This window comes from Colias croceus, chromosome 16 (genome assembly GCF_905220415.1).
Source record: "Colias croceus chromosome 16, ilColCroc2.1".
Classification (NCBI taxonomy): Eukaryota; Metazoa; Arthropoda; class Insecta; order Lepidoptera; family Pieridae; genus Colias; species Colias croceus.
This window is the reverse complement of record NC_059552.1, coordinates 8,163,250-8,291,373: the sequence shown is the minus strand read 5'-3', so window position 1 is coordinate 8,291,373 and position 128,124 is coordinate 8,163,250. Positions and strand designations below refer to the sequence as shown.

The 128,124-nt window shown below is 33.5% G+C and overlaps 7 protein-coding genes and 1 long non-coding RNA gene across 9 annotated transcripts; 3 read left to right on the top strand and 5 right to left on the bottom strand.

The window, feature by feature from the left end:
* Positions 1 to 666: 666 nt before the first annotated feature.
* LOC123698665 (histone H4 transcription factor) lies at positions 667 to 6,608 on the bottom strand. The gene is made up of 8 exons (XM_045645405.1): positions 6,453 to 6,608; positions 6,006 to 6,266; positions 5,600 to 5,744; positions 4,795 to 5,036; positions 4,219 to 4,428; positions 3,532 to 3,752; positions 1,936 to 2,166; positions 667 to 1,438 (listed from the first exon to the last, which is right to left on the bottom strand). The coding sequence occupies exons 2-8, from the start codon at positions 6,231 to 6,233 to the stop codon at positions 826 to 828; spliced, it is 1,890 nt and encodes a 629-aa protein (XP_045501361.1). The 5' UTR covers positions 6,234 to 6,266; positions 6,453 to 6,608; the 3' UTR covers positions 667 to 825.
* Positions 6,609 to 7,114: 506 nt separating this feature from the next.
* LOC123698561 (ribose-phosphate pyrophosphokinase 2) lies at positions 7,115 to 8,968 on the top strand. Its single transcript, XM_045645240.1, has one exon. It carries the CDS (start codon positions 7,326 to 7,328, stop codon positions 8,352 to 8,354), a length of 1,029 nt encoding a protein of 342 aa, XP_045501196.1. The 5' UTR covers positions 7,115 to 7,325; the 3' UTR covers positions 8,355 to 8,968.
* An 11,719-nt stretch (positions 8,969 to 20,687) lies between these two features.
* On the bottom strand, positions 20,688 to 23,372 carry LOC123698474 (60S ribosomal protein L36). The gene is made up of 4 exons (XM_045645114.1): positions 23,233 to 23,372; positions 22,960 to 23,083; positions 22,419 to 22,511; positions 20,688 to 20,847 (listed from the first exon to the last, which is right to left on the bottom strand). The coding sequence occupies exons 2-4, from the start codon at positions 23,080 to 23,082 to the stop codon at positions 20,707 to 20,709; spliced, it is 357 nt and encodes a 118-aa protein (XP_045501070.1). The 5' UTR covers position 23,083; positions 23,233 to 23,372; the 3' UTR covers positions 20,688 to 20,706.
* A 2,129-nt stretch (positions 23,373 to 25,501) lies between these two features.
* Positions 25,502 to 26,851, top strand: LOC123698579. Of its 2 annotated transcripts, none has more exons than XR_006752433.1 (3): positions 25,502 to 25,561; positions 26,021 to 26,212; positions 26,670 to 26,851. It is a non-coding gene; the product is annotated as an uncharacterized LOC123698579 (long non-coding RNA). The 2 variants fall into 2 exon arrangements; XR_006752432.1 differs by lacking the exon at positions 25,502 to 25,561 and adding an exon at positions 25,870 to 25,917.
* A 409-nt stretch (positions 26,852 to 27,260) lies between these two features.
* LOC123698648 (serum response factor-binding protein 1-like) lies at positions 27,261 to 29,426 on the top strand. The gene is made up of 3 exons (XM_045645386.1): positions 27,261 to 27,520; positions 27,617 to 27,778; positions 28,177 to 29,426. Exons 1-3 carry the CDS (start codon positions 27,482 to 27,484, stop codon positions 29,401 to 29,403), a joined length of 1,428 nt encoding a protein of 475 aa, XP_045501342.1. The 5' UTR covers positions 27,261 to 27,481; the 3' UTR covers positions 29,404 to 29,426.
* Positions 29,427 to 36,172: 6,746 nt separating this feature from the next.
* Positions 36,173 to 64,832, bottom strand: LOC123698309 (organic cation transporter protein-like). The gene is made up of 6 exons (XM_045644888.1): positions 64,460 to 64,832; positions 58,653 to 58,863; positions 44,153 to 44,408; positions 38,304 to 38,936; positions 37,757 to 37,935; positions 36,173 to 37,385 (listed from the first exon to the last, which is right to left on the bottom strand). Exons 1-6 carry the CDS (start codon positions 64,636 to 64,638, stop codon positions 37,206 to 37,208), a joined length of 1,638 nt encoding a protein of 545 aa, XP_045500844.1. The 5' UTR covers positions 64,639 to 64,832; the 3' UTR covers positions 36,173 to 37,205.
* A 9,268-nt stretch (positions 64,833 to 74,100) lies between these two features.
* On the bottom strand, positions 74,101 to 105,844 carry LOC123698308 (organic cation transporter protein-like). The gene is made up of 7 exons (XM_045644887.1): positions 105,681 to 105,844; positions 89,880 to 90,048; positions 87,060 to 87,276; positions 85,940 to 86,195; positions 85,029 to 85,646; positions 79,042 to 79,220; positions 74,101 to 78,640 (listed from the first exon to the last, which is right to left on the bottom strand). Exons 2-7 carry the CDS (start codon positions 90,038 to 90,040, stop codon positions 78,464 to 78,466), a joined length of 1,608 nt encoding a protein of 535 aa, XP_045500843.1. The 5' UTR covers positions 90,041 to 90,048; positions 105,681 to 105,844; the 3' UTR covers positions 74,101 to 78,463.
* Positions 105,845 to 110,586: 4,742 nt separating this feature from the next.
* On the bottom strand, positions 110,587 to 126,123 carry LOC123698628 (organic cation transporter protein-like). Its single transcript, XM_045645357.1, has 6 exons — positions 125,777 to 126,123; positions 117,609 to 117,810; positions 113,879 to 114,134; positions 113,158 to 113,808; positions 111,352 to 111,533; positions 110,587 to 110,920 (listed from the first exon to the last, which is right to left on the bottom strand). Exons 1-6 carry the CDS (start codon positions 125,929 to 125,931, stop codon positions 110,756 to 110,758), a joined length of 1,611 nt encoding a protein of 536 aa, XP_045501313.1. The 5' UTR covers positions 125,932 to 126,123; the 3' UTR covers positions 110,587 to 110,755.
* Between the last annotated feature and the right edge of the window lie 2,001 nt (positions 126,124 to 128,124).

Sequence of the window (128,124 nt, the reverse complement as noted above, 5' to 3'; positions counted from 1 at the left end):
TTAAAATAACACATAATGCATGAAAATAAGAAATTAAAAGGTATTAAATGGGCCATCAGCGACCATAAAGTGAAGTCCTAAGTTGTGAAAATATAAAGTATCTCATCGGCTTGTGAGAAATAACTTTCAAAATTGAAAAAAATAAGAAACATAAAAACTAGAGTTTGAGACAAAGTAATACAGTAGAATCCGGTTATATTGACCAACCGCTTATTATGACATAATAACACAGCAAAGTTTGGTTTTCATATAAAATTCTTAATAAAAGTCGGATAAAATGACTTCGTTTATTGTGACTAATTTTTAATGAAATGTCCGGTTATTAGTACGAAATGAACTCTAAAACTTTCAACACTAATTTCTGTTTGGGAAAATTGTGATATCTGACAACACTATTTTTTTGTTTGCTTTGCTAGTCACAAATCACAATGTGTAGGCATCTCTATTTTGTATCTCTGTATTAAATACTAACAAAAACAGGAGATTGTTTATTTTCTACAAAATTCTTTGTATGACGTTCGTTTATTATGACGTGTTTGATATTCCCCTTCAATGTAATCCATACTAATATTATAAATGCGAAAGTAACTCTGTCTGTCTGTCTGTTACTCAATCACGCCTTATCTACAGAACCAATTTGCATGAAATTTGGTATAGAGATATTTTGATACCCGAGAAAGGACATAGGATAGTTTTTATCCCGGAAATCCTACGGGAGCGGGTTTTTCTTTGAAAACGCGGGCGAAGCCGCGAGCGGAAAGCTAGTGTAATTATAAACGGATTCCACTGTACATAATACACATAATTAATTATTTCATAATCCACTTATTTTTCAAAAAAAACATTCTCTGATAGTTTTTCAGAGTCATAACCATACATAATATTAGATTCAATAGTTTCTGTTTTAATAATATTCCCTTGATCATCAATATCACACATTTCTATGACTAAAGAGTTATTCTGTGCTAGATTTTGCAATTCTGGCATACCAGATTTCGAATATTCTTCAATATCCACTTTTTCTTCTTTTACTTTCACCTTTTTACTTGGAACTCTTTTCTTTTCTTTTACTTGTCTGTCATTTTTTCTTTTAACTCCTTTTGGGTCTTGATTTTCAATTTCTGTGACAACTGTTTGTTCTTCTTTTAATTTATTTTTATCTTTGTCTGTATTTTCTTTAATTTCGTCATTGTTTTTAATATTTTCACTTATATCAGAATCGTCGTCAGAGGCTTCGTTAACTGCATTTTTGAGTGTTATTTCAAATCTTTTGGGAGTGTTCGCAGTTGCGTCTGCAACTGGTTTGATATCAAAATTGAATTTGTTAGTGAGCGTTGCTTTAGGACCTTGGTAGCCATCCACGATCTTCTTAGAAATTTCTAGAACTTCAAATCTTGTTGTTGTCAGTCTGTAGAAACCGTCTTCGCTTTTTTGGTACCTGAAATAATGTAAATATAAACTTGGTTAAATATTTGCAATTGAACAGTTGGATTTTGTTTATTATTGGATTCTTCAATATTATATACGTTTTGTATTGCTAAGTGAAAATTTTAAAGTATGGAATGTGGAATTCCTCCATCGACAAAGGGAAGATTCTTGACCTGTCTAGTCGACTCACTGGCTGATAAGGCCCCGATGAATGATGTCGGAAAGTTGTATAAAAGCTCTGTAGCGAAATCATTCCGCTTACAAGATTCAGAGTGAGGTCTCGCTACAATATTTAATAAAAATTTCTATATTCTACTAGCGGTCCGCCCCGGCTTCGCCCGTGGTACATATTCACGTTTTCTCTACATAAGAACCATCCTCGAACTTCAAGGAACATTATAAAAAAAGAATTAACGAAATCGGTTAAGCCGTTCTCAAGTTATGCGCTTATCAACACATTTTGGGATTCATTTTTATATATAAGAAGATATTCTTTAAATTACTTACCTAAATCGGCTATGCCCACAGGGCCATCTTGCTTCATGATGTTTCACCAAGTGCGTAGTTAACCTCGTGCCCCTACTGAATATAACCCGCTTGTTGTTTGGGCACATATGGCAAATGTACTGCCTCTTTTCGCGCGGCTTTTTCTTCGGATAATCTGAGTCGTCAGAGTCTTCCGGGTTTTTTGTTTTGTGGATCACCATGTGCTTTTTGAGATCGTGGCTCGTTTTTGCACTGTGGATGGCAATGTTGTTAGAAAATTAGATTTTATGATTTAAGAAATTTGATGTTAAGAAAGTTGTGGGCAGTTAAGTGTATATTGTTAAATCAAATTTTTTGGATTATCGGATTCAGAACACAAGGACAATAACCGGATGTATGTTATAGTTTGTCTTTTCAATTCCATTTTTGAAGATAAGTAATATTTGTAATTCACTGTGTCTCACCTGTATACATTTGTACTTTGCTTGTCTTACCTGCGGTGCATGTTTGTTTTTCTGGGCGTGTTATTTTACCTGTTTTCTTCTACGCGTGTTTGTTTTACCTGTGTTCTTCTGTGTGTGTTTGTTTTACTTGTTTTCTCCTGTGCGTGTTTATTTCACCTCTGATTACCTGTGCTCGCAAGTTTTATCGACTATCCCTTGTGCTTGTTTGTTTTACCTGTATTCTTCTGTGCGTGTTTATTTCACCTGTGCTCGCTAGTTTTACCGATTATCCCATGTGCTTGTTTGTTTTACCTGTATTCTTCTGTGCATGTTTGTTTTACCTGTTTTCTTCTGTGTGTTTTTGTATTACATGTACTTGTTTACTGCTGAGCGTGTTTGTTTTACCTGTAATTTTCTGTGCATATTTATTTCACCTGTTTTCTCTTATATGTGTTTGTTTTACCTGTTTTCTCCTGTACGTGTTTATTTTACATGTTTTTTCTGTGCGTATTTGTTCCATCTGTGCATACCTGTGCTCGCACAGCGTACACTGGTTTGTGCGCACGTGATCGTCGCGCATGTACCTGTGCTCCCGTGGCCGCTCTCAACTGTGCTTCCTGTGCTCCCTGTGGCCGCTCCCACCTTTGCTCCATGTGGCCGTTCTCACCTGTGCTCCCTGTGGCCGCTCTCACCTGTGCTCCCTGTGGCCGCTCTCACCTGTGCTCCCTGTGGCCGCTCTCACCTGTGCTCCCTGTGGCCGCTCTCACCTGTGCTCCCTGTGGCCGCTCTCACCTGTGCTCCCTGTGGCCGCTCTCACCTGTGCTCCCTGTGGCCGCTCTCACCTGTGCTCCCTGTGGCCGCTCTCACCTGTGCTCCCTGTGCACCTGTGGCCGCTCTCACCTGTGCTCCCTGTGGCCGCTCTCACCTGTGCTCCCTGTGCACCTGTGGACGCTCTCAACTGTGCTCCCTGTGCACCTGTGGCCGCTCTCACCTGTGCTCCCTGTGGCCGCTCTCACCTGTGCTCCCTGTGGCCGCTCTCACCTGTGCTCCCTGTGGCCGCTCTCACCTGTGCTCCCTGTGGCCGCTCTCACCTGTGCTCCCTGTGGCCGCTCTCACCTGTGCTCCCTGTGCACCTGTGGCCGCTCTCACCTGTGCTCCCTGTGGCCGCTCTCACCTGTGGTCGCACAGCGCACACTGGTGCGTGCGCACGTGCTCGTCACGCATGTGCCGGTAGCGGATGTGCTGCGCGAGCCCGGTCTTGGAGGGCGAGGACATGTCGCACATGGAGCACGCGTAGCACGACACGTGTTGGCGCACGTGCTCGCGCAGCAGGTACGCGGTCGCGTAGTACTGCTTGCATATCGAGCACTGCTGCCCGAGCGATGGGTCCACGTTCTGTATTGAACAAAATTTAGTATAATAAATTTTCATTAAAGAGAGGAAATTTTTATTTTTAGTTTCAGAAAATGAAAAAAAAATCTTTAAGCAAACACTCTTTCATTTTAGTTTTCAGCGGAATATTTCATTTCATATGAAACTAGCTGTCCGCCCCGGCTTCGCCCGTGGTACATATTAACGTTTTCTCTACATAAGAACCATCCTCGTACTTCAAGGAATATAATAAAAAAAGAATTATCGAAATCGGTTCAGCCGTTCTCGAGTTATGGAATTACAACGAAAAGTGGCATTGATTTTTATATATTAGATATGAATAATACTAATTAATAAAAAATAAGCAAACAATCTTTCATAGCGCTTTCAGTTTTCAGCGAAATATTTAATTTCATATGAACAACACTAATTAATAAAAAAATAAAAATAAAAACCCACAACAAAACTATTTATTCAACACCTAACCCACCTGTCTCAAAAGATGGTTCAACAGCTTTCTATTCAGCGCAAAATGATGTCCACAATGATAGCAAGCAATCAACCGCTCCCCCGTATGTGATCTCACATGTGTAGCGAACATGCCGCGGTGGTAGAATGACATTCCACACCCCGCCCATGAACAAACCATCTCCTTTATGTCATAACTCTTTATGTGCTCTTTGACATGGTCGAGAAAGTTCTGAAATAAAAATTAATGTATTTAAATATGAAACACCGAGTGTTGCTAGTGTAAGTAGTAGTTACTTCAGTTTGTCCTTTGCTTTTCTACAATAAAAAAATAATAATTGCTTTAGAATGAACTCTATTGCAGTTAGCTTTCACATTAAAATTTCAAGTCACTGAAATGTGTTATTTTTCAACTAGTAAGAATAAAATATATAAGATGGAAAAATGGAAAAATTAATCAATAAACAGATATGTACATAATTCTAACCTATAGCTTGAAAAAAGCAAAACCACCATTAATCTTAAATACATTGTTTTAATTTCTAGTAAAGTTACTATACTAAACAAACACAAATTATGTCACATAAAAAATAATTACCTGCATAGAATTGAAATATTCTTTACATTCATACCACATGCAAACATGGTCACCCTTCAAGGGCGGAAGTACATTTCTTTTCGTTGAATCTTTCTTACATCTCTCCAGTTTTAAAGTGGCTCTTGCATTAAATCCTATCGCTAACAGCTTAGCATGATACGCATGATAGTTTATGTGACGAACAATCTCATATTTGTCTGTTGTCTTGTGCCCACAGACATCCCATAAACATACATATTCAACTGCAAAATGTAAAGTGTTTTACTATTACAGGAATACACAAAATATCATAGAAATGTTAAATACATTCTAACCTATTTACCTGTAGCATTAAAGATTGAATGCATAAATCTTCCATTATTGTGGTTAATTAAAATGGGATTGATAATTAATAGATAGCGAAATAAACAATTGATCCTAGAAAATATATAATCACTACATAGTATAAAACAAAGTCGCTTTCTCTGTCCCTATGTCCCTTTGTATGCTTAAATCTTTAAAACTATGCAACGGATTTTGATGCGGTTTTTATTAATAGATAGAGTGACCGCGGTCGGGTAGCTACTTAAATATATAATAACTAAAAGTCTGTTCTTATTTTCCAGAAACTTAGTATGTCTCTAGCATAAAGCAGGAATGACAATCAAAAGTACAAATTATGATGAACATCTTATTGCAATACACAACACCAAATGGTGTCAAGACATCACATTGTACATGAAGAGTAACATGTTAAATTCTAAATTGTGAGACTTTTTCTGCAATTTGTAACTTCTTAACCAACAAATACATTATATATACTTACTCTCTCCATCCTTCTCTATAACATGTACATTCCCCACATGGCTGGTCACATGCACTTGAAATGCAATATAATTGGAGAAAAATAGACGGCAAGATGGCCACTCACACTCCAAACAAAGCTGTTGTGTGCGTAAATATTTTACAGGCTGGAAAATAACAAAGAAATGCTTACTAATTTTATGTGAAATATAACTTTCCAGTGAAACAGTAAAATAAAATAAAATGGACCAATGATGATCTTTAAACAACCAGCTATAGATATAATATGTTAAATTGTTTGTTCATGAAAATTAATTTATTTACTTACAATATACTATTATTTTGAACCTAATCTTGTTCTTTTAATGTTCTCATATAAATAAAAGTTTTCTGAACTGTATGCTATTTAGAATTATATATTTACATACCACATTTCTTGGTTCGAGCTCAATGTCATCAACTCCCGCCGGTACAGTCGCGTCATCTTCAGCAGTTAAAAAGAACTTCTTTCGATGTGCATTTGTTTCGATGATAAATTGAATATCATTTTTATTTTGTAAAGATAGCTTTTTCGGATTATTCTGCGTCTTTAGCCATTCTAAACATCGAGCAATTCGTTCTTTCGTTGTAATACTTTGTTGTTTATTTTCAGCCATGTTAGTATGCCGTATTATATGCTGCGAACGCGTCTACAAAAAATTTGTATAAAATATCAACATCGAAGTAACTATTAAAGTAACAACACATGGATTTTATTGAGTCAAATGTTGAATTGATAATTTATTAGCACTCATATGGCGCCAAATTTCTGCTGCTACTTGTAGTGTAAATTTCTAACTTTTCAAAACACTTTACTTCATGATTAAAATTCGTACTTGTAAGTTGTAACACAGGATAACTATAACACCAATCTAACTATTTATCAACATATTTATCTAGGAGGCATTTCATCCAGATTTCTAACATTTCTTTGAAGTTTGATTATTGAATTGAAGAAAACTACACTGCTTCACTTTTGAAAACAAATAATGACTTTGACAATTGACATTAACCACTGAAAAATAATTTCAATGAAATAATACATACAGATAATTGACAAAAACGGGCCACAGATTTATCAGTACTGTTAGTAAGATTATTAATTTTCAATTTTACGAATTAATAATAAATATTTTCTTTATAAATAAGTGAATTTGATAAATATACTTATTGATTATTATAATGTTTTATTAAGGTCAATATTGACGCCACATTATATCTGCAAATAGGTATTTTGAATGTAAACAATACATAAACATAGTATCAAATAACACAAATTTTAAATAAAATCTTGCAATAATTACGTTGTGTTAAAATTACGTGGCAGATAAATTTAAAAGGAGGGAAAGTAGCCACTGGTTTTGCTGCTACTGATTAGTAATTAGGAACCTACTTGAAAACTTATAAAAAATTAAGTGGTTAAGTGGTCACACTGGTATTTGCCCTTGCTCTGTTTCTTGTCTTGACCATAGAGGAAGGATGTATAACTGAGAGTCTTGACTTGACATATATTCATTCAATAAATTAGAAAAACGTGCGTGCGAGGTGCCTAGCGCGTATAGTGCGGCGTATTTACAGCACAGCGCGAGCCCCCCGCGTAATTATATAAATTTCTTATCATTAATCTGTCACACATAAATAGTTCTCGAGTTTATTCCTGTCGTATATACCGTGAGCGACGGACCGGAGGTCATTTCTCTCCGGCGCTGATGAAATCAACTATAAACCTAGAAGAAGTAGTAAATAGATTAGATAATCTTCCGTCACCGTTAACATCCAGGATGCCGAACATCAAAGTTTTCAGCGGAAGCTCCCACCAGGACCTGGCGCAAAAGATCGTCGACCGCTTGGGCAGAGAATTGAGCAAAGTTGTAACCAAAAAATTTAGTAACATGGAGACATGTGTGGAGATCGGCGAATCCGTTCGTGGTGAAGATGTTTATATTGTGCAAAGTGGCAGTGGTGAAATTAACGATAACCTGATGGAGTTGTTAATTATGATAAATGCGTGTAAAATCGCGTCAGCCTCCCGAGTGACCGCCGTAATTCCTTGCTTCCCCTATGCGAGACAGGATAAGAAAGATAAAAGTCGTGCTCCAATCACTGCTAAGCTCGTCGCCAACATTCTATCCGTCTCCGGCGCAGACCATATCATAACAATGGATCTCCATGCTTCGCAAATTCAAGGTTTCTTTGACATACCTGTGGACAATCTATTCGCTGAACCAGCTGTTCTAAAATGGATTAAGGAGAATATTCCAGACTGGAAGACGAGCATCGTAGTGTCTCCTGATGCTGGTGGTGCTAAGAGGGTGACATCCATTGCTGATAGACTAAATGTAGAATTTGCTCTTATCCACAAAGAGAGGAAAAAAGCTAATGAAGTGGCATCTATGGTGCTAGTTGGTGATGTGAAAGATCGTACAGCTATCTTGGTAGATGACATGGCCGATACTTGTGGAACTATTTGCCATGCCGCTGAGAAGCTGATTGAAGCTGGAGCTACTAAAGTGTATGCTATACTAACACATGGTATTTTCTCTGGTCCTGCTATATCTAGGATCAACAATGCGTGCCTAGAAGCTGTTGTCGTAACAAACACTATACCTCAAGAAAAGCACATGCAAGACTGTCCCAAAATCCAGTGCATTGATGTATCCATGATGTTGGCGGAGGCTGTTCGACGAACACACAACGGAGAGTCTGTGTCGTACCTCTTCTCAAATGTTCCATACTAGTTTAATTTTTTTTTCTTTATTTTATCCATACTTAGGTTAAGGCCTTTGACATCTTCGATATGATTGTTGCTTTTGTTATGGGAGAATTTATATTTACTACTACAGTTATATTGGCTTATAAGGAGAATGAAAATAAAATTAGCATAATATGTACACAAAATTTAAAGAAATATTATTTTATATAATAATTTAAATAGTGTTGCTATAAAATAATTCTGCCAGTTTATTGCTGTCAAATTAATTGTACTTGAAATAATCAAACTCATTAAAATTTTATTGGATTTCAAAGTTTATAATATTGAGGTCAATATAATCCAAGGGGATATTTATTTTTGTTTGATAAGCAACATGCATTTGGAGATAACAATATGCGAGAATGTCGAGCCCATTTAATTAGTTTTAGATGTAATCTCATTTAGAATAAGTATAAGATGTATCAAGAATAAGGCTATCCAAGCTCTGCGTATAAAATTTATGCTGTAGTATTAAATATTTCTAATAATGTGCATAAAAAATTGTGACCATTACTGCATTATTGGCTATTCATTGAAATCATGTTATGCATGTTATGTTCATTCTATATTCATTGGCATTCTCTCATTTGATTATTTTAAAAATCGTTTTTATCATTTATAATCTGTGCCAATCAACAGTAATAAATTTCAATTAAAAAGTTTAATTGAAGTGTAGTTTTTGGAAAGACTTATGAAGTAATTTTGTTTAAATTTGGAACTTATGTATTGACTGGCACAGATTAATAATGTTATGTACATTGAGATAATATTAATATGGAGCAGACACCACGAACAAAATCTGTGCGCCAAGCGCGGCGGCGCGGGGCGCGCGAATGACGGCTAGACAGTCATAGATTATGCGATGTCACTGACTCACCGCTATAGAGGCGACACTTTGTTTTATTCTGTCTATTTTATTGGGTGCCACTCCTTACATGCACGTTGACTTGAAATTTTCTTTGTACTTACTTAATATTTATTTTAGGTATAAACTGACTTTACTACGCGGGGCTAACAATATCTGGCATATAATATAGGATGATGTAAATAGTGACGTTTTAGGTTCAGTCAGGGCTATGGGAAGTTTTATTCCTTACAAATTGAGCCTTTTTTAGAAAAAAAATAATTTTTCCCTTTCTTCACGGCCCAGACATGGAAACCTTGAATAGAAAAAATATTAATTACTAATCTCTGAACTAGCGGTCCGCCCCGGCTTCGCCCGTGGCACATATTTCGCAATAAAAAGTAGCCTATGTTCTTTCTCAGGGTCTTAAGATTGTCTGTGCCAAAGAAGAATGCCCATGAAAGTATGGACCACAGTACAGTGTTGCGTCAATGCCAGAGTGGTCTTGGAGGGTTCTTCGATATTCAAAAGATTTTTACCAATTGATTTTTTTGTGATAAAAACAGGGGTTTTCAAGATATTGAGAAAAATGTGAAATAACCTCAAAACTTAAATAACCCCGATTTAGTTAGGTTTATGTGTGATTTAGGTAACATTTTATCGTCCAAAGGTTATTTTTCGATTAACATATATTTTAATCTATGCGTAGAGCTTATGCTTTCAGACAAAGTCTATCTGTTCATCGGCTAGTGTAGGTAGGCACCAGAAATCTTCCGGGACGGATTTCAAGAAAACCTAAATATATACTTAAAAAATGCCAATTGAGTTTTTATTCGGTTTACATGTTGTTGTTGTTGTTTGAATCATTTTTTCACTACATATTCGAAGAAAGAAACAAATAAGAAATAACTGGTTACCTACCAAGCTATGTCATAATAATATTTTTTTTTTATATATACATATTTATATTATTTTACTTCACTATCTTTGTTAAAACAACCTACAGTGTATAAACAATACCTTAAAGAGTGATTTTATGTTAATTGATTTTTTTTGTAATTCAATGAAAACAATAATCGATATTAATACATTTAGCTATTTACCATAGTAAATGTAATAAGTTACCGCTTGGTTACCGTGGTAACCAGTAATGGACACTAAATCTATAATAACGGATCTAAACAATTACATGTCTTATTAGATTTTACAAAACATTCCCTGTTCAAAATATATTTTCCGGTGGTAAGAAGGCCTCTAAATTGCCGAGATTTTTTTTAATAGTATTGTTGTCTTGATGCATGAGAAAAACCAGTACCAAAAATGGGCATTCTCCTTTCATCAAAATCGGTCCAGTAGTTTATGAGCCTATTAATTACAATCAAACAAACAAACAAAGTTTTCCTCTTTATAATATTAGTGCAGATAAATAAATAATAATTCAATTATACGTTCAAGTCAGTAGCTTATACAATATCAATTAAAAACTTGATTAAAATCAATTAACAAAAAAAAAAATTGGTGATTGAGTAATTGATTTTCATATTTCATGATTTCACCTTTTTTCAATTAACAACCAGTCTATGCTTTTCTAAATATGTAAAATTATTATTTTATACTATAAAAATATACGCCAGCAATTATTACTAACAACACTTATTTCATGCCCAATGTCATATCTTAAATTTTTAATCTATGACAAAATGTCGCCCGCCAAAAATTTTGCTCTAACTAAGTTTTAAAAATTATTATCTAGTTACTAAACTGATGAAAAGTTATTGCTTTGCACTTTTCCGTATTCTTTGTATTATTTGTGCAATATCGTAACACACACGTAGGCATATTTGATGCGTTTCACTTTAAAACAAATAAAAAATGAGCGTGACGTTCGCGCCAATGAGCGAGCAAGCGACTGAGTGCAGTTACGCCACATGACGTATGTTGAGTGGAACATAAGTGATGTAGGCGGTATCGTCTCCATATTAATATTATCTCAATGGTTATGTAAAAACTTTTCCTTGAATATGTATTAAGGAAAAATTATTTCACATCATGTTTAGTTGTTTTAACTAAAAATTTAAAACTATTTTCGTGGCATATAAAAGTATATATTTAATTGTTAATAAATATTGGTTGATGGCTTAAAGTTGCCTGGAATAACTGTAAATTATGAGATTTTTCTAAATTTATAGATTAAATCTGTATATTTGGTCCATGAACTACAATATTAATAAAAAGTGAATTTTCATTTTGTGTTATTTTTATTTAGCTATGTATGTCTCAAATGTTTTCTTTAAAATCTATTTTTATGACTATCAAGTACCAGCGTAACAAGCTTATCATGCCTACGTATATTTTCGTTAAAATAATCAGTTTCATCATATTGATATCAGTTTACTTGACCCGAGGTCGGTTTCAAATGATGCAAAGTGTTTGCTTACGGCCAACTACCGAAACAACTATATATTTGAATACAAGTTGTTATGTGGATAATTTTTATTATTATACCATGCCTAGGTGTTACGCATAAATTATGTAAAGCCAAAAAAAGCGACATGAGTGTGTGGCCTTGGATATCTTGTATTTCATATTTATAAGCGTAAAATAATCAATAAGTGATCACTCTTGGTTCGCTCAGTTTGCTTAGGCGACAAAATTATACGTAGTCAAAGACGTTTGCGTGTATTTCAAGACTCAAGTCACAGCTCAAGTTATCGCTTGATAGCTGTTGCCCAAAATCTAATATATAAAAATCAATGCCACTTTTCGTTGTAATTCCATAACTCGAGAACGGCTGAACCGATTTCGATAATTCTTTTTTTATTATATTCCTTGAAGTACGAGGATGGTTCTTATGTAGAGAAAACGTTAATATGTACCACGGGCGAAGCCGGGGCGGACCGCTAGTTACATATAAACATTCATGTTTAATTCTAGCGATAATGGGTAGCCTAGTTCTTCAAAATCCAATTATCTTTAATTTTAATATGAAAATTGCTTCAATGTAATCAACGTGTCAATGGATACCAAAAAACAAAGACTATAATAATAATAAAGGAACAATTTATCATGCATGTTTAAACAATTTATTTGAGTTAAAAGTTTTAGTTTTGCATGTTAGGTATTATTAAAGTCTATCTTGCTTTTCAAATACAAACTATTGAACTTTTATAAACCTAAATCATTCCTAAGTATGTTTAGGGCTTTTTAACCGACTTAAAAAAAGGAGGTTCTCAATGCGACGGTATATATTTTTTATGGTTTCGTATAAAATGTCAACGTAATTATTGTATTACTTTAAGTCCGTGTTTAGGTATGTCGTGAGTTCGAATTTCTACAACTCTTATTACATGTTAAAGGAAAGTTGTCATTTGAATCCTAAAGTCTCGTGGAACTGATCAAAGTCCACATTTAATTGATTATGAATGAGGACTGAGGAACTGATAGAACTACGTAGTATAATAATTTATAAAACGCGGTAGTGTTCGAATTATTTGACGAGGTCAATGAAGCTGTTATTTCATGGGTAACGTGTGATGTAAAAAAAACTAAAAAGGTCGTTCTAAATTCTAAAACAATGTGACGTTAGTATTTTTGATCGGCACTCGGTACTACTAAATATTACGCGATATTCCTGCAACATTTTATATGCGAAAGTAACTATCTGTCTGTCTATTACTCATTACTCAATCACGCCTTAACTACTGAACCTATTTGCATGAAATTTGGTATACTTAGAGATATTTTGATTTTTGATACCCGAGAAAGGATAAAGGCTACTTTTTACCCCGGGAAATAAGATAGGTTTTATCCCGGAAATCCCACGGGAACGGGAACTATGCAGGTTTTTCTTTGACTGTGGGCGAAGCTGCGGGTGGAAAGCTAGTTATTAGTAAACCGATGACAATAATGTGATATTAGCATACCTATTAGTCTTTAGATAATTTAAAGGTACCATAAATAATTATTTGTACCTAAGTACATAAGTATCTTATTTATATCGTGACTATACATTCCGTGCGTCTAAATTGATGACGTAATTGGGTCCCGTTAATTCTCCTTTGTTAAATTGATTGCTGCTTTTTTGTTTCCAAAGGCAAAGTTTAAGAACTTCAAAATATAATCATAAATGTCATAAATATACCTTTTCCCTTTGTAAACGTATAGAAAAAAGAACATCGCTTTAGTTTTATTAATATTGCAATGGGGCTTAAAAGTTTCATTCAATAGAGTGCAAGTGGTGTAGGTACATTTTACAAATGAACTAGCTTACCGCCCGCGGCTTCGCCCGCTTTGTCTAAAACCTAATAAATTATATACTAAAACCTTCCTATTGAATCTCTCTATCTATTAAAAAAAACCGCATCAAAATCCGTTGCGTAGTTTTAAAAATTTAACATACAAATTACAAAGGGACATAGGGACAGAGAAAGCGACTTTGTTTACTGTACCTACCTAACTACCTAGTGAAGACTGAAGAGCTTGGGTGGTAACTGGTACGAATATTTTAGAATACCTAGGTTGGAAACTTCTATATCTAGATAATTTGATGAATACCTATCCAAATTATTGATAGAATAATAAGTTTTTTTTTTCAATCTTATTTCCTTTTGAAGTTCATTATAACCACAGATTATAACTATGAGTCGTGCCCTCGGTTTCGTTATACCTACGTAAGTAACTAGTTAGTCGAAAGTAAACTAGGTACATAATATTATTTATTACGAATATATCTACCTACATTTGGCTTTGCTGATGAACATGAAGAGTCCAATTCGATATTTGAATTTAATAAATCTAATAATTATTATTTAACTAGTATATTTTTTAAGTGAGTAAATTTTTCATTGATACCATTGTACCGAAGGAGCCGTGGGTTATGTTGGGATTCAACCGACTAAAATCCCACTGTGTTCCGTTGAGATTTACATGCCTTAAGAAATGTAGGAAGCTTTCTTATGGTCAATCATCTACCTAGTTATATTCCAGACATTTTAATAAGGATTGACACTAAACAAATAGACTAGCCTTATTTACGATCGAAAAAGCTGCTAACGGCATTGCTAACGGTTATTTTAAATTCTTAAACTTTATGATTTTTAGAGTACCTAAGTACTGCAAAGGCGGGGTATAGTTGTCATAATATTACCTACTACGTCAATAGTTTCGCACTATCGTGTTAATTATAATATCTCAATAAACAGATACCGCTGCAGTTCTTTGCATGACGTAAACGGTAAAATACATTAACACTAATTAGTAATATATGCAGTATTAAACGTTCCTAATAGTGTGCTTACAATGCGTGGTGATTTATGCAATATTGATTGAAGGAAGGATGTCGCTTTCTAACAAAGCTGATTACTTTGAATTAATTCCGCCAATAAAGACCTACCAACTTCCATTTTAGTATATACTTATATATTTGTTCATTTTTTGTTTATTAATTAATGATAAACATATTGTCGATTATACCTACTACCAGTGCCGTCTTTACCATAGGGGCACAGGGGGCCAGTGCCCAGGGCCCCCCATCGTCAGGGGGCCCCCCTGGAGGAGATGTAGGACTGACAATTTTTCTCACATAAATCTCAAAATATTTTATTAAAAAGCAATACAGCTTTTTAATGCCAGAACGTCAGATCATTTTCAGATTTATTCGAATCAAAACATCTATGTTATTACAAGGTTATTACATGGAATAATTCGAGTGATTCGAACACCATTATAATTAACTTATCAGACATTTACTCGAATTATTTATTTACTTATTAACGTAATATAATATATTTTTACTTGAATTATTTTGAGATTTATGAAAATTACTAACAAGTCTAAGTTTACAGAATAGCATACAAGGGCGTTGTGACAAAACTTTAATCTCTGGGCCTCTAGACAAGTGGCAGAAACGCTAGAGAATAGAATCCACTATTGATACTAATTGATATAAGCTTATGACGTTTTGCTAATGTTTCGGTCACACTACCGAGGACGACGACGACCACGACCAAAATTCCCATCCAGTCGAAATTTGGTGAAATTATTAAAAACACAATCTATACTTAATATAATAAAGCTGAAGAGTTTGTTTTTTTGTTTGAACGCGCTAATCTCGGGAACTACTGGTCCGATTTGAAAAATTATTTCGGTGCTAAATAGCCCACTTCTTTGGCAAGATTATAAGATACCAAAATCGTTGAATTACTCCATGACGTTACGGTATTGTTATGATGCGACCTTGAAATTTTACTCTCAACGCGCCTAAAGAAGTTTCACTTCAAAAATATATTAAAATTTCCCGACCTTCTGTTACTACGAAAAAATTTTTTCCTAAAAGTCAACAGATATAAGGTAACGGCACCAGTGGTGGACAAGCATCCAGTAATGGACAAAATAAATATAAAATTTAAATAATAAGACCAAAATAAACGTTATATATTTTGGCAATACTTAAAATAAAAGTTTGGCTCATAAACTATCATAATACGACACTTCGTCTTATTCGGTCAAAATGTTTGAAGATGGCATAACTTTGTGTTTAGTTGCTGCGACTCGTTTCTTAGAAGTCCGTTTTTACTAAGGAAATCCTTAAGGAAGTGAGGACACAATTTTGTTTTTAAAAATTTTTGTATAAATCTTAGCAAAATTTGACATTACTTTTATTTATAGTAGTTAAGTGTACGAAATATTACACGATTTAGTATCATGATAGGTTAAGTTGTTTAAATAAAATTCGTCAGTGTCCATAACTGGATTTAATTCTATGGATATATCCATTTATGGACAAATGTCGAAACTAAACTTTTTTTTAAGATATTAATTACATGCGCTTTTCTATATTGTCTTTTCTTTCTGATTAATAATATACCTATCACGACCATTTCGAACACAGGGTTCCAATATTGTACAACAATTGTCCATGACTGGATTTGCTTTGGTTCCTATAATGGACATTGATATTTTTTGTTAAAATTACACTCCCCGACAAATTGGTTATGCAATCAATGCCCTTAATAATGGGGATAAAGTAAAAAAAGCCGCTGAAGGATTTGAAGTGCCAAGAATAATTTTGCACAATAAACTATCAGTTAAAAGTCCTAAGGTCTGCTCAATGGGTCCAACAACATAATATATATCTGAACATGAAGAATATATTTTAGAACAATGGGTCATTATGTGCTGTGCGACTCGTTCTCGCTTCATCCTCTATCACTGCGTAGATAAATCGCATCCATAAGAGCATTGTAACGCATCTATCATCTCTGATGAACTGTTTGGATAGCGATCCATTCCAATTTAAATAAATATATAAATTTCAATTCCACCACCATACAGCACACACGCTTATATTGAATCCACACCATCTTGACAACAGTTTAAAAGAAGCTTTTTGCCTCGTGCTACAATTTGGAATCCATATCGATGGATCGATCAGATTAAGGCTGCTATTGGCGGTTCACTTCACGAGTGTAGCGGAATGCCAGGAAACAGAGAGATATGGTGGAACATCGTGAAGCGGGTAACATCTACCCTTCAAACCTCATGTTGACCACCCTTCACTCTGACTAGAGTGATACGACGAAGAAGAAGAGTTCCCAAAATGGATGGATGTGTGGCAGTACTTTTTTTAGTTATATTTTTCATCCCTGACTTATTGAGTAATAATAGAAAACCCATATTGTTTTTTCTTAACAGACACAACTCTTATTTAACGATGCATTTGTCCAATTTTTTCCTAGAAAATGGAAATTAAGACTTTTAAAATATTATAAGTATGCAAAATAATTAATAAATACTATTTTTTATAAATACATCCCAGATTTATTGTATTCCAATCATCATTTGCAACATTTTATTGATAACTATAAGTCTTCTCCAAGTGTAAATAACTGGAGAAACAACTTTAGGTACAGTCCATAAATGGGTGTTCATAACTGGATGTTGTCCAAAACTGGGTGTCCATCATTAGATTTTAACTGTCCAACACTGGTGCAAAAAAGTGGTTTTTTAATTTATTAATAACTTCATTATTTATGCATTGTAATCTTTTTTCTAACAATGGTTATGTTAAACTAACATTGAACTAAAGGTATTCAAAAACAATATCCAATAAAATTAAAAAACCTATGAGAAATTTGCAAAAAACTTGAATTTTTTCCTTAATCTGTACAAGACTGGTGCCGTTACGTTAGGTTTTTCGTGATTTTTACCGAAACGGTAAGTTTTATCATATAACCACTTTTACCCAAATTGTAGATCATAAAATTATCTATACAAAAGAATCAATACATTATTTTCCTAAGATGTAGCTTCCTACCATTTTCTAAGATATAACGATTTATAAACTCATCCCATCCTTATAATATGCACACGTTTCTTAAATCACTTCACACCTAAATGATTTTATGATAAAACTTATCGTTTCAGTATAAATCGCGAAATCACCTATTTTTTTATTTATTTATAACCTGGAATATGTTTTTTAATTCACGTACCGGAATGACAGTTAATTTTGAATTTTATTTTTAGTAATCCTTATTCCTTTGAACAATTTTACTAATTTTCTGCTGGATATGAAATTTTGTAGTTTTGAAGGTCCTAGAATTTAGTGAACTCTGTTCACACCGGACCATTTCTATACGAATAGATGACAAGCGTTTTGACTTTTGCCATTTGCCTAGGCTTTGAATAAATTATGTTAATAACGCACGCAATAATTTTGATCAATATGAAACGGCTACGAAAGAAAAAATCCAGATGCAAATTAAAAAGATAAATTTGAAAAAGAGAAAGTTATAAATTTATAAAAAATAGAAAAAATTCGATCACGAGGCGGGACTCGAACCCGCATCCTTCGCGCCATTCCGGGGCGGATGCTTGACCAACTCAGCCACTCGTGACCCGCCGGAGCAACCGAATTTATTCTATTCCTTCAGTTTTATGTGTCTTAAGGGACACACCGCACGCCATCTATTGAGATGATTTAACAACCATCTCAACCAATATGAAGCACTTTTCAGTGAATACAATATTGTAACGATGGAACACGACCTTTTTTGTTGAATTTATATTTTATTTATAAAGCATTTGACTGCCATAAAACCTAAAATATAAATTCAAAGAGAAAGGTAATTTGAAAAAGTAATTCTTAAAATATTTCTTAATTAAATTTAATTAAAGACAACTTTGGAGCGCCATTACAGCAGCAGCGTTTCAAATGAATTATATAAAAAAAACAAGGAAAAAAAGTTTCCTCAAAAGACCATATTATAATACAAGATTGGTCATAAGTAACTTTTTTGAACATAGAAATTTTCTTTAAGTTTTCTTATTACTTCTTTAAGTTTCAATTTAGGGCAAAAACATATATAATTGTGGGAAAAAATTTGCGTACCTTGTTTGATTTCTTTATATTTCAAAGGGGCCCCCAATTCTTGTGTGCCCAAGGGCCCCGGCATAGTCTAAGACGGCCCTGCCTACTACATAATACATGCTTTATCGTATAGGTATGGATCATGTATGGATAGTTCAAATTAAAAAAGAATATTTATCATTCAAAACACTCGCAAAAGCAAGCGTTTAATAATATCTAAACATGTTTTCTGTATACATTAAGATTTAATTATAAACTAAAAATATATAATGTTAACTACCTACAGTCTACAGGCTTTTAAGTCTTGTTGCAATAGCTACCTTATACATACCTTGGTACGGTCAACCAATTTTAAAATAATAAAAACAACACCAACTTATATTTTATCTCGTAGGTATGAGGTAAGTATCTAAATAATATATATTTTATTACTTGTAACAAAATCAAAAGTAGGTATTTGATCTTATTTAAAATATAACTTGACGCAATTTTACGTGAAAGATATCGATTTGACCTCTGCAAGCAACAATAACAATTATTATATTGTTGATAGAATAGAAACTGTTTACAAAATAACATGTTTACGTGACGTTTAACTCAAAATGATAATTTAATAGATGTTGAATTATTGCATATAATTAATAATAATCGTACTTAGCATAATACATAATAAATTAAGTACTTAGATATTATTACCTAAGTCCTAAAGGCTATGCATAATTATATGTATACTTACATATTATTATTTAAGAATTGTAGCCTTTTATGGAAGAAAATCTACTTATTTTTTTAGATAGTCTTAAATCATAATATAACTAGCGGTCCGCCCCGGCTTCGCCCGTGGTACATATTAACGTTTTCTCTACATAAGAACCATCCTCGTACTTCAAGGAATATAATAAAAAAAGAATTATCGAAATCGGTTCAGCCGTTCTCGAGTTATGGAATTACAACGAAAAGTGGCATTGATTTTTATATATTAGATAATGCTTGCAGCGCCACATGAAATAACGGTCATTTACAGAACTACTAAAGCTATTTAGCTCTATAGGGTTAGGGCCTTGACCGATACAAAACATAACACAAAGAACTCTACAACATTATTCAATTACACAAAGTTTTATTCTGATACTATCGTGGATGACCACTTTCGCGACATGTTGTCGGTACCTTTTAAATACTCCGTCTCGTATCCCACGAGTAGGTATATATCTTTAGAATCCCCATAACATGTTATTGTAAAGGTAGTTGTGTCTTAGAATGTAAGAAAGGTATAAGGTATCGTGGTTATTTTATCATTACTATTAATTAATAAAATCTTATACAATAGGTTACCTACTAATACCTATTATAAAGCTGAAGAGTTTGTTTGTTTGAACGCGGTAATTACAGGAACTACTGGTCCAATTTGAAAAATAGCACATTTATTGAGGCAGGCTAATATTATCATTACGCTATGTCCAAAAGGAGCAGAGCCACGCGGATGAAACCGCGAAGCGCAGGTAGTTCAACTTAATTAAAGATACTATAATTTTTCAATATCCCTAATACCTATACAAAGTGATTCAATTAATAGGTTTTTACCTATAATATTGCATTCAGTTAACAATATAGGCTAGTAATAATATTGCTAATGTAATGTATGTTTTTTTGGAACTTCAAAATATTTTTATAATGCACTAGTGACTAGATAGATCATTATACAAATACACAACACCTACCTAACATTCGTTCTCCAAAACATTATTGCTCTCGCATTTTAATGCTCAATGTCCAAAACAGGTGAGCTGATGTTAATGTCTTAACTACAGCACACACTAGAGCAGTATATACTTAAATAATATCAGACGTTGTATACCAGTACCCAATATGCTTTTATTTTATAAAGAAAAGATGTGCATATTGACATTGCATAAATTTTTATCTTGTGTGCGAGGAATGTATTTGTAAATAACCAATCATTTCTCCTCATTTAGTTAGTAATCTGAAACGTTAAGCGTTTGAATCGATATTATTGCTTATTTCTTTACAAACACATTCCTCGCTACACATCCTAGCCCATTTTTGGTGGATAAGCAACGGGGTAATAAAATAAAAGGCGAAAATCTTAATAATATTGTATTATCAATGCGCGTGGTGGGCGTGTGCGGCCGCCTTCCTCATTTGTACGAGCACGTTGCTTAGTTCTTCACGCTTCCTCTTAGCACGGATGTGTGTGCCCAGACGTCTCTTCAGGAACTTCAGAGCGCGCTTGTCCTTGGACACCTGGAAAAGAACAAATATTTTATATTTTTTGGTTTAATGGCATTCAAATGCTTTATAAATATAAATTTATAAAGAATAGAAAAAATTCGATCAGGAGGCGGGACTCGAACCCGCATCCTTTCGCGCCAAACCGGAGCGGATGCCTGACCAAGACTCGTGAATTAAGTAGGATCGAAAGAAAAACTTATGAATTCGCGCAAAAAAAAGAGAAAACTTTTACGGCTATACTAAAACTTCACGGGCTTGACATATCGCACTAAGAAGAACAACGGGTACAGAGAGTAGGTAATTATGTACTCGATTAGGTAATAACTCAGCCCCTGGAATCACAGACACAATAGAAAATCTACTGTGTCGTGGTCCGATCGGGCCACTCGGGGCTCAATGGGTTAACAATTTTAGTAGTTGTCTTTAAATTGAATAAATAGCAAAATTTTGCATTTCAAGAAATACTTTTTTACTATTCATTCAGTAGAGCTTTCTGTGCCCTCAAAACATTATATTTAGGCAACATTTTTCTTTGAATTTTAGTTTGGGTGTAATATTATATACCTACCACAAATTTAATAAATGTTATAGTAACAAATAGTAATAGTATAGTAAAAACAGTTGATTGTATTCTGCATATAATTTGGTACAGAACCACCCCAGTTTCTCCATGAAGCAACTAATGAGGGCTGCCGAAAACTATAGGGGAGGGACTTAGGGAAAACTTAGCCCTGCCCCATATTAGCAGTACACACAAATATTTATTATGTTAATTAATAATTTATAAGGATTTCAAACTGCTATCTATATAACATGCTCTGTAAAGCATGTAGTTAAATGCTAAGTGGAAACAATTATTAAATACGAATATTTCTTAATTGCAAAACAAGAAAATATTATAGTCGTACTTTATATTATTTATATCCTACCAACCAAAGTAAAAGGTATATAAGCGTATGTCATTATGTAAAGATGTAGATTTATGATGGTAAGATAATCTATACTAATATTATAAAGCTGAAGAGTTTGTTTGTTTGAAAGCGCTAATCTCAGGAACTACTAGTCCGATTCGAAAAATTCTTTCGGAGTTAGCTTATTTATCTAGAAAGGCTATAATATTATATAATCTTGCTGCGACTAACAGGAGCGGAGCACAGTAGGTAAAACCACGGTTGGACTAAAGCAAAGGGGGCGCAGGACTTAGTGTCATTATAACACCTATTTATTATTGTTTTATCGTAAAGATTACGCTAATATAAGCATGTTTTTTTAAGACAAACTATCTTGTATTTCTAATTATATTTTATTCAATAACAGATTTAAGTATTGAGGTAATTCTAATTTTAATTTGACCAGTATTTTCTAATTTCAACATTTTTATGTGTACTCTTTTTCAAATCAGACCAGTACTTCCCGAGATTAGCGTGTTCCGCTTCCAGACACAAACCCATGAAATATTTCATGACAAATATTTATAAATATTCCTTTTCAACAAGAACCTTGTTTGTTGTGGTAAGAAAGCAATCTATTGCATTTTAGTTTAGGTTCCATTTGTTTAGAAATTAATGTAAAATATGACAAACCTTTAGCAATTCCATAACTCTCTTTTCATAAGGAGCATGGCCGACTACTTCACGTACCAGATCCCTCACGAATTTGGAGTGTTTGGTTTGGAGCTGAAATATAAAAATAAACAAATAAGTAAAACAACACAGTAACTTGGAATTTAAATACTAACATACATATTTTGGAAGTCAATAATGGTCATTGTTGGGTTTTGTATGATAAGTACAATGGACACTGTATTAGGTTAGGAAGACAGTTTTCTTTTTAACCGACTTCTCGAATATATTATCCATGGATATAATTGGACATAAAATTATGAATAAGTGATTAATCACTTATTCATAATTTTAAGTAGTTGTTGTACTGTTAGTACATAATATGTACTAACAGTACTGTTATATAGTAGTTACATAATTTTATGTAGTTGTTGTTGTAGTTAGTTTAAGCTAGGTTCTCCATTATAAACCAATCGATGCCGGCTTGAATAAAAATTGCCATAGAATTTCGACTATAATATTCAAATATAGTTTATAAACAATAACATTACAAAGTACTTACGCCCTTGAGCCTGGCGGGCCTGATTCTGATTGCTTTGTCTGTAATACCCTTCTTCCCTCCGGAAATCTTTGTTGTTTTGTGGCCTTTACGGAGACCTACCGCGATCTCGAACCTCGGAGCCATGCTGAAATAAACAGGCACAGGGTGAACTTGGCGAATAAATACTCAATTACACATAACACCCGTAGTATTTCAATGCTGAATGCACTTCAGTTATCACAAAATATTTAAAGATCTTATTGATAAAAATAAATTAAATTTGCGAAAACGTACTTGACTGTTTGACAGTTTTCATGAAAAGAAATCCTAAAAACTGACACTTTGTGTTGATATTTGACATTGACATCTGACAAGAATCATTGTCTTTGATTTTGCAGTTGCTAGCTGTAAAATAAAAGATTTTATGTCCTTAAAAAACACATAAAATATGACTTAAAATATATTCTCATTGAAATTAATTTATCTGTACAATGTCCAAAACATCGCTGCTATGGAGCTGCTCAGCGATTCTACCACAGAACAGTAAGAACATAATAGAAGTGCGATGTGGGCGTGGCCCACGTGTCACTAGTAAGGTAAGATCACCTAACTCGCTCTCAGTTGTGCGCAGAAAAATATTCGAGTCGGTTGTCAGCTGTCAAACCTTATTTCCATATTTATTCATTATTTAGAGCGTGTTGTTCGGTATTAGAGTGGAAAAATGATAGCAGACGAAATAATTTCAGCAATCGAGGCATTTCATACCATCGGTAAGTCTTATTTTAATTTATTTTAAATATATTTTATGTTACAACTTCGCTTGTCGTAATTTGTCAAAAAATTATAAAAATATTAAGTCAAAATGAACCTTAATCCATAAGAAATTAGTACTAATATAGATTGAACAGCAAACAAGACTTTCTGGAATATTATTGCAATAAACAAACGAATGTCGGATTAGTGATGCATGTGGCGCATATCGACAGTATCGATACTTTAGAAAAGACAAACATTATAAATATTAAATTTTATTCTATTTTTCCTTAGCTTTCATTTGTCCTATTTATTTATAGATTTTCGAAAGAGCCTAATTTAAAAGAGAAATGGATAATAAATGCAACGTGACGAGTTAACTGGATGCCGAACAGCAATAAGCAGTCTAACAAAGGCCACCGATACATCAAACCTACGACAGTTCCAAGATTTAAAATAATGCATATTTTCTGTTTGTTTTGTAAATATAGATTTATACTATTCTATTCCGTTTTTTATTTAAATATAATAATATGAAAAGACGTACTTAGTAGTAATAAACATACTCCAAAATGTGACACATTATCCTATACTCATATAATAGAAAGAAAAAAAAATGCACAAAAATATATTTATTTGTGAATTATCGATAACAAGGTTGACATCCCTTAGAGCATAGCATCAGGTTAATGTCAAGTTAATGTCATTAATTTAGAGTGACACAAATTTCAACCTTATTTCTATGTGTTGAGGTTCAAAGTTGTATCTATCGAAAATTAACGCCCTCTGTTGTGGAGTAGCTGAATGTTTTCGAATTTGGAATTTCTGAGCAAAGAGAAACAAAACAGCTAATATACCTAGGGATGTTATACTAAAATAAACCGTAACATAGTGATTTAGGGTACATATTGAAATGCTGAATTTATAACCTTAGTCGGTTTTTACTTAAATTAAGCTGTCCAATCAAAGGCATAGTTTACTTGTAGTGTACTGTATAACTATCGGTTTAAATGTGTGGTTTTGGCGACACTGGTTTTCATACTAATTATGACATTATAGCACTTCTATTATGTTCTTACTGTTCTGTGGATTCTACATTGTGAATCAAGGTGAAATCAAAACCTGTATGATGTTGGGGCTCTTTGTGTGATTTTTGTAGTGCTTAGAGATTGAAGTAAATTTGAGTAAACTCTACTGTTTCTGAACCTCTCATAAAATTAAGTATGTATTACATAAATTTTAAATTAATATAGGTAATAAAAATATTTATTTTATAGAATATGCCGTGATATAACATTAATTGCATTGCCCACAGGTTTTATGTAAGTTTATTGTAACAAGAATAACAGTACTAAAAGACTAGTATTTATTAAGCTAAGAATTGTAAAAAAAGGTAAAATAATGACAAAATATGTGAAAAGTCAAATGACAATAGACCAATGACTAAGGAATCCTATGGACAGGGCATATTGTTCTATACAAACAACTGATTATACAAATATCATGCATTTCGATACCGAAATAATAAAACTAATACTGTCTCTTTCTAACTAATGAATATTCTGATATGTGAAAAAATATCGCTATACGTCAGTCAGTGCTAATTCTATACCGCTTGACATTTGAAGTTAGCTCAAATACCTACTGTGGCCGGTCGCCATTTTATGTTCTCGTTATTACGATGTACATGCTCTGTCATTGCTCCGTAGTAAACATTGAAAAATATTGAATATTATTGTGATTGTAACAAACATTTGTGTCTAAAACATATAGAGTGGTCAAGGACAAATAGTGGCATAATGCCAAAGCGCAGTATTGTGGGATGTGGCTCCGGAAAGAATGAAAACCAGAAAAGTTTGTCTTTGCACCGGTATGTATACGTTTTGACTGAAATATTAGTTATTTCTTTGCTGATTTAGTTATTTTCATGTATATTGAATTGAGGAGTATTCACAGACTATGTTCAGTGCAAAATTGTTACCAAATATAGCTTTATTTTGTATATTTTCGTTCTAGTAAAATAATGAATTTGGGTGCTAGTGATGGCTTATAATATCGACATTAGCAAAATGTTCGATGAAGACGTGCGTCTCCCAAGGCTGTGTCATTAATCTTAAGAATAGTTGCTTTGGTGAATACACTTCCAAATTAACAAATTAATTTTGCCAAGAGCAGCAGAAGGAAAAATAAAACACTTAAATTTACCTAATATGAATTTTAACTTAAGTAAGATTAAGATTAGTCGCTTTTATAGTACTTTAAAAAAGTATTTATAAATAAGTCAGGTCAGGACTAAAATTATAATAACCTAAAAATTCATTTTTTATAGGTTACCAAGAAGTGAAAATAGAAAAGGAAAATGGTTAGAAGCAATTGAAACTGAAAATATCAAGCCAAATGTAAAGGATATATCATAGTATGTTCCCTACATTTCCCCGAAAGTGCTTTCAATAGAACAATGGATGTGATTAGTCTGCACGATGATGCTATACCAGTATGTTTGCCGCTGCATTCACACAGGGTGAGGTTTTTATTGGTAGACACGTGATGTCTTCCAATTTACTTTTGGTCTTTTTATTTAGATTTAGGGCTGTCATTTATATTCTAACGTTTCTCCTATTTTGAAGAGGGCCTGTGAACAAACTGAGATGGTTTTATATGATTTTTTGAGTACAAACTTGGGTGATATTTGGTTGTTGAAATGTTATTGACTGAGGGAAAGTGAAATTTACTTAAAATACATGGGGTGTTTTAATTTATTTTTCTATTCTTTATAAATTTATATTTATAAAGCATTTGAATGCCATAAAATAAAACCAAAAATATAAATTTAAATTCCGCTATTGCAAGCCCTAATGTTAATATTAATTTCAAACCGTCGCGTCAGCATTGCCCTTTTAATTAAAATGTATTGCATGTTAGTTAAAATGTAAAGTGAACAATGTTAGTTAATGTAAACTGTGACATTTCATTTCCAGGTACCGGTTGAGCCTCAAATCCCGAACTCAAAAATGAACAGAGTGAATCCGAGTGCATCACAGGCTGCACGAAATAGTTTAGTTCTATAATTTTCTCTGTTATTAAGTAATTATTGTTTTTTTTTTCTATTACCTACTGTATATTGTGTTGTTCATCGTAATAAAAAACTATTATATACCTATATTATTATATACCTATATGTATATATAAATACTAGCGGTCCGCCCCGGCTTCGCCCGTGGTACATTTTTACGTTTTCTCTCCATAAGAACCATCCTCGTACTTCAAGAAATGTAATAAAAAAAGAATTAACGAAATCGGTTCAGTTGTTCTCGAGTTATGCGCTTACCAACACAATTTGCGATTCATTTTTATATTATAGATTATTTTTATATCGATAAACATATTAATGTTTATCGATATATTCTCGGCACTAAACACCGCCATGTTTTGTTCCATTCAATATGGCGCCGGCCACACTTTTTTTGTAGGTATGTCACTTCCATGTGATTCCTTATTCATTGCAATAGACTTGCAATAGACAGATTAATCGGAGACAGAATATAACTGATAGTGTCAGAACTCAGAATTCAGAAAACCTAACCTTAAAAAGTAAACAAGTTCGAGCGAATTATTGATAAGAATTATTTTATTGAGATTTCCTCTTTTATGCATTGTTATTAACTTTTAAATTTAATGTGGCATGCTGTTCATTCTTACCAAATGTTTATCTAGTGTGAGAAACACAAAGAACAAACACAACAAATAACATAACCTATCATTCAACTCATACTCATATTTTGCGTGTACTATGGAAGTCGGAGCTGTAAAACAAGCTTTTAATAACGAGGTATTTCTTTTATTTTATCTTCTTCTTGTGTTTCACATTTAACTTAAGTTATATTTTATACATAAGAGTTCTAACACCAATGTTTGTAATTTTCAGGTTATCCATTTGAAAAAGAGTTTAAATCAAGCTAAAATCCATACTATACATAAACTAACTAGGAAGGCAAAGACTTTCAACGAGAAAAAGGCTCCAGATAAAGTAAAGGAAAAGTTAAAACGGAAAGCAGAGTCAGCTGTGAATGAAGTCTTAATTATCAAGGTATTTTTAACTAATCTATCATCCGAAATAATATCCGTATAAACATGAATTTAAATTATACTTTGTAAGGGGTTACAAGATATTATTATCTTTAATTAGGAATATTGTTAAATGACATCAAACAGTGTTTGCATTTTTAACAAAAGGTCTGTTAATTAGCTTGCAAAAGTATAATTATTTCTTGTACTACTTTCTCATGAGAGTAATATAAAATAATATCTATAATATTTTGTATTTTAAATACACATTAATTAATTTAAAATAGTTGTAATGCTTCCATACTGACTTTTAGTATTGTAGATTAATCCATACATTTTCTTGTATTTTATACATATTGTGCCATTATATGATTATAAAATACCTTTACATGTGTATAACAGCATACTGTTACTTTGCAGAAAATCAAGCCTCGAGATGTTGCAAGATTCATAGTCACACATAAAGGTAATCTAATTGATTTTATAAATAAACCTGAAGTGGACCAGAACAAGGCATGTGCGAGGCTACTGCTTCATAAAGCGTTGCAACAGAAATATACAAGTATAAAAGATAGATTCGGCAACATATCTATTAATGATTTGCTTATGTCAAGGCATGAACGCAGAAAGCTCAAGAAGGAATTGAGAGACAAACAGAAAGAAAAGCGAAAAGGTAAAGGCAAAACAGGTGATAAAGTGCAAAATGAAAAAGGCATTGAAATGGTTGAGAAAGAGAATGGTAATGATGATGAAGATAATATGAGTGTATCACATGATGAAAACGACTCTAGTGATATGTCAGATGATTCAGATAATGAAGAAATTGAAGAAAATGTTGCTAGTAATACAAAAGAATCTGAAAATGAAGATACAGGGAAAGAAGAAAATGAAAATGTTTCTAGTAAAATGAAAGAATCGGACAATGAAGATGATGAAATGATAGGAAATTCAGACGAAAATGTTGGTAATGATGTAGATAGTGACCATAATGATGAAACTGTTCAAAATGATGATGATAATGTAGTAGGGAAGTTTGTTAGAGCTACTCCAATTAAGGAAAGCAGTGAAACAAAACCTGTAGTCAAAGTAAATAAGCCTATTGTTAAAAAGGATATTAAAAAGTCAGATAAAAAGAAAGAGAATAAAAACAAAAATATAAATGAGAAGATATTAAAACGGAACTTTAATAAAAAAGAAGATGAAGCTATAAAAGCAGTTAAAGTTGTTGATCCTTTTTTTAAAACATCAAGTGGTGATAATTACATGTCCCTAGCTGAACCTAGGGCTCCAGATGAAGTCAAAGAAGTACATAAGCAAGGAAATAGGCAATATAGAAGAGCTGTTATGTTTGGACATGTACCTAAAAGTAAACCTAGAAATTATCAACAAGATAATAGAGATAATAAATTCAAAAATTCATACAACAAAAATGCTAATTCATATGATAAAAATGATGATAAATTCAATAAGAATAATAATTTCAAGTCATACAATAATAATGATAGGAAAAGCAAGTTTAATGATCATCAATCAAAAGATAAATTTGATGAAAAACCAGAAAAGTTACATCCCTCATGGGAAGCAAAGAAGAAACTGTCATCTGTGTTACCATTTCAAGGTAAAAAAATTGTTTTTGATGATAGTTAAAGGATTAAAAATATTTTTCAATATCTAAAATCTTTATTTCTTAACTATTCAGATAGAATTTAAGGTAACCCAAATAATAACAATAATTAATGTTACACTGAAAAATACATATAATATTATGTAGTTGATTTGTCATTTGGCAGAAGATTGGTATTTTGACTGGATAAGTAAATCTACATAATGCTTTTGAAGAGAAACTTCTTTATCCGCGCTGTGAGTTAACTTTAAAGGTCGCGTCATAACAATATCATCACATCATGAAGTAAGGCGACGATTTTGGAATCTTTGAATCTTGCCAAAGAAGTTTCACTTCTGACACATTTGCTCGGCACACACGCTCTTTTTTATTTTTTAACCTACACTTAATAGTTGATACACATGCAATTCAAACTAATTATTGTGCATTAATTTCCATCAAGTATTCGAAAAAAATATTCAACTACTAAAAACTCGATAAGTTTAGGTATCTTTTTTGGATTATGACACCGGGCTTTTTGATTTTATGTATATTTTTTTTTGTGTGTTTCGGTTCATTCAAGCTAATAATGAGATAATACAAGCTTTTATTTTCTACAATAAGTATACATCAGCGTTTAATATCTCTTATGAAACACCATAAACAAGTAATACCAATAGGAAACACAGACCATAGTCATTATTTATAACAATGCTTATCATTCCTGTCTATTCACATTCTTTTGTCTTCATAATGATTTGCGTCTTATATGCATTCAAGTCGAGAAATTCATCAAGGAAGTAGGAATACACAGTACTCATAGCTTTCAATCTAACAATAGTATGCAACTCATAACTGTAAACCGTAAACCTTCAGTGATATATTGTTCACGCGCTCTAATAAATAGATAGGTAGGTAACATAAATTATCACAGATTATCACCGCACAAAATTAAAGTCATCTGTCACTCCAGCTGTCAACGCACCAATATGGCGCCGTAAATCGCTTGAAGACATCTAGAGTGCATTGAACATAGAATTATGCATTTCAGACCAAATCCACGTCCGAAATTAATAGCAGGTCACAGAATTGTGTTTCCGCATGCAAATTCCACGTTTATGATTATTGCGCTGCGGTATTGTTGATAAGGAATGTTCTATTTAGTATTTGGCGGGATTTGCAAGGTGCAATTCCCTTGTTAAGCAGGTGGCTAATGGCTGCGTTAAAGAACTGTTAGCGCTTTAGTATAAACGACTATTTAAACATGCTGCGTTATGTAAAGGCATAAATTTGAATTTTCATGTACCTAATATTTGCAGTACTGTTTTTAAATCCTAGTCCCTAGAATATTTTTGTGTAGAAAGTACCTAAAATGGGGAACGTAGCCGCTCCTATATTAAAATACGCCAAAGAAAAAATGATTGCGGTCTTTGAATGTTTTAAGCGTAGCATCTTGTGCAAAAACAAAGGAACTAAATCTTAATAAAAAGAGGAAAAACACGGTCGCTCCTAAGTTTTCGGGTTAAATATTCATAATATATTCCACAAGGGGTCGAGATAGTGGCAAAAACTTGTAAATTGTTTTTGTCCGAATCGTTTGACCTTTACTTTTTATCAAATCTTTTCGGGCCTGTAATCCGATCGCTTAATACGGTAAATATTAGATTTATCTCGAAAACAGGTGTTACCATAATCCTATTGCGGGAAAATATTTGTAATTAACTGAAAATTTTGTTAATTAGTAGGTAGATGCTTCCTATTTTTAATCGATTATAACTAAGTACATAAGTACATATTAGATCTACTTATTAGCCCTTAAATTGTCACCCCTAGATAACTTGAGTTTATAATGTCCAAATTTGGAGGACGTATTGGAATTAGGATAGAAAAGAGGAAAATGAAAAAAAAAATTAAAAATTTTAATTTTTTCTATTGTTTTCACTATGTCACATAAAACGGACATTGCCAATTATATGTACATGTTCGAACCGTCACATATAACGGACATTGTACATTATTCCTGCAACCGTGGTACATGACTATAAGTATATTAAGAAGAGCTGGAACGTCAACACATTTACACATTGCACATGTTAGGCCGGGAGATACTGACACAAAATTTCGGGTCATTTGTAACAGGATGGCGGTCTAGAGGGGTCTTACTTATCCGACGAGTGTGACTTACGCCCACGCGACTAGTCCGCCGGTACCAGCGTTCTGACCATCATTTTTCTTTTTGTCATTGCGTAATAAGACCTCTGTAGAACCGCCATTCTGTTACAAATGACCCGAAATTTTGTGTCAGTATCTCCCGGCCTATGTATGTGTCATATTTTTCAATTGTTTATAAATACAGGGTGATGTAATTGGTGTAGTATGAATATCTAAAAATCTATGAAGAATTTTGTGATACAGTAAATGGAAGAATTATATACTATTTTACAGTATTTAATAAAATCATTTAATTTTTTGTTCATTTTCATTAGAAATGTCAATTTTTCTCACCAAGGTGGAAATTGGGATGATAAGGATCTTGTTAGAAAAATATAAATTTTGACTAAAATCGGCATTTTTTTTTCAAAAATCAAATTACTAATTAATAATCAAAGTTATCCACATTATTAAAAAAATAAGCCAAACTATACACAATTTTTACTTGATGCAATCCTCAAAGATCATGGACATAGTGTATTGCGCCTTCCACCGTACCATCCAGAACTCAACCCAATAAAGTTACTATGGGGCATAATTAAAGGGAAAGTAGCATCACAAAATGTGAACTTTAACTTGAAAACTGTGGAAGAATTATTTAGAAAGGAAGCAAATACCATTAGTCTGGATATGTTTAGTGACGTTTGGAGAAAGACGCGAGAACATGAGGAAAAATATATTCAATTAGAACCAAAAGTATATAATTACACTGACTCATTTATAATAACATTAAGAAATTCCGACGGCGAAACATCGAGTTCTTCGAGCGATGAAAGTTTCAGTGAAGTAGAAGATTACGATTATGATTAAATAGATTCTTCTTCTTCTCTATAGATACTGCTTTCTGAATTGGTGGTAAATGTTAAAACTGTTAAACTGTTATGACGATTCAAAAGTGCTTCTAGAAGAAGTCTAATAGTATAAATGTTTGAGTTTGAGTTTAAAACCAATAGTGTGAAAATTATACAATAAACATGTAACATATATTTGTTAGCGCGTATTGGTAGGTAAATAAATAAATAAATAAAAAACACTTTATTGCACACAAAATACAAAACAAAATCAAACAAAAATAATACACAAACAATGAAGCGGTACAAATAGGCGGCCTTATCGCTAAGAAGCGATATCTTCCAGGCAACCTTAGGATATAGGAAAAGTATGAAGAAAAATGAATAATTGGATAGTAGAAGGAGCATAGCGAGGCATTATAGAAGGTGCAAATAAAAGTAGGAAATAGATAAATAAATACAAATATTAATACATATTATATACATAGCAAATAAAGAAAAATAAAGAATAACAGGATGAACGTAAGTAGTTAAGATAAATAAGAACGGATGAAACATTTAAACGTTAGTTGTGAAGATAATGCTGTTTGACCAAATACTTGAAAGAGCTGATAGATTGAGCTTTCCTGATGTTTAATGGGAGCGAGTTCCACAACCTTACAGCTTGCACGGTGAAGGAAGCATCGTAAAAACGGGTTTTGTGAGCGGGCATGCGAAGCGTAAGGTTGTCCAAGGAGCGTAGATCGAGTTCATGGGAGGAACCCAAGAACACGAATCTATTTTTAAGATAGGATGGGGATCTAGGATCAAAAAGGATATTGTACTGTAGGTATTACTGTAGGAATTGTATTGTAGGTATTACGTACTTACTACAAATATAATGTGGAGGAAGGAAGGTGGAATTCCTCCATCGAAAAAGGGAGGATCCTCGACCAGTCAACTCGACTGGCCGGCCGTAAAGGCCCCGATGGATGATGTCGGAAAGTTGTATATATATATATCTCTGTAGCGAAAACATTTCGCTTGCGCGATTCAGAGCGAGGTGTCGCTACAGACATCACGTCGGGGTCACCACTGTGGAGGAAGGAAGGTGGAATTCCTCCATCGAAAAAGGGAGGATCCTCGACCAGTCAACTCGACTGGCCGGCCGTAAAGGCCCCGATGGATGATGTCGGAAAGTTGTATATATAGCTCTGTAGCGAAAACATTTCGCTTGCGCGATTCAAAGCGAGGTGTCGCTACAATAATATTTCTTAGATATTTTTACTCGACCAAAGTCAGGACAAGACTGCTCCGCAACTGCAGAAGACGTCCGTTATTTAAATCATTATCAAAACAACCATCCGTGTGTTGGGACTTGGGAGTGAGCGCACGTGTTATTTGTATTGTTTTTATGACCTGAAATTTAATTATTATTTGATAATTGAATGATTATTAATACTTTTATCCAATTGATTATTTTTAGAATAAATAATTAATTAAGTTCATCAATTGATTTACTTTTAAATTATAATTTTACAGGTAAATTATGAGAGCTTTCATAATTATATTTGCATATATTTATCTACAACGCACCCATTTTACAATTCAAGTCTAAAATGAAACTAGAGTCGCATTTATTTTTGAACATACTGTAAGTGAAATTGCATAAGTGTGAGTACTGTGAACATGCCAGCTTTCCTTAATTGACCGATACAATGCACATTTTCAACTCTGTAATTCAAAATTATTATCAAATTATAATTATGGAAGATCTAGAATAAGCTTTTCAAACGTATGTCTTAAAATGTTGGTTAAAACTTTAACGATATCGTTAAAAATAATGGATTTTAAAAAACGACAGTACTAAAAATCACAGCCTAAGAATATGCTAAGAATTGGAATAGAAATAGTATTACATAGCCTGAGAACTTATCTAATACACCAAGAAAGTCCTCTTCCCATTCACTAAATTGTACAGTTTGAAATGTGTTTGCTTCATCGTATGCAAAGAAGTCGTATACCATGCCTGAAGTACCAAAACGAACAGGAAATTTAAATCGCTTTTTTTGGATTCTTTGGCATATATTATATCCATTGTCTGCCTGTTTTTTAATTTGTAAGGTATTATATTATTTAAATTTTCAAACATTGGGTGGTATTTCTGGTAAGTAACATGATGCTATGGCTGAAGAACTACTGAGAAGTAGGGAAGATTCATCTCACACCTCATGTAATGGCTGTAATTCTGCAGCAATAATATTTTGTTGATGGTAAAAATTCTGACTTTTTGAATCTTCATTGTGTCTCAAATCAATATGTCGTATAATTCCGAAGGTATGGTGCTGGGGGTAAATGATTGACACTGTTATCATAGTGAAATCACTCCTGTAGGTCTACATTTCCTTCGAAATCGACATCTCAACTCAACGCCAGACTCTTCAGCTTCCGCCAGAGGTAGTGAGGTAATTTTTTATTGATTGCCAAGTCATGCTCCTGTAAAATATAATAAAAATAGAGAAAAATATATCAAAATTATTCCGTTGAAAATGGAGGGCCTTATTGGCAACGTCCGTTACATAGGACAAGTGAAGAATACCCTAGTATATACTCCAAGTTGTCAACGTCCGTTTTATGGGACATCGTATATAAACGAATATTTGTATACCAAATATTGTAAAATATGTCAAAATTATGTCAAAATACTATACTTACAATCGTATTCTAACTAATAATATAACATTATAAGCAAAATAGCCAAAATACTTACAGATATTATCAATTTTATCAAAAGAGTCAAGAGATCCGTTTTTTGCAATTTTCAAATGGTCACCATTCGCGACTGTACATGGCTTTGGTAAAAAAACATGCATGTACGCGAAGGACATAGCTAGTCTCTTCCCAATATACCGATTAGCGAAGCTTAGGTCTGCCATAACAGCGCCAGCATGTGTGTAAATACTAGGTATGTCCTTTAAAACGGACGAAATCAATTTAAGGGTTAGATACAATTTTCGATTTGGCTATCGGCTGTCACTCAAAATAATTATACTTTAGCGAAATCGATATAAGTACCTACATAATGCAGACCTAACTATCATAATATAATTACTTAATTTGTTTTATTTAATCGGCACTTAGTGCGTAACGCGTAGACCTGAAATATTAAATCTATAGTGATGTAACGTACACGCGTATTTATCGATGAAAATGATAAAGCACTTTTTCATATTATTTTTGTCACGTGCCGTTAAATGGGGTCACGTTTAGACGAATAATTACGATTGTGATCGCGATTTCACACAAAAAGCAAGATTTAATATCCTAACTCGGTGTAAACCGTTTTTAAATTGAAAATATACGTGACTGTTTCAGCTTCGGTGTTATCTATCTTGTGTAACTGATTTCCTTGGGTATGAAAATTTTAGGTTGTTAATTATCGATTGAAGTGTTAATTTTGAATGTCTTGTTATATTGTTACTGTCACTTGCGAGCATTGCAGTCTCATATATTTATGAATACGACATAGCTTTTACTTGTTTTTCGCTCGATATTTCAATCTCTGGTTGTATAGTATAAATTCATTATAATATTTATTTACTTATATAAATAAAAAATAAAGAACACAGAATAACATACTTATAATAAAAAGCTAGTTTGTTTGTTTAAAGAAGGAAAGATATTTAAAGTCTAACTTTTATTTTTAATTTCTGCCTTACTCTGCAATTAACCGTTAAGAAGTTATTAAAAAAACATTTTGATTATAAAAACAAAATAATTTACTGAATATATACAGAAATGTAGGAAAGTAGGTAAGAAAAACAAAAAAAAAAATGTTTTAGTAATTTTTATCACTTCATAAAAATATTTACAATACATTAACGTTTAACCAACTCAACGTGAGATCAAATTTTGTATCAAACATGCTGCTTTGTGTCATCTTACATAATGTACTCTTTGCTATACATTGTAATATATAGTATTTCAAAATTTACAAAATTTGATGTCATAAAATTATTTCCATAATAAATATTTATATACCTACTATGTATACACGCATTAAACTATATGTATTTTGATTTTGTATCAATGTAATATGTATTGAAGAAGTAAATACTTTAAATAACGTAATTTCAATAAGTCTTTATGAATGAACTTAACTATAATTTTATACATTTATTATGCATAAACTTAATCGCCTTTAAAATTAACAATTTACAAAAATATTGTTTTTATTTTTTACTTTAACTTCATAAAATATCTCAATCGTTTTGACCCGAATATAGTGAGGTTGTTGTAAGGACCTCCTAGAACCTAGAGCAAGTTCAATTCCTGGCAACCATTGTATGTTTCCACGATAAACTATTTAGTAACCGTGTTTTCTATGATGAGCCACAATTTTCAAATAAACTGATAGAATTATGTAGACTGATTAAAATAATGAAAAAATAAATATCAATGGGTACAACTTTATACTATGAGCTACACTTAATTACTAATATAGCTATCTACCATTCAATTGTAAAATTGATAATTTGCACCTCGTATTGTTTTAAAGTACAAACGAGTAATTTTTTCAAACAGCTTTTTCACACATGAATGTAGTCAGACTTAATTACATGCATGTTTTCCTGAATGTATCTAGAAAGTCGTATCAAATAGTAATTACAATGTACACACATTGTTGTAATTTTCAAATTAACTTTTTATAGCACATAACATTATTTCTTCAATTTTATGTTTTTTGATAACACCAAAAACTTTTTTAGTAAAGTTACCACATTTAACACATAAAACATCGGTTCACATTTAAAAATCGATATTTAAATTTATCGATATAATTACAGTCCTTCACTATTCAGTGTTCACAATCTAGTTTTGTTGTCTGTGCTTTTGTCGTCTTTCTTTTTGTCCTGCGCTTGCGCGTCTTTTAATGAATCTGGTAGCTTTTGGTTGTTTGTCTCTGGTAGAGTCATTACTATTAAACCTGAGATGGCGGACATTACGCCAAATAGTAATGTTGGTAGGTACACGTAGTATTTCGACTGAAAAAGAAATAAAAATTAAATATATTATGACAGTAATCAATACTGATTCATAATGTTTAAATTAAAAAAAAGTATGTTAGAGCTCATAAAACTAAAACTAAAATTAGATAAATATACACAGTCTGATCACAGAACTACGATAAATTTTAATAGGGATTTATTATTTGAGAGTTGAGACTAAAACAATTGCTTCTAACCAAAAAACAAAAAAATAAATGCGCTCTCTAGCTTTTCAAGTAAAAAAAGAATCATAAAAATTGGTTCACCCAGTCGAATGTATTGAGGTGACAAACAGAAAAAATACAGTTGAATTGAGAAGCTCTTCCTTTTTTTGAAGTTGGTCAAAAAATATAAAAAATATAGCTTACCAACAACGGTGTCTGTGGAGCAATAGTAGACCCGATTCTACCAATAGTAGAACAAATAGCAAGGAGGGTAGTTCTATAATTTGTTGGGAACACTTCAGCCGCGAAAATGTATAGCGAATTATACGCGAGTGTTATAAAGAACTTGCCGCCGAGGTAGAAGGTTGTCGCCCAGTTGCCACCTGAAATTAATTAAATAAAACATTTTTATAACATGATAACAAAAGAATTAAAAATATAGTATATATATAATTATAATAGTTGCTTGCTTTGTTTCATAAATAATAAAAACATTACCTATAATAATCTGTGATGTAGGTACTTTTTTATGTCATTAAAGTGAGCTTTCCTTTGCAATGTATTAACTTATTTGTGCAGATAATACTTGGTATATTTGCAAAAGAGTTTCTGAATTAAAAGTCTGAATTAAAAACTGACTGAAAGTATTAAATACGCATATAATAACTAACATATAACAGAGTTATGTCTAAATGATTAGCATAAGCTTTATTTCATGAATATACTAAGTTAACATAAAAAAATTAATTACCTGGCACAAATTGATGCGTAATAAGTATAACTCCAGTCAACACGAACGCAGTAGCGATCACCCGTTTCCTCCCAAAGCGATCCAAACATATCAGCTTGCACACATTAGCCGGCGCCTCTATTAGAAGCACCACTATATAATTCAAATAACTATTCCCGGACAGTTCTATAGCATTGATCGAAAGACCATAATAGACGAGAGTAGACGACGTCCATAAAAAGGAACAAATGAACAACCTTTTCCATATTAAACCAGACATGAATATTTGTCTCACACTCGACTGGTTGCTTTCTAAAGACTCAAACTTTCTTGCGTCTCTCTGTTTAATTGCATGTTTTTCAACTTGATCGTAATGGTCCTTTGGAACGGATACGTTGTTGAATTTCTCGCTACTTTTTAGTACATTGATGCCTTCGTCGAACTTCCCTTTACTGAAGAACCAACGAAAGCTTTCTGTGAGGACCCAAACGTAGAAGAATGTTATGATAGCTGGAGTGTAAATGATGAGGAGGAGGTATCGCCAGTTCTGGAGCCACCATGAGAGCATGGTTACTGATACCCCTCCTAATATGAACATTGTGTTGAAGAGTAGACTGACGAATACTCTTCCTTTGGGACCAACTAGCTCCATAGCTGGAAGGAAAAGATAATCATTTATATATTCTACATACAAAAATACATGAGACTTTGATGACTTTCAAATATTATGTTTGTCCAATGTTCATGTTACATTATTATAATATACATAAGATAAGGTTTTATGGTATATTTTTTATATAAAATGATTATACACACTTATAAAAGCTTTTCGATACACTTAATTATTTCATTTCATGTTGTGATCGTGAGACATAGGATATTTAAATATTTTGTAAAGCATAACATGTATTTATTTCTGTAAAAATGATATCCTGAATCCTGAAATACTATATTGTTACACATATAATTGCGATGTTTTGTTAATATCAAAATATATCCTAATGACGTAAAACATCATGTTCACTCCATTCATCTAAAAATATCCAACAATACATTTCCATTGTGTTCTATTAATAAAACCTAATACCGAGGATATTGGCTTTCAAACTTGATAAACAAACTCGATTGATCTTTCACAAAATACAAATACAAGGACGGTAAACAAAATAGAATTTGTAGCTATTTGCGTGATTCGTCCTCTCAAATTAGACCATGAACATGTCATGGAAACGGGAATTAACTCCGGAAGAGTTAGAAAAAGTATAATTAGTTACAAATGATTGTTGATGCATAAAACACGAGGTTAAATCGGCGGTGGGTGACCAGGGTGTCGTCATTATATGATTTGCAAATTCATCACAATGGATATCCTGCCGATATCGGAACTAATTGAGATTTTGTTCATTGTAACCCTATAGAATTGGTAGTCTTAAGATTTCTGCAATGTAATGGTATTTGATAAGCATTTTTTTATGTATTTACATATCCGGAAATAAGAGTGCTTTCTAAAATACACTTCTTTTGTTCAATAATGTGACTGTAAGAATTTTTCGAGAAGTAGTTTTTCGATTGCCTTCAGCGAATATCAAAGCCCGGGACTTTTTGAATCACACGTGTTTAGTGTTTACCACTGTAGCTGTAAGTATCAAGGAGGATTTAGAACCAAGATAGGAATTATCAGTCAATTAAACAGCTTGGTGTTAGCTCTAAGTAGCTTTTAAACAACACATTATATTATTGTTTCTATTTGCATTGCTCATTAACTTGAATTCACTACTACAAGATTGCTAATATTATTACTTACATAGTCTTTGTACATGTTATATGTTAGTATGTATTGTGTTATAAGAATAGAATAATTAAGTTGTTGACAAAGTAAGCTCAGAATTAGGTATGTATAATCAAATGCATTGCAATTAATGGGCATAAATAAATTTAGTATCTCCATAGCGTTAACGAGTTTATATTACAAGAATTCCGATGATAAAACATTCAATTAATGAAGATTGACCAAGTTGAAATGTTAGTTTTCTACAGCAAATTAAAACTTCAGTCAAAACTGTTCAGACATTAGGTTATGGTGGAATAACGAAATTCATGTAAAAATACCTCGACTTGTAATATAATTCATATTCAAAAAAGTTTAATATAGAAAGCTAAATACGAATACATATAATAATTAATTATTACTCTACAAAGAGGCTGTATTACAGCTATGACGTACGTCATTTGTAATTGAAGTAATTTTAGTTAATTAACGATGTGTATATTTTGTACGTGTTTAAATCATTATCTTAAAATTAATCATGATTCATGGTATTTGTATCTAGCAATGATATTTGTTAATCCTAATTATGTGTTATGAATTAAAAGTAGATATACCATGCAGTGATATAAGAGCGTGAAAAAAAATAGTTTGAAAACAAAAAAACACTTGAAATAAGACTGAAAGATCCTTGATATGTTTACAAAGTTTGAATTAAGTCTGTCCGTTTAAAGTGGAGTCGGAACATATAAACTTACAAACATAATTTCATTAAAATAAATAAATAAATAAACATATGTACAGGTGAAGCTAATGTAAAAAAACGTTTCAAAAAAGTAAACATTGGATTTCCCTCTAAACATTTCTCTAATCTCTTACCATAGTCGGCTAATAAATGAAAGTACCGTAAAAAATATTAGATCGAAAATGCTCTGTTAAACTTGGTCTATTTTTTATAAGGACCAGTGAAGCGCGGACTAAACTGTCGGACACCGTTTAATTTAATTGTTTTTACCAACTGTATCTAGCTGGGAAAATGTTTTTGCTATGTTGTTTTTTACGAGAAAGTGTATAAATTTTAAATAGCCCTATATTATCGGGGAATTGTTTTTTGTTTAATACTCTCAAGTTAATTTATTTTTAAGGTTGGTGTTCGCGTCATTGACAGTGAAATACTCCTATTGTTTAAACTTTAAAGTATTGGAATAATGAAATGCTATTTAAATGCTAATTAATTTATGTAATGGGTGTTTATAGAATGGTTATCTTCGTTACAGAAAATCTACTGATCATTTTCAAGATGACTAATAATATAGAGGGGATGATAAAATATAGAATTAATAATTACTGCCTGGGGTTTAGAGCATTGAACAAACCGCTCTAACGCCTGGAGACATCTATGCACTTGAAAAATAGATTTTTTTATGTTATTGATAGAGAAACTCACAAACTTCTCGACCGATTTGTTATTTTTTCACAAATAGTTATTGTTCTGGTTTAATACAGACGAAATAAGCTAGATTTTCTTTGTAATTCAGTAGTTTTAAAAATACGCCAATATTTGGATTTTTTCGATAGATCATACATAAATAACATATCCTATACACACGGTCCTTGCAATTTAATTTTATCTTAGTATTTTCCGAATAATGTCAGAAACAACTGCTAGTCTTGCTATCTTATGACAATCATTCATTATCACTCTGAAATATTTAAAATAAATATTTATACAATAAATAATGAAATTCATGGTATTTTAAACGTGTATTTATTCATGTAATTTATAATTACAGATGTTGATTTAAACATGCATAATTATTAATTACGTATTTATCTCTTTTAATACATTTTTATTTTGTATTGTAAATATTGGTTGATAAATTCAAGCTATAATAGGTATAAAAAAAGCTTTGTATTTATATAAATGATGAAAATGAGATAAATGTTGAAAAGCCGAGTTATTTAGAGGTTTTTGAAATTGATTTAATTGATTTGGTACTAGAACTGTCTAAAATATCTTAACTGTGCTTTGAGGTTTTACCCGCATTGCTCCGCTTCTGTTGGTCTTAGATGTGATGTGTACTGTGATAATATATAGCCTTCTTCGATAAATGGGCTATTTATAACACCGAAAGAATTTTTCAAATCGGACCAGTAGTTCCTGAGATTAGCGCCTTCAAACAAACAAACTCTTCAGCTTTATAATTTTATAAGTATAGATTACAATATTATATGTACATATTATAATATTACCTATGTATGTAAGTACTTAATTAACGTCACGGCGAATGTTTGCGTTTATCTCATTGTCCTACTTTTGGTTCAACTTATACCCAAGTTCAAGTTTTATCAAAATCGGTTCAGTAATTTAAATAAAAGATACATACCAATACGACACGAAATCGGCCCTTATTTATATGACTTCTCTTGTTAAAAACTCTTATCAAGTTACGTACTTTGAACAAGAAAAAACTTAAACACGAATTTAAAAACAATTCGGTTCGAAATTGTTATGAAAAAGGCAATTGAAATGTACTAATTTTTAAATAAAAAAGGCAATTCAAGTGAAGTAAAAAAGGTAATTAGTACAAAAAATGTCGTTAAAAATCAATTAAAATTGATTTATTGTAAGTTATTCGTAAGGATAAATGTGATCTTACGCAAGTAGATATTTGTATGAGGAGATTATCATTAATCATAATATAAGTCATGTTATAAATTCGAGTACCTATAATGACATTTTCCTCAGTACAGCAATTAGTGAAGAACTTAGTGCAGCTCAGAGTTCAATTCCGACTAAAATTAACTAACATAATATACTTACACGGGATCATACACCACCTACCTTTTACCATGACAGAAATTACAAAATTTTCAATGGTCTGTAATTAATTATGAAAGGCAAAAGTAATTAATTACCTATGTATTCTTTTATTATTTCTAACCTATTCTAAAATTATGTTTTATTTGTTTTACAACATTTTGTGCTTCTTGGCCTTTCTCCCTTTCTTGCCTGGCAGAGATCACTGCATAGTGATAAGGATTTGTGCTTTTTAATCTTATTTTTTGTAACCTTTATGTTTATTTTGTTTCTTGCATAATAAAGTGTTAAATAAATAAATAAATAAATCTAACAGTTATCTATAAAAGGACGTAGAAAGTATAATTCTAACTGTCTGTGTATTTGAACGCTTTCATAATTGTGAATTCGGAATTAAAAACGTTTTAGACTAGGAAGGTCAAACAGTAGCCTGTGTGACCTTTTTGGGCAAATTTTTTCCCTGTGTTTTTTCCCGTGTGAAATCGCGGGGCACACTTATTTGTAATGTAAATGGCAAAGTATAATCTAAAAATATTACAGCGTATCTAGGTCACATATTATCCCGTACGTTCTATACAATTCACAAATTACACATAGGAAATACCACTGTATTGTGACCTTAATATATATATTTCCTATAAAGTGTGCGAGTTCCTATGTCATATAGGAAATCATTTTAGATTTATTTGTCACTTATTCTATACGTTTTTTGTTACGCACGGCTGGTGCTATTAACACCGTTTAAAAATCTTGAGATTGAGTGATAAGCAAAAAAAGATTAGAGATAATATCTTGATTGTATAAGGTATAAGTCCTTATTTTCTCTCCTTTATCTTTTATTTAATCTTAATTAATTGTAATATTTTAAACTTTATATTTGGGTGAGAAAGCTGTATAGCTTTAAGTCGAAAGCTTTTTTTTTAGTAAAAAGCTATCCCATGCCTCGCGAATCTCAACTACGTTTTCAACTAGGTATTGTATATTTCAACATTGTATCGCATAATTCCTAACTGATTCAAAAGCTGGTGAGCAGCATTTTACTGCAACGATTATATTGATTCATATTCAATTTTATAACAAACATTTAAAACTAACTAAAGAAAGACCTCTCAAACTATCAGTTATCCATACATGCATTTCAATTATTTAAACTTATTACTAATACACTTAAATCAAAATTCGTATTTAACAGCACTTATTTGTAAGATTGTATTGGTAATTTAAAGGTGTTTGTTAGTTTGTTTAAAAGCCCGTCAATAAATGATTTAAAAAAGTAGTACTCACCAAGAACAAAACAAGCTGTATACACCCCACCACCCAGCGCCGGCTCCAGAAACTCGAGCACAATAAACATCTCATAGTTTAGCGAGAACGCGCGAATGACGCCGAACACGCCGTTCGCAACGCTCGCGAACACGACCGCGAGGCGTCGACCGAACTTGTCGGATATCAGACCGGTCAGTGGTATGGATATGAAGAAACCCGCGTTGTGGACTGTTCCTACAAGGGATCGCTTCCAGTCCTGGCAGCCGAGGTCGAACTGGAAAGGTAAGTTTGAAAGTTATTGTTTGGTATGTTGGTACTTATGGTACGTGGTTTGGTGATGATGTATAGACCTAAGTTATTGACATAGACAAACATGGATTCAACCAAGAACAACAAATAGTGACAAAATACAGAAAAATAGGTTAAGTGCATTATGGGCCCTCTTCACCATCGTGAGCGTTGGCCAAACAAATGATCGTCGATATTTGCTGCCATGATACAAAAATAAATAAGAAAACAGTACCTATACATATTATTTGTTTGTATATACAATTATGCATGAATTTATGTAACTATATAGTTACATTTATTAATTTAAAAATAGTCAAACTGAATATTGACTGTGAGTGAGAAAAAAATAGGAGAGATATAAATAGAGAAAATATAGACAATATGAATTTATTCTTGTAAGAGCAATAAGCTTTTTATAGTACTATGTTATTATAGTAGTCGAGTGCCTATACATTTACTTTGGACCATGTACACTAGTGAAAAGTAACCCATATTTTGAATTTGAATTTAAATTTCCATAATGTGATATTTCAGGCGGTCCGCTCTATATAATTCATACAAAAGTTTAGTAGAGTCTGCATCAAAGAGCATCAAAACCAACTTCAAACAGAAATTTAGGGGATCAGCTCTACACTAACATTTGGAATTATAGTATTAGTTTTAGTGCACTAAAACCATATAACTACTACAAATTTATTCTACATTCCATTCTTCCGAGAACAAAATTAGCAATGTTCATTCATATAAGCCGCTACACTGGCATAAAAATGCTCTGGCACTTAAAAATAATTAGTCTTTCTATTGGTAAAAGGATTTCCAAAATCAGTTCAGTAGATCCCGAGATTAACCCCTACAACTCAACACACCTGTATATTAGTAGATTATTATTATAGAGTAGCTTTCCGCCCGCGGCTTCGCCCACGTTTTCGAAGAAAAACCCGCATAGTTCCTGTTCCCTTCCTGTTACCTATGTGTTAATCCAAGTACCCTCTATGTGTGTGCTAAATTTCATTGTAATAAGTTCAGTAGTACTTGCGTGAAAGAGTAACAAACATACATACCTACATACATACACATACATCCATCCTCACAAACTTTCGCATTTATAATATTAAGTAGGAAGTAGGATAGGATAAACATACCTATTATGGGAGGAATAGCATAAATATAAATAAAAAATGTTTAGTCTCCTAAGGAATGTAAGAAAGTAAGTTAATTAAGTATTTAAGCTGTTCGATAAGAGAATCAGTAGATTTGTTTTCGTAACTAACAACCGATAAATTTTAATTTTACGCTGTTGATAAGTGAATACTAAACCTCTACGCGTGCATTTAATTTTCATTTTTTATTATTCATTCATTTTATTTGTAGCTTTAGCATACATAGGTACTCAACATGAGTCATTTCAAATCAATTTCAATTAAACGATATTTTATTTTTGTAATGTTGGCAAATGCTACAAAATTTTATGTCTTTACAAAATATATTACTACATTGAAATGTATGTAATTCTATATTTACTCTTTTTTAAACGATTGCTATGATTGATACGTTTTAAAATAGCTGATATAAGCTACCAACAAGGTTACCAATGAAGTAAAATGTGAAAACGAGCATTGATAATAATTATTATTATACGTGTAAGAGCCAGCGCGCACGAGCAATTTTGTCTCCGCAACTATTTTGTCTCTCCCATCAATTTGTATAGGGAGTTGCGTCGCTACGTGCGCGCACTTTCATACTAGCCCATGGGTGGGAGAGACAAAATAGTTGCGGAGACAAAGTTGCTCGTGCGCGCTGGCTCTATAACGATTAGCTAATCATATTTGCATTGGAAGATTAACTAAAATATGTCTATATTATAGTACCTTTAATAACTTTACAGAATGATATGCCCTACATTTAGTACCTACCTACATATTTACAATAATATTTTGAACCATGTTACAAGGTCATGCTCTCACTAATTAATATAACATCACCATTCCTTGTTTATACTTATTTAGAGACTAGCTTCCGCCCGCGACTCCGTCCGCGAGGATGTCGGTCTTTGCGTGGATGGTTTATTTCTCCATTTTGAGTAACTCGGACAATGACATCTTATAAATATCTATTGGACCCAAATACGGCTAGGTCTATAATAATACACAACGTGTGTTCGCGGTACCTACTACAGAACAACGTCTATGGATAACTGAAAAATTGAGATTAATTTTTTTTCTACGTATTTTTCCAGGATAAAAAGTACCTATCCTATTTTACGCCCAGGATAATAAGGTATAATTATACCAAGTTTCATCGAAATCGAACCGGTAGTTTTCACGTGATGTCTTCACATACAGACAGACAGACGGACAGACAAAAGTTTTTTTAATCACATATTTGGGTTTGGTATTGATCCAGTAACACCCCCTGCTAGTTATTTTTTCAATATTTTCAATGTACAGAATTGACCCTTCTACAGATTTATTATAATATGTATGTATTATGTATACTTATTTAGAGATACTATTCGACATCCTGTACTATACAGGTATATGACCATTATGACATTGGTTAAGTTCCGCAATCGTAAAGTACCATTGTGTTTATACTGAATATTTATAGATATATGGGAATAAATGTCACCATGAACGATTATAAGAACAATCACACATTGAACGTGGGTTTTTAATGTTTTATTGTGGGTTTTTCGTAATAGGTTATTAGTTTAGTTCAATAAACTATTGTAATTAAATTATGAGCGGTCCGCCCCGGCTTCGCCCGTGGTACATATTCACGTTTTCTCTACATAAGAACCATCCTCGAACTTCAAGGAATATTATAAAAAAAGAATTAACGAAATCGGTTAAGCCGTTCTCAAGTTATGCGCTTACCAACACATTTTGGGATTCATTTTTATATTATTAAATTATGAGTATGTTTAAGAGGGATATAAATTATATTTTATCCATAATAATAATACTCAGCTTGTGTAGAATGTAGATCCTATCCTATCCTATCCTAGGTACTAATATAATAAATGCGAAAGTTCGTAAGGATGCATGTATGTATGTTTGTTACTCTTTCACGCAAACACTACTGAACCGATTACAATGAAATTTAGCACACATACAGAGAGTAACTTGGATTAACACATAGGATAGGTTTTATTCCGGAAATCGCTTTTCTTTGAAAGCAGCAGAAAATAAATATGTACTTATATTGGTTTTCTGCCTATTTGTTCGAAGAATATTGTCAAAATTTTTAATTAAAAATACGATAGGTAGGTTTCGAAATCGTGTTTATGTTTGTTTTTTACTTAAAAATATTTTAATTTAGTTTTTACGTTAACAACTAATAACCTATACCTACATATCAAATATACCTACCTACGCATGAAAAACGTGTAAAAACAATTTGTCTCCACACTAAACTCTATTGCACTTAATAACATAATAATAATTATGTAAGCTAGATTTTACAAAATCGTTTTATATGAGTGAATTAACTGAATTAAAACTAGTTATTACATTATCTACATATATGACATATGTTGTAAATTATAATGGAACAATTAAGCTAACATAAACATGAATTTAAACTACAGTTCACACTATTGTATCATCGCAATTATATATGATTATTATTTAATAGGATGTCGCGTAACTTTGACAAATCACTGTGTTTATAAAGCAAATTACAAAATAATATTATTTTGCTTTATTCGCGAGTGTATGCTGTAATCATAAATTGCAATAATAGCAATGAATTTCAAGTTGAAATTATTTCGCAGAGGAAAATCTTTTTTATTTGCCTATGTTTGTTGTCATATTGAAACAGTGCAACCGATTTTGATGAATTTTAGCGTTAGAATCGCCAAAAGTGAGCAGGTAAGAGAGCAAAGGTATATTATTATTCAGCCATGGCTGTCCCACTGCTGGGCAAAGGCCTCTCTTCCCTTCATCCACGTTTTCCTATTGTGAGCAATTTTAGTCCACTCCTTGCAATGAGAGTCCAGTTCGTCGCGCCATCTGATTTTGGGCCTTCCACGCAGCCTTTTTCCATTGTCGGGGATCCACATAGTGGTGATTTTTGCCCACAACTCTTCGGACATTCGGCAAACATGTCCAGTCCAGTTCCATTTGAGCTCGGCAGCTTTATGGGTTACGTCGACAATCTGTGTTTTTGAGCGCAAGGTATTATAATATCTAAATTAAATAAAAGTTACTTCACATAAAAAGAAGATTACATTTTTAATAAACGACAAGTAAGACTTCCTCTCTGTTTCCTGATAATTGCACGGAGCAAGTACAGTAATAAATTAAAAGTTTTGAGCAAACACGGACGAACGGTGACGCAGGTAGTATTCAAACATATCATTCACTATGTTCAATAAAGTTATGTCTATTATATGTATATAATATATTCATAATAATGTATTGAGCAAGTAAATACGTGTAAATTATTTATATCGATTCAAATAACCTTGAGTAAGGATTTTTAGTATTTGTAACACATTTCTTTTCATATCTATTTGTACAACTACTAATGCAACTTCTGCTTCTTGTATGGTAAATTTAGATATAACGAGTTAAGGTATTCTATTCAGTAATATTCAAAGTAACTATTCAGGTAATCCATGGTTAAATAGGTAGTAATGTTAAGGTTAAGATTAATCTACATTTAAACCGTCGTACTACAAAACATTTTTAAGTCCTTTAACAATATTTATTATTTTGTTCATCAACTATGTATAATCATTTGAAAGGAGTACCAATTTTGAAACATAAATAGGTACCGTGTCCATCTCTACCAAAGCGGCATTAAACGCGGTTTTATAGTGACACTTGTTTTACGTAAAAGGGTGAAAAACAAACAATTCTAAGAAGATTTATAATAAAACAAAGAAAGCAGTTACTAATAATTAATAATACGATACAATACTAATAATAATTAATATTACGATACTAATAATTAATAATAAGATACTAATAATTAATAATTCGATATTTAAACCACACTAAAAATATAACCATCGGATTAAACCGCGTAGCCAACTGGCCTTAAGTCAACGACCGATCCTTTTTTTTTTTTTTTTTTTTTTTTTTTTTTTTTTATAGTGGGGAAATCTTCCAAAGATACCCACGGCCCCCGGGGAAGGAGCCGTGGGTTATGTCGGATTCTTACCGACTAAAACCCCACTGTGTTCCGTCGAGCCGCTTTAATGAGGGGGCCGCGGGTATTTGTTAGAATTCTTCCGCAACCCCCTCGGCGGCAGCCCATCTCCAGGCCAGGCGCAAGCCAAGAACAGGAAAGGTGGATTGCCTGCTCTTCCCTCCCGTTGGCGGCATGAGCGGAACACGTCTCAAGTCGCCTCACCGCACCGGACGATGGATTACATTCCCCGTTCCACCGCCCGGCGCCCTTCGTCAAGGAGGCACGTTGCGACCGTGTAAAGCGGCCGCAACACGGCGACGACGCCCAATAAGACGTCTGCGCCGGATCGGGTCCGCGTGAGGATCCCTCTCGCGCACCCGCTCTGCCTCCTCTTTCTGCGAGATCACGCTCTCCGAGAATGCGATCACCGCACGCCAGGATCTGTCGCCATCCACCATTGCACGAACAACGGAGGGTAGAGAGAGATCCGGCCCGATTATCGCGACTAAGCGAGCACGGGGCTCAGCCCACGCGGGGCACACGGCAAGAGTGTGATCTGCCGTGTCCTCCGGGCAGGCACACCAGTGGCAGACCATGCTGGGCTCCCTCCTCGCGACTTTACACAGGTACCGCCCGAAGCAGCCGTGCCCGGACAGTATCTGCGTAAGGCGGAAGGTTATGGCACCGTGCCGCCTGTCGCACCACTCTTGGAGGACTGGACGTATGGCCGCAACCGTCCTCTCACCCGCGCTGGGCTCCTCGAGCCGGCGTTCCCACTCCCGGAACCGCCGCTCGACAGCCTCGGCCCTCCACTCCTCTACTTCCTCGTAGGAAGGATTCACCCCATGTGACCTAGACGCCGAGACGCGGCGATACACGTCCGCTAGCATCTCGGCGTCCAGATCCCATGGCGGCGTTCCGGCCATTACGCAGGCAGCCTCGAAAGACACCGTGCGGTATGCCCTAACTACCCTGAGCGCCATGACCCGCTGCGGCCTCCGCAAGAGGGGTCTGGTACGGGCGCTCAGGGTGTCTGCCCAGATGGGGGCCCCGTAAAGGGCCATGGAGCGGATTACGCCAGTGTATAGCCGGCGACACCCACCCCCAGCACCTCTAAGGTTTGGCAGCAAACTTCCCAGGGCTCCGGCCGCCCCTACAAGACGGGGGGCAAGGCGACGGAAGTGCTCCGTAAACCTCCATCGGCTATCCAACACGATGCCTAGGTATCTCATGGTGGTGGTGACCCTGATCGCTACTCCATCCACCCGGATCTCTGAGCCTGCGCTATGCAGCCTCCGGCGACCGGGAAAGAAGATGGCTTCGGATTTCTCCAGCGCCACCCGTAGTCCCAACCGCCGGATACGGCACACCACCTGCTCAACTCCCGTGGTAGCTAATAAAGCTGCCTCCTCGTATGTAGCCCCACGCGCAGTCACCAGAGTATCGTCGGCGTAACAAGTTACGCCAACACCTGGGAGGTTAGTGGCGCGTAGGACCCAGTCGTACCCGATGTTCCACAGAAGAGGCCCGAGGACCGACCCCTGTGGGACACCGCACGACACTTCCCTCTCACTCCATCCATCGCGGGTTGGATAGGCAACAGTCCTATCTGATAGGTATGACCGCAGCAGTCGCACCATGTAGCCCGGCACGCGATGATAGTGGAGAGCTTGCAGGATACTGCCCCACGGCAAGGTGTTAAACGCGTTGGCGATGTCCAAAGACACCGCCAGGAGGACTTCTCCACTAGCGGCCGCATCTTCTGCGGTGGCTCTCACGCGAGATATCGCGTCGAGTGTGGACCGACCACGGCGAAAGCCGAACTGGTTCCCGCTGAGGTCTGGTCCCACTCCCTCCAAATGGTTGACGAGGCGAGCTGCGAAAACGCGCTCAAAAAGCTTGCTCACCTCGTCAAGCAATACAATAGGCCTGTACGCTGAGGGCGAATCGCGCGGGCGCCCCTCCTTTCTTAACAGGACCAAATTCCCTGTCTTCCACCTACGGGGAAATTGGCCCCGCTCAAGGCAAGCCGAAAATAACCGCTCCACACGGGGCCCGAGGGCTTCCAACGCTAGCACCCACGCTCGACCAGGTACCCCGTCAGGTCCAGGAGCAGTGTTTTTCCCTTTAAGCCGCATAACTGCCGCCTCCAACTCCTCATGGGTAACGGCAGGGATTTCTTCTGCAGGCTCCTCCTGTGATGCAGGTGTCGCCGCCATCGGCGGAGGAGAGTATCTTCCCCGGTCCGGGAACAGAGACACCACAACCTGTTCTAGCAGACGGGGCTCGAGAGACTGAGACAGAGGCGGAGCCCACGGGCGGAGCTTCTGCCTCACCCGTTTATACGGCCGACCCCACGGCACCCGGTTCAGACCCTCGAGCATCTCTTCCCATGCTCTATCCTTGGCGCTGCTGATTGCCTCGTGCAGAGAGGTAACGCACTCCCTGTAGGAGGCATACAGTTGCGCTTCCTCCACTTCATCCCGTCCACTCCGGCGCCGGTGCCTGGTGTACGCCCGCCTCGCAGCCACGCAGGATGCGCGCAGCTGGGCAATTTCGGCGGACCACCAATACATCGGTCTTCTGCGCGGATTCGAGCGAACTCTACTCATGGCCGCATCACACACCTGCGCCATGGCATCAGCCATCCACGCTGCATCGTCCTCTACTGTTGTTGCGATCCGCGGTGCAGGGATCCATGCCTGAACTATGGCAGCCTCAATTAGGAGTTCCTTATCGAGACTACGAATCGACCAACGCGGACGTCCACCATTTAGGGAAGGCTCACCGCGAAACGCGGATGGCGCAGAGACGCTGAAGCGGATGTATCTGTGGTCCGACAGCGTTTCCACATCAGTAACAACCCTCCAGTCAGTAATTCGCCTTGCAAGGGGGGGGCTAGCGAAGGTGATGTCGACGATGGAGCCCCCTCTTTGCCGCACGCAGGTAAGCTCACTCCCGCGATTTACGACCGAGAGATCAGCCGCGACCGCCCAGTCCTGCAGCACCGCACCCCGCGCATTTCTCACCGATGATCCCCATGCCATTGATTTGGCATTGAAATCTCCGGCCAGAAGCACGGGCTGCGAAGGAGCTAGGTCAATCAGTTCCCCCAGATCTGCCAGGAACCGCTCGAATTCATCCAGGCCACGGTTGGGAGAGAAGTAGACCCCGATCACTGTGTTACCCTTGATCGAGGCCGAGACACAACCCCGCCGCCGGACTACCCTTTCCATTACTGTGCCGCCCTGCGTTACGAGCGTCACCAGTCCATCCAAGTCAGCCGCCCAGTTGTCCCGGGACGGCACGAAATAGGGCTCAGCCACCACCGCCACATCTATCCGCCACTCCGCCAGACTCTGGAGCAAAAGATCTTGGGCTCCGGCGCAGTGGTTGATATTGCCTTGGAGGAAATGGAGTAGAGCCATTACTGCGTTTCCATTTCGCTAACCGTCACATTCGCCTCGACGGGCGCGGGACAAGGACACGGTGCGGTACCTGGACCATCGCGTCCCCGATTTCCTCTTTTCCGCTTGGGAGCCTTGCAAGCTGGGCCCCCGAGCCGATGGCCTGCCGGTAGCTTGGCCTCGGAGCATAGAACGCAGCGAGCGGCGGAGGCAGAACATTCCCCGGCCTTGTGGCCTGTTTCTCCACATCGGAAACAGACGTTGCTTCTATCTACGAGCGAATTGCACTCGGCTCTTACGTGCCCCACCTCTAGGCAGCGGAAGCAACGCTGTGGCTTCACCTTGCCAAGCGTGACACTTGCAGAGATCCACCCTACTTGGATACGGCCTACCTGTGCCACCTTCTTTGCCGCGGCTATCGGGCAGCTCACCCAGGCTGAAGTCGAGCCGTGAGAGCCCACGCGCATGCCACTACACTTAACGTGTTCTGTAGGGCATTCTCCTGCCCGAGAAATCGCAGCCACGACATCTTCAACAGCCGCCGAGTCGTCCAAGCCGATGATGTGCACTTCAGCGCATTTCACCGGCCTGGAAACCTTGACGGTGCCTTCGTCCCAAATCTCCCGCAGCTTTGCAGCGAGAGCATCTGCCTCCTTCGAGCTTGCGGCACCAGGGACTTCTAAGATCCTTGCCCCAGTCGCGGCACGCTTGAACCGCAGCGCACCTACACCGATTTCCGCCAGATCGATCTTTTGGCGTGATCCAGCCATTATAGAGGCATAGGTGACGCCTCGCTCCACTGCGCCTGGCTGCAGAGCAATAACGACAGCCGAGGACGAAGGATTGCGCAACCTCTGCGCCCTCGAGCGCACTCGCGCCGGCCCCTTTTTCTTTTTCGCCTTGCCCTTCTTTCCGACGACCGTCCATTCCTGCTCCAGCCGTTGCTGCAACTGGGGAGCAGAAGAAGTGGTGGGCACAGCCTTGTCAGCTGGCTTGGTCTTTTCCGGCTGACGTGCAGCCTTCCCCTTGCCCTTCCCCTTGGCTTTTGCAGCTGGACCCGGTTTTGCAGGCTGCGCAGCAGGCTGTTCCGGTTTTCTCGCCTTTGCTGGAGCAGCACCTTTCGCTGGTGCCCCATTAGGGGGCTTTGGCGGCGGAAGAGGAGGAAAGTCCTCGGTTGGGGCTTGCCCAACCGCCATTCCCTCAACCCTGCCATCCCCCGCCAATGGGGGCCTCACACACCTTTTTGGAGGCAACTCCAACGCTTCTAACCGGGCGTCCACCATTCCCCCAACCTGCCGCAAAATCTCCGCGGTCAGATCAGAGTCCACTCGCGTTTGCATGGGCTGTGCGGTCCCTATGATAGCCCTAAGCTCTCCCATCTCTTTTCGGAGGCCCGCGATTTCCGCCTGTAACTGGGTGTTCGCAGCTTGCAGCTGCCGCGTCTCCTCTGATGCAGTACGTTGTGCAAGAAGCACCGCCGCTTCTTGAATAGTGTCCGAGGCTTCCTTGAGGGAACGTTTGAATGCCACCCTTAGGTTTGTCGATTTTGCACGCACCTGCTCGATGGCATCCAGGCTCTCCTCTATACGGCGTTGGAGGGCCGCGGCAGAATCGTCGGCAAGACGTCCGTCCCCAGTTTCTCCAGCGCGGGAGGTACCGGCTCGAGAGGCTCGGGTGACCTGCGTTTCCTCGCTAGCCTCGAGCTCCGATTCCCTCCGTACGCGCGACAAGGCCTTCCTAGCGGCTGTCATGTCCGCTAAGGTCTTTCTTGCAGAGGCTGTACCTGCACAGAACCCCGCTGCTGCAGCCCCTCGCCCTTTGCCCCTTTTCGAGGCTTTCTTGGCCTGCCGCGTTCGGCCTTCTTCCGTGGAGGAGCCTGAGCAGCTCGCTCCAGAGGACCGCTTTCGCTTGGCCCACAGTCTATCCTCCTCATATGACTGGACCGTCATGAGACTATCTACGGACGTTGCCGTGGACAGCCCACTGGGTCCAGTCTTCCTCCTTCTGGTTTCAACGCGCCCCGTTTGGGTGCGCGCCTCCACCCCACGTTCCGTTTCGCTAAGCTTATCGGTCTCCGTTAGTCGTTTGCCAGTGGTCAGTTGCTCAGTAGCATTAGGGCCTGATGCATCACCCATGTGGCGGCCAGTGCCCCCTCCAGAATACGATGGGGCTGACGGTACTGTCCCGTCGGGACAGTCCCGTGAGGGATTCTCCACACTCGAAGCGAGGTGGTACCCTCCTGGAGTAGTTTTAGTTTTATTGACCTCCATTTTTGCTTTTTGTTAACCAGGGGGCGCTCCCCTGAGACATCTCTATCTGCCGGATTCCCACCGACCATTCATCCTCTCGCCGAGTGTCACTGACTTAGGATTGGGGTAATTTTTTATAGGGGTTGTCTTCCCCGCAGTCCCGTAGAACTCCCGGCCCTGTCTGCCATCCTGCGAGCAAAAGCTCCGCTGGCCCCTTCGAGCCACAGACACGCGCCAAAGCGCCATGCATCTCCTATTTACTCTTCTAATAAGAGAGGTACAGAGAGCAACCAGCTCGGTCCATATTCGCTTCACTCAAAGTGCTGGCTTGCACCCCAAGCTACTGAGCCCCTCCGCCGCGACAAGGCTTGGACCACGGGGGGCAACGACCGATCCTAAGATATCACGGTCCATCAACTGATAATTCCATTGTACTCGAATAATGTTAAATCCGTTTTGCATTCCCCCATCTTCTTAGAAGTCAAACATACATATTATAACAAGACAAGTATAGTTGATGATTGATTAGGTACCTACTTTAATAATTGCTGTTTATAATTTATTTTATTTATATGTAGGTATTGAAGTTACGAGTTACGACACTCATTTTTAATTGGAATATTGTATTATAAAAGTAAATAAATGAATTTAATACATTACAAAAATACAGTTTACGTACGTGGTACATACAGTTTATTTTTTTTTTCGTTGGAGCTATAATAGTTTAAATACGCGAAAACGGTTATAGCAAACTGTGTTTATATTATTTTACAAGTGTTTTTACAAATTGATTTATATTAGAATTTCTTAAGATTGATTAAGAAATATTATAAATTAAAAAAAGATATTTATAAATATAATGAATAACTAGTGTCTTCCTTTGCCCAATGCAATATGGCATGAAATGGCATAATATCTATATAAATAATTATAAAATATCACCTATTGCTATATTTTTTCATTTTTCTTAATGCAATCTCGAATACCTACCTATATAATGAGAAAGAAAATTAATTATTTACCATTGAACTGATTAAAAGACACCTAAAGTATTAATATTTAAATGATGGAATATCGTGATTTAAATCAGGATTAAAAATCATTGCATGATTGAAAACAAGTCGCTCCTTAAAATGGTTCAGACATTTCAAGGTACAAATTAATATTGGTAATAAAATGATCTTAGAAAAGCACGCAAGCCCTTGACATCGTAGGGAAATTAGGCTAGTATATCTTGACACGAAGTTAAAGGAATCAGTTTATTGGAAAGAGTAATTAATTTTAGGATTTAGGGCATGTTTCAATAGGTTAAGACAGGAAAAGACACAATGTAGATGGAAAATTTATACTAATATTATAAGGCTGAAGAGTTTGTTTGTTTGTTTGTTTGAACGCGCTAATCTCGGGAACTACTGATCCGATTTGAAAAATTTTTTCGGTCTTAGATAGCCCATTTATCGAGGAAGGCTATAAGGCTATATATTATCATCACGCTAAGACCAACAGGAGCGGGGCAATGCAGGTGAAACCGCGGGGATAAGCTAGTTAAAGAATAGCCGTACAATTAATTTAGGATTATTAGATAGAGTAAATAATTTAAATGTATTTTGATACTAGTGGGTCACAAGTGAAGACACAATGAAGATGGAAAATGAAGGAAATATTCTAACATTAAGTCAGGATTATTGGCAAGAGTAAGTTAAAAAGTATTTCGATACGGGTCAGGGTTTATAGGTAAAGTTTGTAATTGGTAATGCAATGTTGTTAGAAAATAAAGGAAATGTTTGTCAAATTTATGGAATTATGCTTATCTATGAACAAAATTGATCTGGTTTTTTTTTTTTTTTTTAAAGTGGGGAAATCTTCGAAAGATACCCACGGCCCCCGGGGAAGGAGCCGTGGGTTATGTCGGATTCTTACCGACTAAAACCCCACTGTGTTCCGTCGAGCCGAGCAGTTAACCGGGGCCGCGTTAACATTAGGTACCTATCCGTAAAAAGAATACTTTAACAAAATTAATCTGAGAATTGCGAGCCTTTAGTATTTTTGGAAACATCATTTGCAAGTGTTACGTTTTTAAAAAAGCATATGAATTTCTCTTTACTTTAATTTCACTAAGCTCTAAAATCTTTATAATATATTTTATTATCTAAAACCTTAAAATGAAGCTCTCAGAATGTTTATAATAATACTAGCTTCCGCCCACGACTTTGTACGTGCATCCCCATTTTTCCCCGTTCCCGCAAGAATTTCGGGAAATCGTTTCTTAGGGGACGCCTACGTTATGACATCTACCTGCATGCCAAATTTCAGCTCGATACGTCCAGTGGTTTGGGCGGTGCGTTGATAGATCACTATATCAGTCACCTTTAAGTTTTATATATATAGATTTCGGTACATTTCTCTATATGTATCTATTTTGGTACATTCAAAGCATTTGAATATTATTAAAGCTCTCGATATCTCTCAGTCACACCTTTAAAATTTAATCGAAACCGCATTCATAATGAATCTTCACTAAAACCAACTAAAACTGAATGGATATAATCAGCATAGCACGGTCACAGTCGATAAGAGAATCAAATCAATTGCTAAGCCTGAACTTGACAGCTAGCGGAATGTGCAATTATAATATTACTAGCTTTCCGCCAGCGGCTTCGCCCGCGTAGTCAAAGAAAAACCCGCATAGTTCCCGCTCCCAAGAGATTTTCGGAATTGAACATATACTATGTCCTTCCTCAGGTCTCAAGCTGTTTATGTACCAAATTTAAGGTAAATTGGTAATGACGTAGTTTTAGAATTTATCCCGGATATACATACAGACAAATATTCTAAAACTATATTTTTGGCTTCAGTATCTAGGGTAGATCACGCCCCAAGTATTGTTTTAAAAATAAATGTACAGTTTTGACTTTCCTACTATTTTATTATATGTATAGTATAATATTATTTTACTTCATAGATTATGCAATGTTTTCTAATCATTGCACGTGGATGGTTTACAAAACTACGATCTTGGTTTATGTAAATATATGCGATTGCATTTTTCGATTCACGTGCTAAAAGCGCATGTTATTGTTATACTGGTAACATCTAGTTTTATATGTATTGTTGTTGGACACAACCACGGAGTGGTGGTTTCTTTTTTATATGTTTTAATAAATAAGAAAAACATGCATTACGTTTGGTATATATTTGACAGATGGGTCAAACAAATTAAAAAGTGGTTATTGTTATGAATCATCTTAAATATTATTTATGATTATCCAATTTCGATCTACAGAATCGACTTTTCTGATATGTTCTGCTTAAATTAATTATTACCTGTTAATGAAGTACCAAATAGGCTATCAGGGACATTATCAACAAGCGGTGATAATGGTTATGTTTAAGTACCCCCTAAAAATTAATTAAAATTTAAAAGAAACTCACCTCCTTAACAATAGAATGTTCTTCAAAGTACACGTAAGAATCACACTCGATTTCAGTAGAAGTATCATAGTACTGTGGGGAACAAGTATCGTTTGTGCTACTAATGTTTGTGAAGGGAGCGTATCTTCGGCACTTGGAAGGTTCCCCATCTTTTGTATGGGGTATCGAGTAGTTCACTATGGATGGGTCTTCGCAATCTGGTACTGTACATCTGGAACAATTTTTAATATGTTTATAAGCTTAAATTGTATTTTTGTATGTAACTGACTCATTTAGACTTGATTTTGTATATAGTTTTGATTGCGAGTGTGATATGTAATGTTATTAATATACAGCGAGAAAAATGCAGCGATAAAAGTGCGATATTTATTCCGTTTTCAAATATTTCTATTTTCGTTTTATAAATTATACAGCTATTCATTAATAAATGTAATTTTTGTATTGAATAAGTAAGTAATTAATTGATAACAAAATAGTTAAAACGTTAACAAAAAGGAAACAATTTCTTTATCGAAATTTTATTGATGGAGAAACTAGTAAAATGGAAATCTCGCACATAAAATATTTTATTTTATTTTTAAATATCATTGGTATCTGACAGCTTTTGCTCGGAATATCGTTTGTGAATAAAGCCTTTGAACCGCTTAACGGAATTAGATAAATTTTGATATAGATAGATGGATATTCCGATAAGGATGGAGGCTAATTTCGTCGCGAGGTTTTCAAAAGCTCGTGAAAGAAACCGCGGCGGTATGCTATAGTTACGTATTACTTCGATTTTCTAACAAATAATTTAAAAATGTTTGTTTTTTAGGTAGGTAACACAGGTACGTACTATCCTACTTAATGAAAACTAGCATGAAATAATAATATGTCTAGTTCGATTTTTCACCTTACCCTTACCATTGTCTTATATTTGTTGTTGCAGGATTATTTAGTACAAATAATGGCAGGATTAAATATATATTTTTACTAGAAAAAAAAAAAACATATTTATGTAGAGTTCACAGTTACCTAACTATATAAAATCAATGAACATCGGAATTTTATATAATTTTTTTCGGCTTATTTACAAGAAAGGAGATTCCCAATGATCTTTCTCTAAGGAATTAATTTTTGGGGGGGCAAGTATCTCGCCTCGCGGCGGTGCTGAAAAAACTCTGTCTGAGTGGCCAGACGGCCGGAGTCTAGGGCGACTGAGTGAGGAACCTACGGGTTATCCGAATTAATTTATTATTAACCGCCTTCATTGACGTAAGATTTGATTGTATAATCGGGTCCTACAACTAAGTTATTATGAAAAAAACTATTACGAAATAGATAGCTACGTAAATACATCTCTTCTACGCGTTCTATCGATTTAACAGATTCTGTTATCATACGATTATCATATTATCTAATTTAAATAATTTTCTGATTTATTTGCCTCATTAACGCTTTGTAATTAAACTATGTATACTAAGGGTCCGCCCCGGCCTCGCCCGAGGTACATATTTCACAATAAAAGGTAGCCTATATTCTTTCTCAGGGCCTAAAGTTTGTCTGTGCCTGCAAATTTCATCAAAATCGGTTGAAAGGTTTATGCGTGAAAACCATACAACAAACTTTTCCCCCTTATCCTACTAATATTATAAATGCGAAAGTTTGTATGGATGTATGGATGTTTGTTACTCTTTCACGTAAAAACTACTGAACCGATTACAATGAAATTTAGCACACATATAGAGGGTAACTTGGATTAACACATAGGATAGTTTTTATCCCGGAAATCCCACGGGAACGGGAACTATGCGGGTTTTCCTTTACAAACGTGGGCGAAGCCGCGGGCGGAAATCTAATAATATAATATCTTTTTAAAGTTTTGATTAAATAATACTAATTTTACACGTGTTTATTTTACAGAATTTTACAAGAATTTTTTTTATTTAGTCTTAACAAAAACAAAGAAGGAACTGTTATCAATACTAACGTAAATAATAATTAATGCAAAAACTACTAAAGGCACATCAGGAAGTTTAAAATATCCTAGAGTAAGGTATGAATAATGTCTTATGTCTATATGAAATATAGGGTCGGTATGTAAATCGCAATATTTAAATTTGTTTACTTGTTGTTGATTACTCACTAGTTTACTATAATATAGATACCATAGTAAGATTGTTGTAACCTTATTTTTTGGAAAAAATGTTTGTTGTCTTTCTGTTCTTGTTATAGCGGTTAATCATACTTCAAATTTTAATGGTTAAGGAATTTTATTTTTTCAAATTTTACCTCTACATTCTCTGTCTTATAAATTTAGAAGATTTTTAGTAAGCATTGGATGTCGAGTTTATGAGAGAATCCTACTAATATACGTAGTATATTATTATTAGTCTGTGCTAATATTATAAATGCGAAAGTTTGTATGGATGTTTGTTACTCTTTCACGTAAAAACTACTGAACCGATTACAATGAAATTTAGCACACATATAGAGGGTAACTTGGATTAACACATAGGATAGTTTTTATCCCGGAAATCCCACGGGAAGGGGAACTATGCGGGTTTTCCTTTGCAAACGCGGGCGAAGCCGCGGGCGGAAATCTAGTTATTCAAATAAAAAATATTTAAGATATTTTGGATCATATCACATCACATCAGGATCAAGATTCCTGATTGATATTATTTACTAGCTGACACACGCAACTTTGTTTGCTCTAAAAAATATAATTTCGTAATATTTCTGCAATATATTTGCACTGATTCGCTCAGGATTGATCATATTATATTGAAGAAGCATAGCGGAATACAACTACAAGAACATTTTTTCTTTCGGACCAGTGACATTAACATTAGTATCATAAAGATTTACCTCTTATAGATTTACTTTTACATATAGGTACATACATCTTATAAAATTATAAGTTCTGTGATATTTCGTCAGTCAGTTAAGTCTCTGAACTTGAGAGCAAGCTTATTGAGACTGCCTCTCAACTTAGGAATTATGTATTCAAAGACCCATTGAGAAAGTCGAACTTGAATTTAGGACTTTAGACTTACCTAGAAGTATCGACTCCTATGTTTCTCTACCTTATGTGTTTGTTGTAACTATACCTATGAAGCAGAATATTGTTTATGTCTTGTATTATAAATGCGAAAGTGTTTGTTTGCCTTTCTTTCACACCCCAATGTGAGAGTGTTAAAGCCACTTATGACCGCAGTGAAACATCTTATTTTGATGGGAATTTCCTTTGACTGCGCGAAGCCGCGAAAATCAGCTAGTACCTATCGAATAACAGAATAGACTAGTATTATTATTAACTAGCAGTCCGCCCCGGCTTCGCCCGTGGTACATGTTTACGTTTTCTCTACATAAGATCCATCCTCGTACTTCAAGAAATATAATAAAAAAAGAATTATCGAAATCGGTTCAGCCGTTCTCGAGTTATATTAGTATATAGTTATATTATTAATGAAATGGTGTAGATTAAAAATTTAACGCGTTATTAGTATGTAGAAAAAAAAAACTGAAAGCAATTATCACATTGTCTTTAATAAACTACAAGAAACTATTTAATTTCAATGAATGTCAAACGATTATTATTGTTATGTCATCGGTGAGAATTTCCATTGTCTTTGACATAATTTTAATTATTTCTCCTATGTCCATTATTGTTTCAATTTGTACATAATTAAAATTGTATACATACCTACATACGATAAATATTGTAAAGTCTGTGTATCTGTAATGCTATCACGCCTAAACCATTATAACGATTTGAATTCAATTTGGAATAACATTAGTTGAAAGCCAGAAATAAATATAAGCTTTTTTTTTTAAAACATAAGAGTAGAGTCATGTAATATAAATTTAAGAATTGAAAATTCAAATTCAAATTCAAATTCAAATTCAAATTTCATTTATTTACAAGAATGTAGTTACAAAAAAGGTGTTGTTACAATATTAAGGCGCTAATACATTCTACCCACTATTTGGGTGTGCAAATATTTAAATGGAAAAAAATAAAAAATATTAAACATTATAATAACTGGTATTTAATTGTTCTTTTAATAATTATTTTATTTGACGTCAATAAATATCATAATACTTTACACAATATAAACAATTGTTTATTGTTCGTCATATTTATAGCTAATTAATTATTATTTTGTGTTAAATGCACTATACATCTGTCAAATATTAAATGAATATCCTAGTTTTTATTATGAGGCTAGTTCCTGTATTGACTCTGGGTATATTTATTTGCTTTTCATAGAATTAGTTTTTATTTAAAATTATAAACTAGCTTCCCGCCCGCGGCTCCCCCCGCGTTTTCAAACAAAACCCCCCAAAGTTCCAGTTCCCGTAGGATTCGGGATAAAACCTATCCTATGTGTTAATACAATTTACCCTCTATGTGCGGGCTTAATTTCATTTTAATCGGTTCAGAAGATAGTATTTGCGTGAAAGAGTAACAAACACACACACATCCTCAAAAACTTTCGCATTTATAATAGTTATTAGTAGGATTATTTTTGTAAAATTAATTTTGTTAATGATTTGGGGATAGATTCACAACATGTAGATAAAGTCAGACATACCATATAACATATTTTATCTTTTAGTCATGTTGGTACTGAAATTGACCGTTAGATAAAAAAAAAAAGACGGGTTGCACTCCGGGAGTGCCGGCAGAAGTGAAAACTTGATTATTAACGTTCAGCATGTTTGATATTTTGGAATGGTATCCGTCTTACGCATGGAATATAAGGGCTAAAAAAAAAAACATCCGTCTTACGCTTTTTCGATCAGGCCACGTGTCCTGACGCGAGTGATTTTATACCCAACGCCGCGCCGCTAAAGAAGTTTTCACTTCAAAAATTAAATAGGGACAACGTTATTTAAATCACCAAAATATTTAGAACAATGAAATTGGATGATTATACACGAATTCGATACACTTTTAAATTACCTCGAATGATAAATTATGTGTTTGATATTGAAATGTTTAATATGAAAGATAATAATAATATGTATCCATGTGCACAATAAAAGAAAATGCATTGTTGCAATAAATTACTTTTTTCAATTATAAAGTACAAAAGGTTATACAGATAGGTACCTATATTATAACGCTGAAAAGTGGTTGGAAAGTTTACAAAAGTAAATAATAATAAAATAAATCAATACGATCATTTTAAAAGTGGATGGGTTTGACTGTTTGTTTGTTTGGATAACTATGAATCTAGATACTGTTTTTTATATTTCAGATAGGTACCTAACTGATAACCCATTTATCCAGCCATGATATTATAATATATAGGTATACCATATAGCCTTCAGACAGTATAAAATTACTTAACAAAATAAATAAAATAAAAAAGGGACACTGAAAATCAATGTATAAATCTGGTGATTTTAAATTATAAGTAGTAACAGTTTTATTAGATTGTGAATTAAATGTTTTTATAAACAATACGTTTTTATACACCCAGACTTTTACAAGTTGTTATGGTCGTTTTGACTGAACAATATTTAATTTAAATCTTTTTTCTAACGACAAAAATAGAATAAGAATAGTAGGTACACAATTACTTTTTAGCAGTAAATAAAATCTGATAAAAAATTTCCTTTCATTGATTACTTATTTTAAGACTTTACTTCTGTTGATCGCTTCAAGATTGTAAACATTTATAACTTTTACTTTCAAATTCGATATTAACCATTCATAAGATTTAGTTACTTCGTCACATTTACTTCAGGACTAAGTTTTTTAATAATAATTTTTCAGAACATAATATTAAGTATGGTGAAAAGAATTTTCTCACCTGTATTTAAGATCCATCGCTTCAAAGTTATACACTGAAGAATACATTCCCGCCAATAGAACAGGAAATAAAATCAATACAGTATTTAATATATTAAACTTCCCAAACGGTCCAAGAATATGCAGTATATCGTCCACGGTTACTTCTTTACTTTTTTCCATATCTATTTTGCTCGCCATTTAAAAAATATAAATTCAAATAAAACTGATTTGGCGGGAACGAAGGAATGTCAAACTACGAGATTAAAAAATTAATCGTCTATCACAGCACTTCAAATTTGGAACGTTACTTTTTTTAATTTACAAAATGGCGAACGCGACGGTGTCGCGTCGGTCACCGGGCTTTAGTGCGCGTCAAACCGTTTGATACTGACTTTTTATTGTTAGTATAAGAATTGCAGCTTATCACCTTCAAGGAACTGTAACTATATTATTCAATTATTCACGTTACGTCAGATTACTCTTACCGTAAATTCAGAATTATTATGACAAGAATATGACCATAATTCGTAATTACTATCTACCAGTGCCTTTGTCATGATTTTCATTTTTTTAAATATATTTATTGATCATTTATTTTATTATATGTTTAAACATATTGTAAATTAATACAAGGTTCGTTTATTTCCATTCCAAATATGAATTAGGTAAAAGGCAAGTAATTAAGACAAAAAAGTAATTACTTGATAATTCAACGCATTGTATTAATTTCACAATGAAATGTCATTCTTTTACTTTTTGTTCGTATTCAGTATTTTTTATACATGAAAAAAAAATATAGTTTGAAAATTAGCGCAATTTTAGAATTAAATTCAAAGGACAAGAAAACACGCACACACAACCCGCCGTAACTATGGCAACACTAATCGTTTTTAAAACTTAAGAATTGAATCATAGTATCTAATAATTATAGATTTCGAATATTTGTTTATGCTTGAACATTGTGAAACTAAATTTAAAATGGAGTTTTAAATAAATATTTTTGTCTGCTCTGAGTCACATGTGCAAACTAAATTTGCCACAATGATTTGTATGCAAATATAAAATTCGTATTTACAAGTAAATATTTTCACTGAAAAGCGTACCGAATATTATAAAAGTGAATGTTAATTCATATTGGGCGTCACTAAAATGCAGTGTTATGAAAACAATGGTTTAATGAAATAAGCCTTTTATGCATGAATAAATTGTTATTAACAATTATTGTTAAATGTAAAGGAACCCCTTTAGTTAGGTTTATGTTATGCTTAACGAACATACTAGTTTCAGTATGAGGCTTTACTCCCGCAGTACCTATCCGGAAAAAATAGCCTCTAGCCCAGGCTATTCTATCAACATAGGTCTATACCTATGTTGATAGAATAGCCTGGGCCCTTCTTCTTTACATCCATAGTTAGGTATTTAAAGGTAATAAATTATGCGGACGGTCATTATTTACTAATGTCATGGCTTTACAAAAACACTCATGTTATAGAAAATGGCAGTACCTTTACGTCAAGCGGCTATGCAATTGTTTTTTTTTACCCGCCTGTGTGAGGAGGATTATGATCTGTGGTTAATGGTTTACATATGGTTTACATAACAAATAACAAATAATGATTTCGCTAAAACAAAATGATTGAGGAGAAAATCGTATAAGTTCGTCATGATCAAATTATGTTGCATAGGTATTTTTATTTTTATGTATTCAAATAAACTATAAACACCCAGTTTCATCTTTCATGACAGTAAGTTTTATTTCCAACCTCATATAATTTATAGGATTTTAATCATTTGCCTTATTGCAGTTTCACCGCAACATCATCTATTATGAAAAGTCAGTAATTCATGAGTTAACCGCAAACACTCCACACCATAACATACATACATAATCATAGTGTTATATTAGGTATCTATGTTAATAATGTATGAAGACCACAGCTTATGTTGCCTTCAAATACATTTTCATTCTGATGAATTGAGCGCTCTAATATAATTTTAATAAATAATTAGGTAGTGCAATCTAGGTATATATGTATTATAATGCGGAAATGTATGTACATGCATATTGCATAATACAATGGATTTCCGATTTCGACGAATTTTGAGGTATCTAGTAACTCAGGCCCCGGAATCACAGACACAATAGAAAATCTATTGTGTCGTGGACCGATCGGGCCGCTTGGGGCTCAATGGGCTAGATAAATCGAACCATTATAGATAACATTAAACTGAATAATATTATATTGTAACAAAGCTTCAGAAATCGTATGTAAAACAGCCTATTTCCTATTTCAATTCCTATCCTAGTTTAAAGCTATCCCCATTATTTAATTCATAAAATGTATTGTATCTCTTGTTGAAAACAGAGCAAACACATTATCTCATTTACAATATAACGTGGCAGTAAGAATACCTCCTAACTCTTTTTAACAATATTTTCTCCCTCAAGTATGAGTGTACACCGAATCACTTAGAGATTACACCACGACAGTACAATATCATTCGGGCCGACACTCAACTTGTGTTGCAGATTTTTCGCGTTTTATTCCGTTGACGTAACCCTGTATCCGATATTGCACTCTGTGTAAGTTCTAGTGATGTGTGGACTCGATAGTTTTTATCGATAGTCGGTAGTAAAATTCGTAAAAGGTGATGTTATTTCTGGTGAATAGATACTTAAACGAGTAGTTATTATATGAATCAAGCATAAGAAATTGTGGCTAAATGTTAGCTTTTAGATAAGACAGTCAATTAATAATACCTACTACGACAATGCCTTCACGATTATTATTAGCAAAGCTTAAAGCTTAAATTCTTAGCTAGGATATTGAAAACAAGACTGTTTAAAACTTAAAAGAAAATAAGTGTGGTATAGTGTTACTATAAAAATTTATAATATGGCAATACATTATACTCACACGCTTCGACCACGATCCTAAATTTACTCCAAAATGGATTTTAATAGAAGTTTTAATAAGATATCGTACTTATGCAAAGCAAGAAAAAAACAATACATGTAAGTATTTACGTTAAATACTTGTTCATTTAGAATAAAACAAAATCAAATAAATTTCACAAATTTAGCACATCACTACACTCAGCCTACTCTCAAATAAGCTCTTTGCGGGATTGAAAGTTTTGACTCACGGGATTGTTGTCTACAAACTTGTATGCGCATTCTAATCATATAGTGTTTTAATGTTTTTTCTGGGTTCTAAGAATGGATCCTTTTTTAAGGACTTAACAGTTTCTTTTTATAGTTGTATGCTTTATGTTTATTTCAACTTTGTGATCTAACTTTAATTTTTCAAAGGATTTATTTTCAGATTGTTCATATAACAATGCAGTTCAGCAGTCATTCAGTTCATTTGCACAATGTCCTATTAAGGAAAATTAAATTGTTTACCTTAAGTAAATACTGGCACTTCATTACGTCAACGATTTTGACATTTTTATAACCTTATCCCACGCTAGTAGATAGCACCAAAGTGTTAAAAGCGATTATCTTATTTGTTAGTAGTAGGTAATTTGTTTGTTTAAAAAATTATAAGGTGGTATATCTATGGTAGGTCAGCTAGGTCTCCGTAGGTAATTGCGCCTGGGTTAATCTATATAAAAAAAAAATTAATTGCCAAATGTGTTGCTAAGCGCGGATCTCGAGAACGGCTAAGCCGATTTAAATTTTTCATGAATTTTTTTTAGGTATAAAATTCTTTGAAGTACGAGTAGGATTCTTATGGAGAAAAAAAGTAAACATGTACAACTGGCAAAGCCGAGGCGGACAGCTAATAAATAAAAAAGTCAGGTGAATTAGGTAACTAGAATGAAATATATTTTGCTTTAGCAGCATAAATTTCAAAACAATATATCCGACCCGAACCTTTTGTTTAATTAACATTTCTTTCAGCCTCTTTCTGCTAAATATTTATGCCCCTAAATGACGTATTTTATCCCGTTCACCTTCATGCAAAAAACATGAATCCTGTTCCATGTAAATTAAATAATTATAATGTTAATTAAGACGGTGATACATCATGCGTAATTCGCTTAATGCTTTACCCCCGGGGCGGTTAATAAATCTGCCTTGTACAGACAATATGGGAACAGATTCTGTTTTCTTCTTGGATATTGTTTTATGGGCTGGTTTAGGAAATGTTCCTATTAATTTTGTTACGGTGTAAACATTTTTGCACTATTTGCTTGCTTCGTAAAGTGATAAATATCAATAAAATAAACATAATAAAGTTTTATTTTTCAAAATTCTATCATGCATGCTAGGATGCCATGGTCCAAATCCGACCTTCTTAATCGATAGAATACATACGTTCTACTGCACCTAGCGCCTTGAAACACAGCTACACAAATCTGCACAGAGAATCTGCAGAATTGATGCATATCGAACACTACCCCATACACCCTATCACACACACAATAAATAAAAAATAGAAACAGTGTCTACCGTACAGTTACTCTGCTAAATATTCCCCGCGTAAGTGCAAGCCCGTGTTAGTCGTTAACACGTAAATAATTTCTCGTCGCCTGCACCCCAAAGGGCTTTAAATTTCCTCCGACATGTCTTTTTTACTCTGTCACTTTAAATCTTTGATTGCAAAACATACATTAATTATGAATCTATATATAGTTATAATTTTTGTGATCTCACACATTATGGAATTGGACCGCCTCCTTGGCACAGTGGTTGACGCGTGAGCGTAGCACCGAGGTGTCCTGCGTTCGATTCCCGGTGGAGACGAAGAAAAAAAAATGTCTCTGTCTGGTCACTGAAGGCTGATCACCTACTTGTCCCTAAAGAAAATCGATCAGTGAAACAGATGTAGGTATAATGCATCTACCCTATAACACTACTAGGGGACATGGGACTTCACTAATTACACATTATAGCTTTGATTTACTAATTTACTCAATAGTTGCGTTTTATTTTTCGAAAAAAAAGTCTGGATGTAAGATCTTGGACAAAGATAGCTAGAATTTTTCTGTGTTTCGATGATTATCACTATAATAAAAAAGAAAAAAAAAAACTATACCATCATTACAACGTATTTTTTACTTGAAAGTAAGCTTAATAAACCAGTTTTTCTTGACGAACGGCACGTGGAAAGGCACGTGTAAACGTGTATTTTAATACAAAAATATTAAACCCAAATACGCGAAATATCTAAAAAGCATCCGAAACATCTTATTTCCCTAAAAGCTCCTTTACGTTATCAATCTTTTATATCCATTTGCTTCTAAAATTAATACATATTGAAACGCTACTAATATTCAAATATACATGTATTTTAATCAAATGCATTTCTGCGAAACATTATCAATCCGCAATCTCTATAAATTTCATATCAGCTAAATCTTTTTCTAATATCATTGAATATCGTTTGAAGCCCGAGACTCGAGTTTGCCCGAGTTCAAAAGCACTTATATGAGAGTATAATGCAATATACGTCGTATAACTAGCTTGTTTCATTATAAAATCATCATTTTGTTATGATATACCGGATATTGTGAGCTGAAATTGAAGGGTTCTGAATGATAGTATCATTTCTTTGTTATGCGATCTTTGGATAAGGATAGAGTGGGAGCATAGTGGGAGAGTCTATTGTCTAAAATATTATGATTTAAATAGAAGACAATTATATTATTATTGAAAAAATTGTTATTAATTTTTACTTTTCTATAGCCTTCTAAAAAGCCTACTAATGCGGTAAAAAAATACGTAGTAAATACATAAATACAGTAGGAAATATATAAAAAAGCCCAAGCACAAAGTGTGCGTAATTCGATAAGTTATTCCACTAACTATTCCAGGGTTAATTCCGGGATTAATAATGAGTCTAACCTTTCTTGTTAGGCGGATAATGGTGCAATGTGGCCGGCCATAACGCGTAACGAACTTAATGTGCCCCGTAGAGAACTAAACAATTCACGACAATCCTAATTACAAAGGTAAAACATTCTGAGAAATTAAATACAAGACCGGCGATTGCCGAATGACCTTTTCGGGGTCACATACGGTCCCTTGTTGGACTGTTTTACGATACAGCTTCGGTTTTGTTGTAGTGGAGAATTATTAACTTTTGATTCTGTGTTTATGGTTGAGAGGTTTTGTTTAACCAGCACTTTAGCACTTATGGTAGTGAGCTTGTCTAATCATTGTTTTGTTGAGTACAGTGGCTTCGCTCGTGAAGTATTTAGTTAAAACAAACCACAGATAATAAATACTTTATACTTACACTAATACTACAAACAAAATTATGGAAATTTTACTCGATGTAACAGATAGAATAACAGTTATATTTTGGAAATAACGATATTGATCGAGTAGAGATGTAGTAAGTGACGAGGTAGTTATTTCCTACATCAATATTTTTTAATGATGTTACTATATTAAAATAATGAAGCATGTTAAACAAACTGAACAAAATTTGATGAAAAAAGCACAAACTTGCAGTAAGCTAAACTCAAACTCAAACTCAAACATTCATTTATTCAATTAGACTACTATTTAGTAGCACTTTCGAATCGTCATTACATAAGTATTTTTAACATTTACCACCGATTCGGAAAGCAGTATCTATGGAGAAGAATCGGCAAGAAACTCCATAGTTGCTCTTTTAAAATCATGTCAATATTACATAATATGTAACTTATATCTAACTTATACATACTTAGCTATCCCCTAACAACACGTGCTAATTTAAAACATGAGCACAATACATATATCGCTCATAATTAATTATGCTAGTACATCACTAATCATTGTATGTGTTGGAGGCCTCGAGGTATAGCGGTATAGGAAACACGGCATTAATCAAAAATTCCGCGTCTCGTAACCGCTCTTCAATCCCACAAAGAGCTTTTATGTGTGTATTAATGTTTAGGTATGTGCCTGTATCGATAGTTTGTGTTTGTTATAAGTTGCATAAAAAGTAAAAAAAAAAAATTACAAAAACTTTGAATCTATTCAAAACTCTACAATGGAAAATTTCACCGGATTTACATGTAAATCGATCTAGGCATTTAGAAGTCATGTTGAGTTTCTGAGCATAATATGTTAATTTAGGTACATACTAGAAATTTAGTACAACCGAAAATAAAATTTCATCTTTGTACAGAAATACAATTTAGTATTTTCCCAGCACTTTCAACAGAATCAGTCTTAGAAAAACTTGAGTATTACGTTTCATTGTAAAACTACATTGCAGCAAAGATCAATAATTAAAGAATCTATTCAAAAAGTATCGTATTGACTTTCTTCATAGAGCTTTCTTTTATAAGACTGCGCCAAATTGCAGTAGGTCAGTGGAAACTATCGATAACTCGTAAACATCACTATAGGTTGTTTAAGAGTGCAATATTAGGGGTCCGCGACCCGAGTAAAAGCACAAAAGAGAAGCAACAGCTGTTACTTGCAACTCTTAATACTTGCGTCTTGCAATCACTCAGAACTAGGTGTACAAAATTATTTGAAAGCCTCCGGCGATATTAAAATATGCATTGTCTAGATTGAAAACGGGAGTTTTTGTAACTTATAAGATGGTGTGCCGAATGTAGAGCATGAAGAATGGTTAAGACATTTGTGTTACATTTCTACACTCTACGTCTGTATTTTACTATTTTATGGAACTAGCTTTCCGCCCTCGGCTCTGCCCACGTTTTCCTCCTTGCCTCACGTTAATACTTTTTTATTTTGGAAGAAAAACAAAAGGAAAATTATGCACTATTTTTTAGTCGATGGCGAAAAATACAAATAAGACTTTGTATTATATGAAGTGATTTTCTTATGAAAACGTGTCTGCTTATACGTAGCGAGATTGTAAAAAAATCGTTTTTGCGATATGCCGCTTTCCTCATGATATCGATTGAATTCTTTCGGAGCAGTAGTTTTGAGTTCCTGCATGCTCATCTTGTTTTGAAAACTTTATTTCTTAAAGTGCTTGGATTTAAATCTTGAGCGCAGATATACTTAAAATAATCACATTAATTAATCCACACAATTACGTACACAGGACCTGGATTGAAAACACAATTCAAAATTATAAGGTTACTAGATTTCCGCCCGCGGCTTCGCCCGCGTTTGCAAAGGAAAACCCGCATAGTTCCCGTTCCCGTGGGATTTCCGGGATAAAAACTATCCTATGTGTTAATCCAAGTTACCCTCTATATGTGTGCTAAATTTCATTGTAATCGGTTCAGTAGTTTTTACGTGAAAGAGTAACAAACATCCATTCATCCATACATCCATACTTACAAACTTTCGCCTTTATAATATATTTTTTCACCTTAATAATTAAGATATGTACCAAATATAAATAGCTTTTAAATTAAATAAAAGTCTGTATGTAAAGCTAGAATATTCCATGTCTTTATTGTCAAAAGCATTGTCTGGATAGTTAGGCCATTTATAACATAAGGACGGTTTGACCCTTTTTTCAAGAACTTTGATTTATTGAATTTATCCGTCCCGAATAACTGAATAGCTAAACATCGACGATTTACGAAATAAAGAAAACCATGTGATATTTATTTACTGAAATTAAGGTTTATTTAAAATAATTGTAAACCGCATTTTACAAAATACTGTATTAAAGATATAATATTATGCCTGATAACAGCAAAAAACAACTGTTAAGTTTTTTTATAATTTAATCCGTATTTTGACATAAAGTTTTCAAATGAAAATTATAAAAGAAATAGTGGAATATTTCCAGTGAAATTTGAAAATGAGTGTTGTGTGTCTTCATTATGTGGTAATTATCTGTGGGTTATAACTTCGAAGTCGTTCGTTAAATTTTTATTTAAGTGATTCATTTTTAATGACTAAAGGTGAATTATAGCATGAAACTTTATTAGATGTATTTTTTTAAATTGACAATAAAAATATAAATATATTGTCAATTTAAAGAAAAACAGGAAAATTCCTGGTATCTATATTTATCATTAATTCTGAAATTCTATGACTAGGTATCGTTTATTATATTATGCTGTAAATTATTTAATATACACAACTCAACTCAAATAAGTTGTTTTTTCAATCCTACTTAATATTATAAATGCGAAAGTTTGTGAGGATGGATGTGTATGTGTATGTTTGTTACTCTTTCACGCAAATACTACTGAACCGATTACAATGAAATTTAGCACACATCCGGAAATAACACGGGAACGGCAACTATGCGGGTTTTCCTTTGAAAACGCGGGCAAAGCCACGGGCGGAAAGCTAGTCTTTAATAATACCAGCGGTTTTAAGCGACCATAGACAAATCCGCGCGTCTCGACTAGTTAGCCTATATCGTCCTGAATTATTTGCCACCGTTTCCGTAGTAATAAATTGTCGTACATTTTAATTATTCATGCGTGCCATCAGCCACAAGCTGTTCTTGTGAATATCTTAGCAATTACTTAAGCTCACTCTAATATTTAATAGCAGTGTGACAAACATTCAAAATGTTTGTATTACTCTGTGGTCTATGATATTATCTATGACTCTCTATTTGCTCTATACTCTGTATGCGAATGTTCTACGCGGGAAAAGCGGGCAATATTGAAAAATGAACTGTCTAAGTTTCAATCGATAATTGAAGAATTTAAATAAAAATATTATATAGACGGTTCAAAGAGGTCTGGGTTAAATAAAAAAACACATATAATTCAAAATTTATTAAATCGTGAATAACATATACATTTTGATTCAAAATAATTTAAAGTGTTCACAATTTAATTCTATATTTACAGCGACATAGAGAACAGACTGATTGTTACATCATTTTTTTTAAAGACAGATATATTTGTAATTTTTAACATACTGTTCATATAATAAGTTTGACTTTGATTTCAAAATTTTCATTGTATTCAGTCTATTCTCTATAAATAAATATACAGTATCAGATAGTTAGAACAATTATAAACATAGTTAACTACACTAAGATTACACTCGATTTAAGTAGATTTGATTTTTATTTGATCATAATAATATTTTTTTCAGTATTTTTTTTCATTTTTATGAAAAATATACTAATGTAAATTATTTGAATATTATACAATATTTTGCAAATCATTACAATAGTACAGCGAATATATTGAAGTTTAGTAAATTCTAGCACAAAATGTAAATAAAATTACATAATAATATAATCATTGAGATAATATTACTACGTATGGAGGAGACACCGCGAACAAAATCTGTGCGCCATTTTTTTGCTCTAACTAAGTTTTAAAAATTATTATCTACATAGTTAGGTACTTACCGATGAAAATTAATCCTTTGCATTTATCAACACGTATTATTTGTATTATTTGTGCAATATATACACGAAGGCATATTTGATGCGTTTCACTTTAAAACAAATAAAAAATGAGCGTGCAGTTACGCCATATGGCGTATGTTGAGCGGAACATAAGTAATGTAGGCGGTGTCGTCTCCATATGAATATAATTTAATAATTATGTTATATCAGCGTGCATCTAAGGTTTAAATATATTAATGAACTAATATGATGTTTGTGTATGTGAAAAGATTTAAATACTGTGCAAATTGGACATTTTCAATTAATTAAATTAATAATAAACATTATTATTTACCTATATAACATAATTATAAAGAAATGATGTGTATAAATAAAAAGATCAACGGAAATTAATTCCTATATACCATATTATATTGAAAAGTCTAATAAATAACAAAACAATGGCATTACTTTTTGGTTAAAAGGGAAATTCTTATTTTTTATTGGAATTATAATTTAAACGAGGAAAGGTATTCTAAATTACCTTATATATAATTCGTGCACATTTACTTGTATTCATAAGGTCTGAAAATAAATGCTGTTTTAAGTATCTAAAGGAAAACATACTTTTCATGAAAAACAATTAAAAATCAATTTACAACTATGTTAATTTATTTAAATGCCTATTAAGTATGTAAATAGTTCATTAAGTTCATTTTAATAATCTATTATTTGTTAAACAATATGTATTTAGGTTTTCTAAAGGTTGGTTTTCGCGCGGTAGTACTGCGTTCCTATTGGTCAATATGTTGTAAATCATTTGATAATTGACGTTTTGATTGGTCATTGTGTAGGTTTATTACATTTTCCGGTGTAATTATGTATTCTATTGGCGATTATTCATTATTATAATACTTGTCTGTGAATCCGCTTGTTAACAGTGATTAAAATATTTAATGTTTACAAAAAAAATGGAAGAAATAATTTGAAAATGGAACGGATAAAAGTGTGGTGTGTAAATATTTGTATATCCTATACAAATTACGATGATTAAATACATTAAATAGTGGTAGTAACAAGTAAGTATGTATTTCATTAAGTAATAAATATTCGATTTAGGTTCTTTTTATATAAATACTATCGTATTAACTACGTATTGTAAAATATATAAAATACCTTCAAAAATATCAGTTTATACTAGTTTAATTTTAATGAGACTCTGTTATAAGTTCTTCATTGTATTTCAAACTATAGTAACCCAAGGTGATTTAAAATAATAATATATGTATTAAAAAGCCAATTTTACGATGAATTGACAATATAAAATGGCTTTGCAATTGCAAATATTGGTGAAAAGCGCACATGCTAAAAACATTTCCTACTTATCCATAACAAACTAAAAAAGTTTTAAAGTAAACTTAACATTTCCAAGAAAATGATTTTTTAAAAATCTATTGGCTCATCTACCTACTCTATAATAGACAACATGGTGCAAAAATTACGTTCCATTTTTGTTTCACGCGAACTTTAATTCTATAGAAGAGTTATTTTCTCATGGCAACCCTGTAATGTACGTCATTGTAACAACAATGTTGTCACAATGGAATTATTTGATGAAGATACCCTCATTGTGTTTTAAAGACGCCGTAAAATGGAATCGTTTTAAAAACTTTACCACTATCGTGGTTTTTAACAATGTATGTCATATAGTTTAATATTCATTGTTCAAGATTTATTTACCTATTTAAAAATTTTAAATGATATAGGGTTAATGTGAGACATTGATGTTCGAATTGTGATTTTCATGATAGTTAAACATGTGTTTATTATTTTAACTCGAGACACTAGTAATAGTATAAAATTATTGAAGTTAACAATAGTAAAATATGTTAGTTTTATGGAAAACAACTGTAATAAGTAGTTTTGTTCTTTGCTAATCTTGACGCAATCGAGGATGTATTATTAAAGTTTAATATGTATGTGTCTGTTGCTTTCTAGCCTATCGATATGGTACTGAAATATGTTCTGTGAAAAAGAAAACACTGTAAAGTTATTAAGTTCTAAACTATAAGAAGTAGAATCAGTATCTTGACTTAACTTAAAAAGTTGTTAAATGTCTAACGGTTCATTTAGACAAATGAACATAGAGCTAGAGCTAGAACAAGAGCATTCTTTCGTGATCTTTTAGTGCAAACGAAAACTCGTATTCAGTATTAGAACATTGCATATAATCTTTTCGAACGCATTTAGAACAAAGGAAGAATGCTCTACGCCTGTTTTCCATACTGGGGAAGAATGAGCATTCGCTTTAATTTTTTTTAATCTAAATGTACCGTAAGAATCTCATACATTAAACAAGAAAGTGAACATTAAATTATTATTCAAAATTCAATGATCTCGTCATTATTATAGAATTCAATTGAAAGATAACAGTAGTAATAAATATATGTATTTAGAACGGTTGTGGAATATTTTTCATTTTACGATTGCGTGTCGAATTGATTCAATAAAACTTGGTTCTAATTATGACACTGAATAAATATTCTTCTTAATAAGTTACTAGCTGCTCGCCCCGGCTCCGACCGGGTATTTTTTTTTATTTTTAGCGTTTTTTTTGGTCCTAAACGAGGACACGAGTAAATTTGGTCGTATAGATAATAAAACCTGAAATATGTAGTACATATACATATAAAAATAAGTCTGCGTTCGTTTCTGTACTATTAAAAAATCACTTGGTTAATTGAAGTTGATAAAATTTGATAATATGCCGTTAGAAGTGCTTCCAAAAGAGATTATTTTTATACATTTATAAACAACGTCTTTGTATATAAATCCAATTAAAAATTGAAAATAGTTCCTAGTTCTAAAATCACATTAAATAATTCACAAGTCAAAATCGACGATGGAAGGTTTGTTTAAGTCTTTTGAATTTTATTATTTACTTACTTATTTATTTTAGAAATTAAGCAAAGGTTAAGGAATATCTGATAATACAGTAAGATAAGTAGCGTAAAAAGCTGATCTTTTAAACTCAATTCTTACAACTGTTAAAAGATCAACTACGTTTGGTCGCTCTAAAAAATATTAATCAATATTAATTGTCTATTAAGATGTAAAAACAAGTCTTCATATCGCTTATTTGTATAATAAATACATATACAGAAAAATTGAAAATATCAAGTTCTTTACTTAAGTATCAGAATTTACTTTAAGTCAGATAGGATATAATATGAACCCTGTTAAAAATACTTGTGATCTAAGGTCAAACATTCCATTCAATGTGAACGAACACAATTCAAAACATTTGTTTTGCTCAGCACAGATAAATAATATATTTTAAATACGTTTAAAACGTGATTTATTTCATTTTTTCATGTACCCACAATTTGTAAATACATTGCAATTAAAAGAAATAAAGCGCGTTTTAAATCGTCAATTGCTAAATGCAAAATAAACAAAAAGTATGTCAACTTTATACCATTTCATTCACAGGGCTGTCTTTTTACAATAAATTAGATATCACTTCGAAAACGTATCACGAATTTTCTTTTACACAACACTAACACTCCAAAAACATAAATAATCACAAATATAATGCGATCCAAATAAGAATAGGAACGTCACTGCACCAAAAATCAATTGAATATAGTTACTATTAATTCGATTGAATTAACAGCTATGACGTCACAATACAAGATGGCGCCGGTTCAATCCTATTCTAAGTTGAATCACACAGTTGACATACTTTTTATACATCTACTCCATTTGGTCCTCAAATTAAACTATTTCATATCAAGAGTTTGGTCAGTTCTGTTTCTCATTTTGGATAGTTCCTCTGCTTCCTCAATGGTGTCCGGGAGACGCATGTTCCGTGTCTCTGGTAGGAGGAGCACGAGCATGCTGCATATAATGCACATGCCTCCGAATATCACGGTCGGCATCGATTTGTGGTAGAGGGACTGAAATGGAAGATTAGAATTAGGAACTAAGTCTGATAAAAACAGAAACTAACTCGAAATCTAGATTAGTTTATAAGTATAGTGAGGTGTCAAGATGTTTTTTTTTAAGATAAGGTTTCTGATTTAATGCAATATGCTAATAATTTTAATATAAAGGGCTCCGTGTTTCGAAGAGCAAAGCAAGAAAAATAAACCATAGTAATAGTCTCACAACGGTCTTTTGCTAAAGTTATGACAAGGACATATTAAACTACTTCTACATCCTTTAACTTTTCTTATTTTGATTTATGTATTTGTATTTTTATGGGCAAAGCAATTTAGGCATAGTCTTTGGCTAAAGTAATGTACTATATTAATTATACTACTTCAACATAATACCACTACCAATACAAATCACTTACCAATAGCGGCGTTAGAGGTGCAATAAGCGACCCAATCCTGCCAGAGGTGGAGCAAACACTCAAGAGCATCTGCCGCATGTTGGTCGGGAAGACTTCAGATACGTAGATATACACTGAACTGTATGTAAGCGTGACGCTCCATTTGCCTATTAGATACAGGACAATGGACCACCAGTTACCTGAAACAATTGTGATCGTTGTTAACTGGTGAGGCATGGTGGTACAGGGTAGTAGTGATGTTGTAGATAGGACTACAGTATTTAGTACCTACATGTTTCGGTTTATATCATACTAGCTGTGCTCCGCGGTTTTACCCGCAGTGCTCCGCTCCTGTTGGTCTTAGCAAAATGATAATATATAGCCTATACTAGGTAATATATAGCCTACGAAATGGTAATATATAATATATGTCTGTGGGCTATCGAATACCGAAAGAATTTTTCAAATCGGACAAGTAGTTCCTGAGATTAGCGCGTTCAAACAAACAAACCCTTCAGCTTTATAATATTAGTATATTATTATAGATTACTGTTGATCGATTGGCTTCACTACATAGTTTAAGACAAAGTCGCTTTCCGCCATATGTGTCTCTATGCTTAGATAATAATCTTTAATTTTTAAAATCTAAATATCATACGTATCTTAAAGTCTCCTGTCTAACATAATATTATTTTCTTCATGGAAAGTTTCTCATATGTAACCAAAATGTGTTAGTATGATAATGAAACTCCTATCAATATTTAAATTAACACTTATTGTAACACTAATTGTGAATGCTATTTTTATTTTATGCTATATTTATCTGCAATTTGTAGTCAATTCATGTCAAATGAAAAAAAAAAACTCGTTACATGTTCTGCGATATACTTTTAAACAGAAAATTAAAATATAAAATGAACTTTCATTTAGTTTTTTGACGACTTTATATAGTTTATTATTATAATTATGTAAGTATCACATAATTATATTGCAGTTTAGCTTTAATACTAATATTGTGGGGTAAATATTCGATGCTTGTTTGATACGATTTCCTGAAAAATGATTTTACCAGGCACTATAACTTATAGGTAGGTACTAGAAAGCTACATCTTCACCGAGCAACATAGGCTACATTTTTTGGCCCGAGTAAAGCCGGGGGAAGCGGCTAGTTATTTTAAATTTAAATAATGAAATGCATAAAATCGTGACCACAACTTTTGGTAGAATGTAGCGTCGGCGAGTGATGGAAAAACCATGTTAAATCGTTAAAATATTTTATTGGATACTCGCGTAAATTTACTTAATATATTTTTATTGTAATGCTGTTTTCCAATTTAAACAATATAAACGTATAATTTATTATCGAAATAGTTAAAATATAGGATTCTAAATGAATAATTAATAAATTCTTTAGTAATTCACCTGTTTAAATCGTTAAATTATCTAGAACGTCGTGTTTGAATAAATATAAATGAAAAAGAAAACTCTTTCTTAGAGATATTTTGTAATAGAGGTATAATATTACAAGGATAAAAATAACTACACTTGACATTCAATATGCGTTACAAGGTCTTTTATATTATGTATTATATTACATTATATGCAAGTTGTATTATTTATTTGACCATTAATCATGGCCTACCTTAATAGATTGATAACTAATCACTGGGTGGTATTAATTCATATCATTTATTGAATTACTCATAATATATCGGTTCGTTATTTACGTAAAAATATTTATATACTACGTAAGATATGAAATGAGCGTGTCGTACGCGTGATAATTTTTTTTAATAAATTTGTTGACAATATCTGTATTTAAAAGTTGTCAATAATCTTCTATAATATAAAAATGAATCCCAAAATGTGTTGGTAAGCGCATAACTTGAGAACGGCTGAACCGATTTCGTTAATTCTTTTTTTATTATATTCCTTGAAGTACGAGGATGGTTCTTATGCAGAGAAAACGTAAATATGTACCACGGGCGAAGCCTGCTAGTTCTTAATATATTTAACAAAACATCAAGATATTTGCAGTAAAAAAGTCGTAAGATAAAGCCCATTTTTTACTTAATCCGTGTTTTAACCTGATGAGAGTGAGTAAAAACGAAACATTTTGTTAAAAAAAATGTTGCGTCTTCAATGATTTCTAGAAAAATTCTAAAAATGCTTCACAAGGAATAATTTCAACGCAAATCAGAGATCACGTCGGTTTTCTCAAATGTTGTGATAAAATAGTAATTAATGAAATGTGCTTCGCAATCAATTAATACACGTGTATTCGTATTTCACAACGTTATCTAGGTCATTACGAACAAGAGAATCCCACGCATATTCATATACTGAGATATATGTTTAGTCTGTGGGTTTACTTATGTGTATCTATACTTATATTAAAATTGTGAAAGTGCATGTACTTAGTTAAACCAGAAATAGATAAAACACAATTTGCATAAAATTTTGAAGAAAAGCTCTTTGAAATCAACCCCTGAATGTTTAAATTAGGAATGAAAGTTTTTGTTTACGTGTAAAACAGCGGGCACATACTATTATGTATAGTAATAATAAATTAGATAATTCAGTCATGTCTGTTAGGCAAATTATGAACTTCTTCTGATACTTGATAAGGTTGTAATTTGAAGGTTCATGTTATACAAAAATTGACGTATCTCGTCAAGTGATAAGTATATATTATGATAGTGATATTATCATATCACTACATAGTATAAAACAAAGTCGCTTTCTATCTGTATATAAATATTGTATTAAATCTTTAAAACTACGCAACAGACTTTGATGCGGTTTTTTAAAATAGATGGACAGATTCATGAGGAAGGTTTTAGTATATAATTTATTAGGTTTTAGACAAAGCGGGCGAAGCCGCGGGCGGTAAGCTAGTATAAAATATTGCGAAAAAGGGATGAACACAAAACCTGCACATTTCTACGTTTATATTAATCTTAATCTATATTTGGATAATAAAATACGGATTACATATTTCTATTAATATTAGGTATATGATTTTAACTGTTTTCGTTATCGATACAGATTGCTTTTAGTAATAAATACTTATTAGAGTATAGTCTCTAATCTCTATATCTCATTTCATATTGATAAGTATTAAGAAATATGTACATACTTACTAATAATGAAATATCTCATTATTTAGTGAGTAATGTATTAAGAAATTTATACGTCTTTACCATGCCCTTGTAAATGTAATGTTAAAATGTATTAGTTAGAGATAAATAGTTTTTTTTTACGTGGGTACTTTTCCTTCAATTGTCAATCAATTTAAAGTAAATACATCCTTACTAATATTATAAATGCGAAAGTAACTCTGTCTGTCTGTCTGTTACTCAATCACGCCTTAACTACTGAACCAATTTGCATGATATTTGGTAAAGAGACATTTTGATACCCAAGAAAGGACATAGGATAGGTTTTATCCCGGAAATCCCACGGGAACGGGATCTATGCGGGTTTTTCTTTGACTGCGCGGGCTATGCCGCGGGTAAAAGCTAGTATAGTATAAACATATAATTTCGAAGTAACTAAATAATTAATTATAGTATTTTATTTCAATAGAAAAATGTAACATCGAAAAACATTTAAATTTAAGTGTATTTCTGTAAATCCATATAATATTAGGTATAAATGCGAAAGTATCTCTGTCTGTCTGTTACTCAATCACGCCTTAGGTATCTACTGAACCAATTTGCATGAAATTTGGTATTGAGATATTTTGACACCCGAGAAAGGACATAGGATAGGTTTTATCCTGGAAATCCCACGGGAACGGGAACTATGCGGGTTTTTCTTTGACTGCGCGGGCGATACCGCGGGTGGAAAGCTAGTGAATTATAAATTAAGTAATTGACGTACTTACTATATTTTTGGGTTCATTGGTTCATATCGTATTTGAAAATTAATTATAAGGACACACAATTAATAATGTTGGCTTTTTCTAACTTCCATGTTAGTTTAAAAAGATAAACGTTTCAGACGTCATTCTGTAAGACATTGTTTTTGGTTAGTTTTTGTACTAATTTAAGGGCCGATTTTTCAATCCTCGGTTAAAATTTATCCGTCCAATAAAATATTACACGATAACATTAAAATATCACGTAAACTGTCAAATACGGACAATTAGAATATATTTTTGAGATGGTAGTTTAATACGTTATTAGATGAATAAGTTTTAACCAAGGATTGAAAAGTCAGCCCTAAAAGTAATTAATTTATTTGGACGTTAAAGCCATAGAATTTAATACATATTGTAAATTTTTTGAGGTTGAATGGATGGATTTTTTATTTCTTTTACACGAAAACAGCTGACCGAATCTGATTGAGATACAGCTGAAGAGTTTGTTTGTTTGTTTGAACGCGCTAATCTCAGGAACTACTGGTCCGATTTGAAAAATTCTTTCGGTGTTAGATATCGAGGAAGGCATAGGCAGCAATGCGGGTAAAACCGCGTAAAAAAGGTATATTAATCATTTTAATATTAATATTTTATTTACAATTTAATTTACTTGTCTATTATTCTATAAACAATACAAAAATACGTGCCAAGAAAATGTTACATTCAAATAATCCTAGTCCAGGTGTCAATGCATTAGTTTGGCTAGGTTCAGTAATTGGTATTTTTGTTCCGCCCTGATTAGTTTATATTTAACTGCTTTGTGGGACAGTTAAATATAACTTTCTTTGTGTCGCTTTGATATCCTGGTTATCCTTCGTTTCATATATTATGACGTGAAAGTATTTTATAACTTTTTAAACATTATTCTTGTAAGTGCTGATTTTTCAATCGTCAGTTAAAACTTATTCGTCGAATAACGTATTGAACTACCTTTTCAAAATTGTATTCTTCTTGCCTGTAATTCACAGTTTACAGGTGACATTTTAATATTATCGTGTAATACTTTATTCAAAGAATAAGTTTTAGCCAACGATTGAAAAATCGGGCCTAAATGTTTAAGATTATGCAATATATGTATAAAATATTAGAGATTCCAAATCCAATTTATTAATGACTCGTTAATAAGTATTAATATAACATTCGTATGTCTCTATATTAAAAGCACTTTCTTTCCCCTTAAACAACTGAAATTTAGAAATGTTAGGAACATTTAGGAAACATTTCAAACTAATTAGGATTTAATTAAAATATCTTTTATATATGAAACACTTTTATAGTTTCCATTCAGCTTCAAACTAAGGACTTTTCAGTTAAAATATTGACGCGTTTAACTCTAGGAGGCGGTCTAAGTATGAGCCATAACTTAAGTTACAACATTATATTTTACAAAGTTACAAAGTACTTGAAGTAACAAGCTTCGTGCGACCATGTGTTATATCTAGTGACATAGGGTAGACTTATTTTAATCTTGCTAAGTGCACCATCAATCTATACTAATATTATACATGTGACTGTGTGTTTGTTACGCTTTTACGGCAAAATCGAACGATTTGGATGAAATTTGGACAGAACATAGAAGAGGGTCATGAGGTTAACTAAAAAATTTGTTTTCCTTAAAAATGAAGGTAAAATAAAAGTTTTGTCGGCAGCATAATTAGTTATGTGTTACATGATAGGTATAAGATAAGAAGGAATACTGCAAAATAATTGCATGCAATTGCACGGTAGCAAGTTGATTATCATTGTTAAAAACTTCATTATTTTCTGTCTGATCAATAAAATATGTTACCTAGTTAATGTAAAAAAGTGCTATCGATTTTCATTTTAGATTAAGCTCTTATTAATTGAAATTTGTTTCAGCACTTGATTCCACTCATGAGGGAGGATAAATAGTAGCCCAGGTTCTAATGTAGATTATAATAAAAAAAATATGGGTCTGTCAAATTTTATGCCGATTAGGAGGTATTTTCGTGCAACAACTCTATCAAAATTCCTTATTTTTTAAATAGTAAAATATTTGATTAGATTTAATTTATTTAGTTTGATTTACGTAATTTAGTACATTAATGAAATTCTAACTTACCTTTAGGCAGGAACGCAAACATCAAGCTCGTCACAGCACATGTCGCATAGTTCACTATCATCGTCTTCTTCCTTCCGTATTTATCCAGCACAATCACCACAACTATATACGCTGGTATCTCTACAATAACCACCAGCATAAAACTCACGTACTTGTTCCCACTTAAAGAAATAGAATTGATCGACAACCCGTAGTAAACGAGAGAGCAAGTGAGCCATAAGAAAGAGCAAATGATCAAACGTTTCCATATAATACTCGATCGTATCGCTTTCGAGAACTGTGACTTTTTGTCTGTCTGTACTTCTGTTCGGAGTAGGGGATCGCTCAATGCGTCGAGATCGAGTTTCGCGGGGTCCATGTTGTTGATCTTCGCCGCGCGTTTTAGAGTTTTGATGGCATCTTCTTTTCTGCCTTTGCTGAGCAACCAGCGGGCGCTTTCGTTCATTAGCCAGACGTACAAGCCCACTATGATAGCAGGACTGTATAAAATGAGGATGTATGTCCTCCAGTTGCTAATAACCCAGGCTAGGAGGTCGAGTATCACGACCCCTACCACGAAGGCCATGTTACACATAGCGGAGATGATCACTCGCTGTTTTAGCCCCACGAGCTCGACCGCTGTAAAAAAAATAACATTGAATTACATTAATCTCCGTTGATGAAATGACGCTGTTAAAACAAATAACTATTTCATCCACGTTGTTGTATGTAAGTAAGTATATTTTTTTATATTTTCTTATCAAATTTCAGTTAAGTATCTTAATATTATGTAGAACCAAATTTTGCATTTTTATCACAATTGCAACCAAGTGACTAGAATGGTTTTTAGTTTTCTGTTTTTTATGTATTATAAATTTGTTATTTAAACGAATGCCTAAACAAGTAACCAATTCTAAGAAAAGCCAACATACCCAGAACATAAGCCGACGGGTACAATCCACCTCCAAGCGCTGCTTCAAAGAAATGCATTGCCAAATACATATTATAGTTCGGTGCAAACGCGCGAATAATGCCAAAGATGCAGCTGGCCGTCGCCGCCATACCCACAGCGGTCTTCCTCCCAAACTTGTCTGACAGAATCCCAGTAAACAGCATGGCAACGAACATGCCGCTGTTGTGCACTGTACCAACCAGGGCTCGCTTCCATTCTTGGCAACCCAGGTCGAACTGAAAGGGAAAAGGTTGAGTATAGAGTATATCGAGAGTGTTGGCCCAACAGATGATTGTCGATGTTTGCCGCTATTACGGCGAATTATGAATCTGCAATGGTTGATCGCGGATATTTAGGCCCTTTACACTATCGTGACAGCCTCTACTCTTAGATAAGACATTTGTAGAAACTTTTAGCATTTACTGACGTTGCAAAAGTAACTCTATATCTTATGGTGGGTAATATACATTTTCTAGTATTAACTGATTTTCATGTAACAATTTGCAGGAAACAATCATTTACTTGACGACCGATTCACAAAGTTAATTTGCTAAATTTCCCAGTTAATTCTATGGAACATTACAATTTTGATAGGTACTTATCGTAATTTTGAATATCCGTGATCCCAAACCTCCATGATAAAACAAAAATGTTTTAACCTAAGACCGTTGAATGTTTACAAAACAGTGAGTATGCAAGTCTCAACAATCTACCAATCGAAAACAAAACGAATCATTTTACAATAAAGCATCTCATACATTGTTTTAAACACTCTAATAGTCTGTCTTATTATAACACTGTTTCCGCCTGTAATTACGATGACTTGCACTTAAATTTTCATGCTCTATTTCAATCGCTTCACTTTAGTTTTGACAAAATTCTGTATCTTTTCTTAATGTTAAGTCTTTCTTTAATCTTAACTTCATCAAAATGTATTACAAAATAAATTCATGGTTCTAAGTATAGTTTATGCGTATAGGTAACATAGACAGATAGAGTAACTTTCGTATTTATGATAAGTGAATTCATTACATATTATCAGTTTCACTGATCAGTTTCCTTTATTTTTCTATCGAATTAATACTAATTGCAATTCTTACCTCCTTAACCAAAGATCCATTAAGTTCATACACGTAGCTGTCACAAGGTATGGTAACATTGGAGAACTCTTCAGGAAGACACTGTTCGACTGTGTTATTGTTTTTGGGGGCGTATCGTAAGCAGCTGGCTGGTACGTCCCTTTCGGAGTCGGTGGGTATAGCGTATTTCAGCCAGGATGTGTCGTTGTATGTTTTTTCACAGCCATCGACTTCGCAGCTGGAAATTAACTTATAGTTAGTACATATTACTAAATAGTACTTCGTAGTAAGTATTTTTTTTTTATGCTATAGAACAGCAAACGAGCAGACGCGTCGCCTGGTGTTAAGCGATACACGCCGCCCATAAGCATCCACTCCACTGGGAAGTGGATGTGTAGGGATTTGGAAGGAGTTAGAGAAGGGGCGAGGATGGGAGGGAATGAGGATAGGGAAGGAGAGGATGGGTTGGGGTTGGGAAGGGATGTGGGAAGTATTAATTTTAATGAGGAATATACTTATGTATAGCTGGCCACCTCCTTGGTACAGTGGTTGACGCGTGAGCGTAGCACCGAGGTGTCATGGGTTCGATTCCCGGTGGAGACGAAGAAAAAAAAATATCTCGGTCTGGCAGGACACAGAAGGCTGATCACCTACTTGTCCCTAAAGAAAATCGATCAGTGAAACAGATGTATAATGCATCTGCCCCTTACCCCACTAGGGGACATGGTACTTCACTGAATAGCTGGCCACAACTGACGGTCAAGAGCCAACGACCGGGCTCAGTGGCGTGCATTAGGAGAAGCCTACGTCCAGCAGTGGACAACAAAAGGATGATGATGATGATGATACTTAATTTTGGTCGTCAAAAATACAATAGGAAGGTGTCATTTTTTAAGATGTAGTTTATTTTTCCTATAAGAATGGATTTAACACTGTGTATTATAACATTTTTCAATACGAGGTAATTATTACCTAAATTAAACAATTCAATACATTTGAATTTGATATTTTATTCAGTCTAATTTATTGCTACTCTGTAGTTTGCTAGTTATTTTTATCATGTTGTTTTTAAAGAGTAACTAGGTACTGAAATATTTATTTCTACATTCTTTTGCATTAAGTTTTTTCAATTTGTTCGAAAAATGGATTATTTTATAAAAAATTAGTTCTAAAAATATCGTCATTTGCCACTCTTTTTCTTACTCTCTCTTCACAATTTACATTTTTAAAATATTTTAGCAAATTACGAATAAATACAAACTACTTTAATCAAAACAGTACACCACAGACATTATCACAGACTAAACAAGCAATATTAGTCACGACCTATATTTAAATTCTTTACGATTCAAATAAACTAAAACAATCAAATTTTAAATAAATAACTCCGTATCTAATCTACGTTCATTGACTATTATTATCATTGCTCTAAGACACGCTTATCAGCAAACCTAAATTATATTATCTGTGCCATTATTTTTATCATACTTTAACGACATGACTAATCTATACAATGAGAAGATTTACTAATGTCTATAAGATAATTGGAGTGGATAAGAATTTTTTAAAGACGATCGTTACAGATATCTATGTCCATAAAATTTGTAGCGTTTCGTATTGATGCGTTTCCTTCAAGTATACATATAATGATGGTACTAGTCTAATAATATTATAAATGGCATAGTTTGTGTGTTTGTTACTGCTGAACAGATTTTCATGAAATTTGGCACACACATAGAGGGTTACTTGGACACATAGCCCATAGGATCCCAAAATCCCATGGAAATAGGAACTATGCGGGTTTTCCTTTGTCTATGCGGGTGAGGCCGCAGACAGAAAGCTAGTATAATACAATATGTTTATCATTGTTTCCATTATATAATAACTAGTATATTGCTGTATTATCTGTGCTTATAATAAAGATTTGTTGAATGTTCCATCGCGATACGTGCAGTGGAACGCAGGTGAGAGTCGCCAGAATGTTGGAATTTCGATTTCTGTGCGACAGTGCGATGCTTGCAAACGTTAATTATTATGTATTGTTAATTATCTCACGGACATACAGATCTTGAACTGTAAGTACATTTGCAGTCGGAAATAAATGAATAAATAAATATAATATGCACTGAAAGTTTTTAATTCTTATACCATCAAGATAATTTATAAACTGTTTAGGTATCTACTTAGGTCTTAGACAGACACGTATTAGATAAAAATACTAACGTAAGTAAGTTATGAAATATTTTACCATACAATTGTGATTTTATCTTAAACGTTACTACTTATTTTGAAATAGCACACAATAAATGGAAAAATAAAAAACTAAGAACAATAATCTAAGGTCACGTTAGAATATTTTATTTATTGCCCGAGAAAAAATTATTCAACGTAAGAATAAATTTAAATATCTCATCACGGAATGCATCTAATATTATTATTCTTTAAAGCATTTGTTAATCTTAATATATATAAATCTCGTGTCACAATGTTTGTCCTCAATGGACTCCTAAACCACTTAACCGATTATAATAAAATTCGCACACCATATGCAGTTTGATCCAACTTGAGAGATAGGATAGTTTAAATCTCAAATTGTTTTAGAGAAAGCGGGCGAAGCCGCGGGCGGTAAGCTAGTGTATAAATAAATAAGTAGAAAATAAAATAAAATCTGAATGACTAAATTCTAAATTCTTTCAGCCATATTTGAAAAAATAACTATCTAATTATTTTTCAAAGACCGAAACGAAAACATAGGTATCTCCTAGAAGGGGTGGTGTTAGAAAACGCAATCACATTCGAGACTCTTCTTTTTCTCAAAGATTTCCCGCCAAAAAAACTTACCGATAAATCTGTTGCTGCGCTTCAAAAATGAAACCGCACTCGTAGAAACTGCTCAAAAGCACGGGGAATAGTAAAAGGACGAAATTCAATAGGTTGTAACGTCCGTACGGGCCCAGGCTTTCGAGCACCGCGTCCAAATTGATTTCTTTCTTGTCCGCCATCTTGTCGCCTGCGAATGGAATGAATGCCTTAACTTCGATAGGTTTTAAGTGATTTTAAAACGCATTTAACTCGGAACGTGAAACGTTTAACGGTTTTGTGTTTTAAAAGGATTGATTCGATTTAAAACTTTACGGTCGGTGTTTGGTGATGGAATCAGAAGTGGTCCGTTTAGAATTTAGAGCAGGTCCGATGTTTTGAACAGAATTTGCAATTTCCCAAATATGCAGTGTATGCACTATGCAGTATGAATCAAATTCAACAAATAAAAAAATATTTCAAGGAGCTCTATCATTTAATTTATTTAAAATATACTCTATCTTTCGATTGGATGTATTTTTGGCTTACTTTAAACTAAGAGAATTAACGCATTACAATATATTACTAGCTTACCGCCCGCGGCTTCGCCCGCTTTGACTAAAACTTAAAAAATTATATACTAAAACCTTCCTCTTGAATCACTCTATCTATTAAAAAAAACGCATCAAAATCCGTTGCGTAGTTTGAAAGATTTAATCATACAAAGGGACATAGGGACAGAGAAAGTGACTTTGTTTTATACTATGTAGTGATGATAATTATCCGTAAGTATATTTTAATTTTTAACATACTTATTCCCACTTCACCTATATCAATTTAGATGCATATATATTTTATCATCTAAGAAAAGATACGTAAGTAAAAACAATGTGCCCTGCAATCTACGTAAACATACATAAATAATGACAAAACGAAATCGCGTTAAGGGTTGACGAAACTTGAAGTAAAGTCACAAACGGCCATTTTCTTTTATGGCGATGTTTGATGTAGTGCACTGTGCGATTAAACTTGTATGAATCATTATTCTGTAGCCGTGAGCGCCGCGTGGGACGGGCTTAGGCTCGTTATAGACGAACGACTTTAATATTTTCTAGGTCTTTTGTGTATTGTGAATATCTATGGTAGTACTTAGTCGAAATATCAAAATAAACATATTATGAGGTCGATTATTCAAGTAGGTACTCTAAATAGCGGACTGTGTGCTTGTTGTAGAGTTAAAATAAGAATTTTTAGATTAAATGAACTTTTGTCTACGCATTGAAATAACTATTTATAGTATAATAATATAATGTTATGTAGTATAGATTTAAAACTAAATTAAGTAAAATAGTTTTATTTTATGGCAGAGTAGGGAAAAATGAGTCATAGAGTCTACAATCTACATGAACTTTTTATAAAATGAATAGATGAAGATAACTTTACTGTATTCAAATATGTGCTCTACTAAACATGTTACATTGTTAAGAGGATCGTTTTAATTCATAATTGTCACACAAAAGAAAAACAAAGTCGATACTTATAACATGCCCTTATTTCTAGTACATTCTGTCGTACTTCTGTTCTACACAAGTTCGGTTGTACTTCAATTAGACCCGTCGCAAAATGCTAGCTTTGATCAGTGGGTTAATTCACCACTTGACCCGTTTGGGATTAGCTGCAGGGTTAATAGAATTTAATTAGTTTTAGTTGCGTTTTTGCGATTATTGGACCGTCTGTAATGTGCCTAATTGGTGGTATGAGCAGTTTTAAATATTGTTATTTGAATAATGTATACGGAAATTATTAAGCTTTTGCATAGCTTCTATCGCGGGCCTTGAGCGCGGGGACCGAATCCAGAAATTCCGTTACGAAAAAAACTCACGCTCCCCAATCCGACGGGCACGGAGGTGTGGCTTGAAGGCAAGCTGTGCAATAGCTTTACCGTGGCAGTCCCCGAGTGTCACACCTCTTCTTTATCTATAAAAACATGCGTGTTACACAATTTCGTACAAGATGATTGTGTTCACATTTTTATATAAATGTAGAGCACATTTAATAATGTGTATAATTTTAAGTCGAGGTCATTGTCATTCAAACTGATCAAATAATTCTTTATCTAAATAACCCTGTTGCATAATAAGCTACAACTTGTTCAATGTATTATTCAATCGATTTTTATTTAAAGCTGTTAATGGAGATGCTTCCATAACAACAAGATAAGCGCTAATCACTACATAGTATAAAACAAAGTCTCTTTCTCTGTCTCTATGTCCCTATATAAGTTCAAATCTTTAAAACTACGCAACGGATTTTGATGCGGTGTTTTTTAATAGATAGAGTGATTCAAGAGGAAGGTTTTAGTATATAATTTATTACGTTTTTGACACAGCGGGCTAAGCCGCGGTCGGAAAGGTAGTAAATTGTAAAAATACAGTGTTATTTTCATCGTTGTTGTTCGTAAACGAAAATAAATAATGAATGTCCCTTTGCACAAATATCCTCTTTAATACAATCGTGATTGAAAAATTGTTTTCACGTGCGTTAATAAGAATCTCAATTCGTCCGATTGCTTTCAAACATTATTCACATCCATGCTACGTTGTGACGTTGCATAATATGGATTGAATACAGTACCGTAGCCTAAATTATGGGGCCCTGTATCGAAATCAGGGCCCTCGAGTTTATTCATATAATATTATAAAACAGAATATTTTGTTAGTTTGCTTGAACGCGCTGTTTCAGGAACCACGGGTAAGATTTAAAAAATAATTTCACAGTTTGCCCATTTATCAAGTCATATCATTACGCTAAGACAAATTGGGGCGGAGCAATGCGTGTAAACCGCGTGGCAAAGCTAGTCATAAATATATTTGATTTTTTAGATGACCTTGTGACATATTGCCCTCTGATTTTCATTTTTAAAGCTAGATTTTTATGATATAAAGGTCATATTAAAGGAGTTGTGGCCCTTATTTTGGGGGCCCCGGTAGCTACGCCCCTGCTTGAATAGTTAACATAGAGCCTTCGATCGTGATTGGTTAGTTTGATCGCGTTTGGTAATTGTTTTAAAGGTTGCTATGACGTCTTTATAATATGAAAATATAGGACACATCTTTTTATAAAATAATGCACGTGTTGTGACCCGAAACGGCTTGACCGATTTTTATGAAATTTCTGTGTATACTTATAGTTGTGTATTTGGTACTTGGCTTTTTGGTATGTTGTATCATGTATGACTATGAATGTTTTTTTAGCTTAAGTGTAGTGTTTTGGCAAAACAATGTTTGCTTTTTTACATCCAATATAAAATTTTATTCGCAGGAGTTGGGTTTTTTTAAGAAAAGAGGACTGAAGCTAATCGTAGGTAATATGTAATCAACTAGTCAAAATTTATTAACGTTTTTAATTTTTATCATTCTGAAGTTAATTAAGAGCTATAATTAGTAGAAAATTATAGACTACACTTGCTTTTACTCTATTATTCAGATTGAAGAAAATCTTCTTAATATATATAAATCTCGTGTCACAATGTTTGTCCTCAATGGACTCCCAAACCACTTAACCGATTTTAATAAAATTCGCACACCATGTGCAGTTCGATCCAACTTGAGAGATAGGATAGTTTAAACATGTAGGTACCACGGGCGAAGCCGGGGCGGACCACTAGTATAATATAAAAAATATAATAAGTCGGCTATCTTTCTCAATAGCTATTCAAAGCATAAACGATATATTTTAAATTAAAATAAATAATGAGAAAACGGAACCTAATTTGTATAAATTAATTTATTTACTATTATTACCAAGAATCTTTTCTCAAGGGTTCTATGAATTTCTCGAACATTTTTGCTCTAGGCAAAATTATTAATTGTAAATTTTAAACATTTGCATAAATTAATTTATTTACAATTATTATCTATTCTCTATTATTATCTATTCGCAAGGGTTCTATGAATTTCTGGGACATTATTGCTCTAGGCAAAATTGTTAATTGTAAATTTGTATTTTCTGCTTAAACACTGGAACGTGGAAAATAACATGATAATGTTAGTTAATAATATGTTTGAAAATAATGAATGCTTACTGTAATGTCTATATTCAAAATAATTGCTATATTGTTGTCATCATTTCGGGTATAACAATTTAGGTGTTTACAGAAAATTGCTGCGATAAAACCATTCTATTAAAATAAATACAACAGTATCTCAGTTTCTATTAAATCTAAATGCTTGTAGAAATTAAAAAAAAATTAACGGATTTTAAACGCGATTTATTTTCCGTTAAAAAGTATTTAATTTCTAAATGTATAATACTCTCGTAAAATCAAACACTCTAAATTTGGGTGATTAATTTTGGGTGAGTTTTGACATATAGATAGATCAAATTGTCGAAAAAGACGCAATAACCTAAACGAAACCGCCCGTTAAGTTAGTATATAAACGATTCACAACAGTCACGCTACGCCATAATATGTATGTCTTTTATAATAATTCAAAGAACAATAGTTTTCGTCTATTTATGATTTTCTCCATTTGCGTAAAAGTGAAAACAGGCGCCATTGTGACGTTTATGGTTATAAATATGAATTTTATCATTGTTTCTTATTGTCTATGGAAATAAATCCCAATATTTATGAACTGTGCAAACTGAATTGATGGGTAAATCTATATATAAAATTCAAAGGTGACTGATATAGTGATCTATCAACGCACAGCCCAAACCACTGGTCGTATCGGGCTGAAATTTGGCATGCAGGTAGATGTCATAACGTAGGCGTCCCCTAAGAAAGGATTTCCCGAAATTCTTGCGGGAACGGGGAAAAACGGGGATGCACGTACAAAGTCGTGGGCGGAAGCTAGTATAAAATAAAGTCGCTTTCGTTATCTCTATGTCCTTTTGTATGCTTAAATCTTTAAAACTACGCAACGGATTTTGATGCGGTTTTTTTGAATAGATAGAATGTTTCAAGTCGCTTCACGTTAGATCTACAGAAAGGATTTTGATAAAACTTAGAAGTGTTGTAGCTTTAAAAAGTTTATGCTTATGTCCAATGACTTATTATACTAGTAGACGCGGCATACGCCAACATCATTGCACTAAAAAACAGCGTAATTAATACATACCTACTTACTAACGCATTATCACCAATACAGTTGTTCTCTCTTTCACTCTCACGCACGAGACATAATACATGTCTCACTCATGTACTTCGTAATAACAACTGCCGATTAAAATACAAAAAGAACGTCCAGCCACGACGCTGAATGGTGCGTGACTAAGTGAAACTCGGGCACTTACCTGAGTTTTTTCTTGCCAAAATAGAGAGCGGGTAACGTATCTAGCTCTTTTATATATCATAGCTTATGTCATCGTCCGTGTTAGGAAATAAATGATGGAACAAAGGAAACGAAAAGGATTATAAATAGAACCTTAGCGTATCTGTTTAGGTACTGGCAGAAAATTATTAAAACCAAATTAATACATTTTATGATCATATAATATTGCCAAAATGCATGCTATATTCGAACAATCGGTGGCCTTACATAAAAAATGTTAAATGACGAATTAAGAACTTTTTCCTCTTTTATTCAAAGTCGGATAAAGCGGACGTGCATTGTGCAAAAAGCTAGCACCATATTGAATCGATTGTCGCAGTTGATCCTTATCTATCGGGTCAAGGATTCGAATCTCACACTAGAAAACTATTTATGACTTCACTTCTCTATAGAATTAAACTGATCTACGATCAACAGACACAAACAATGGAAATTTCCTATGAAACGCAGAAATAATAAAAATAACTAGGTACGTTAAAAAAACCGACTTCAAAAACGGAAAAGTAAAAAATAAAAAAGATTTGATATTATTAATTACTACATATTATTTAGATGTGCTATTTACTAAATAGGTTTGATGTCGGTGCCAAGCCAATGTATAAAATTATATTACGTAGTAGTGGTTTTGATTTTGATTTAATAAAGCCCGGTTTACATGAAATCAAAACTAAGTGCTTAGTGCTGGTGAAGGTCCAATTTCTCACAAAAGTAAAAACGACTAAACCTATTTTGGTGCACTTTAGTTGATATATCTATGGAAACTCTTTGAAACAACAAAAAGACACGGTTTCATAAATATTTTCAGATTTTTTTGGTTTAATAACAGGCTTTAAATTCGCAAAACAAAATACGAATATATAATTAACTAGCGGACCGCCCCGGCTTCGCCCGTGGTACATGTTTACGTTTTCTCTCCATAAGAACCATCCTCGTACTTCAAGGAATATAATAAAAAAAGAATTATCGAAATCGGTTCAGCCGTTCTCGAGTTATGCGCTAACCAACACATTTTGCGATTCATTTTTATATTATAGATATAGTCATTTTAAAATTTTTATTTTGTGAGAAAAGTATTTAAAACAAAATTTAGGTAAAACAAGAGCAACTTTGTAGCTTATCAATATATTAAATTACATTTTATAACTCATAACAATTTCTTAGTCTGTCTGTTCATTGTTTGATCGTAAATCTTTCAAATTTAATGATATTTCTTATTATTGATTGATACGTTATATGATACTTGAAATACAATAATGTATTGTATTGGAAGTGCAGTTTTTGAAGTAATTTATTTCTGAAAATAGTGAGAAATTATAAGATTGTAAATTGTAATATATTATAATATATGGTACGTATTTAGTGATTTCTCAGTCCAAAAAGACTGTTTCGATTTTATTGAAGTTTTCTCGAAATATCTTTGCATAAAAAAAACATATTTAGCAACAAAGAGCAAGCATTTTTTAAATATTATTTAGTTAAATTTAAATAAACAAAACACAGTCTTGTTTAAAGATAGTTATTAACTTTAATACATAAAAGTTTTTATACGTATATTGGTAGTTTAAAATTTACTAATTTAAACCAAATACTTACGTATAGGATTGATAAAAAATTCGACAAAATATAAATTTTCCAATAAAACCATTAAGCTGTTGCATGTGATGTATTGTACAATATGAACACAGTAGGTATATGTTTAATTTTTCTTTAAACGAAGTCAAGGTGGTCTTCTCTTAATGCAACGAGTTTTAAAGCCCTTTATTTTTACAAAGGCTTAAGAAGGAAATATTATTATTAAGCAGTTTAATAGATATGCTAGGCTCTTAATTAAAAAGACGGACACTAAAATATAAGTGTTTTGTTATACAAATCAACTAATTTGACGTTTACGTTCTATAATCTAATTTTATTTTCCGCTAGGTTTCCGCCCGCGGCTTCGCACGCGCAGTCAAAGAAAAACCCGCATAGTTCCCGTTCCCGTGGGATTTCCGGGATTGCGTCATTTTCCCGGGATAAAAAGTAGCCTATGTCCATTCTCGGGATCAAAATATTTCGACAATAGGTTCAGAAGTTTAATCGTGATTGAGTAACAGACAGACAGACAGAGTTACTTTCGCATTTATATTAATATTAGTATGGATTTAAATGTGGATTTAAAGATAAAAATGTAAAGGTCAGTTATGAGACTTTTCATTACTGAATTAAATTTTCTTTTCTGCAATTGTTATTTTAAATTATTTGTGCATTACACCTTCTGTTTGAGAATCAGGTCGAGATTAAATCATTGCTTGATATAAAATTTGTGAGATACTAATTGTAATTACTATCGTTATTTTTAACGACTTGTCCAATCATATTAAGAACAAAGGCGCCTTATTTTCGACTCTCGTTCAACTCATTTCAATCTAAATTAAAAAATATTTGTTTACTAGCTGCGCTCCGTGGTTTCACCCGCGTGGTTCCGCTCCTGTTAATCTTAGCGTGATGATGCCTTACTCGATGAATGGGCTTTAGATAACCCGAAAACCGAAACCGAAAGAATTTTTCAAATCAGACCAGTTCCTGAGATTAGCGCGTTCAAACAAACAAACTCTTCAGCTTTATAATATTAGTATAGATTACTAATTAGTTATAGATAAATAGGTCAGAATTTTTTGATACTAAGGGGTTGTTTCAAAGCTTTCTGATCCTGATAGGTTATTTTTATCCCTGTAATGTTAAATGTATGATAAATTTCCCTTAAAAATACCAGATAGGATTTGACATACACATTCAAAGAAAGCAGTCATGAATCTTTTTTATCAATAAAAATAAGTTAATGTAATAAGCATAAAAATAAGTTTTCATTAATCAGTTTTTTTTACCTAGATACTTACATCAAGACAAGAAAGATCATAAATTCGACCCTCAAAGTTTTCTAGCTTTAAATCCCTATTTAAAACAACGCATCCTTGTAAATAAATCATAACTCTATTGTCAATACAACGAATTGTGCTAATTTTCCCGCGTTTTTGCATATTGAGGTCGCGGATTTTACTATCAAAATAACGGTATGCATAACGTGGACACGATGTCGTTGCGTGGTCTAAGCCCCTTCGTACATTATGCTAGTATCTATACATATAATAAAATCGTAGGAAAACCAAAAATGTTCATTGAATATTTTTTAAACAATAACTACCTGAGTGATCCACAATTGATATCGAAGCAAAAATATAGTTTTAGAATTTTTGTCTGTTTGTCTGTATGAATGTCCGGGCTAAACCCAAAAAGTACGGCATGGATTTACTTCAAATTTTACATGAATATTACTAACAGGTCGGATCAACATATAGGCTATATATCATCACGCTAAGACCAGCAGGAGTGGAGTTAATGTATAAAATTCTTGTCACTGATTTGAAATTAAACTCCTCCGAAAGGGCTTGACCGATTCTCATGAAATTGTGCATATTGGGTAGGTTAGAGACATCTATATTTTATACCCCTAATTAATAAGAGTAAGGCAACACAAGGCAGAAAAACGTTTGCCGGGATAGCTAGTTGCATTATATTATCTGTGATTACTGCTAATGCCTCGTGTACGAAGGGCCTTATTGACTGATGCGTTTATGTAAGCGTGGTATTCATGTAAATTGTAATGTAATGAATTGGTTCTGCATAGGAATTTGTATGTAGTATGTTAAATGTCTATGGGTACTCTGGTGTATTTTTAAGTTGTATTATTGTTGTTGTATATAGTTGTTTTTTTAATCAATAGTGTAGCATACGTTTTGCAACCAAACTATTTTGTAGCGCATTGTATTGTTAATCAGTTGTGTATGTTTGATGTGTTTTTACACCAAAATGGTTGTAGCTATTTTGATGAATTGCACAATGCACACTAGCACAATGATTAAAAAAATATAGTTTTATCAGTGTAGTAGGGAAAGACTGTCAAGAAACGAGCACGAGAGAAGCCGCAGGAGCAAAGCTAGTGCAAAATGAGATTTTATTGTGTACTATCCTTGACCCATCCGTGAGCTTTAATACAGCCTTCGCTCATTTATCATAATTATCGGGGCTTATCCATAATCGTAATGGACTAAAAATAATTGCGGTGTTGTTTAGAAAAAGATAAAAACATTCTTTCTATACATATTTGTGTATTTTATGTGCCTACTAATATTCTATTTATTATTATAATCCTGTTATTTTTTAAATTATTGATTTATTTAAATGTCTACACGTTATAATCAAATACGATTAGTGTTACCCAAATGCAAGAACAAGACGAGACTTAGCCAGTCTTGGTCTTGGTCTTGCGCCAATACACCTGGTCTTGGTCTTGGTCTTGGTCTTGCGCCAATACACCTGGTCTTGGTCTTGGTCTTGGTCTTGCGCTCTCAGTCTTGGTCTTGGTCTTGGTCTTGCAGCAAGAGTCTTGCAAGTCTTGCAATTACCTATTAGTCTAGGTATTACTATTTATTAAAGTTTACTTAATAATAATCTTAGAAAAACGTATTACAATTGGAACATTGTGAGCTTGAATTAACATAGCCATGGTAAAGATCAAGCAGATTAATAAATAACTGAAGATTTGATAAGAAATTCGAAAAATCAAAGTCCTAGCTGCAAGACGCAAGAGTCTTGCAGGCTATGTCTTGTTCTTGCTCAAGTCTTGCACGGTCAGTCTTGGTCTTGGTCTTGCTAAAATACGCGGTCTTGTACTTGGTCTTGGTCTTGCAAAAACGCAAGAACAAGACCAAGACTGCAAGACCAAGACTGAATTTGGGCAACACTAAATACGATAAACAGCTTAGCTGTTTTTCCTGATTTCTTTTTTACTTAGCAAGGATTTATAGCAAGACACCTATGTACTTAGTGTCGAGCGAACACAAAAAAACCCAAATAATATTACCTAAAACAAAATACTGTAACAAAATATGTATGTAAATAACAAAGAAATGTTTGAAATCTGAAAATACACATCCCGAGGGCGTGAAGTCGGGAGTCATATCCAAATGCTCCAATCCGCACGAATTTCACGTCATAAAGGACGGAAGTCAAAATTGTTGATGAAACCTTGCAACAATTGATGCGACTCATTGTATAGAAACTATTGTCGAATGACAAACGATATTTTTTTCTCACAAATGTTATTTTTGGAGAGTTCAAGAACCGTTCGCCAGATGACGATGCGATTGCAACGATACGATAGAAATAACTACAGGGTAATGCTGCGTCTCTTTTGTTATACGGAGTCTTATTTTTGAATATTATGTCTTATAATAAAGGGAAGTATTAAGATGGCGAATGGCAAAGTTAAAAAAATATTGATAGTAATAAAGAATAATTCATTAAAAATTATTATTGGTTAAAATTTCTGTTTAATTTAGGGGGGTCACAGTTTTAATAAAACTTGTGATTAAATTATAACAAAGTATATCCACTATACTACGTACTTTGGTTTTTCATCTATACTTAATATTATAAAGCTGAAGAGTTTGTTTGTTTGTTTGAACGCGCTAATCTCGGGAACTACTGGTCCGATTTGAAAAATTCTTTCGGTGTTAGATAGCTCATTTATCGACGAAGGCTATAGGCTATTTATATCACGCTACGACCAATAGGAGTGAAGCCTCGGGGGTGAAACCGCGCGGAGCAGCTAGTCATACATATAATTAATGATAAACGAATAAGCGTAAAACTGGGAGCTGATAGGTAGGCTGAAAGGCAAAGATTAGATTCTACAAAGGTGATGGTTGGACACTTGGACAGCTAACAAAAAAAAGTAGAAAGATCTCAGCAAAGGCAAGGGGAAAGAAGATCAACAACTTGTAAATAAATTAATAATCAGTGAACATTAAAATGCATGTTTGTTCTTCGAGAATTTATAATAAACATATTTTTTTTTTTACTTTAAATATGCTTATTATAAAGTGAAATAAAAGAGATGGTCAGTAAATAAAATAAACTAAACAAATATAGCGCTTTCATTTTTCGACAACAAAGGTTCATCAACTTTGTACTAAACGTAAATATTTACGAAAATATGATCGTTTCAAAATTAAATTACTTTGATATTATTTATGTCCATTTATGAAACAGCTTTTTGATATTATTTTTTTCTTTGTTGTGACTCTGCTTTTATGGTATGGTATAAGTACTAACATAATATTTTGTACCTATGTTATGAACTTCTGTGGACAATTTGTTCTATTAATACATGCGCTTATGTATGATACCAATAATAATTAGTACATACATACTCAAGATAACCAAAGTACACATAATATATTAACCTTATTTTAGTTCCGCATAGTTTTAGACTTCCGTTTCTACAGCGTGAAGTTTCTACTAATGTAACCTTTGGCCTCATAGTAAACGTATTCGAGAAATTATTTATAAGTGAAGTCCCATGTCGGGTAAGGGGCAGATGCATTATGCATACATCTGTTTCACTGATCGATTTTCTTTAGGGACAAGTAGGTGATCAGCCTTCTGTGTCCTGCCAGACCCAGAAATTTTTCTTCGTCTCCACGCGGAATTGAACCCAAGACCCCCTCGGTTCTACGTTCACGCGTCAACTACTGTATCAAGGAGGCAGTCGAAATGATCTATACTTGACTAGCGGTTTTACCCGCATTGCTCCGCTCATATTGCTCTTAGCGTGTTTATATATAGCCTATATACTTCCTGGATAAATGGGCTATCTAACACCTAAATAATTTTTCAAATTGGACCAGTAGTTCCTGAGATTAGCGGGTTCAAACAAACTCTTCAGCTTTATAATATTAGTAGAGACGATAATATTACCTCATTTCTACGTAGTAGATATTAATTATATATTAACTACGCCAATAAATAACTTTACGAAGGATTAACATCAATCATAGAATTCAAATGTCTGATTCTGAATAATAACAACTTTATTAAATCCATTTTAAAATAATAATGGCGCCTATAATAATGAATTGAAAATTGTTTACCTGTTTCACTATTTATGAGCTGATTTTATAAATTTCACAACTATCTCAAGAAATATCTCGTAAAACTAGTAAATAGATGATGTTATAAGTAGAAATTTCTGAAAATATTATATAGGAAAAACGTTGGAGCTTCACAAATTTTCAACTTTCTGTGATAATCATATTAAACGATTTTCAACGAATACGGGACAAAGTACAAAGAAAAAAATGCTCTAGTAACATAGCTATTTTAACGCACTTGCTTTTATTTACCTCATTTCATGTACTTTAATAAAACAGAATCCTTATAGCATCGTAATTACCTACCTCTTATGTACACTTGACAGTCAATTATTATTAGTTTACGTAAAATCTTACCTCTATATTATTTCAATAAAATATTAAAGCCAGGAACGTTAAAAAATTTTGCATTATGGTCTCAGTATTGATAAAAATAGGGTAAAATTTAAATTACATTTAATTATAGGTAATAATTAATTAAATTAAACAGTACACAAATATACTGAGAAATATGACTCAGAGCGTAGTGTCATCCAATGCATTTATGGAGTCGCAAGGTTAGAATCAGATGTAAATTGTAAAATATATGCAGCGCGATTTCTACATTTTTAATCATTTTTATCCGACTTTGCTAGAAGGAGGATGATTTTAGAAATATGGGTTCTTCAAGAGTACAGAATCTTGAAATTAGGTACGAAGCAACGTCTTATAGCACAGATAAAGTAAAAATCGTGAAAAATATAACAACATATAAAAAACATGCAGGATCACGGAACCCTAAGGTGCGCGAGTCCGATTCGCACTTGGCCAGTTTTTTTTCAATTGAACCGCGGATTGTATAAAATCGTAAACGTTGTTTGTCAATGCTGCATACAAAAGATTTGACTAATTTGCTGTCTTTCTTTTTGTAAAATTAAACATTTCACAATGACGCTAAGTATTACAAAAAAAAAAATCTTATCTTTATAAGTAAATAATTACTTCATCTATCATCTTTACTTTACTTCAATTGACTGGACCAGATAAATCATATAAAGACAATCAATAACTTGTTCGCTGTGCATTCATTGAACATGCAATAAATAATAATCTAACTTATTTCCTTCGGGATAGAGTCCAAAGTCCTCACAGCAACTTCTGCTTAATACAGTGTGTACTCTTAATTTGCAACTTTATATCGAAAAACGTTCCAGAAATTTCTACGTTTATTTATTCTGCGAATCCATTAACCCCCAAAAACTAATGCAATATGCCTAAGTCTGGAAAAACAATTAATATAACTTTGTTATCAAGATTGTATTGTTATTGTAGGTAATTGTTTTAACATGACGTAGGTATATAGGATAGGTACGTCATGTTAAAACAATTTGGTCTCAGTACATTTTTTTTATTTTTAAGCTATTGCATAGCTTCTATCGCGGGCCTTGAGCGCGGGGACGGAATCGAGAAATTCCGTAACGAAAAAACCTCACGCTCCCCACTCCGACGGGCACGGAGGTGTGGCTTGAAAGTTAAAGGCATGCTATGCACTTCCTCTATTGGCTGGTTCACACTTTGATTAGTGTGAGTGCAGGTGATTAGTGCGAGTGCAGGTGTGTAGTGCGAGTAGTGTCCAATTCAACTGCGAGTGCAGGTGATTAGTGGGAGTGCAGGTCAATGGTGCAATTCGCGACGCTACACACTACGCTAAACACTAAACACTAAACACTCGTGTCCAGACGTGTTTAGGCAGGCACACTGCGAGTGAGGGGGAAGGGAGGGCGCGCGGGACGTGGCTACTCGCAGTCCACTCGCAAAAAAATAGAACACGCTTCTATTCACTTTACTACACAGCCTACTAAACACTTGCACTAAACAGTCGCTGTCCACACGTAGTTACTAAACACCTGCACTAATCACCTGCACTCGCACTAATCAAAGTGTGAACCAGCCTTTAGGCTATGCAATAGCTTTGCTACGGCAGTCCCCGGGTGCCACACGTCTTTTATTTTTTTATTGTAGATAGGAAAGCGCGTACATTATGATTGCAATATGTTTTATGATTTGTTATCTACTCATTAGACGCATTACATTTATTAAATTAATGTACCTCTGTTGTAATCGTCTATCGCACAAAAAAAAAAAAATATAATGGCTCTGGGAAAATTGTTTTATGGATCAAATGGTATGGTATGGTTTTTATGGAGCACTCTAACAACAATTTTTTTCTTAATTTATTTTCAGCTTAGCAAGAAACATAAAAAAACATCAAGAATCAAGATGGATCGAAAATATCTTTCGTCTCATACAAATATTTTATCGTGACTAAAATTACCTATGAGCTCTACATATTATATATCTCTATATGCTCGCCTATCTAAATATCAAAGTTTATCAAAAATCATCTAGCGATTAGATCGTGAGTAAAAAATAAACAGTTACTTTTGTCTTCATAATATTAATCCAAAGTACTTATATAACTATCACTACATAGGTAGGTAGTATTATAGGTACCTAAAACTTAGTCGATTTCCGCTGTCTGTGTGTCTGTATGCTTAGGTCATTAAAATTACGCAACAGATTTTGATAGGGTTTTTTTTAAAGATAGAGTGATTTAAGAGGAAGGTTTATAATTTGTTAGGTTTTAGACAATTAAGCGGGCGAAGCCGCGGGCGGAAAGCTAGTAAGTAATAAATTATTTGAAATATTGAATACTGAAAAACTCGTTTCGATAGTGAGAATTTATCATGAATATAAATATTATGGTATAATTAATTAGCTATGCAGTTGAATATGCATGAATATATTTAAAGGTAAATAGCTTTTTGTAATTGTACATTACGAGAAAATATTTTTAGTAAATTAATATCTTTCAGATTTAACAATGCTGTTTTTTATTTTCTAACAAAATAACGTAACTTCTATTATTTATCTATGTAAAGAGATTTTAAAAATAAAATAGCTCTACGTCTCTTCTTCTACGTTTTCCTATATTATTATTTTGAAATATAGCTTGAACACTATAGGTATTTTAATTATATTTTTATTGATTAATTTAAAAACCTTTTTTATAATATTTTCGTAGGCATGCATCTTGCTTTTAAATAATTCTAATTTGTAGAGTCATAAGCGACTCTACCAAACGTAGAATTCAATTGAAAATAAGGTTACATGCATTCTTCAAAGTTTAATTATTATCTAAAGGTGAATGTGAAAACAAGGTGAAAACTATGAAAAAATATTGTCTATGAAGCAAATTACATGTAGGAAGGTACTTATATAATAAAAATTATTACGTGATATATACGAGAATTCTTTACAATAGAGTATGATCGAAATTGTACATGTGGATGCAACATGCAACAGATACGAATTGCATATTCACATTTTTGTTTTTCCCAGTTATCCTATTTAATCCAAGTTGTTATTTAAAAACGCGTATGCTGTCATCCAAAACACTGCTCTAAATTACCTTAACGTATCTACTATACCGTATTTGATAACTTAAACAGTACTTTTATACAACATGGGATCTAATTTAGAAACTTAGTACTCACCTGTAAAACTTCTAAGTAATTATAGATGAAAGAACACAATATTGTAACCTAAAAACACGCGTATGCACTTTATTGATACAGAATTATTGATTTTAAAAGGGAATTTTTGTTAATAATACCGGCACGGACGACGCACATGTATCTTTACGCGAGGGGTATCCACCACTGATTGGTCGAAAGCGAGTCACTACGAACTCGACGTCATTTTTATGGCGCGACGCGCGTACGCAGACACATCACACTATCGACACTATCGTCTTACTGCTATACATTGCTGTGCATGTTACAATCTCTTTTAGTGATATAGCTAGTCACGCCGCAATGGATTGTGTTTGAATAATTGTAGTCATGTTGCAAACATTGACATAATTACGGATGGAATGCACCATATGGTCGAATGCATCGAGATGCGATGTGGGGGTTTATTTTAAAATGTTTGTGATTAAACAATAACCTATTGTTATCGGGACCGGGAGTTGTAATATCCCATAGCGATTAGCTTTTGTGTACGGATGTTTTGTTAGGGTATTTTCAGTTGGTAGTTTTATGGGCGTTTTGTGACAATGATTGGATGAAACAGTTACTTTACTGATCATGTAGTGTTGACAATAATTTACTCATGATGAATTACCTACGTGAAGATATTTTTTTTATTATGTGAAGGAATGTTATTTTTAAATATATTAGTTTAAGGCTCTACCTCAGTTTTGTTAAGAAATTATAATCGATCGAGTCATAAATTAATTAAAATAATAAGACTATTTACAAATAGGTGATAGGACATGCAGAAAGTGTCTTTTAAAATAAAAATAACAAATAAAATATCTCTAATTATTTTTTATAGAGTTTTGAGGAGAGAGGATACGTTTTTTTATATTTCTTTATATAATATGGGACTTAAGTATTATTATGTGTCAAAGTAAATTAATTTTAAATAACTCACAACAGTATTTAAAGATAAACAAGCGCCTACATAATTGAGTAATGTTATTATGTTAATATATGCTATGAGTAAGCTAAGTCTAACTTAGGTATTAAGTATTTACTCAGTCTAACCCTATTAGGACTGCTTAAAATAAATACTAGCAATAACTTAATTTTTCGAATTCAACGTGGGTTTTTAGGCACATAACTTAGTTTAAGTTAAAATGTCACTTTAACACTTTTTTAATTTATTTATTACTAAAGGTGTTAAAGTATAGAAATTATTATCGACAAAGTTTTTACGCCAAGATTTAAGAAATATGAATAATAATTGTTGTAAATAATAACAATAATAACATTTACTTACATGTATTTTAGTTAGATATAAGTTTCATATATTGTAATATTTACATGATGTTAAAAGAGCAACTATGGAGTTTCTTGCCGATTCTTCTCCATATATAGATAGTTACTGCTTTCCGAATCGGTGGTAAATATTAAAAATACTTACCTATGTAATGACGATTCGAAAGTGCTACTAAATAGTAGTCTAATTGAATAAATGAATGTTTGAGTTTGAGTTTATTATTTACCTTTATTAACTGATAATGTGGTAAATGAAACTATTTTATGACGATTCAAAAGTGCTTCTAGAAGAAGTCTAATTGAATAAATAATAATGTTTGAGTTTGAATGATTGTACCCAATAAGTAATAACAAAATAGTCTCTTTCACCAGAAAAGAAATATATAAATCTTTAAAGTATCAAGGAAACCAAATGATAAGTAGATTAGCCTATTTTTGTTCACGCTGCAGAGACATAGGCTTCGAAGGTAATCCACTGTAGTGGCCAATGAGTTGCTACATGTTACACATGATCGACTTTTCTAGTATACAGAAACCAGATTTATCTACGATGTTTTCATCCATCTTAGAGAGTGTTTCGATAATGAGAAAAAAATTAGTAGTCTCGAATCTTCTGCCTTTTATATTTTTAAGGCCGTTACCACTGATCTACCATTGCTGCTCTATTGTTGTTATTATAATATTTATAAACTAGATAATGATATAATAAGTAGATAGTTGAGAGCAGTGGTGGCTCAGTGGTGAGACCTCGGACTTCGAATCGATAAGTCCGGGGTTCGAGACCAGGCGAGCGCGCAGGAAATAAATTGATTATTCAATTTATCTGCGCATGTTGTAACATCACCACTGCTCGAACGGTGAAGGAAAACATCGTGAGGAAACCGACATGTCGAAGAATTAAAAAGTTCGACGACATGTGTCATCCGCCAACACGCACTTGGCCAGCGTGGTGGATTATGGCCTGTACCCTCATAGGAGGCCCGTGTCCCAGCAGTGGGAACGTATATGGGCTGATGATGATGAAGTAGATAAGGGGTTATGAACGTCAATAGGGTGAAATCGCACCATAGAGTCACCACGATAGAGCTAAAGTTAGATAGATAAAGCAGATTATTTTTATCCTGTGCTCTTGGTTCTAATATCATTTAATAGTTTTCTATAAAGCTTTACGAAACTAAAACTTCTTTTACAACATTTTTGGAAACTTGTAGAATTGTAAAGTAGGTATGAAAGGTTAACTTAACAGATATTTAGGTACCTACATAAAAAGTATGTTTTCGAAAACACGATCCGTATCGTTATAATAAGCTTAAATATATCACACTCTTTTCTATATAATTTAATACCTAAACCTTGTTTTTCAGTACCACATTTTATAAGTCAGGTATACCTATTGTTTATCCATTGAAAAAACTACAAACACAATCGCGATACAATAACATATGAATCATGTCAAACGTACCCCCAAATCCTCGTGTTTGCTTTTATTTCAATATTGCAACTTCGACATGTGAGAAATATGAAAACAAAATTTAGATAGCACTCCACCGTATTGTTCAAATATCGTTCCACTCTAATCAATCAAACAAATACAAGCAACAATTGAGTTTTAAGACAAAAAATATGGAGTTTTTGGTGGCTTTTCGGATTTTCGAAGTGGGGAAGCGTAGGTGCTTTCTTTTGTATTTGTTACTGTTTCTGTTACTGGTTGTTGTGGATTTTACTTAACCAACCAGGTATTTAATTAATGATAATTGATCTTACTTCTTTACCTAAATACATACCTAACTCCTTATAATAATTAAATGTAAGTAATAAGTATTATGTGTAAGGCAGCGCATGACTACCATATCGCCTGACGGAAACTTAATTTCTGGCATATGCATATAAACAGTAAACTATTTAGTCCACGGTAAATAATCTTACTTGTGTTGAACATAAATAATTTATTTCCTAACATATTATATAAACTACATAGAACAACCAGTTTTTATTTCATACAGCATGCTCTTTCTAAAAGATTGATTTTATTTTTTAGTAAGTTAACAGGCTTAAAGACCTCGCCCCGCGGCTTTTGTTTTGTGAACATTGGGGGCATATGTATGTCTTCATTTGTTATTGATTGATTAATAAAGACGAATATACTTACTGGTACTTGTCAATTAACGCCGTTAGTACACCGACGCATTCGCGTGCGGCAGCGAATCTCTGCGAAACTACTGCATAGCGAAATATCTGCGGAACGTTAGTAAACAGCAAGTTAGTTTTCGCAACTTTTTCGCAATGCGTCTGTGGAATGGCCATTTCGCATTTCCTTGCGAAACAATACTGACAAGGACGCAACTATTTCATCTGTCTACATAGACAGATGAGCTACATAGCACATGCTAGAGTAAGACATATCATATGCGAAAACCTGCCATACTACTGACAGATTTTTCGTTGTTTCGCTGCCGCTCGCGAATGCGTCGGTGTACTAACGCCGTAAGAAGGGACGTTTCACTGATTGTTAAATTGACATAAAAAGGATTGAAAATGGGCCAATCGTTTAGAATTTCAGTAAATGGGTGTTTACAAATTTTTATTCAAATGTATTTAATCTGTGGTATAAAAAACATAATTTTATTTGGTCAGAGCAAAGAGTTTGATAAACAGAAATTATACGGTCCTTTCCAATGCATCAACCCGATTGTATGTGCTTTTGATACAATACAATTTGTTGATATGTTAGTTTGCTATACTAATTTTAGTAGGATTAAAAAAATATAAAGACTGAAAATCTGACGTATTTGCGTTATCGTTATAGCATAATACCAATTTTCACTACATATTTTTGTATCTAATAATAATTATGTTACCATACTTTATCAAAATATATTCAAACTCTTAATAATTTCATCGTAGGTAGGTAACTCTAGTCTCTACCGTTCAGCGTCGTAGGGGCAGGATTCGAACCCCCATCTTGAGCTTTTATTTCATTTTACTAGCTTTCCGCCCGCGCAGACAAAGAAAAACCCGCATAGTTCCCGTTCCTGTGGGATTAGGGATATCCATGATAAAACCTATCCTATATCCCGGGGTAAAAAGTAGCCTCGGGTATCAAAATATCTCTAAACCAAATTTCATGCAAATTGGTTCAGTAGTTAAGGCGTGATTGAGTAATAGACAGACAGAGTTACTTTCGCATTTATAATATTAGTATGGATTCAGTATGAATTGCTCGTTTAACTTTATAAAAAGGGTAAGGGTAAAGAAAAAGAAATCACAATTAAAAATTTATTGCAATAGCAGGTACATATAAAGTAGGTCGTCCATAAAAATATATACACATTTACAAACAGTTTTAACAATAAGTTTGAGCAGAATTAACTGTAAAAGTAATTCGAAATGTACAAGTAAAAAAAACATACTAAAAAATATAATATATATCTATGAACTGATTTATTTGTACATATAGGAATTTGTTAGAGTTTTTCCGAGAGTAAGTTAAAACACGAAGCAATCCATAGACTAGAACTATCTGTGCTTGTATAGAAATGTGCATATTAATAAAATTTCACAATACCGAATAATGACAAATACAATAAACTTTTTTATATATAAAATCACTTTTTATTAGCTTCGGTGCGTATCTAACCGACTCCTTAAGATTCGATTTTGTCCCGCTTTAAACGGACAGATTTAATTCAAAATTTACATTATCAAGGATCGATGACAATACAATTATTTCATAAGTTTAAGCGTGTTTTTATAACTATATTTTATTTTATTTCGTTATTATTCTATTATGCACTTTCTTTTTGGTGTTTCCTCTGGGAAAGTCTTTCGGCGTCTTCTATTGTATCGGGGAGAGGCTGGTTGATTGTCTCTGGTAGTGAGAAGACCAGCACGCTGGCCACTAAGGCTAAACTGCCGAAGAATATGGCGGGCAGATTGTCGTAGTATAGCGCCTGTAAAACAAACATATTTATTTGTTACTGGCAAGTCATAAGGGGCAAGGTTTATTTAACTGTAAGATCCGAGGAAATAATCTGAGAAATACGAATTTTATAATATTTGGCACAGGCTAGCACTAGTAATATGAGGGTATACAAAATAATTATTTTCATCCGCAATCAAATCGAGCTGGAGTGCAAAGCGGACGTGATTAGTTAATCTTCTAACAACAACATTTATAACTACCAAACTAACTTTGCTCTTTTGGTCCTGTGTCTACAAATTCTAAACAGCATTTAAGGCGTGTCTCCTTTATGATTACCTACTGTGTCACACAAAACTTACGAGTGTATCAACAAGATTTTCAATTAGTCTTTTGTAAATATTAACATTCCAAGCGCTAATCTGTTAACAGTCCTGATTGTACCAGGACATCATAACTTACAAGCAGTGGAGTCAAAGGCGCCAGCGTCGACCCAACCCTGCCAAGCGAGGAGCATACAGCCAGTAAAGACTGCCTCACACTGGTCGGGAACACTTCAGACACGTAGATGTACACGGAACTGTACGCTACTGTGATCGAGAATTTTCCAGAAAGATATAGAACTAGGGACCACCATTTCTGACCTGTTTTGGGGATATAAGTTTTTATTAGTATCTGTAGTATAAATAGTGCAGATCGAATGTTTGAAATTTTGATGTCACTATTTATATGTGAATTCTGTTAAAAATTGGTTGAAACTACGGGCTGTTTATTTCAATTCTTGATAAAAAAAACGTTTTATTTAACTTCAAATGTATACAATTAAGGAATTCCGACTACATTATGAGACTTTGAACTCTGCTCTTATAAAAAAATGTACATATTTCACATTGTACCTTGTTATTTTAAAAAGAAGCACAAACAAAACAAAATACATTTTCAAATATCTTGAATGCGATGGCGATGGCAAATGGCAAAACAAAGGCGATGATCCTTAAGAGTTAAGACAGTTTATGCTAAATTGACTTTCCCAAGTTTCGACCGCGGAGTTTCACTGGTCTTATCATAAATAATTTATGATTTTCTTTGCAAATTTTTCGCCCGAGCCCACAGTATCAGATTGAATTGGAATGTTAACAAATTATGGATGTTCATCAAAAAATCATGGGTATGAATTTGAATATTTTATCTTTATGTACATGATATTACGATAGCTAGATGAAAATAGCATAAGATTAGTTAAACTATGGTTTCATGGTGGAAATCTACAGTTTTATAATATGTATAATGTACACTAATAAAAATGAGGTTTAATAACTCAGGCCCCGGAACCAAAGACACAATAGAAAATCTTTTGTGTCGTGGACCGATCGGGCCACTTGGGGCTCAATGGATTAATTTAATTTGTAATAGTTAAACCTAAAAACATTTTAACGGATTTCAATTAATGTCTCTAAGTAAATGTTCATAATATTCTATATGACCAAATGCTTTCATTATTTTTCTTAAACTGCTTCGTACGTGTTTCTTCAAAAGTTCACGCACAGGTCACCAATAATATAGCTTTACTGTTGCTATAATAATATCTTGGGGTAAACTTGAGACGGTCGTTTAACAAACATTGCATGAATAAATGAATGAACCGGGAAACGGTTTTCAAGTGAGCGCCATCGCAACTTTGATGGCGACACGATAAATATGAAGCAACCTCGACTTCGATTTAAAATATTTTCTGCGAAACCTACCGTGGATGTTTAGCAAGCATCTATATGTATACTGTGTAGTTTATACATGGCTAACCATCTTACCATCTTTTATATAATATTTTAGCTATGTACCATCTTTGACCTTACTACTCTGTTTAATATTTCTAAAAACAAGGGTTCAATTATTTTCTTCCAATGTGTAACATACAGGTTTTCGTAGAAAAATATAAACTGATTGATAAATTTTCTTTACAGGCAAAGTTTATGATCAGCTTATTTTGCTCTTACAGACCAATTTTGCGTAATATGTATGTATGTATTTTTGTGTGCTAATCACTTTTACAAGGAAGTTATTACGTCTCGCACATTTTACTGTATACGTCTTATCTTAGATATTTATTATGTACCAAATAACTTTTAGTAACACTACGAGGCTTAGGAGTAATAAAGTCTAGTTTAGGAGTAATAGAGCAAGCTTTCCGATTTTATCATCAGATTGCATATCATTATTGAGGCGTTATAAAGAGACGTCGCAATATCTTAAGCGTTACACTACACTTACCTTTAGGCAAAAATGACAGGCTGATGCACAAACATGCGCTCAGCACATACGTAATGACTAGCACCCTCTTCCTCCCGAATCTGTCCAACACTAGCAAACACACGAAGTTCGCGGGTATCTCCACAAAACCCACTAACATAAAGTTCACATATTTATTCCCAGCCAACGACACTGAGTTTATAGACAACCCGTAATACACAAACGTACATGTAATCCACAGAAACGAACACACAGCCACTCTTTTCCTTATAATACTCGATTTTATTACTCGCATAAACATAGATTCTTTTTCTTCTTCCACTAAGTCTTCTTTGGACTTCTCGTTATCTGGATCACTGGAGAGTTTGTCCAATTCGTAAAGGGGAGTCAGAACTTGATCGGACAAGACAACTTTATTCATTTTTGCTGCCTTCTTTAATATTGCAGTTGCTTCTTGATGTCTTCCTTTGCTGATCAGCCACCGTACGCTCTCGTTAAGAAGCCACAGATACGAGAACACGGTCATGGCTGGAATGTATATTATTCTTAGGAGAGTCCTCCAGCTTTGCAGGTACCATGACAGGCTGGCTAGCGTCATGAGACCTAGCACGTACACTGCATTGATCAGGGTATTGCCGAACACTCTTCCTTTTGGTCCAACCAGTTCCATCGCTGTAAGAACGACATGATGTTAAAGAAATTAAAACATATTGTAACAAATACAAGGCTTTCTCAAACTTACCAATAACAAACGCGGTACTATAAGCTCCAGCACCTAGAGCCGCTTCGAGGAACTCAAAAATGACCATCATAGTGTAACTAGTGGAGAAAGATCTGAGAAAGCCAAAGATGCCGTTCATGAGGGAAGCAACAGATAATGCTAATCTACGACCATACTTGTCTGATATGATTCCTGTCAGTGGAAGAGATATGAATAGCCCGGAATTGTGAAACGTGCCTATTAGAGTCCTTTTCCAATTTTGGCATCCGAGGTCAAACTGTAAAAGAAAAGATTGGGTAATTTCTAGAACATCTTTGATACTATAGTGAAGATTTTTATAAAATACCTATTATTTCAACTCGATGATGTTGCCTTAGAATATTTATTATTCAGTAATACAGTAAAAGTATTGAAGTATTGAAAAGTCCGTGACCATATTTTTTTGAAAAACAAATATATTAAATTACAAACAAACACAACACATAAACGAATCCGGAAATCTTCATTAATTTCATTTGTATCTAGCCATTAGAGATCATGCCTTGATCATCTCTATAATTCTGTTAAACACACATCCGGAACAAATTGTAGGTTATTAATTTAGATCGCGTTTATAGTTTTAATTACGTGCCATAATGTCTTTGTTGTTTTGAGTAATTGAAGATAACCGTGGAATTAAATACTCAGGTTGGATATGGTAAGAAATTTAGTTTGCTCAGCTAAAACCACAGGCTAAAACAATTACAGGAAAATACATCAGAATTTTTAGAGAGAACTTAAACATCTATTTTTAAACGATGTATTATTTTTTTGAAAAAAATATATTGGTCTGTCTGAAATGGAACAGATTTATTTATTATCTTCCACTTTCGAACCTAAATGTTTGTCAATATTCAATTCATTAATAAAAACTAAAAAGGTAAATTTTCACATTAGAATTTAAAAAAAGAGATCATTAACAACAAATAAAATGTAGTCGTATCTTCTAATGATAAGTCGCGTCGATAAAATGATCATTATGAGGTCGTATTTTCGGGTCACGATACTAAATTATTGCATCACTGATATAATGTTATATCATTTAAACTATTTATAGTATATCCTGTATTCCTAGTAGTTAGTAGTAGTTCGTAGTAAGTTAATTTTACTGGGTTATTGTAGTAACTGCTATACATATGTTTTTTTCTTTCTTTCTACATAATAATATGAACCTAGAATAATTGAAAGATTTTATTCTGCTCGTGCATCGTTCTACTTTTAATTTTTATTGTAGGTATTGAATTTTCTTTCCGCTATTTAATACTATATTTACTAGAAGTATTGTGTTGTGTTTGATTTACGCGAAAAATATACATTTCTCGTTTGAACCTTCGGGGTCATCACTACATAGTATAAAACAAAGTCGCTTTCTCTGTCCCTATCTCCCTTTGTATGCTTAAATCTTTAAAACTACGGAACGGATTTTGATGAGGGTTTTTTTTAATAGATAGAGTTATTCAAGAGGAAGGTTTTAGTATATAATTTATAAGGTTCTAGACCAAGCGGACGAAGCCGCGGACGGTAAGCTAGTAAATAATAAATTGCGTTTAAAATGCATTAAAAGTCTGTAATTTCAATAAGGTACTCGTATTTATTTAATTACAACACAAAATAGATATAATATTCCTATACGTTTGTACATAATATACTAGACTATACAATTGTTGGTTACTAGAGACGTTGCCTATAATATTCTATTGTTACAGTGTGTGCTAGAATTCTGCACAATAATTGCTTCTAACATTTCGCATACAAATATAACGGGAACGGAAATTAGAATTTCTACAAGTGGACTTAATTGGTATACCATTTAGTATAATTTATAGACCTATTATAATTATTTCTTTTTGATTTTGATGGTTCAGAATTTCAGAAAAATATTACAAAATCATTTTATTGATTTTTGACGAACATTCACATCACTACATAGTATAAAACAAAGTCGCTTAGGTACTCTGTCCCTATGTCCCTTTGTATGCTTAAATCTTTTAAAGTACGCAACGGACTTTGATTTTTTTATAGATAGAGTGATTCAAGAGTGTATACCACAGTATACAAACATATAAGTGAATCTAATAAACTCGTATTCAAAATAGCAATCTGCACTATATTAACCACTAGCTGTGCTCCACGGTTTCACCCGCATTGCTCGGCTCCTGTTGGTCTTAGCGTGATGATACTTTAGAATAGATATATAGCCTTCCTAGATAAATGGGCTATCTAACACCGAAAGAATTTTTCTAATCGGACCAGTAGTTCCTGAGATTAGCGCGTTCAAACAAACACACTTTTCAGCTTTAAAATAATAGTATAGATAAGTGTGCTAAAAATACGTACACTTTTCGTAAAAATGGATACAAAGTTTTTGCTTCACGTTTTTATAAAAAAGATATATTGGCATCTAAAAATACCTCGTGTCAAAGTCCCCCACGTGGTGGCGGCATGTTGATATGATATCAAAACATTGTTGACATGGCGTGATGCTCGTATGTTGATAATATTTACTACATAGTAAAACAAGTCGCTTTCTATGTGTCCGTCTGTCTTTCTGTCCTTAAGTATGTTTAGATCTTTAAAACGGATTTTTATTAGGGCTTTTTAATAGAGAAGAGAAGAGTGAGGAGTTAGTAAGATTATAAATACGAGAGCATGTTTGTCTGTCTTTCTTTCACATCGCTACGGAACGGTTTTATTATATGGCTCTTATTCTGAAGTTAATTAGGACGCCAGAGAGTGGCATAAGATACCTTATACAGCAGTGAAAACTGAAATATCTCATTCCCATGGGTAGAACCATCACAATGTGCATTTGGATAATTTTAAAATATCCAAATTCCAATATATTGTAGGTACTTAATACTTTGTACGCCACGCTGCGCTGTATTGAAAATATTACATGACAAATATTAGATGATTTTCTTTAAAGCGAGCGAAGTCGCGGGTTACATCTAGTTAATTCTTTAGTTTGACTTGAAATATTGTGATAATCTTGTTTGATATTCAATTCCACGGTAATACCATGTGTGTGTAGTGATATTATTTATTTATTACGCGTGTACTCAACGTGGTAGGTGTGTCTCAGGTGTTATGAAAATATAATGTCTGGTGTATGTTTGTTTTCGTGTGGTAATGTTCAAGATAAGTAACGGGAATACTATGCGAAGAGTTCTCATATAAACGTTTTATTTAAGTTCCTATATTGAAGAGATATTATAAAAAAGTTTTTTTTATTGATGGGAGATTTTTGTGGAAACTTTATTTCATATTTAAAAGATGGTTGTTTTATTGTTACCATCATGTTTAAGAAATAAAACAAAAAAATACTGTAATAATTAATTTCACTACTTCTTATCGCCCAGACATAGTTTGATCATAGATAATAATTATGATGACCGATTACGACAGTATAATACTATGATAATAGTACTATACTGGTATGATGACCGATTACAGCAGTCTAATCCATACTAATATTATAAATGCGAAAGTAACTCTGTCTGTCTGTCTGTTGCCTAAACTACTGAACCAATTTTCATGAAATTTGGTATGGAGATATCCCGAGAAAAGACATAGGCTACTTTTTATCCCGGGAAAATACCGCAATCCCGGAAATCCCACGGGAACGGGAACTATGCAGGTTTTTCTTTGACTGCGCGGGCGAAGCCGCGGGCGGAAACCTAGTACTATGATAAATAATACCAAACAAACTTACATCTCTAACAGCGGAATCCTCATCATTATAAACAATCGATTCACAATCCATCTCAATGTTTTCAAACGAGTCCTTACTGCATGTATCATTTGCGTTCTCTCTTGGTACATACTGCTTGCATCTAGAGGGTCCATTCTTGTGCTTGGGTATAGCGTAGTCGAGCCATGATGTGTTAAGACCTTCGCATTGGGTTATGTTGCATCTGTGGACAATTAGTTATTTTTATATTATATTCTATAATATAAAAATGAATCGCAAAATGTGTTGGTAAGCGCATAACTCGAGAACAACTGCACCGATTTCGTTAATTCTTTTTGAGGATGGTTCTTATGGAGAGAAAACGTAAAAATATACCACGGGCGAAGCCGGGGCGGACCGCTAGTACATAATATAATTATGCCTGATTCAATGGGCATTAATTTGTTATTAAGAAATAGGTTAGATATTCATCTTAACGATATTTAAAAAAATATATAAAACATATAGCACAGCAAGCACAGTTAAAAATCATAGTATAAGGCACTTTAGTTTAATTACTGTTGCCAAGTAAAATTTAACGTGCATGTAAAATCAATTTCATATTTGTTAGCCGTGAATACATAAAGACCGCTTTTCATTTCACATAATATTAAATACCTCGCAAATAATTTTACTACCTACTTATAAACAATCTCCTTTCCCACCAAAAGCAAACAATTTCACCAAACTACCACACTACATGAAGCTAAAAATCCCTAGACCTATATCTACAAAGAGGTACAACATGCCTGCGGGCACAATCCTTGTCCGAGTGATGTCCAACTACATGACACTTGGTCCAATGTTTCTGATTATGTGGGCACTAATAAGTAATACGCGGTATGCCCTGCGGCAGTACGTTGTGTAGGTACGTAATCCAGGTTACATTTTTGCTACTGCTTATGTGTCTGTACTGTGGTTATTTTGTTATGTTTTGTTTGATTTGTAGGTAATTAGGATTTTTTCCTTCAAATTCAAATTGATTTATTGTGATTTACAGGTTATAATAATATCATTGCTATGTTTCTCACAGTCGAGTTTGGTTAAAGTACGTAATATATAATATAGGTTTAGTACACTAGTAAACAAAACTAGTGAAGAAAGCAAAATGATTTTCAAAGCATATGACACGCGTAAATTTTTCACTTTATGTATGTAAATGAAATACTTTGTAATTTTCCATGAAATACACTATTGCTACATTCTTCAGTGAAATATGAATTTTGCACATATTCGTATCATCCATAGAAGGATAGGACAAGTCAGGATCAGAATCATGACGAGTGCCATCTGACGGAACCAATTTTTCTAACAGGAAATGATTTTAGTTGATGACATCAACATCTATTATGAAGTTCATCTTTTGCATTAAAAAACAGTTAAAAAAATGAAATTTCATAGAGTCCATTACCAATAATACCCTGGCTAACAAATAATTCGATTGTTTGTTCTAACGCTTAATAAAACTGCCACAGTATAAATTAAACGGTAGCCCATGTAGTGGATATCAATTTAACAACAAATACAATTAATATCAGTCTCCAGGCGTGATTGATTGTGCGGTGTACGACCAGTTGTATGTGATAGCGTAATACTTGGTTTCATATCAAGTAACGGCTGCTTTGTACGCTGAATGAATGAATTATGTACGCCTGTTACATCTTTGTTTATTTTGCTAGATAGCTGTTTTGTACGCTCCCAGGAATAAAGGAATGTATTTACTGGATAAATTTGTGCAAAATTTGTCCAAATTGTATTCTAAATTCAGTCAAGACATATAAAGCAGAACTCAGTGACTAATTACAGCAATTTAAGTGACTAATTTCAGTAATAAAACTTTACAGTTTTTAGGTTCAAGTACTCTCTTCTTTCTTTAAATATATAGTGCAGGAAATGAAGTATTTAAAATCGTTGTTATATTATATTTTATTCATTATATTAACGGACTATATTAGTACAAGGTAAGCGGGTAGTTTTTTATTTCTATAAGTACATATACGATACGTGTGCAATACGTTCGGTACAAAAAAAATACTTTAGCACTTGAGTACCCAAACCACGTTCCTTGTAAGAACTAAGATTTATGTCAACTGTGGCATATATCAATATTCGGCGGGGATTCGTGGCATTGTCACTTCTATCGAGTTATGATACACACAGGATATGTTTGTAGTATATTTGTACGTAACAATTGCCGCTCGAATTGGATTTATACGTCCGTGACGTTACGTTTGTCGGTTTTGGATTACAATGGACTTTTTCGAAAAATAATCCCAAAGGCTGCTTTAGAAATCGACAGTTGAGTGCTTCGGAATGTGCTTTTTCTATGACATGTTTTTTTTTATTTTGCGTGTATTGTTGTGCTTTTCTGTCGAAGGTATATTCATGTAATATGCCATTCGCGGCTCCTGGGCTCTGTAAAAATGACGGATTTTCATTTTCCAAGTTTAAATAAAAAAGATTTCCTTTTTTCGATAAAATAATTATTTTAAATATGTTTACATCTTTATATTATGATGAATGATTTTTTCCATCCTTCCGAATTTTGCCGCACTTGACAATTTTGCGTCCAGGAGGCTCTACATAGTTTTAATTTATCTGCGTTTCCTTACTTATTATCTCTATCTTTGTATTATTCTAATGATAATGTATGTAGATACTTTGTTAATATTATTTTGATTTAACTATTTTCCTATATCGTAAGCTTATCACGGTTCAATATCGTATTATTTCAAAGACGAAAGATATCCATAATAATTCTAGTATAATATTAATTAATAACATCACGGATAGATCCTAATTAATTACATAAAACATGAAACAGGCTTGTTGATATCAAAGTGTAAATAACAGTAATTAATCGTATGTTTTGTTTACAAATATTAGCTTTTGACCTTTAGTGGAGGTGTATCCGTATATTTGTGATAATCTGTTTGTTTTCCGCGATTGTTTCAATGTTACATTTTCTATATAATTTATTATAGAAAATATTGGGATTCGAAGTGGATGAGACTCTAGTAAAATTAGTTATTTATGTGCTTGATTTTACACAAGTAAGTAGGTATTACTTTGAGAAGTTAACAAGGTCTTAACTCAAGGCGATTTAGTCAAAAAAGGCTCTATTATTTCGTAAATTTCATTGAAATCCGTTCAGCCATTTAGTAACTAATTATTCACAAATACACATAACGCTGTCACATTAGATAAGCATCAAAGTTAAATAAAAATATCGTGCAATCACACAACAACATTTAAACAAATTATAGAGAAACAAATAAACAGCTTAGTACTGATAATCCTGCATTGAATGAGTTTATCACATTCGTACGTGACTAACGAGCAGACAAAACGTTTTTAAACTTGTATAAATAGTCCCATTATATGATATTTAGAATGCATTTTTGATACGTTGTTTTTTTTTGAGGTTATAAAAGTTGAAAGCTTCGCAAAGTAAAATAATGAAAAAATTGTATGAATTAATTGAGGGTAATGGAGATATTTTGATACCCGAGAAAGGACATAGGCTACTTTTTATTGTGAAATATCTACCACGGGCGAAGCCGGGGCGGACCGCTAGTAAACTATAAACACAACTCGAAAATCGATCTATTCATTCACTTTCTGGACCTTGCCATAAACATGTACACGTATAAAAAACATAACCCTCTTTCTCGAAGTCGGTTAACATAAGGCTCCCATGAAAGGCAATCGTAACAAATGATCAATACAGAGGTATTCTGAGGATATTTACATATATTTGCATGCCTCTTGGGGTGTCGCTGTCATACTATGCCGTGTAGAATTCATTGTATTGCCGAATATTATGTCAATGGAATCGTATTTCAATATAACTAGCGGTTCGCCCCGGCTTCGCCCGTGGTACATGTTTACGTTTTCTCTACATAAGATCCATCCTCGTTCTTCAAGAAATATAATAAAACAACCTATATTATAAACTAGTTTGACGCCCGTGGCTTCGCTCGCTTTGTCTAAAACCTAATAAATTATATACTAAAACCTTCCTTTTGAATCACTCTATTTAAAAAAAAAACCGCAGCAAAATCCGTTGCGTAGTTTTAAAGATTTAAGCATACAAAGGGACATAGGGACATAGGTACCGAGAAAGCGACTTTGTTTTATACTATGTAGTGATGCCAGAAGTAACTCAAAACGAGGTAAAATTTATTCGTATGCTATCTCCTGAAAATGTTTTTTTTTTATTTATAAGAAAGGCTACACGAAAATAATTTGCAAGGCGAGGCTAAAACTTAAGGAAATTAAAAGACATCTAATGATAATGATTCCTACTACCTGCTATTTTAGAGGGAAAATATGACCTACGACTTCGGAAGGAGGAGAACCAAGGAGCTGTTTTTGTGAAATGCCTAAACCATGCTTTACCACGGATAATACAAATACTATATCTTTACTAAGAATACAATAAACTATTATAGAAAATAATGTTTCAACTTTCAAGAAACCGTCTCAAATTATGAATATAAATTTAGAATCCCGTAGTAACTGGTTTTTAGAACATTAGGTTATTGACCGTGCTAATTTCACTGAATCTTTAAAAAGCTTAATGTAAAAATATCTCTATTCAACGACATATACCTACCTAACAAAAAAAAAGTGAGATATTGCGTATATTTTAGGATTATAATTAAATACGTTTTATATTCTTTACAGATGAATAATTTTATATTTACCGTAGCGTCGCCAATAGCTATTGTAATAAAAAAATGTATCGAATGCAATTAGTTCCATATTTACATTTTTATAATGAAGAAAAGGATGCTTATCACATAATATTTATAAACTGCAAGACGACGATAAAGAAATAATAGTATGTCTTCAAGATGCCTTCACAAAATATCTTAGTGTGTAAACTTTAAGAGCTAGCGCGCAAGAGCAACTTTTGTCTCCGCAACTATTTTGTCTCTCCCATCAGCTCTATAGGAAGTTGCGTTGTTACAGCTACATGCGCGCACTTTCTTACTAGCCCATAGAGTTGATGGGAGAGACAAAATTGCTCTTGCGCGCTAGCTCTTTTGAAAACAAACAAACCTACTTCTTTATCAGAGTTCAAATAACATAAGCCTCTAGTCAAGGAAACGTTTAGAGTTCAATTATTAACAGTGCATTACGCCGGGAAAATTATCTACATCCTGATATAATTTACGACACATTGTACTGAGGCTATTGTAGACTGTAGTATGTCAATTTATGAATTCACGATTATTATTTCCTTTTGTAAAGAAAGGATTTTAACTCATGTCTTGCACGTATTGAGGTTTTTTAATCGTATTTATCCATGTTTAGCCTCGGCTCTACCACAATCTTAATAATATAAAATCATCAAAATCAAATTGTTATTAAGTGTAGGTTAGAGAGCTTAACACATAGATATTATAATATTCACGAGCACACTCTAATTAATAATTATTTAATTCATTTGGAAATAACTCAGGCCCCGGAACCACAGACACAATAGAAAATCTATTGTGTGTTGGACCGATCGGGCCGCTTGGGGCTCAATGGGTTAATGTAAACTAAAGTTAACAGAAGTTTTTTTAATGAGAGATTATAGATTGAAATGAAATTACAATAGAGGAAAAATATAATTTTTTTATATAGTCTACTGTGTAAGATAGATACAAGATTCAATTACAAGAAACAATTTGTCCCTTGGCAACAGAAGTCTAATCAAAGAACATTGCCAAAGGTCAAGGTATCAAATGATTTAATTTCACCTACTTATCAATCGTACCACTACACTCATTACCTAAAGAGGGGTCAACGACATTATTTTAACCTATTTGAAAAGAATCCGAGGAGGTTATTTGTATTTTATTGAATACATATTGGTTTTAGTCAAAGTAGTGTTGGCTGTGTGGCAGGTGTAAAAATAATATAACCATTTGCATATTACGTCAGTACTTAATCATTCATCTACAGGTGTAAACAAAGATTATATTTTAATTTTATTAAGTATTAACTATTGGGTACAGAATAAAAAACAACACAATTTCTGGTTTTTAACGTTATTGTGCAAGGTAGGCCCTTTACAATCATCAGTTACAATCGTAAGATTGTAAATTAGATGAATTATTGGCGGGTTGGCTTTCTCCTTCACAAAATCAAAATCCTATAACTACTGTTTTTCCTATATCAGAAGAAAGATAAGAATAATCAAAACCACACCATCAATTTCACGTAAATTCCAACACCGTAATTATCACATCAACTTACATTAACGTCTACGCTCCCGTAATTCACTTTGTCGTGTTAACGTTAATATGAAGTCTACACCTACGATCCAACTTGATTTACTGGCGTGCAAGATTTCCCTTTGTAAAATTATAACGCTGGCAAAAATACTGGGAAATGTTGAGCTGGGTCACCTAGTAATCTATGTTATATGTAACGACGCCCCGGCTTCGCACGGCTGCAATTATTATCCATAATATGTATTATGTACCTACATTGTACAGATAAAGATACCTCTATTAAAAACCCGTATCAAAATACTTTACGTAATTTTAAAGTTCTAAGCATGCAAAAAGATCGCACACAGGCAAAAGGGACATTGTGTTATAGTGATGATAGTTATTACTACTTTTAATTAAATATTAGATTAGATTTATATGATAGGAATAGTTCGTAGCTATGTCTATGTCGTTCGTCCGTAGCTTCGATATGATAGGAATTTTCAATATTTTTCGAGCATTATTATACTTATCTATTTCTCTCAATTCGCTTGCCAGTTGAATCTAGAGGTATACCTAATATTATTGGAATAGTAAGTATTTTAGCAGATTAGCTTTACCACATAACTAATACATAGTTTAATTCGCATGATAGCTGCGATGATAGTGTTAAATACCTAGAGATTCGGATTATAACCTAACAGTTTCATAAATAGCTACTTAGTATAATATGTATATTAAACTAGATTTCCGCCCGCGGCTTCGCCCGAAAACCCGCATAGTTCCCGTTCCCGTGGGATTTCCGGGATAAAACTATCCTATGTGTTAATCCAAGTTACCCTCTATATGTGTGCTAAATTTCATTGTAATTTCAGTAGTTTTTACGTGAAAGAGTAACGAACATCCATACATCCATACAACCTTTTCGCCTTTATAATATATATTTAGATATACCTACGTAGTACTGTAATATACCTAGTATTGTTTTATTTTACGATCTTAGGTAAACAAAGTATAATTCCAATTACAAAGTATAATAAATTCTTAATGAAATAGGTAGGTAGGTGAGTAAATTTTATTGGAAGTCAGTACACGTGTAGTCGTAGATTATGAAATTAATGTTTTTTTATTCCTTGAAATCATTTCTTTATTATGGAAAATTTGAATTTTTTCATACCCAAGAAAAATAGAAAAACGCTTTTATTTCGTTGTCGTTGGTCGACTCGGATTAGTAATAAAGGTTCTTTATAATTAAATTTGGTTATAATGTCTTTTCTCTCTTTAATATGAAAAATATATAAAAATATAACTTTTATATCGCTTAAAAAATGTAATTTCACTTTCCAGGAAAAAATAAATCGCATCTGATAAAATAAGGTTATAGATAAAAATCAATTAAAAACGCTATTGAGATAATTTTTTATACTTATGTCAAAATTAATTGTAAAATCGCACCGCGCACGACAAAATATAGGAACAACCCTTGGCCGTTTCACTTGGCATTTTCGTTTTTCAATTATACAATCGTAGAAAAGGACGTCTATAGACTATAATATTATAATGTGTAGATATAATATGTAAGTAATATGTTAAATATCATAATCAAAGAATGTTAACGCACGTGTAGTTTTTTGGCTATAAACCATTCTGTAAACATAATAAGCTCTCTAAAAGTGTTTGCGCATGCGTGAAAGCTTTCGTCTATGCACATAACCTATAAAAATACATGGACATACCAAAAAATATGAATTAGTAATATAATAATCATTGTGTTTAACGATATCTACATAATATCTATATTCACATAAATATTATTTAATAATGTATTATCATAAAGACAAGTAAAAAATACTGTTACAATTTCGTGTAACTTAAGTAAAATTCGTATATTTTAATTAAGAATCATTTGTTTTTCATAATAAAAGTGAGTAAGTGACTTACCTATATCCGATATCCGATGCTTCAAACACATACACTGAACCATACATTCCCGCCAAATATATTGGAAACAGAAGTAACGCATAATTCATAACATTGTACCTCCCAAACGGTCCTATCTCCTCCAATATCCCATCCAACCCCACATCACGAGCCATTTTAACCCGAAATTCGTACACACAATAAATAAATACTATAAAAACATCTTGTAAAGCTTTCTCAAATCAAACTACACGTGTTTATAAAAATGACGCAACGTTGACAGCTGATGTATTTTCGTCAGCACGCATGCGCGAAATTTTGTGTCACATCAGCAATTTTTTCCAAAATAAATTTGTAATGTGCGTAAAGTTACGATTTATTATTTAATCACTGACGAACTCTCTTCACTGGGGTCTGCGTGTGTATGATTGTAAAAGGAAAATAAACAACGGTCCGATAGCGTCTATTCCACCTAATTCATTATGCGAAAGAGATAAACAATCGCTTATGTGTATGTGTAAAAGAGATGGAAATTCATTTCGTTGCACGTGTTCATGAATTTTTAACGAGCGTATTAACGAATTATGAATTTGAATAACTATATTGTTTGAATACGAATTGTCGTATTTATTATCTGTGAAACTAAACAAAACTGAAAAAAGAATACCTACTTATTTACTTAATTAAATTTTGGTTTTTGTTATTTTCCATATTTAAGGCTCAAGGAAGATCTTAAAAATCTTGTTGATATAGACGAGAAATACACGAGCGAATTACGAATCTACTAATCTATCTACCCTACTACCCATAACCCAACGTGAAGATTGCTCTACATAACATAAAAATTTTAATGAATTTCGCTTTAAAAAACTTAATTAAGCTGATATGGTAAAAATCCTAAGGACCTAGGATATATGAAGTAATTGGGTAATTTTTCAATTTAGAACAACTCAGGACAATGCTCAGAAATTAATATTTTCATTGTTATTTCCCGGAGCTGTCATAACTGGAGTCTGAGAAGGATGTTATGTACTTCTCGCTCACGCGTCAACCACTGTACCAAGGAGACGGTCAAATACCACAGATTAGAATCATTAGATAATAGTTACTACCTAGTACCTACGCACTGTGTTTCATTAGATCAAAAAAATTTCCCTGTGCTGTTTATTGTATTTATCGATCAAGGGATGTATTTAAAATGTAAGAGTAGGACACCCACGTGTCAATTTCTGATACTTTTTTTTTAAAAAAAATGGCAAAGTTTAGGTGAATTTTTCATGAAAAATATTGAAATGTATTCTGAAATCGTAACTGTCTAAGATATTTATTTTAAATAAATATAGACTTATAAAGCATCTTTGGGCGCATATTATCCAGTTTTTATTTTTGGAAAACTACCTCCGAATACCGAGAAATATATTTTTTTCAGATTTTCGTTTTTATTTTTTTTCTCCCTAAAAACGCAAAAGTGCGGCTTGTCACTAGCATAGAATTATTGCACGTAATAAGGCCTATCACTCATAAAAAAACCACGCCGCACTATTGCGGTTTTTAGAAGATATCCAATTTCTAAACATAGTGTAAGGGTTGTCAATAAATTTGACCATCATTCTTTTTTTGTTTTGTACTATATTTTTTACCATATTACAATAAATGAGATATTTAGGCATAAAATCTAATGACCTGCTTGGGAAACCTTTTTTTAATTTTTTTAAAATTTTTAAAATTTAAATAAATAAATAAATAAGTAATATAATAATATATTTATAATTAATATTTAAATTCGGGCTTGCGATGTGATAAGTATGTAAGTTATATCTCTTTTTATTCCTTGTATATCCACACTTAGAAAAAAAACTTGTTTGACCTTTTTGCGACAACCCTATGTTGTGTTTTTTGACCTTTTTGAAAATGGCGTATTATTCCCAAAAACCGCAATAGTGCGGCATGATTTTTTTATGAGTGATAGGCCTTATTACGAGCAATAATTCTATGCTAGTGACAAGCCGCACTTTTGCGTTTTTAGGGAGAAAAAAAATAAAAACGAAAATCTGAAAAAAATATATTTCTCGGTATTCGGAGGTAGTTTTCCAAAAATAAAAACTGGATAATATGCGCCCAAAGATGCTTTATAAGTCTATATTTATTTAAAATAAATATCTTAGACAGTTACGATTTCAGAATACATTTCAATATTTTTCATGAAAAATTCACCTAAACTTTGCCATTAAAAAAAAAAAGTATAAGAAATTGACACGTGGGTGTTCTACTCTTACATTTTAAATACATCCCTTGATCGATAAATACAATAAACAGCACAGGGAAATTTTTTTGATCTAATCACTAATGAAACACAGTGCTACGTGTTA

Excerpts from the sequence above, each read along its gene's own strand:
- LOC123698648 (XM_045645386.1), top strand. The coding sequence starts at position 27,482 with ATGGAAGTCGGAGCTGTAAAACAAGCTTTTAATAACGAG. Across the intron at positions 27,521-27,616 it reads AACAAGCTTTTAATAACGAG|GTTATCCATTTGAAAAAGAG; the intron begins GTATTTCTTTTA and ends TGTAATTTTCAG. Across the intron at positions 27,779-28,176 it reads ATGAAGTCTTAATTATCAAG|AAAATCAAGCCTCGAGATGT; the intron begins GTATTTTTAACT and ends GTTACTTTGCAG.
- LOC123698628 (XM_045645357.1), bottom strand. The coding sequence starts at position 125,931 with ATGGCTCGTGATGTGGGGTTGGATGGGATATTGGAGGAGATAGGACCG. Across the intron at positions 111,534-113,157 it reads CCTGTCATTTTTGCCTAAAG|GTCAGAAATGGTGGTCCCTA; the intron begins GTAAGTGTAGTG and ends TCCCCAAAACAG. Across the intron at positions 110,921-111,351 it reads CGCCTTTGACTCCACTGCTT|GCGCTATACTACGACAATCT; the intron begins GTAAGTTATGAT and ends TTTGTTTTACAG.
- LOC123698665 (XM_045645405.1), bottom strand. The coding sequence starts at position 6,233 with ATGGCTGAAAATAAACAACAAAGTATTACAACGAAAGAACGAATTGCT. Across the intron at positions 5,745-6,005 it reads AGCTCGAACCAAGAAATGTG|CCTGTAAAATATTTACGCAC; the intron begins GTATGTAAATAT and ends GTTATTTTCCAG. Across the intron at positions 1,439-1,935 it reads TGTGGGCATAGCCGATTTAG|GTACCAAAAAAGCGAAGACG; the intron begins GTAAGTAATTTA and ends ACATTATTTCAG.
- LOC123698309 (XM_045644888.1), bottom strand. The coding sequence starts at position 64,638 with ATGGCGAGCAAAATAGATATGGAAAAAAGTAAAGAAGTAACCGTGGAC. Across the intron at positions 37,936-38,303 it reads TACGCATCAATTTGTGCCAG|GTGGCAACTGGGCGACAACC; the intron begins GTAATTAATTTT and ends AATTAATTTCAG. Across the intron at positions 37,386-37,756 it reads CTCCACAGACACCGTTGTTG|TCGAAATACTACGTGTACCT; the intron begins GTAAGCTATATT and ends TTTCTTTTTCAG.
- LOC123698308 (XM_045644887.1), bottom strand. The coding sequence starts at position 90,040 with ATGGCGGACAAGAAAGAAATCAATTTGGACGCGGTGCTCGAAAGCCTG. Across the intron at positions 87,277-89,879 it reads GCGCAGCAACAGATTTATCG|CTGCGAAGTCGATGGCTGTG; the intron begins GTAAGTTTTTTT and ends GTTAATTTCCAG. Across the intron at positions 78,641-79,041 it reads CACCTCTAACGCCGCTATTG|TCCCTCTACCACAAATCGAT; the intron begins GTAAGTGATTTG and ends CTTCCATTTCAG.
- LOC123698561 (XM_045645240.1), top strand. The coding sequence starts at position 7,326 with ATGAAATCAACTATAAACCTAGAAGAAGTAGTAAATAGATTAGATAAT.
- LOC123698474 (XM_045645114.1), bottom strand. The coding sequence starts at position 23,082 with ATGGCTCCGAGGTTCGAGATCGCGGTAGGTCTCCGTAAAGGCCACAAA. Across the intron at positions 22,512-22,959 it reads GGCCCGCCAGGCTCAAGGGC|CTCCAAACCAAACACTCCAA; the intron begins GTAAGTACTTTG and ends TTTATATTTCAG. Across the intron at positions 20,848-22,418 it reads GAGTTATGGAATTGCTAAAG|GTGTCCAAGGACAAGCGCGC; the intron begins GTTTGTCATATT and ends GTTCTTTTCCAG.